The sequence below is a fragment of the Heterocephalus glaber genome, unplaced genomic scaffold (assembly GCF_053883595.1).
Source record: "Heterocephalus glaber isolate CG9 unplaced genomic scaffold, H.glaber_assembly_v1.0 deba00001442, whole genome shotgun sequence".
NCBI classification, from domain to species: domain Eukaryota; kingdom Metazoa; phylum Chordata; class Mammalia; order Rodentia; family Bathyergidae; genus Heterocephalus; species Heterocephalus glaber.
Genome location: NW_028258296.1, coordinates 55,593,767 through 55,715,662, shown reverse-complemented (window position 1 = coordinate 55,715,662; position 121,896 = coordinate 55,593,767). Strand labels below are relative to the sequence as shown.

The window sequence follows — 121,896 nt, the reverse complement described above, 5'->3', positions numbered from 1 at the left end:
TAATCCTTCAAAGCTGGCCATGTGTTGGCCAGTTGAACTTCCTCCAGTTAGTTGCTCAAGTCGAAGACTTACCTGTTCTCCCTTATTTTCTAACTCTGCCTGATAATTTTGCTGTGCCTGGCACTGCCACGTCCTGAATTTCTTTTTCTGTGACATGAGTCAAGAGCCTACCGGGAGCTGGGTTCAGTGGTGCATGCCTATAACCCCAGCACTGAGGGGGGCTGAGGCAAGAGGGTCCCAAGTTCAAGCCCAGCCCGGGCAACTCAGTGAGACCCCACCTCAAAATTAGAAAGAAAGAAAGAAAGAAGAAAGAAAGAAAGAGAGAGAGGGAGGGGGGAAGGGAGGGAGGGAGGAAGAAAAAGAAAAGAAAGAAAGAAAGGGAGGTAGGGAGGGAGGAAGAAAAAGAAAAGAAAGAAGAAAGAAGAAAGAAAGAAAGGGAGGGAGGGAGGAAGAAAAAAAAGAAGAAAAAAGAAAGAAAGAAAAAGAAAGAAAAAGGAAGGAGGGAGGGAGGGAAGAAGGAAGGAAGGAAGGAAGGAAGGAAGGAAGGATTGTGGATGTAGCTCAATGGTATCGTACTCCTGGGTTTGGCCCGCAGTTTCACAAAAAATACAAGTAAAAGAGAGAGGCTCTATTCCATGGGCTCAATTAAGGTCTATATTTCTTCAGGGGACTTCCTCTGAGCCTGTTCAGTGACAGCTATTCAGCTGAGGGCAATATTGTAAGGAACGAGAAAACAACATTAGCAAGAACTCTGTTCAGGGAAAAACCTCATGGAGTCAAGTACCCTGCCTATCCAAGACTACCCAGGACTACAATGTGAGAAATAAAATTCTATCTCTTTTAAGCCACACTATTTCCCCCTACCTCTTTATTATTGAATCTTACTTAGCCCATACCTAACAAATACATCAGCTAAAAATTAACCAAGTTGATCGTTAAATTTATTTATGATAGATCAGCATGTGATTTTTGCTATTGATATAAGTTCAAAGAATAGAATGAGACTATTTAAAATTTCAAAATTTCTTTCACTACTTATTTATATGAGCATAAGATTATCTCAACACAAGCATCTATGAAAAAAGAAAACAAATATAATTGATCTTGAGCCCTTTTTCATTTTTGCAAGAAGTAATATTCACAGACTATCCTCGTTCCAATCCAATATTCACAGGTTCAATCCTCAGGATTGAACCCAGGGCCTTGTGGATGCTAGGTGAGTGCTCTACAACTGAGCTACAACCCCAGCCTAGAAATATATTTTTCTAAAAAGCCAATCCATCAGCTTAAAAGTATATAAAATGTTGAGGTATTATGTTTAATAATTGTTTACCAAAATCTGTTGCTTAACCATATATTAGTAAGTTTTCAAAAATATTTACAACTTTGTGATCATAGAAAGTTAAAAAAAATCTGTTTTCAATTACTTATATATTTTATTACGGAAATGTATGACAGACTATTCAGAAATTTTTAAATCATGTATATCATATTAATCTTTGTGAGAGACAGAATGGAAGTATTCATTCCAAGAAGAAAAGGAAAAAATAATTAAATTCAAATATATGAACAATCATGTTAATCTAAAAAGGGTAAGCTAACCAGATCAGACTGTCTGATCAGATTTAATAAAATCCAACAATAAATTACATATATATGCAAGAGAATACTTTAAAGATGGTATGGAAAAGTTGATGATAAAAAGGATGGAAAAATATGAGTTGAACATTAAGCAAAAAGAAATTAGCCTTGGGCTGGGAATTTAGCTCAGTGGTTCTGCTGCCTGCCTCACAAGTGCAAGGGCCCTAGTTCGATCCCTGGTACCAAAAAAACAAAAACAAAAGCAATAACAAAAAAGAAATTAGAGCCAGGGATTTAGCTCAGTGGTTTTGCCGCCTGCTGCGCAAGCGCAAGGACCCGAGTTCGATCCCTGGTACCAAAAAAAAAAAAAAAAAGAAATTAGCCTTCTTATATTAATACCAGAAAAAATATTTTAAAATTTTAGAAATACAGTACAAAAGTGATTCTATATGATGATAAAAGACTTGATTCACTAAGGGAATATAATACTTACAATCTATATACACTTAATAAAATAATGTCAAATTATGTAATAACCTCAAACTATATAAAGAAAAATTTGAAAAACATAAGAAATGGAAACCATAGGAAGTTCCATAATAATAGCCATGCTTCAATATCTCTCAATTATTTATAAATGACAAAAAGGTATAAAATTTAAATAATCAAATTAACCTAAAATACATATAGAAATCTCTCCATCTAGCCATTAAGAATATATATTCTTGGACCAGGGATTTAGTTCAGTGGCACCGCACCTGCCTCGCAACTGCAAGGTCCTGAGTTCAATCCCTAATACCAAAAAAAAGAAGAAAGAATACATATTCTTCTCAAACAAGGAAATATTACAAAATTAATCATGTGCTAGCCATTAAGCCATTCTCAAAGAATCAATATCATAAAGACCACATTCTCTGCCATAGTGCAATTATCTTAGACGTTAAAAACAATAAAGATAATATTTTTAACAAACCCTTTTTCATGAACTGTGTCTTCTCAGCAGCATGGTGTAGGGGAAGAATGCACAGGTGGAGAATGTTTTTCGTTATCTTCAGCTTCCTTAGTGCTCATACATGCGGTATGACACAATGTAGATAAAACTGAGAACAAAGATCTGAGAAGGTTTACCAACTCCCCACCATTTATGAGGAAAACGACTCAAGGAGATGCTGCTCAGCCACAAAGGAAGGTGAAACTAATGACAGTAAGATCCAAGAAACCCCAGCCCCTCAGTAGGACCTGGAGAATGGAGAGAAATGAAAAGGAAAGGAGGTCCATTTGACTCTGACATTTGTAAATTCTCTTTTAAGAGGCACACATTTAATGCCATAATATTATATTTACTTTTCTTTGGATCCAACTATACTGCTTGATTTAATTGTAAATAATATTTATGTAATTGTGATGCTATTAGTGTTCCTTGTTGGTTTTTTATTTACAGAATGAATAAGCTTACATGTTACATAGATTAGTGTTACAGAACAAATATGAATGTTATAACTCTTGAAAATGTAAAATCTTATTTTAAAATTTTATTTTATTTTTGTTTTTTTGAGACAAGGTCTCAGTATGTAGTTCAAGCTGGCCTTGAACTTACTATGTACCCCAGGGTGGCCTTAACTCACAGTGACCCTCCTGCCTCAGCCTCCCAAGTGCTAGGACTACAGGCATGCGCCACCATGCCTGGCTAAAATGTAAAACTTTAATAAGTATTTTAAAAACTTTAGGTGGAAGCTGAGACAGAAGGATTGCAAGTTTGAGACCAGCTTGGGCAACTTAGTGACTTAGTGAAACCCTGTCTCAAAATAAAAATGGGCTGGAAATGTAACTCAGTGTAAAGGCCCTGGTTCAATCCCCAGTACTGTAAAAGAAAAAAAAAGTGGTTTAGAGTCAAAGGAAAGGAGATAAGATACATAACTGTGATTTCTCCAGTTTTCACAAAACAAAACAATAATGTCAAACTGATCTATGAAAAACCATGTAAAATAATAAATGTTTATAGATAATATTAAAAATTTATGAAGATGAGGACTAAAAGGACTAAAACATTACATGTTATTGCTAAATACTGAAAGAGGAGATGATATGAGTTAAATTTCTCATTTTTCATGGAAGATGATTAATAACTACCCATTGAAGTATCAAGAAATAAATCACATAATTTAAAATCAAAACCTTAACCTCAGAGGGGTTAAAGTAGAAAATATTAAAAGTGTCAAACTTTAAGGAGGTTATTTTAGGGATGGTGGGAGGGGAACCCAAAGGGCACTGTCTTCCCACCCTCTGAAAGCAGTTAGTTAGACATCCCCCAGGGGTCTGGTTCTTTTTTTTTGGGATGAGTGGAGAGGTACCGGGAATCAAACACGGGGCCTCACCCTTGCGGGACAGACACTACCGCTGAGCTACATTCCTGGCCCCAGGGCTTTAGTTCTTGAGGGCTTACATGCTTCAAAGATGAGGTGAAGGTGGACCCATACTCCACTGGGCGATTCCTTCAGAATCTACACCTGTGTCATTGCCAAGCCAAGGCACAATTCAGTGAATACCTCACGCTATTTTATAGCCACAAATTTTTGCCCACATTGTTTAATCTTCCTGAAAGACCTTCTTTTTTTTTTTCTGCCAATAAATTCTTAATCATCCAGTAAGTTCCAGCTAATTGCCCTACTGGTGGGGAAAACCACAAAAACAAACCAACCAACCAATAAACCTGATGAATACAGGAGAAAAGGAAGAAAGTGAAAATTAGCAATAGAAATGAGAAATAATCATAAAAATAAGAGGTTTTTGTATTACTCTAAAATCTTAGAAAAGCTGTTTGAAGAACTTTTATATAAAAAAAGCAAATGATCAAATTCATTCAGAAAAAGAATTAACCTGACCTAATCATGATACATTGTATACATGTATTGATATGTCACACTGTGCCCCATAATTATGTGTCAATTAAATATATATAATAAAAGTCTAACAATCATGGAATAAATTGAGAACATTTTTTGATACTATCCAGAAAGTATTACTTTGGGTAGTGTTCTTTTCCCTCTCTCTCTCTCGCTCTCTCTCTGTCTCTCTCTGTCTCTCTCTCTCATGTGGTATTAGGATTGAACCTAGGAAGTGTTTTTTAATTTTTTCTTTTGAGACAGGGTCTTGCTAAGTTGCCCAGGCTGGGCTCCAACTTTTGATCCTTCCTCAGCCGTCACAGTGGCTGACCATGCCCAGCATTACTTTGGATCATTTACAAGAAAATTCTTCAAAACAATTTTGATGCAAAGAAAGCATAAAGAGAATGATTATAGTACTGAGCTAGGAAATTAGGGTGTGGCAAAACTGGCTCGGGTAGTAGGCCTGACCTGTTAATTACAAGATCCTGGACACATGCGTAGAACAGTTCTCAAAGCTCTGCACCTTCGCGGGAGCTCCAGCAGGTTTTCAATAGGATGGCCTACACCTGACGTCAGCCTGAGCCGGATCCCAGCACCGTCTCAGGACCCACATTCTCAAGGTTTCCTTGAGATTTGGACAGTATAAAGGACACACTGACACCATAAAGAGCTTGTTATCGTTCCATGCTAACCCATGCCCGGCACAGCTTGTACTTTCATTTTTGCTGTCACTGTCTTTTTCTCTTTACTAGGCCCAACCTTGCTCTGCAGAGCTAGTTTCTCCCCATCTTCACTTTTACTTTCTTGAATAACCTTTGTCATTGTTTTTTTGCTTGTTTTGTCCAATTCTTCGTTGGAGATGAGAAGAACCTGGAATCTGACGCCAGACCCGAGGTGAGCAACCCAGAACCCAGTAATGTTTAGTTGGCAAGCCGCTTTTAGAAGCAGGTCACTTGATAACAGTTATAAAAATTCATGTGAAAATCTTAAATAAAATATTAACAAACCAATCCCTTAGGTTATAAAGAATAGAATGCACCATGGCAAATGGAGTAGGATTCATTGTTAAAATTCTTGTATAATATATATTAGAAGATCTATTAGTATGTGTACTAACATACTAATAAAGCAAAGAAGAAACTCACTATTATCTTCTAGTAAAATCTTACATTCATTCACACTAAAACTAAGTAAAATGGTAATGGATAAATAGTGTTTAATATAATAGAGAAATATATTTCTCAAAATTTTAGCATTAACAGTAAAATATAGTATCATTTCTATTAATATAGGAGCAAGGCAAGATTGCTTTCTATTATAGCTACTATTTTACATTGTTCTGGAAGTGTTAGTCATTGCATTTAGACAAAGAATTAAGTGGTATAAGTTATTGGAATCTTGAGGCAAAGTTACTTATACATAATAAAACTTACATCAAGATAGCATGTTATAGAATATTAAAAAAAAAACTACTCTTAACACCAGCCTTTTAAATTTCAGTGAAGGTTTTGGTAAAGAATAATAGTACATACAATAAAAGCATTGATAAAAAATAATAAATTAATATATAAAAATAAAATTAGATAAAGTGTTCACTTAACTACTCATTTTTCTAGAAACAACTCCTGGTCAGAAAATATGATAGAAGAAAAACCCCACTCATGATAGTAACAACCTCCCCCCAACCATTAAACGCCCAGGAAAAAAATGGAAAAAAATTTCTAATAGGATCTATAGGGTAAAAACTATGAAATGCTGTTAAGAAACATGAAATAAACTCTAAGTAAAAATGATTGTTTCTCTATCCTTATCTATAAAGTCACAATCCTAAAAAAGACAGTCCCAGCAGTAGCCCTCCCTGCTTCCCCTTTGAGCTGCTGTCACAACGTCATGCTGCCCACATCTCCACTGCCATGTCCTGGCAACTCCTGAGAAAACTGACTGGTTTGGTGACCTGGGTGGTGTGCAGCAACGAAACAATATTTAACTTGGAGAAGAAGCTAAGGAAGGACTGTGATTCTTCATCCTGCCCAGGGTCCTGGCTAAAAAGTAGAGACTTTCAAGCTCAACAGTTGGTGTTCGAAGTCTGGTCCTGCAACTTAATAGCTGTGCAATGTGGACAGGTTTCTTAGGCTCCTGTGTCAGTTCTGCTCAGTCCTTAATAAATGGGCACATTTGACAAATGCTGAGCCCTGATGGTAAGTCAGGCACCACAGGCACAGGGATGTTGGCTGAAGGAGCCGATGTGTATTTCGATGGTTGGAATCTGGCTTTGGCCCTTATTAGCTGTGTAAGTGTTGAGAAAGTTTCTTAGCCTCTCTGAAAATGAGTTTATTGATCTAGAACATGATCCCAGTGATATTGTTTCCCCAGGGTTGCTGTGAGGGTTAAATGAGGTAACTTATACAAACTCCTCAGCATGGTGCCCAGCACAGATTAAGTACTCAATAAACATTCGCCATGATTACTTTTATGGTTCCTCATAGTGGAGGAAATTTCCAGTGTCCCAGGCACATCCACATACATGACTATGTTTAGTTCTTGGAAAACACTGAGCTATTTTATTATATTAATTTGTCAATTGTACCATGCAGATAGAGACTTGGCAAAACCTTGCAACTTGCTTAAAATCTCAGCATCTACACAGAGGAGCTAGGATTCTAACCTGGATGAGGAGGGTTTTTTTTGTTTTTTTGAGACAGGGTCTCTCTAGTAGTTCAGGCTGGCCTTGAACTCGTGGTGATCCTCCTGCTTCAGCCTCCCAGGGCTGGGATTACACGCCCGGCTAGGAGTTTTTATCTTGGCGTCCCCTTTATCCCTATTGTCACCACCACTCATCCATTCAGGAACTGGTGTCATGCAAGAAGAGCTGTCATAAGATCAGGAACAAGGTCATGAAGTGGATCAAGGAATAGGAAAGGAGAACTTGGGAATGACGCACCTGGAGAAGCTGCAGGCCAGCAATGGAGTAAGACCTTGACGGGCTTGCTGGCCTGGGAGCAGGTTCCTGAGCATGCAGTGGGTGAAGCAAGGCTGGGGCGATCTGACTTAGTCCTGCTCTGCACAGCTAGCTGAGCCACGGTGAGAAGGTCTTGTCCCTCCCTGAGGCGTATTTCTGGAGGGACTGGTGCAGCGGCATGGGAGGGGTAGGGACTGTTTCCAAGTAGAGGGATGCAGACAGGCTCAGGGGCTCGGAGGTACTGATGCAGCTGGTCTCTCTGCAGGAGTAGCGGGCCTTCGCTGTGCCTACGGCTGAGTTGAACCAGAGCACGTAAGTCTTTCGTGGGCCCTTCAGGAGGAGTGGGAGCAGTAGGGGACTTTGGAGCAAGGATGCAAGGTTGCCCTCGGAAGTGACCTTGGTGTCCGGGATGGGGAGCGCCCTCGAATGCTGAGGATTGGCACCGTGGAGCCGGCGCGCTGGATGTGCGCTCCGACCACTAGAGGGCGCTGCCTCCCGGCCGAAGCCCGAGTGACCCTTCGCTCCACCCCCGCAGTTCACAGTCCAGCTTCGGTCCTCTGAGCCGCCAGGGTGTAGGTTAGGGTTTGGGGCCTGTCTAGGAAAACCCTAAAGTAGTAGTAGAGAACCCTAAAGTAGTAGAGATCCGGGAGGTCAAGATTGGGTCTGTGGGTCCCCGGGATTCAGCCCGAACATAAGCTGCCACTGAATCTCACTAGCAGGGAGGCGTGGGGCAGTGGCAAGTCTGGGGACATTCTGGCCTGTACACACTGCGAGCAGCTGTCCCCCCACTTCATAAAAAGTAGAACGCTCCGGAGATGCGGGTGCAACCTAAGTTGACATCCTCACCTCTGAGTCTTCCCCTTTGAGCTGCGTTGGCCACAGGTCTCTCTGGGTGGGGACACAGCTTGGCAGGAGGTTGACAATGGCAACAAACGCCCCCCTCTCCCCACCTCTTTAAGGAGGGTGGGGGCACCAATCGTTGGTTGCATCTCGTGGACTCCTAGGTTCAAATCCCACCTCGTTCGTGTGGTCCTGGGCCTAGTTCAGCCTCACCTGTGCCTTTGTGCTCCACTTCTTCACGGGAACGTGTCGGTGAAATAATGTAATTCTTTGCCCAAGATTTTTGGAGAGTGCTTGCTCCTGCATAGTGCTTGCGGTAGCTGGACTGTAGCTGGAACAGGATTGAAAGGAAGTGGCTCCACTGACCCTGCCACCCAAGGCCAAATCTAACCACTCAGAGGGGCTGCAGGGTCTGCTCTCAACCCCACAAATACCTCAGTGGCAGATTTCCCACAAAACGGAGGCAAATGTCCCAGCCCCAGAGCTGAGACTTCAGTAACAACTGTAAAGAGGTTGTAAAATTTATTTTTCAATCTCCACTACCTGACCTTTTAAAATAGAACCAGACAGGTAGGAAACTGAAATTAGAGCCAGGAGGCCCGTGGAGCACTTTTGGCTGTTCGCAGGCATCTACTGGGACCCCTCTGAGCACAGAGGGCAGGGCTGTGTGCCTAGCTCTGGACAATGCACTGAAAGGGAAATGGTGCGTCACTTTGGAGCTGAGCATCTAATTGACTCCAGATCTTGCTTCACTCTGTGGCAGGTTATTCAGTAATGTTTGGGATGAGAGCCACTGTCTTAGCCCTGGCATCTCAATGACAGTGATATGCAGAGCCTCCCTGTTGATTTATTATAGATAATGAAGCTTGAGCAAGAAATCACATCTTGTAACTGATCATGGGAGTGTTTCTAAACCCTGTATGTTCAATATCCCAAAGTCACATTGGCAGTTATGTAGTTGACAAGTCACAAATTCTCTATAGGGTGATTGTGACAACATTTCTGATTGATCTTTGCACTTTCTTGTCAACCCTAGTCACTGCATTTTTCCCTCTTTGTTATGCCAACCCCCGTGCCCATTGCTGAGAGATACTTCTATTTGAATGGAAGCAACACTTTTGTTTTCATGGAAACCTGAACAGATTTGGTAAGGAGGCTACATGGGGGAGATCCTTGATAGAAAATTAGAGTATTCCATTTCTGGAACATCTACTCTTGTCTCCTGACACTATCGGGAAAGAAGATATCGATGAGATTAGGACAATAGCATTGACAAGTCGTACGGATTCTTATCTGGTAAGATTAGTGATAGACCCTGGTTTTCAGACCATTTTGTACAATGAATAAACTCACAGTATTTGATTTTTTCTATGTTACATATAAAGGACACAGAAATTTTTGGATATATACCAAATAAAAATATTAAGAAAAGTAGATATGCCAAAGAATATTTATTTTCAAAACCATTAACTGTACAGTGGAAGAAAATTTAGGGAGCAAATGAATCACAGAATTTGGGTTAAGAGATCTACTTCCAGGAAGACGGTGGAATAGTGAACAGCAGAGAAACAGCCTCTCTGAGGTTTGGTGTCTAGATGCTGGAATAGAGCAACGAGAGGAAGAGCAGAAACCAGGAAGTGGGTCCCTGGGACCCAGCAAGGATCTAAAGTGAGAATTGAGGACCATGGGGTGAGTGAAGAGAGAGACCTCAACCCAGAACAAAGAGGTGGCAAGCAGCACTTTCTCCCTAGGCCGTGACTCACTGTGTAGGAGGGGCAGCTTGAACCTGCAGACTCATGGTGACTGATGACGACCCCAAGGCCTCTGCAGAGAAATGCACTAGTGGAATGGAGCAGTGGACACAGTGGACTACAGTGGTTGGTGAGTTATATGGGCTCAGATGTCTCCCAGGAGAGGGCGATTGGCGAGTAGCCATCTTGGAAAGGGGCCGCCTGAGCTCGGAACTCAGAGAAGCTGTGGGCTGGCTCCATCTAGCAGCTCCCAGTGTCAGGGTGAGGCAAAACGAAGTTCAAATTGGCAGGAGGTCAAGGAGCCAAGTTCAAGCTGGCAGGAGGCACATGGAGTGTTGTAGGCTGAACAAATTGGGTTCCCGCCTCACAGCCAGAAACCACCCTGAACTTCAGTGGAACTAAAGGTGCAAGCTTGCTGGAATTCTATTCCGATAAAGGACTATTATCTAGACTATATAAAGAACTCAAAACAATCAGACCCCTTAAATGTAAAGACCCAATGCAAAAATTGGCATCTAAAATAAAAAGACACTTCTCAGCTGAAGAATTAGAAATGGCAAATAAATATATGAAAAAGTGTTCAACATCACTGGTCATTCATGAAATGCAAATTAAAACAACACTGAGATTCCATCTCACTCTAGAAATAATGGCTGCTGTCAGGAAATCAACCAATAACAAATGCTGGAGGGGCTGTGGGGAGAAAGGAACCCTTCTCCATTGTTGGTGGGAGTGCAGACTGGTGCAACCACTGTGGAAATAAGTGTGGAGATTTCTCAAAGAACTAAAACTAGAGGTTTCATTTGACCCAGCTATACCTCTTCTTGGTATCTTCCCAAAAGAATGAAAAGCATCATACCACAGTGATATATGCATACCTATGTTTACAGCAGCACAGTTTGTAGTAGCTAAAACTTGGAAACAGCCCAAATGCCCATCAACTGATGAATGGATAAAGATGTGGTTTTTTTGATATACAATGGAGTACTACTCTGCCGTAAAGAAGGATGAGCTTCAGACATTTTTAGCTAAATGGATGCACCTTGAGACCATACTTTTTTTTTTTTTTTTCAGTCCTGGGGATTGAACTTGGGTCCTTGCACTTTCAGAGCAGGCAGCGGAATCACTGAGCTAAATCCCTGGCCCAAAGACCATACTCTTAAGTGACATAAATCAGACACACATGTTTAACTACTGCATTGTTTCTCTGGTGTGAGAAACTGAAAGTATAAATAAGGACTGAGAGGTATAACAGATGTTGGGAAATGGGAAGAAAATGTTCAAATGGCAAGGGGAACAAGGGAGAAAGGAAGGAAGGGACAAGAAAAAAAGTGAAAATAGAAGGAAAAAATGGAAATGAAGCTTTTGTACATAGGGAGGGGAGGGAGCTTAAGGGGGGAAAGGGATAAAATAAAAGAAAATAAAATGTATTTTTAAAAAAAGCTTGCTAGGATTATCCACTACCCTGCTGTAATTCTACAGCTGGCTTGCTGGGATTAATCAACACAGATCTGGACCTCTGTCTGCTCACGTTGTCTACTAGTGACAGCAGAGACATGCCTTATTTTCTTCTTTTCTTCTTTTCCCCAGTACCAGGAATCAAACTCAGGACCTTGCACTTGCCAGGCAGGCACAGCACCACTGAGCTACCTCCCTGGCCCTTCTTTTCTTCTCTTGTTTTTGTTTTCTTTTTTTCTTGATTGTTTGCTTTTGTTTTTATACGAGTGTGAAAATTGTTTCTAGTTTTGTTGTTCTGTTGTTCTTTTTTTTTTTTTTTTGTACCAGGAACTGAACTCAGGACCTTGTGTTTGTTTGTCAGGCAGGAATGGCACCACTGTGCTACATCCCTGGCACCCATTCTGTTTTTCTTATTTTTATTTCTTCCTTCTCTCTTTTCCTCTTATTCTTCGCCAGTTTCCCAAAGTTTGCATAATCTTCCTTTGTCCTCCAGCCTTGCTTTTAATCTCTTCCTCTTCTTCTATTTCTATATCCCCCCCAAGCTCTATTAAATTTTTTCCCCTGAGAGTAAAATCACCATACTGAGTGCATATTTAATGTATATAATTTTCTAGTTTATTTTAGATTTTGGTGTATAAATCGTAAATATAGTTCATATGGGTAAAGATGAAAAATTAATTTTTACCACAGTTTGTCATTTTCTAGGCTGTGTGTGATACTATTGTTATTGCTGATTTTACTATCTTAGCAAAGGTGATATAATTATCCTAATCAGTTATTCTTCCTGGTAAGCCAATAGTGAGCTTGCCTAAGGATAATAAACAATACTATAGGACAGTGCCAAAGAACCAGGGGCTAGGCCAAATAGGCAGCAACTTCTCATCCTCAACAAATTGAACAGGTAGGATCTTGCAACACACTCAAAACCCAAAAGCCAGCATCACCCGGAAGACATCTCTAAGAAGTAGTCATTTCCTAAGGGTTCTAAATACTAGCAATAAAGCCATTTGCCTTAAGCAATTGTCAAGCATCAACCCAGGAATTAAACTAAAAAAAACCCCTAGAAAATGAGAGGACACTTAAGCAAGATGCAGTCCCAAACTTCCAGCTCACCAAAGGCAAACCCAGGGGGCACTGAGGTGGGACAATTGGAAAGCCACCCACCCGGACCCTCTCACGTGGTTATAGGGGAAGTAAAAAGCAGATGAATGAGGCTCCAGGAAAAATCACATCAGAAATAGTTTCTCACTCCAGAAGGAATGGTTATTATCAAGGAATCAACCAATAACAAATACTGGAGGGGCTGTGGGGAAAAAGGAACGCTTCTCCACTGCTGGTGGGAGTGTAGACTAGTGCAACCACTGTGGAAATCAGTGTGGAGATTCCTCAGAAAACTAAAAATAGAGGTTTACCATTCAACTCAGCTATTCCCCTCCTGGGTATCTTCCTGAAAGAATTAAAAGCATCATACCACAGCAATATATGCATACTCATGTTTATAGTGGCACAGTTTGTAATAGCTAAATCTTGGAAAAAGCCCAAATGCCCATCAACCGATGAATGGATAAAGATGTGGTTTTTTAATACAATGGAGCACTTCTCTGGCATAAAGAAGGATAAGCTTGAGACATTTCTAGCTAAACAGATGCACCTTGAGACCATACTCTTAAGTGAAGTAAATTGGACACACGTGTTTAAATACTGCATTGTTTCTCTGGTGTGAGAAACTGCAAGTGTAAATAAGGACCAACATGTATAATAGATCCTGGGAAATGGGAAGGAAATGTTCAAATGAGGAGAACATTGGAGCGGGGAGGGGGAAAGGAAAGAAGGGACAAAAAAAAGAGAATAGAAGGAAAAAGTGGAAATAAAACTTTTGTAAATAAGGACAGGAAGAGGAGTTGAAGGGAGGGGAGGGGATTGGGGAAAAAAGAAGAAGCAAGATACATCACGTACAGGTACAAATTTCCTATGATGAATGTTATCATAATGTTTATCTAAAATGTATCAAGAAAATTTTTAAAATGCAGGAAAAAAATTGAATTAGAAAGAATGTTAAGACATACCAGGTCATTTTCTCAGTTTCACAGATGAGAAAATTGAAGCCCCCAAAGGTTAACGACTTTCCTGGAATCCAGACAGTTATTTGATGGGATAATTTGATTTAAATCAATTGCTATTTCCCCTGTATCACATAATTTCAAGGGTCTCATAAAGATAAGATTGTTACATTCTGCCTTGGCACCTGGACTGAAAGCCACCCAAACAGAAGTCCATTTATATACAACAGAAAGTTTCAAGGAAAAGTAGGTCCTTGTACATGATATTGTAGTACACATATTACTCATTTCAGATCATTTTGAAAGATAGGAACAAATTATAATTTATTTTTTATTTCCCAACTCTTCAATATTAAAGATTTCAGACTGAATGTATTCCAGTTCAGAGAATAGAATCCATGCGCCAGTGGTGGTATTGTTTTCAAGCATTAACTAGACACGCAGACAAACATTAGATTACTATATATATATCTTTTAGCTTTGAGTAAAATTAGGGATTTTTCTGGGGATGAAAAATTTTTTTCATAAACTTCAAAGCATAAGCAAGTTGATTTCCTTCTCCTATAGCCACTATATATAATTAAGCTCTAGACTCCTGTTGGCTTTTCCTTCAAAAGACTCTTGTATTTCTCATTGTTCTCCCAGTGGTTTGTTAAAGTCCAAATCCTCAGCTTGGCATTTATACTTCTGTTAAGGATGCTTAACCTTGCCCCAGATGGACCGTGGCCTCCTTTGGTGGTCAGGGGAAGCATATGGCACCCCTTGGCAGAAAAACGATAGGGGCCGGGGATTTACCTCAGTGGCACCGTGTCTGCTTTGCAAGCACAAGGTCCTGAGTTCGATCTCCGGTTAACCCCCCCCCCCCCGCAAAGAATACGATATAAAAATTAATAAAATACATAGGGTAAGAGAGAAATTCTATCAAGACAGTTATCAGAACTATTAGGAGAATGTGTGGTAGAGTAGTACACATGCTCCTTTAGATCCAGCATCACGCTAATAACTATCCTAATTTCTTTGAAGTGATAAGTGTAAATGACATTTGGAGACATCTGTGGCAATTTAAAGGGGATTTGAAAATATCTATGATTTCTGTTGATGGTGGTTTTACTGCCTAAATTTATAATCAAAGCAAATGCTAACTCCCAGTTAGAGACTGGTGAAAACAAAGGTGTATTTTCTCCTTTTAAATTCACAAATCCCATCAGCGAATCTTTGTGTGGACCTCTTGGGGGTCTCTGTATGCAGGTACAGAGCTCCCAGAGGCAACCAGGCCTCCTGATGTGTAAGTCAAAGGTCTTCTCACTGAAGCGCCTAACTCTAGAAAGGAACTTGGGGAAGACTGTTGTTGAACACCTTTTTCAACCTGGAATTCCAGGTTTGCTCTGCCCAAACCACACCTATGGTCAAAATCTGCCCTTGTTTGTGACACGCCCAAAGCAGACCACCTGCGACATGAAACTCTCTCCACAGATCCTCACAGAGTCGTGTGGGCTGTGTCAGGCTGGGCCTTGGGAGCCCAGGCAGAGGCTTGATCCAAACCGCGATAGCTTTCTCTCAGGAATTCTTGTTTTTTCTTACTGCCCGTTTGCAGTACATAATGATTACATTCATCCTGGGGAGTTGGTGCGTGGACATAACACTTCTGAGTCCTTTCGCAGTCTCCTTCCCTCCCACCCCCTTCCCCTATCTCTTGGCCCCTTGGCCCCCTTCCCATACATGAAAGATCTGTCTTCTGCCGGGGATTCGGCTCAGTGCTTCCGCCGCCTGCCTGGCAAGCGCAAGGACCCGAGTTCGATCCCCGGTACCACAAAAACAAACGAACAACAAAAACTCTATCTTCCTATTTCTTATTATATATCTTTTATTTTGTTCTTTATTTATACTTTGGGTTTCTCATATAAAAGAAACCATGTGATATTTAAGGTTGTGTGTCTGATTTATTTCACTTAACATTATGGTCTCAAGATGCATCCATTTTCCTACAAATGACTCAAGTTTATCTTTCTTTATAGGAGACTTGTACTCAACACTACATTTTCTTTATCCATTCATCTGTTGATGGACATACGGGCCACTTTCAAGATTTAAATATTATGAGTTTTACGTCTATAAACATGAGTATACATGTATCACTCTAATATGATGTCTTTAACTTTTTCAGGAAAATACCTGGAACAGGAATAGCTGGGTTCAATGGAATTTCTAGTTTTAGTTTTTTGAGGAATCTCCATACTGATTTCCCTAGTGGTTGTATTAGTTTACACTCCCACCAACAATGGAGAAGGGCTCCTTTTCCTCCACGACTGTGGCAGCATTTGTTATTATTTGATGCCTTGACGATGGCCATTCTTTCTGGAGTAAGATGGAATCTCAGTGTTGTTTTAATTTCCATTTTGGAATGGCCAAAGATGTTGAACATTTTTTTTTGTGTATATATATCAGCCATTTGTACTTCTTTTTAGAAGAAATGTCTATTTATTTCAGTTGCCCATTTTTAAAATTGGGTCTTTTATTTTTCAGGGGCCTAATTTCTTTGAGTTCTTTATACATTTTAGATATTCTCTTCTAGTAATTCTTTATCTTCTTTTTATTTGTAAAAATAAAACTTTGTCGTTCACCCCTTCCCCTATGAGCACTGAACAGAAGAGTAGCCTGCAGCATTTAGAGAGCCTAGGGGAGCTGGGCTTGGTCAGGTGCAGCTCTTTCAGGGCGCTCACCTGAATTTCCCTCCCACGATCCTGTGTGGCTCTTTCCCAGTTGAGGACTGAGTGGGGCCAGGATCCCAGAGAGCCCATGGAAGAGAGTGAGCATGCCAGCCAGCTTGGCACAAGTAAGCCCTCTTCCCCAAGCTTCTGAGGACAGAGCAGTGGCCCTTCCAAAGCAGGGTCCCTGGCAGCGCGTCATCAGCTGAGCAGTTCTGTCAACCGTGCCACCCCTTCCCACCCCCCTCCAGACTCCTGATGGCCCCAGGGCTCTTTACCTCAGCACCCAAGTTCTTTGTTGCCTCCAGGCTAGTGCTCGCATTGATTGAGTGCTCAGCCTTTAAATTGTCTTCTGGTTCTCTTAAAAACCCACCTCCCCACTTCCGTCAGTGCTCAGGCCTTCCTGACTCTCAGAATGGATTTTTAGCACTCAGGGGTCTTTCTGCCTCTCTTCTAGCTCCATTATGGATTTTTTCTTCTTTTCCCCCATCACCATCTCCTCTACTTCTTCATTTCTTTCCCTTTTTTTTTTTTTATTAAAAAAATTAGTAATAGCAGCACAGTAAGGTGCTGAGGTGCTGACAGGGCAGAGAAAAAACCCCCCTTGACATTTTTTTATCTTTAAGGAACAAAGATTTTTCACTTGATAATTCATGATAAGGATAGGATTGATATAACCAGAAGATATAAAGATAGAATGTGCTCTCAAGTATAAAGAAAGGTGCCAAGTCCTTTCCTGGGAGTAAGTTTGGATTAGGAGTGGGACAGAGAGAATGGAGCTGCTCCAGGTCGAGGGGGGACGATCAGGGGCTGTGGGGAGGCAGTGCATGGCAGAGCTGGGGAGGGGGCAGCCAACTCCGCCCTGTACCTGGGGGGAGAGAACGGATGGCTGGAAGACAGGCCTTGTTTTCCTATCCATCTCCACTCTGTTGTGTCCTTCCTAGGTCAGTGATGGCTAGGGGAGGTTGCAATGCTTATTCCTAAACTCTAGGGCTGTCCACTTAGATGGCGAGACCGGAAATAGAAGCTTTGCATTGTAAGCCCTGTAAGCCTGGGTCGGACTCTGTGCCAGAGGACAGTAGGAAGCCCCATGTTTCTGGAGCAAGCACCTGTCCTGATCCCTAACCAGTGTCAGGCTACCCAGCAGCCCATGGAGGTGTCATAAGATGTGGGGCCGGGGAAAATTTCTCATTTTTTAAATTTAGAGTCACTGTCACCCTTGTCACTGTAAAGTGCTCTGGGGTTTGCGGTGCATCCAGTTGGCCCTGCTGAATTCTCTGTCAGATGAGAGCAGCTTCAGAAGCATATCCTCATTCCATGACAGCATTCAGCTTTCACAGCACAGTGAGTCGATTCCACGCTGGGGATGAGAGTCTCTCACCTCCTCTCCATGTCTCTCACCATGGGACACCTGGGGTCACTGACGTACATTGCTGCTGTGGGCCTGATCTGCTATCCCAGTATCCTCATCTGTGACAGCGATCAAACCTAGGAACTGTCTATTGCCTGAGATGGAGACTCTTCCATGCTTATCCTGGTAAGATACCTAGAAGGTTGGTAGCTAGAGAACTCAGCATTCCTCATCAGCCAGGGGCTCTAAACCAGTGATTATTAGGAGCAGAAGAGAAGTTAAAGATCACAGTGCTGTGGACCTGTGAGGGTGAGATAACTGAGTACTAGAGGGTGCATAAGTTTTCAGACAGCTTTATTGTAAAAATCCAGAGTTCCGCAAAGACTTCAGGGCTTGAAGGTGAATCTCAGGGGGGTCCTTCTCCCCCATGTGCAGTGTCTGTCACCAACAGCTGTGTCTTAGGGTGCTGCTTCGATCACTCCTCACTGAATTCTGTTGTGGGGGTGACACTGATATAAGGGAAATAAATAAATAACTCCCAACCTGCTAGATGTCAGATATGCCGAGTTCGTGTTCCCCAAAATTCAAGAATGAATGTTTTTTCTTTGGTACCAGGGATTGAACTCAGGACCTTGGGCTTATGAGGCAGGTGACGGCACCACTGAGGTAAATCCCAGGTGCCCAAGAATGAATTTTAAGGAACAATGGAGGTTATGAATAGGAAAATTTTATTGAGAGAGATAGCTCCTGAGAGGGAGGAGGGGACCTGGAAGTGGGTTGCCAACAAGCCCACTTCTCAAAGGAAGTTCTATAGAGCAATGCCACGAGGAGGGTACAACGTGGGTCAAAACTATGATCAACCAATAAGATTACAAGTATAGCTGCTTAGGTTATATTGATCCAATAGGGAAACAATTCACGTAGCAAGTCTACATGGAAAGGACAAAGACCTTTTTTTAGGAAGGGATGGATCTGGGGGTCTTGGTCACCCAGCAGGGTGACTGATGTCCATTTGACTTTATTGGACCAGGTGATAGCCATTATCTTCTCCCCCAGGGAGGCATGTAGGCCTGGTCTTTATCTTGAAGCTGGGCCTTCAACAGATGCACCTCCAGCCACAGTTATAACGTGTTCTCTACTCTGACTCCCTCGAGGGCCTAGTCCTGTCTAACAGCCTATAATATTTTTAGTTGACTTAAGTGTCTATAATAACATGACTGAGGCCAGACTTTTTCCCAAGGGGAGTGTGCTGCATCCCTGTGTGCCAAGTGCTGCCAGCACCTCAAAAGTGAGAAAAAACCCAAAAGGAGGGAAGAGTGAGAAAAGCAAAGGGAGATTGTCATGTACGCTAGACCCTGCTAAAGAATGTGAGATTTCAAAAGGTCAGATAGAGTGTTTTTCAGATAGAGGAACTGGATGAGTCAACAAGGAACAGGGACATATGGGGCTTGTTTGGAAACCGATGAAGCAAATGAGGTGGCTGGAATATAGGCTGCCTCTTCGTGCTGCTGCTGAGACTTCGCTTTGCATCCAGTCTCTCAACTCCGTATCCTATGGGCCTTTGAATCCAGCTGCACAGTTTAGTAAATGATATATTCTTTTCAAGATACCAGTAATAAGTGCTCGGCATGAGGGGAAGGGGACCATAGTTTTTATTTTCTGTAGAATTGTGGGTTTCCTGAAGTGGAAGGGACTACAGTAGTCTGCTAGGCCAGTCTCTGGCAGTGCTAGTGGTTCTCAGACTGAAGTGTGTACTCCAAATCGCCTGAAGCGCTTGTTAAAACATAGTTTCTCAGGCCAACACTGTTTCTGATTCAGAGCTTCTGACTTTGGACAAGAAGTTGTATTCCTAACAAGTTGCCAGGTGCCGCCACCACTGCTGTTATTCTCCTTGGAAACTGTTTAGTGTAATATCTCTTGCATCCTCTGCTTGAATCTCTCTAGTGCTGTGTTACTCACTACCACCCAAAGTACTCACCTGATAGTTTGCTGAATACCTACAATCCTTCACAATTTTTTCCCTCAATTCGAATCTCCCTTAAACTTCCCAACACTGCTGCTAATTCTGCCAGGGCCTCACACGGAACATATCTATGCTTGGTGCTTCAGTCACAGGCACAGGAAGCAGGCCACCAAGGTTTACATTCTACTGCATCACTCACTGTGCAGCATAGGGCAAGTCACCCGCTTTCCTGAATTTCCTGAAGAATGGGGGTAATAACAGCATTTACACAATAGGATTGATGTTTGGGGTAAATGAGTAAATATGTAAAATAATAAACCCAGAGCTAGACACAGTAAGTGCTTAATAGACACTGGCTGTTGTCATTACTTACTTTTCATTTTCTACTTGGGAGTCTATCAAATTTCTGAAGAAAGTTAATCATTCTCCCTAATGTTTCTCCTTTTTGGGCTAAATGTCCCTGGTTCCTTCGATTCTCCCTTGTGGTGTGGCTTTGGTGTTTTCTTTGTCCTTGGGAGTCTCCTCTGGGCAGAGTTCAGATCTTCAGGCTCCCTTGTCAAGGGTGGGCCACAGACGCCCTCCCAGCCTCTGAGCCGCATCTGTTCACGGCAGCTGAAGATCACTTAACTTTTGGGATTCACTTCCGCACTTCGCTCGACCACCTCAGACCTCCAGGCAGTGAGGATGCTGGAGGCTGTGCCCCAGTGTCGGGAGTAACCGTTGTTACGCTGTTGAATTTCCCTTTGTGGCCGCCCTGGCTGTGCCCACAGGGGCCCTCGGTGTGTGTGAACTTGTGGGGTGCTGGCGGGGGAGAGCACTTCTGATCCTCAGCCCTGTCAAAGTGGGGCTTACACCTGCTTTGTAATTATTGCGGCAGTGGTCAGCAGCCCTAGTGACTGAGGTGGTGGGTGGTGACAGAAAAGAAGGGGATAGGATGGAAGACCCTGCTGGTCCTGGGGTCTGGTGGGAGACTGAGCTTCTTCTCTCAAGAAGGGTGAACTGCCATCCTGGCACAGACCACAGTTTTTTGGAAGGAAACCAAGCCTCAGGGCCAGAGGGCACTGACAGCGAGCTGCGTAGGCATTTCGGCCCCCACCTCTGCTGCCACTGGCTTTTAGCCCAGAGTCTTTGGTAAGATAATATGACTAGGGAGTTGGAACTGTTTTATTGCAGAGACAGGGGCGGCAGCTTCAGAGGTTTGGGTATCAAGCTCACAGAGCAGGCCCTAGGAAGAGTGTTTCAACTGCACTTCTAATTCCCACTCTGTGGTGAATGGCTCTGCCCAATTCTGTGGCGTCCTCAAGAATTTCTTTTTCCTCCTTGGCCATAGAAGACGCCTGGTTCAGTTGCAACCAGGCCTCCCACTGAAGGGAGACCAGGCCTGTGGGGCTGTTGACTCAGCAGCCTGAACATGGCCGCCCGCTCCTCACACTGACTTTACTGGGTGCTTCCGGCACATACCAGCCTGGTGGCAGCTCTGTCTGACCTAGGGATTCCTGGCCCTACACTGTGCACCCACCAGCCACACTTGACTGGGTGAATAAATAGAGAGAATGCACCTCTCCCTGCTCAGGGCCACAGTGTCTCCTGGACACCAGGCTAAAGGCGTGGAGCCCTGCAGCTCCAGATTTCCCGCAGCTCTCTGCGCATTGCCTCCTGGGAGGGGCCTCCAAACTGCCCCTGTGCAGGATCCCAGTGCAGGATGTTCTGGAAGGCTCCTCCTCTTATCTTTGGTCAAATAAGCCAGGGAAACTGGCCTGCTCTACTTTGTGCCATCCGTACTTCCTCAGGCTCCAGGAATTCCAGACCTTCTTGATGGCTAATTCTTCATTATGTGTGTGTGTGATGCCTAATTCTTTGAATGGGGGATTTTAACATTTTGTCCTCCAGAACATTTCCAGTTTGGTCTAGGGGAAAAAACAAGACCCTGTTCAGCAAGGATGGATTGCAGAGCGTGGACTTGCAGCTGGGGTGGCTAGCTGGGTACCCGGGCTGGGCTCCACCCTGGGAAAAATGGAATGGGACCAGCCTCATCCTGACCAGGCCTCGGAGGAGAAAATATACCTCATTCAGTGCTTTTTCCTAACATCTTGGGATCTAAGCAGTGGGGAAAACAGGGCAGGCGTGGGTTACTTTGTTCTCCAGGCTAGCATGGTGAAGGCACTAGAAGCTCTGATGGAGGCAGAGTGTCCTTTAAATGATGCCACACACGTGGGCCACTAGGCCACTCCTGGTTTCTGTTTCTTCTCAGTGGCCCTTTTCGTCTGGATGGGTGGGATGGTTGCAGTCTCTCTGTGAGGCTGAGGTCAGGCTGAGGCTGTATGTAGCCTTGAGATCCCTGGCACTTTCCTTGCTGTTCTTCTGCTCTCCAGCCTGTCCCTGTCCTCTGGGGACCCTTGAGAGGGTGGCTTCTAAGACAGAATCCAGTCTTTCCAAAGGCCTCTGATTGTTTCTGGGTCTCTGAGACAGGCAAGTGTAGACCCTTTTAATCTGTACTCTGAGGACGCCCGGATCTCAGTACACACAGGAACTCAGAACGTGACATGTTTGTGCTCTGCACCTCAGTTTTTCTCTCTGCAGAAACAGATTGTATATTCTGACCCCTCAGCTGGGATACAGCAGAGAGACAGAATGACTATTAAAATGCCCTTTGTAGCCAGCTTACAAGTGTTAATAATTCACAGCTCTCCAGGGGTCCTCAGACCTTCCCCAGTTGCTTTAAAAACTAGAAAGTTCTGATCAGCAGTCACATGGCCTCAGTGCACACTGCTCCTCCCACCTGTCTCCTCACACTCATTAAACATTTATCTCAGTCCCTCACCTGGACTCTGGCCTGCTAAACTCCTCCCGAGATATGTAGACTGACTACGCAGGCCGCTTCTTCAGTGGTGGGGGAGATAGGGAAGGGCCAAGGGAGTCTGTCATAAAACTGACTCGGACAGGGGCAGAAAACCACTGGAGCTTGAAATGTCAGGCTGGGAGTAAGTTAATGAGCTACTAAGAAGACAAGGTAATACTGGGACAATCAAATCTGAGGTTGGAATAAAATTTGGGGCTCTCAGGCACCCACTGGGCCAAGGAGCCTGGGGTGGAGGAGAGGGCATTAGCCACGGAAGCCAAAGCACAGGGCTTAGCCATGGTTCTGCCAGGAACTTGAGGTGTCCTTGGCTAAGCCACTTCATCTTTCTTGGGTCTTTGTTTCAGTCAGAAACTGAGGTGGTACAATTTTAACAAAAAACAAAAACAACTTGCTTTAACGATTATGGAGACTGGACTTGCATAGACATTTTCCTAAATATATATGGCCAGTAAGCACATGAAAAGATGTTCCACATCATTAATCACTAGGGAAATGCAATTCAAAACTGAAATGAGATGTCGCCTCCCACCCATTAGGATGACTATTATCAAAAAATAAGTAAAAAATACAAGTGAGGCCCGGGGATTTAGCTCAGTGGTTCTGCCGCCTGCTTTGCAAGCGCAAGTTCCCGAGTACCTCCCAAAAACCAACCAACCAAACAAAAAAAACAAGTGATATGTTCAAGAGGATGTGGAGAGGTTAGAACTGTTGTGGGTTTCTGGTGGGGAAGTAAAATGGCTCAGGTGCCATGGAAATTGGGATGTGGCTCCTTACAAAACTAAGCATATGGTCTAGCAAGTCTACTCTTGGCATTTGCCCATGAGAATTGAAGGCAGGGACCGGACAGATATCGGTATCCGGTGTTCATAGAAACATTCCTCATGATAGCCTTAAAGTGGAAGCGACCCACTCATTCATGGATGAAGAAGTAAAATATGGTATATACATGTAATCAGATGTTACTCAACCTTCAAAAGGAAGGAAATTCTTTTTTTTTTTGGTACTGGGGATATGAACTTGGGACCTTGAGCTTTCAAGGCAGGCAGCAGAACCACTGTGCTAAATCCCTGGCCTGAAAGGAAGAAAATTCTGACACATATTACAGTGTCGATGAACCTTGAGGACATTTGCTAAAAGAAATAAGCCAGTCACAGCAGGACAAATTCTATATTATTCCATTTATATTCAGTGTGTAGAGAGAGAGAGAGAGAGAGAGAGAGAGAGAGAGAGAGAGAGAGAGAGAGCGCCATGATTGTCCAGGGCTAGGGTGGGAGAGGGAGGAAGGAGTTACTGTTTAATGGGCACAGGATTTCAGTTTGGGGGATAGGAGTGTGAAAGTACTCAATGCCACTGAATTATACACTCAAAAATGGTTAAAAGAGCATCTTTTATGGTTTTTTTTTCAGTACTGAGGATTGAACCCAGGGCCTCACATACCCTAGGCCCTACCTCTGAGCTACGTCTCCATCCACGTTAAGTGTATGTGAACCACAATTTCAGTAAATTGGGGTGGAGAGATCAGTGGATCCCAACCAGAGTGCTCAAGTATGCCATTTGTAGGTTATTGGAAAGCCAAGATATTGATCTTTCCACTTTTAAATAGATCAGGGAGGGCCAAGCACACCTGAAACACTCAGGCCACTTCCAGCTTCTTCTGATTATTCCAGTATGTTCTGCGCACACATACACACACACACACACACACACACACACACACACACACATGCACACACACACATTTTTGCAGTACTGAGAATTGGACCTAGGGTGGCACACAGGCTGGATAATCACCCTACCACTAAGCTACATCCCAATTTTTTATTTATTGCTTAGTTGCATCGACTGGCCTTGAATTTGTGACCCTCCTGCCTCAGCCTCCCAAGTAGCTGGCATTTCAGGTGTATACCATTGTGCCTGGCTCTACACATGTTATAATGTTGAAATCTTTCTTTCTTTCTTTCTTTCTTTCTTTCTTTCTTTCTTTCTTTCTTTCTTTCTTTCTTTCTTTCTTTCTTTCTTTTCTTTCTTTCTTTTTTCCTTCCTTCCTTCCTTCCTTCCTTCCTTCCTTCCTTCCTTCCTTTTCTTTCTTTCCTGTGTGGTACAGGGGATTGAACTCAGGCCCTTGCACTAAGGTACGTCCCCAGCCCCTGACCTTTTTTTGGTTGAGACAGGGTTCTTCTAAGTCACTAAATTGCCAGGGCAGGCTGAACTTGAACTTGTGATCTCTTGCCTCAGCCTCCCAGAGTACTGGGATTATAGCCATGAGCCACCACACCTGGCTAAATTTTCTTATTTCTTAACCTCATTGTCAAATATATATTGAGAAAGGTAAGTGGAACAAAATGCATAGCTCAATTATTAATTATAAGCACCTTGAAACCATCACTTAGTTCAAGAACTAGAATCTTGCCTGCACCCAGAAATCAGGATAGTGTACTATCTCCTAAGCAGATGCCCCCCAGTATTCTGTCCCATTTATACATGGAATCCTAGAATGAAGGCAGTTGAACTACAGATACACACAGCAATGTGGGTGACTCTCACAGACATCTTATTAAATGAAATAAGCCAGACATGCAAAAATCAGCTCTTCTGTTTTTTTGTCACAAATCAACTATTCATGCATAGGCTTCTAATCTATTCCATTGGTTCACTTGTCTGTCTTGTGCCTATACCATATTATAATAAAGACCATCATTCTCTTGTCTTAATATTCAATAGGGCAGCTCCTTCCTTATTCTCATTTTTCAAACTAGCTTATCAAGTTCCACTAGAAAACAATTGAAAACTAAACATGCAAACCCTGAGATGAATTTCATTGGAAATACATTGACCTATAGATTGATTTGGAGAGAACTGACATCTATACATTGTTGAGTTTTTATGTCCATGAACATGGCATCATATCCACTTCGATAGGTTTTCTTTAGTTGCGCTCAGTGATGTTTTATAGTTTCCTACAAGTATGCACAATATTGATTCCTCTAAGTAAACTGGGGAGTCTGGGCAAGGCCTGGGATTAGCAGGCTTTAGGTCATTCCAGCCTTGAAAAGATTTATCAGCTTACCCTAGGAACTTCTATGACTATTATCAATTTTCTACATGAGACATGGCAGGAAAAGGGCCTGGGAGCAGTGAGAAATCTTTTTTAGTTTTCTGCTTCTGACCAGTTGCACAGATGCTATGATGTGAGCAGGCAGGAACACCACCTATAATGTTCCCCAACATTTTAAAGTCCTGAGGTGCCCACAGTGTACTTCTTCCCCATTATTTTCAGAAGCCTGTTGGTACAATGTGTGCCCAGACATCAAGAGGAGTTGTTTTTGCAAAAATGATGATATTATTACATACTGATATTATTACGTTTTATTTGCCAGATCTGGGTATGGTACAAAAGTCTTAAGTCCCTGAACAATCCTCTTAATTTGTCAGTATAATCTATGTTTTACAGATTAAAAAGCTGGATCTTTGAGAAGAAAAGTAGCTACTAAGTGTTAGAGCCATTTCTGGCTCTCAAACCCTTCCTCTATAAAGTTCATAGACATGCTGGATAAGATGGATATTTTTTCAAATAAATAGTTGAACTTTGAAGGAAGGAAATTTCTAAGTTCCAGAAGTAAAGAGAAAGACGAAACCTAGTAACCAAGCAGAGGTTTTTTCAGCACAGTGTCCCTTTGGGACAAGCAATCCAACCTGGGGACTTTGACCCTGCAGGGAGCAGAAACGCTCAAGGCTTTCCAGTGTTCTCAGTAAAAGGGGGCTCAAACTCTGTGCTGCTGGCAGGAGATTCATGGATCCATCCATCCACTCACACTTTTTGCAATCTTACTCTATGCTAGGCTTATGTTCTAGGTACTTGGGACACAGTGGCAAAAATACAAATTCCTACCCTTTGGGAATTTGTATCCTGATAGAGGAGAGACAGAAATTAACAAATATAATATGTAAGTATACCAAAAAAGGATATGTTCATTGGAAAAACAGAACAAGGAACAAGGGATCAGGGAAATAACAAGGGAATGGCTCTCAGCCTGGACTCTGAGAAGGAAAAAAGAGTTATCTCTTGTAATTTCTTTCTTTCTTTCTTTTTTTGGTACTGGGGATCGAACTGGGGACCTTGTGTTTGTGAGGCAGGCGGCAGAACCACTGAGCTAAATCCCCAGCCCATCTCCTGCAATTTCTAGCCATGATCTGTGTGAGGAGGCCCACCTTGGTTGTAGCTGACATTACTTACACGATCTAGGAACAAGGCAAGTAAATAACAGAAATTGGTACCATTTGCCTTTCCTCACCCTTCAGGGGTATGGAGAGGAGCTGCCTGACAAAAGCAAAAGAAAATCCTCCATCCAGGATGCCAGGCATTTCAATATGTAGAGCCAGATAGACAGCTCACAATGGAAGAATATAAAGACATTAATGCAGATTTAGGATCCAGTACACCTTGTGTTTGGTGCTGAAGCCCACACTCCTAACTCCTTTGTGCATGCCCTCTGAGAAGCACCAAAACTCCCACCACAAACCCTCAAGGGGGACCTACTACATGCCCACAGCAGTTAGGACCACAGATTTTGGAGTTGGAAGGGACTCAAGAAATGGCTCACTCCAGTCTCCCTACGTTGTGGGCCATTTTTCTGGAACACAACTCACAGATGTTATTAGCTTTTACTTCAATACCTCCAGCAAAGGAGAGCACATTTCTTCCTTGGATAGCAGGAGGCCTCATGATAGAGGCCAAACAATGCCACCAAAGGAGACAGGCTGGGCAGAGCCCTGGGCGAGGTGATCTTGGGCAGGGTAATTAACCAGATGAATCTAAGCTCTCTTCTTATCTATAAAATGGATAATTAGGGGCCAGGGATTTAGCTCAGTGGTTTCGCCACCTGCTGCGCAAGCACAAGGACCCGAGTTCATTCACTGGTACCAAAAAAAAAAAAAAAAAAAGGATATTAATCATCTTATATGGTCAGGAAGAGAGCTAAACAGGCTGATGTAAATCTTATCTGGCACATAAGAGATAACATAATTTTCCTTTCTCATGAATCTCTAAATCCATAGATCAATAAAAGGCTGCATTAATCAGATCAGATATACTTCTAGAGACAAGATTTTTAAAACTCCAAATCTCAGTGAGGGCAAGTCTCATTCCATTCAGCATTCCACTGGGAAAGGATCATGTCATTTAAAAAGTAGCATTCCTTTTTAATTGTTAACCAACACTGTCTGCATCTCAGGCCTCTCTGATTTCCTGAAGTCTGTGGCATTCTGTCCCCCTGTGCTTGTCATGGAAGGGCCAGTCTGAGAAGCCTCTTGACTAGGGGCTAAGTACAAGCTCCGCTGTGAGGTGTGTGTGTGTGTGTGTGTGTGTTTAGAAGCTTCAAGAATAAATTTCACTGACTTAGACTCTTTTCTTTAAAATGAAGGTATTAAACTGGGCACCTATAATCCCAGGTTCAGAGGCAGGAGGACTGCACATTCTAGGCTAACCTGAGCAACTTAGTGATCCTGGCTATAAGTAAATAAATAAACAATCAGGCCGGGGATTTAGCTCAGTGGTTTCGTCGGCTGCTGTGCAAGCGCAAGGACCTGAGTTCGATCCCCGGTACCAAAAAAACAAAACAAAACAAAAAACCACAATCAAATAAATAAGCTGGTCTGGCTGTAGCTCAGTGGTAGAGAACCCCTGGGGTTAATCCCAGTACCAATAAAAGAAAAAGAAAAAATTATTTACATGCAATATAATTCATCTATTTTAGATGTATAATTTAATGAATTTTGGTAATTTAGACAATTGTGTAGCCACCCTCATACTAAAGATATCTCACCCTCGCCCGGTGGCAGTGGTAAGGCGGGCTCCCCGCTGCTGCCGCTGCCCTGGGGCGGAGCTCTCCACCCGGCCTGAGGGGGGGGGGGCAGAGGTCGGTTTGGTGTTAGCGGGGGCAACAAAACCACGGCGGGGGCCTTGGCAGGCTTTTTTGGAGCCAGCGGAGCTGGTTACTCGCATGCGGATTTGGCCTGCGTCCCGCTAACTGCTATAACCCCCCTGTCTCCTTATTTAAATGTGGATCCACGATATCTCGCGCAGGATACCGATGAGTTTATTTTACCGACTGGAGCTAATAAAGCCCGGGACAGGTTTGAACTGGCCTTCTTTACCATTGGAGGATGTTGCATGACTGGGGCTGCGTTTGGGGCAGTGAACAATCTTCGGCTAGGATTGAAGGGAACCCAGAATATGGCCTGGTCCAATCCAAGAAATGTACAGATTTTGAATATGGTGACTAGGCAAGGGGCGCCGTGGGCCAACACTCTGGGTTCTCTAGCTTTGTTATATAGCGCGTTTGGCGTTATCACTGAGAAAACACGAGGTGCAGAAGATGACCTGAACACAGCGGCAGCCGGAAGCATGACGGGCATGCTGTATAAACGTACAAGTAGGCTTCGAGGAGTCGCACGAGGGGGTCTGGCAGGCCTGACACTTACCAGCCTGTATGCACGGTATAACAACTGGGAGCACGTGAAAGGCTCCTTGCTCCACCAGTCACTCTGAAGATTCTGCCAACTCCTGGAGGGCACTTGTGGTAGTTATCCAGTTAATAAGTCAGTCTGGTTTTACTTTCTCCTGCCTACAATTAGCTTGAAAAATGGAAGATTCTGATTTACTGTGATGAAGATGGTCATGGATAACACGGATAACCAGGACCGGCAGTCCTTTTTGCCCACAGTGAGCTGAAGCCAAAACCTTGGTGGCTCACTGAGTAATGTGGGTCTCTTCACCTTTGGAGCTGACCTTGCACCTACATGTTCTCTCTCCTGCCCTGAACTGGAAAGCCACTCCACTCCCAGAATTCAAGCCATGCTTGTTAGTCCTTTATCACGAAATTTGTTCATTAATGATCTGAAACTGTAACATTGCCCTGTACTCTAAGGGTGAAAATAGAACCAGTCATAACTCAAAAAAAAAGCTTCCTCTTGGGCCAGGGATTTAGCTCAGTGGTTCTGGTGCCTGCCTCACAAGAGCAAGGTCTCGAGTTTGATCCCTGGTACCAAAAAAACCCAAAAGCTTCCTCTTTAGGTTTTGATTTTATTTGATTTTACAAACTTGTTGGGGTCTGCAGTGAGAAGTTTGGAAGTAATGGCTGAGGCAACCTGCCCTACTGAATGAGGGATACTCACTGAATCCTAAAAAAAAAAAAAAAGAGCTTATGGGATATAGAAGCCTTCAAATATTTGAAGAGCTACTTTGGAGAACAATCACCAGAAGGAAAATGTAAGGGATATTTTGGGTCAATATAAAAGAGAATTTTCTAAAAGCAATATAACAGTGGCTATTTAAAGGTGATGGAGTTACTCAGAGTTAAAAATGAGGACGGGGTGGGGGTAGCTCAGTGGTAAAGTGCTGGCCTGGTATATTTGAGGCCCTAGGTTCAATCCCTAGCACACCACTCACACACACACAGGAGTTAAAAATGAATTAATCTAGATCAAACACCTGGGAAGTAGCAGACTTGGAATTTGAATTAAAGTGTTCTGATCCTAAATCCAGATTTTCCCACTCAACCTTTGGGAGTTATGCAGGAGGTGAAGAGAGGCCAGGGCATAGCTTCAAGGTAGCCAATGGCCTAGTAGCAGCTGTGGAAGTTGCTCAGGTGTCTGCCAGTTTAAACCCCGTGGGCACTGGATCAGGTCAGGCCTGCACTTGGGGCAAAGCCAAGGCATAGAGAAGGGGCCCGAGCTGCATGGGTGGAGGACAGGTGAGTCCATCATCCTTGCCCAAGGTTCTCCTTGTCTCACTGCCTGGAGCAATCTCTTGCCCCAGTTGCCGTGTGGGCTCAGATCCAGGTGAGTGTGAAGCTGGTGCTAGAAGGACCTGTGCAGGCCTGTGCGGCTCACAGGGATCAGCTGCTCCTCCTGGCTCGTGAGGGGCTGCACAGGTGCCTTCCACCCCCTGCTGGGCTGCTGAGAGGCTCCCAGCATTTTATCAGAAGGTGGGAGGATAGAAACAGCACTCAGGTGGGAAGGAGAACATAAAAGAGGTGGGAGGAGCAGGTAGAAAGAAGGGGATGTAGGAAACCACAACCGGGGCCCTGCTGCTGAGCAGGGAGTGTGCAAGTAAGAAACTCCCCGCCCCCCACCGAAGGCAGGAAGGCAGGGTGAGCAGAGGGGCTTTGCCCGTTTATAGGTGTATCACCCTTCTGTGGAGGGGGCTGTGCAGGCTCCTGCCCCCCAGGAAGGCCTTAGTACGGAGGTGGCTCTGATGATGACCCTGGGCCCTGACCCAAGGATGGGGAGGCTCCTAGCAGGATGGGGTGGGGGGGGTGGGTGTGACCAAAGCATCTGCCTGAGGGGAGAATAAGGAAGGCAGAGGCACCTCCTCCCAGCCTGTCCCTGCCCTCTGGCCTCCCCCTCTTTGTCTGGGAGAGCAGACAGAAACCAGACCCAGGAGCCTCCCGAATTGGAATTGTCTGGTAGGTGGGCCAGAGGCCAGGGGCCGCGGAGGAGTTTTCTGATTTTCCAGTCTAGGGCCCAGCCAGCCGGCTGGAAGCAGGACAGAGGTCAGGTGAACTCAGACCACACATCCCTGTTAAACACATCAGCTTTTAAATCAATCTTTGTTCAAAGTCCAGTGAGTTCCAAGACTAGAGCTCCTGGCAGAGAGAATTCCCAAGTGACAGAGCAGCTCCTCTTCCTTCCAGGTACAGGTAAGAACTGGCTCATGTCCCCCCGAATGAGGGTGCCGGCCACCTGGGCCCGAACTACCTTCTTTCTTTCCCTTTCTGAACGAGTAGCTGGCAGGAGAGAGGCCTGTGTAGAAGGCGGCACCAGCTGGGCCCTTCGGTGGTGGCTGGGGGTCAGCGAGGGAGGGATTGCTCAAGTGCTGAGAGTCTTTCTGTTGGAGAGGGTTCAGGTCTGCTTCACAAAAGGGCTGGAAAACTGATCTCAGATAGTTTCCCAGGTTTGGGTGTGCAATCGAGAGAGGGAGACAACAGATTTCACAGCCGTGCTGGAAGAACCTCCGATGACTTCCTGCTGCCAGGGGGCTTTGGGTATTAGAGTAGACTTTCTGCCCTAGGCAGCCCTTCACCTACCGACCTTATCACTGAGGAATGAAATGCAGCATCTCCCCTCTGCTTCACGTAGCATTAAGAAGTGAGGAAAAACCAATGGATTTCTATTTTAAAACATAGGTCCCCAGGCTCTACCCTTTGAAGTTTCTAGATCTCTAGGCGGTGTGTGGATCTGAAGACACTTTTTACTTTGAAGTTCTCCCAGCTGATTCAGATGTGCTGGCAGGTTTGGGAACTGCTATTAGCTAATTTCCAGACAAGTCAAGAGACTTAAGTATGCCATTTACCTAAGGGTTCACTGGCTGTGAAGACTCCTGGTCTGGGTTGGCTCCAGCTATGCAAGAGGAATTGTTCCTCATTTTCTAAAATCCCCGCAATATGGCACTGAATTGCTCAGCCCTGTATCCAGAAGTCACAGGGCCCTGATTGCTTCAGGCCATGGTTGTCCAGTCACATGGAGTCACATACTCTTTTCCACTCACAGAACTCGGGGACTTTGTTTGGTATAGCTAAGTAAATTGTTTTTAACTTTGACTTTTTTATGTTCTCTGCACCTAAAATGGGAAGTTGTTAACAATAATGGCTGATGTTCATAGACCACTGGCTAGACAACTTCTTCTCATCTAGGGAAAAGAACACAGTTCTAGACTACAAATAGCCAGGGTTTTAATTCAGTTGTTTGTAACAGGCCATTAGGTAAGTCACTTTAGCCAACTGGAGCCTCAGTTTTGTCATCTGTCAGATAAAAGCCTGTCATCTTTTCCCTGGGGTTGTTGTGTATGAAGGGATTAAAAGCACAGATGTAAAATGCTTGCATTTCAACTGTGTATCTCCAAAGGCTCTGCAGAATAATGGGAAAAAACATCCATGCCATCAGTTGAAGACCTGTCCTAGTCTTTAATCCTGTTGAGCCTCTATTCATTCATATCCAACTAAGAGTTGAGACTAGATGATCATTCATGTCCTTTTCAATCTACCAAGTATAAGGTGGATCCCGGTGCTTTGCAGTCTGGCTCCTTGTCATCTGGCTATGAATTCAGGGTCTCTTCCCTAGGCAGGACCCTACAATCATCTGTTATTTGTAACATCAGAAAACATCTTGGCTATCATCTTTGACAGATGTTAAACTTTTTTTGTTTGTTTTTTGAGACAAGGTCTTGCTATATAGCATAGGCTGGCCCTGAACTCACTGTGTAGCCAAGGCTGGCCTCAAACTCACCATGACCCTCCTGCCTCAGCCTCTTGGGTATGGGGATTACAGGTGTGCGCCACTATGCCTACTTTGACAGATGTTACTGTAAGAGCCAGGATCTGACCCTTTGTGTTATCTGTTGTATTGCCAGCTTTTAGAACAGTGCCCAACACAGAATCTTAGACATTTGGATAAATGGAAGTTAGTGTGGCAGGGAAGGAGCTAGAAAATTAGAAATGGGTGGTTTCGACAAGCTACTCAGAAGAAGAGGGCAAGGAACTCTGATACTCTCTGTGCACTCCAAGTCCAGAGTCTGATCATGTGGACGGGCTTCTTTGGTCATATCTTGGTTAGGTGATTCTCAGTTGGCTGCATGGAAATTAGATGTGGGCAGCAAGACAGGGCTGGGGATATTTTCTTCAGTATACAACTCCTTCCTTTGGTCCTTGATAAGGAATGGGCCAGCTTTTCTTACTCTCTGCCTAATGGGCATTATTAACAAGTGGTTGAGAGCATAGCATTGCAATTGGAGATCTGAATTCCCCATGAAACTTTATATCCTAAGTTTCTATGCTTTTATTAGTTAAATGAGCATAAGAGAATCTAATTCTTATTGTTCTTAGGGTTAAATGGGAAATGCATACAATGCCTTGTACATCTTAAGTGCTACTATTATGATCTTCTGACAGCTTTGTGATACGCATGACCCCAGGGAATGAAGAAACCCTGGTAGTGGCAAGGAGTTTGATAATAGGAATGATGACCCCTTAAAGTATGTTGGCAGCTATGATGATCTGCTTTTGGTTTGAAACAGCCACCAGCTTCTGAGGCTCCAAGCCTTGTTAGAAAAATACTCATATTCTTACAGCTCGGTGGCTCCATGGAAACACAAAACTAAATAACTGAGAAAAGCCCTTGGGCTTGCCACCAGTTCTTCTGAGTACATTCTTGGTGGTATGAGAATCGGGGAGTTATGGTGCCTACTCTTTTTTTTTTTTTTTTTTTGGTACTGGGGATCAAACCCCGGACCTTGTGCTTTTGAGGCAGGTGGCAGAACCACTGAGCTAAATTCCCAGCACCTATAGTGCTTACTCTTAAGATTGAGGATTTTTTTTTTTCCTTAATGGTGCTGGGGTTTCAAACCCATGGCCTAGCGTATGCCAGGCAAGCAATCTACCACTGAGGCACACCCCCCAGGGTGTATCTTGATGGGAACGAATGACATAAACACTGGAGCTCCTCTGTAATCTGTAGGACTGAGTGCAAAGTGCTTTACTCCAATCTACTTTTCTTGAACATATACATGAGCTCTGGTCTTTCTCAACCATTCACCACTCCATGAAGGTACCTTGTGATGTTTCTCCTGCCTGAATAGTTCTCTCCCTAGGCTAACTACATGTTCCCATAACACATGGTATCCTCAGGGCTGCTTATCCCAATAACATGTGAAACCAACCTAACGTGAAACCAACCTTCAGAGTCCTCCTTTTTCTTAGAAAATGACACATTAGATTTAACTTAGAACTCATGAACAATATGAGGGCTGGTTCCTAGAGCCTCAGAGCTCAGTAAATGTATAAATGTATGTAACCACTAGAAAATATTGAAAACATTCCAACATCCATATTACTGTTCATTTTACACCCTTCTGGTTGGACTCTGGGTTCTGTGAAGGCACAGCAGGGTCTCACCTGGGTTGAGCAGATACCTGCCCCACTGTTGGTACTAAGTATACTTATTGGCTGTTGTGGTCAGGGTTTGCAAGGGAATAGATTTAATACAGGACACATAATATATAGGATTATTTTATAATAGTCACCCAAAAAGTCAAATGCAGAGGAGCGCAAGAGATCTAACTGGATACTAGAGGCCCAAAGAATCCAGCCAAGAGCCTGAATCCTACGGCAGTGTCCCACACAAGTCCAGTGGAAGGCCTAGAGCCCAAGGCAGTGTCCTCCAGGAGTCCAGCCAGAGGGCAAGAGCCCACGGCAACAACTCATGCTTCTCCGTATTGAGGAGCTGCACCGGGAGGGCCCAAAGGCCAGTGGTGGAAGCCGGAAAACCTGCACCACAGGCTGAGGGATCTGCACTGAAGCCAGGAAGTGATGCTCACGGTGAAGATCAGAGCTCCCCTGACGAGGACAGCGGCCATTCCCAGTGACAGCGAGACCCCGAGCTCCTCCTCTGACAAGAACAGCCAAGTTCGCATCAGGAAAACCAACTGCAGCGAGCTTCTCCTAGAAAATCAACAGTCTACAATCTTCCCCTCCAGGTCTCTCTTTAGGCCATTGGCAACAATCCTCAGGTGGGTCTTCCACGCCCAGGCCACGCTGATTCAGCTTGGCTGGGTGTTCCAAGTTGATCACTAATCACCACATTGGCTACATAAATGATTCTTAAAATTCAAAAGATAGACTTATTTTTTCAGACTGTGGTAGTCAGGGAAGGATTTGTATATAATCTAAATTTTGATGAACTGTTCCTTGAAAATAGGTCTTAAATTCACTCACTTGGAAAAAATGTTTATCATGTACAGTGGAGTCTAGACTTATGAACTCAATTTGTTCATGAGGGCTGGTTGTAACTCAAGTTGGTTGTAAGTCAAGACTATTTTTCCATAAGAAATAATGGAAATACCCATAATATGTTCCAAGCCTCCCAAAGCAGCCCTTAACTAACCTTTTCATGATAATAAGAGTTGTATAATATGCATAATTTATTAGAAACATCAATAATTTTCCTAGTATATTTACCAAAAAGTTACAAGAGGTCCCTAATTTACCAGAAACAGCAATTTCATACTGTACTCACCATTCAAATTGATATCATTGACTTGCAGGAAGGGAGGATGAATGGAAGGTGGTATTGTTTGGAAGGAGAGTCCCCTTCCATGAGAATATCATGAATCTGGCTCTCTGGTGTCCTTTCTCTCCTTGGGAGAGTCTGTAGCCCACTAGGACCTGCTCTGGCTCACTGGGTCTCAACCTTTTCAGAACTAAAAACTGGTCTAAGGCTGGCTCTATCTTTTCTGTAACACTGTTCTGTAGTGTGACATGACATTGTCATTATGCAGGTGAATGCTTTTTCTCTGTCTGGGTGGGTCTTCTCTACAAGTGTTTGTAGTTCTGTCCATTTTGTCAAGATTTCCTTTATTTTAGAAGAACTTTGCTGCACTGATTGTTGATACTCCCCCTCCTCTTTACACAGCTTCTTAGCTGCCATTCTGTTGCTCAGCCAGAAGTTCCTCTATAGACAGTTCACCAGTTCCTCAACATCAGGGATGTCTACCTGCAAGCCTATGGACTCTGCTATAGTGACAGCGCCATCGATCAGAGTCAGTGAAGGTTCAGGCTCCTCTACAAGGCCTTCAGACTCTCTCTCCTGTATATAGGCAGATCTCAGTGTCCTTAGACACTGGCCCAGGATTTCTCAATTAACCCCACACAGGAAAGGACAGCATTCATGACTCAAGACTTTGGTTGTCAGTTAAAACTAAAATTCCAGTCGTAATCCAAGTCTGTATGTGAGGTTGGTTGTAACTCTAGGGTCCACTGTACTATGAACACTATGCAGTCAGACGTGTCAAGAAGGCATTCTCAGCAGAGCATGCGGCTTAAGCAAAGGGGAGGTGGGGTGTGGAAGATCATGCATTCAACCAATTTGGTGCCTTCCTAGTAGCAGAGAAATGGGGTTATGCTGAGCCACAATGCCTGAGCAAGGAGTCTGGGCTTTTTTGTTTCGTGAATATTTTAGACACTGATATGTCAGAAAGTTTGTCTTCAGATTGTGACTGGGAGATGCTGGAAGCAGGAGGACTCTTGTAGTGTGGGCCAGACAGGAAAAAAGTGAGAGGATAGAAATGCAGGCTGAGTGCTGTCTGGCTACTTCAGGGCCAGGCTCAGCAGCTTGAGGGTGTCCTCTCTTCATGGTGCCTGTTTCCACATAGCCCTGATCCAGCTCTCTCCAACCTCTACAGCTCTTAGACAAGCAATTATAGTACGAGAGGCCTTGAACTTCAGACCAGAATGTTTATGATGGCTGGGGGTAGGAGGGGCACCTGGTACCAAGAGGCAAAATGAACTTTGAGATAAATTCTATTTTTTATCATAAAAGAGAAATAAAAATTACTCACTGGCCCTATGATCACTCTAGATGACTTTTTTTTTGAGACAAGTTCTCACTATACTGTAGCCCAGGCTGGCCTCAAACTCTCAGCAATCATCCTGCCTCAGCCTCCTAGTGCTGGGGTTACAGGTGTGTGCCATTACACCTGGCCTACTCTAGATAATCCTTAATAACATGGATTTGTTAATTTCTCACATTTGAAGATTCCTGGCTAAGACAAAACTAACTCTCACAATGGGGAATTATAGTTGGCAAATACATATTTTTGGGTCTTATCATTTTTGATATAATTTTATTTAAATACTGTATACTTGAATATGTGAATTTCTACGGGTGTTTTTTTAAAAGAAGTTGGCTTTAAATACATTATCTGCATCAGAATTATAGGATTTGTGGACCGGGGATTTAGCTCAGTGGTTCCAGCACCTGCTTTGCAAGTGCAAGATCCCAAGCTCGATCCCTGGTACCAAAAAAAAAAAAAAAAAAAGAATTATAGGATTTGCTCTTGGAAAAAAAATTTTTTTTGTACTGGGGATTGAACTTAGGACCTTGCACTTGTGAGGTAGGCACTATGCCACTGAGCTAAATCCCCGGCCTGGAAAAGTATTTTTGAAGGGTGAAGTTGAATCACCTTTGTCTTCCTTGCCAGGGTTACTTGTCAGTACCAGGTGAGATACAATAGGGTGTGTGTGTGTGCGTGCACGCGCGCACATGCGTGCATGCACGCGCATGTGTGCTTATGCACACACTGTTAGAGTAAATAGCACAAAGACTCTGAAAGAAGATGGATGTGGCTGGAATTGAGCCTGAAGCCATTGACGGAATCCTGTAGGGAATTCTTTGCCTGTCCACAGTTGTGGATGTAACATTGTTTAGTCTCCACCAACTGAATTCTAACGTGTTGAGTGACTTTCTTTTCTTATTACACCGAAGTGTACAATTGCTGGAAGAATGGCATTCCTCAGAAGTGCACAGTGTAAATTCACCTGCTAAAATTCTGGGAATGTTGCTTTCTCCTTGCTGAAGTTCCAAGTGTTTCTAGACCAACATGAAGTTCAGTGGAGGTGAAGGTCTAGTTGAATGTTACCAAACAGACCCTGCTGGTCTCTTCTCTCAGGTCTCAGTGAAACAGACAAAATTTACCCAATGGTTACATCCTGGGTTATACAATCAAATAGTAGCCTTCACCAGCATTAACTAGGGATAATATATTCTTGAGCCCACTTGATAAATTGTTAACATTTAGCAAAAGCGTTTCGTGGCTTAGGTGTTGCTAAACTAAGTGCCTTGTGAGGAGAAGCTATTTTCTTTGTAGTCTTATTCCAGCTGCACAGTTGATTTCCGGTTACTGTTAGATAAAATGATGGTGAGTCTGGGCATGGTGGCACACGCCTGTAATCCTAGCACTCTGGGAAACTGAGGCAAGAGGATTGTAAATTCAAGCCCAGCCTGGTTGAGTAAGGTGATTTGGCAAGACCTTGTCTCAAGAAAAAAAAGATACCGGGCCAGGGATTTAGCTCAGTGGTTTCGCTGCCTGCTGCGCAAGCGCAAGGACCCGATACCAAAAAAAAAAGAAAAAAAAGATATTGAGTGCGGGGTACTCATGCCCAGTGGTCATGCACAGATCGCTATGTTTATGGAATGGTATCACTATAGCCTGGGCCTGGTAAAGAGAGGCCTTTCGTGCCTGATGGTAGTCACAGCACCTGCTTCTGAGTCATCCCGGCCCCCCTGATTTTCCGCCTCCGAGCAGAATGCATGTTTTCCCCACGTCCTTTCTCTGGTCTTTTGGAAATTCAGTGACGCTGACAAGACCCGTTCGTTGTCTAGGTACTCCACAGGAGCAGCAGCCCACCCGGGCAGGCGACTCTCTATAAGCGCTTCCGTCATCCTAGCTTCTCCATCCCTGCTGCTCACTTCGGTTATAGCTCAGCCACTGCAGGCGGTGGGATTTGCTGGCCAGCTTTGTCTTGAGTTCCTGCTAAAGCTGCCTGGATATCTGTACCTCTTTGATGCATTTTATCCTATAATTCCCTAGCTTTTGGATTTATGTGATGCTTCTGGGTCTGAAAAAATCGAAGCTCATTTTTTTGAATTTTGCTTCATGGGGGAAAAAAGTGTTCAGCCCTGATGTTTCAGCAGCTAAAATTAGCTTGGCACAGATGGTCAGAAGAGAGCAGACAGACTCCCTGGCCTGGAAGGCAAGGTGCCTGCTATATTCTCTAGTCCACAGTTTCCTCTGCTTCAAAAAGAAGTCAGAAGCGCAGCTGAAATGCTCCACAGAAAATGAGAGATCCGTTGCATCAAAAGTCCCATCAGGGGATGGGAAGACACCTTGCCCAGTGTGTGCTTTGCACTTCAGGTCCTTGCTAGGAACTTCCCACATTCAGTCTGGGGTGCCCTCCGCTGTCCTCGATGCGAGTTCTAGTCTAGGTGGACTTTCATCTGTTCGCAAGGAAGGACTCACTCATGTTCCTAGCAAGACATGAAACTGGGATTAAAAGTAGATTTAGGCTAGCCAAGCATGGTGGCGCACACAAGTAATCTCAATGTTCTGGGAGGCTGAGGCAGGAGAATTGGGAGTTTGAGCCTAGTCTGGGCAAATTATTAAGATCCTGTCTTAAAGTGAGGGGCTGGGGATTTAGCTCAGTGGGACCTTGCCTGCTTGCAAGCACAAGGTCCTGAGTTCGATGCCCGGTACTGCCCAAAAATGGGGGTGGTGGTGGTGGTCCTAGGGATGTAGCTCAGTGGAGCTCCTGGGTTCAATCCCCAATACTGGAACAAAAACCAAACCCCTCTAGACAAACCCACCACCAAGCCTAGATTTCAGCTTTCAGGCCTTTGTCCTTCCCAGTGTACTTTACTCAGAGCAGACTGTTTCAGGAAGATGGAAATAAAAGTACAATTGCCCCTCACATCGGCCATCCACACACGTGGCTGATTCAGAGTATTGGGAACTACTCTCTCCTAAAGATCTCTCAGGATGACATCTCCTGTGTGACCGCCTCACTTTGAAAGTGTCTCCTCAGTCCCTTCCCCTTACGCATACTGAAATGCAGTAGTTCATCTCTCAATCCTGCTCTTCTGGACTCTTTCCTGCTGTGGCCCCCTGCCTGCCCTTTCTGCTCTGCTGGGTTCACTGTAAATGTAGAAATCCTCACCTCCTAGTCTGTCTGTACACATGTCAAACCGCAGCTTAGAGTAAAAACGACCCCCCCCCCCCATACTGGGGATTGAACCCAGGACCTCTGAATGCTAAGCAAATGCTCTGGCATTGAGCAATACACACAGCCCTTCTATTCTTGGTATATAAATATATAAAAATTTTAAATCTAAAATTTCTACAAAGTTTTGTCCAATTTCTTGGGTCCCTGTAGTGAAATAGCTCTGTAGCCATTGGAAATCCTTTTGGTCAGTGATTATAAACGGTGTTTATAAACCCAGGGGCTTAGTTCTGTTCTAGTTTACATAGCATTTCTTAAAAAGTGTGAAAATCGTGTCATTTTTAAACAGATGGAAAGTTAGATTTCTAAATTTCCCTGAGAAACCCCAAGATCTGGCACGCTGACCTCTTCCTTCCTTGTGGTAGCTTAGCTGTCTGTGGGCATTGAGTAGCCCCCGGTCCACAGTCCTTTCCTGGCCACCTCCACCGATTTCTCCATTTGACCTCAGTGGGTATGTATTTTAGTGACACTTTTGCTCCATTTCTCAATGTTCTGATTTGCTCCATTTCTCAATGTTCTGATTTGCTCCTTTTCCACCTACTTCATAGGAGAGATTCGAACCAAAATAAGTAGGGCTGGGGATGTAGCTCAGTGCTAGAGTGCTTGCCTAGCATGGGTGAGGTCTTGGATTCCATCCCCTAGGTTCAGTCCCCCTTGAGGTATTTCATCATCTTGAAGTAATCCCATTTCCTGTGGTTCCTATATTGGCCCTTGATATACAAACACGGGGACAGTTGTCCTAATGTTAAAAATAAAAGCATCCATCAACTCCTTTCCTTTCCATCTGCTCTCCCAGCTCTCATTTACCTGTCTAAGATGTACCTATGTATTTATTCATTGCCTCTCTTACTTAGCATCTGCTTGCTTCTTAATCCCCTATCTGGCCTGGACTTTCATTTTCTAAACTGTGGTGGTATTTTCTTAATATTTATTCTTAGTAAAAAAAAATTTATTCTTAAGTATCTTCAAATTTTGTTTTAGTTTAGATGGTACTGTAAATCTTGGCTTTCTGATGTTTGTTTGAGACAGTCTCACTATGTAGTCCAGGGTGGCCTTGACCTCACAGTGATCCTCCTGCCTCTGCCTCCGCAGTGCTGGGATTATAGGCATGCACTACCTTACCTAGCTTCTGATTACTGACCACCTTTCTGTGCTCTCTCCCTGTCACCCATCTAGATATTACCCAGGGTTTGATTCTTGGCCTTCTTCCTTTCATGCTCACCATGGCTATCATTAGCACATCATGCCTGCATTATAGACAGCTGAGTTAAGTAGAAATATTACAGCAGGGTCAGGACAAAGGTGAAACACAGCACACTGTGGCCAGAGACACATCTGTTGGAGGCCAGGCCTCAAGATACAGACAAGATTATCAGACCTGCATACTTCCTCCAAGGACAAACACTGGGCCTAAGGAAGTCTAGATAGACATCAGCCACCCCGGTGGGTGACCAGAGACCTCTGGACCCACCACTTCCTAGGAGAACCTTTGTTCTTTCCATTCACTTGTTACCTGACTTGTTTCCCCATTGGACCTCTGTTACCTATGTGACTACACTTGTAACCTTATTGGTTGATCATGGCTGTGGCCCATTTTGTACCCGTGTGGGTTTCCCTCCATAGTGAAACCCTGTAGAGAGAGGTCCCGGCCACCCATTCCGGTCTCCTTCTGCCTCTCAGGAGCTACCTAATCAATAAATATCTTCTTACTTTAACCTCCATTGTTCCTAGAATTCTTTGATTTTTAGAGAACATGAGCTTAGTGTGTCAGACAGCTAACAGGTTGGGGAATATAATATTTCCTATTTCATCTTTGGTATTTCCTGTATCACCTGGGCTCCAATGCAGCAGCATCTGAGCTCTGGGAGAAGTTCTGCCATGTCCTTTGACTTAACCCATCCCAAACTGACTGTCACCTCACTCCTCAAGACTGCACCATCTTTTAATGATATCACTTTTGTGCCACTCACCAAGGTATGGATTGGTTTCCTTTGATTTCTCCCATGTCCAGTATCTGGCCTGAGTGGGCAGCATTACTCAGGAGGTGCTGGGACTGCCACAGTGGCATATCACAGACCGGGCAGTGTAGTCCACAGAATGATTTCCTCGATGTTCTAGATGCTAAAAGCCAAGAGCAAGATGTCAGCAGGTCTGCTTGCCCTGAGGTCTTCTCCCTGACTTGCAGATGCCAGCTTCTCACTGTGTCCTCTCGGGCTCTTTCCTTATAAGGACACTGGGTTTGTCAGATTCGGGTTGCATCTTGTGACCTCATTTCACCCTAATTACCACTCTACAGTCCCTGTCTCTGAATACTATCACATTAGAGATGAGGGCTGCAAGGGCAGAATTCAGTCCACACTAGCAAGGGAGCCCAGGGCTGGAAGGCAGGGAAATTACTAGTTGGTTAGGAGGAAAAAAAAAAAAAAATTGAACTAAGGTAATAAATTTAGAGAAAGTAAGACAGAGTAAGTAGGTGACTGCAGGACTAAAGTATTTTTGCAACCCTGGGTCTGAGAGCAGCCCAAAGCACAGCTGTGTTCAGTTTGAGCCATGGGCTCAGAAGACTCCCTGTGGGCGTGCCCCCCGACTTGGCAGGGAAGCCACAGCGACAAAGCCACAGTAATGAGGGAGAGGAACATGACCCTGGGGCACTGGTGCTGACCAGATGCTGTGCCCTGTGGTTCCTCCTGGACAGTGGCCCTGGTCCGTGCAGCTGGGACATCTGTGTTGTTGCACCTGTTCCATCTGACTCCATCCTGGCGTGGAGAAATCTGAAGGAGCGGGACTGAAGGGTTAGTATAACCTGTCACCTAGTTCTCTGCAGTTCCTCTGCCTCTGTCACCTTTCATTCTATTTTCACAGCTTCTAGGCTGGGTCAGGGCCTTGGTTATGGGTGAGGGTCACAGCCTCTCAACTTGTCCTTGGCCCAGTGCATCTTTGTCTCAGTTCATCCCACCACAACTCATTCCTCTGCTTAAAAGCTTTGACACCAAACTAAGGCCAGAGCCCTCGGGCTGGCAATTAAGCCCTTTACAGTCTGTCACCCACAACTTCCCTTCTGTTGGCTGTCCTTTGACCACATTGGGTTTTTAGCTTTTCCTTACCTGGGCCCCGAATTTCTCTGTGTCCTGAGGGCCACACCATTCTCTGTGTCTAAAATGGTCTCTTCCTACTTCTCTTCTGTTGAAATTCTATCCATCTGTTGTTCAGGCCTAAGTCAGGTCCGACTTAATTAATTTTAGGAAATTAATTTTCCCATGCTATGGTTTATAGCATTTATACTCTGGCCATAGTGGTAGTTATTTTTGTTCCAAAACTTTTTCTTAACCTTGAGAATGGGGTTGGTATTTTACTTCATCCTATCAAACACTTACTAGCGTTTTGCATATGAATATGGGGCAAACTTCTGTGGCAGTAAACAAATAAGGTCAGTCGTGTGTCTTGATGTTTGGTGGAAAATTGAAGGAACCATGTTCATGATCCTAAACAGGCTTCACCTGCTCTAGTGTGCTAATTGAAGAAGGTACCCATTGGGGAAGGAAGAGTTGGGAGGGAGCAAGAAGCTGCAGTAGAGCTGGCAATCACCCTTGTTACTTGGGGGTTCTCAGGGTCGCTGGTAGAATCACAGGGTGACTGGTGGGGCCTTGGACTTGAACGGAGCTAAGGATTTCACCCGAGGGTGACGGAGGAAAAGGAATGGCATCAGCGTTTAAGACAGGCTTCAGTGGTAGGACCTTCCCCCAAAACTTGTAAGTCGAAGTTTGCTTGATTGTACTTTTGGCTGGCTCAGAACCAGAACTTGGGGAGGAAAGCACAAGGCACAGACCTTAGATTGCTCCATACTCTTGTAGCATTGGCTGAGGCATTGCCTCTGGGCAGGGCTGGAGCCCGAGGGTGGTAGCAGGTGCCCAGGGGCCTCTTCCAGCCTGTCCTCCATTTTGGCTCCTCTGGTGAGTAAAAGTGAGCTCAGGGCTGTTAATAGTTCATCCAACCTTGCCATTCTTCTCTGACCTACGAGGGCATTATCCCAAGACTGAGGGAAGACAAGAGGAGTCAGGGGTAGAATGGGGTGATTTTAAGCAGCAGTTTCTTTGCTCAAGTTTGGCTTTTAAGACTGGAGATTCTGTGTCTGTAGACCTGAGGGGTGCCTAAGTATTTTTTGTCTCTTCAAGTGATTGAGGGGAAAAGCTAGGACTGAGAAACAAACTTGGAAGGTGATTGTGAGCACTGAGAGCTAATGTACCACACCTGACAGTGAGTTTTTCAAATAATCGATTCCTTATTGCTAGCACCACCTAATGGTCTATACCTGTGGCAGCGAACCTAAGGAACGTGTGCTGCAGCAAGCTGTTGGTATCACTGAAAGCGCTAATAGGTTCACCATCACTGGTCTGTAGTGTTCCAAGCAAGTGTGTGTGTTCACGTTAATGTGCTGCTGGGCGTGGATGGACAACTCCCAAGATTGGAGAGAGGAAGGCACGTCTTGTAATTCTTGCCACTTAACTTCTCTAGGAATTGCCATTTTTTTCCCTTTCTTGGAAGAATTTGCTTCCCCTGGCCCATGTTTGCTCTGGTTCTAGAAGCTCCAACATTTCTTTTCAAAGTAATACCTGGGTGCTGGAGCTGTAGCTCAGTGGTAGAGCGTGTGTGAAGGGCATGCGTGACGCCCTGGGCCTGATCCCTGGACTGTCAAACAAGATCAAAGCAAAATAGCCACAACAAACAAACAATGAAAACAAAATACCTGGAGGCTCACAGGAGCTAGATGAATAACTCAGTCCTGACCTTTTCCTTTTAAGCAGGAAATGTTCCCGGGAACTCCATGTTCATGTGTAGGAAATGCTTTGTGTAATTGACAGCTTACCGAGGACCTGGAGGCTCAGACAGTTTTCAGGAGATCATGGATCCCACCTCTGGCCCCTACTCTGTCTGGGTAGGTGGTTTTTTTGTTTTTTGAGATAGGGTCTTGCTAAACAGTTCAGACTGGCCTTGAATTCACCATGTAGCCCAGGCTGGGCTCAAATTTTCAGTGATCTCCTGCCTCAGCCTCCTGTGGGTGCAGGTTTACAGGCGTGTGCTATTAAGATGAGTCTGTCTGGGCAGGCTTCTGAGCGTCCATCCCCATGTTTTTAAAAGGACATGTCTACACAGAACATGGTCCTGGAGTGGGGCCCTTTTGGCCATGCAAGCTGACAGGGCAGGTGCACTTCACTACCAGCCCCGCTGACTCTGGGGCCAGCTGGAGTGGAGCCTTGCTGTTTCTTCTAGCTCCGCTGAGGAAAGACCTGCAGGTTCTAGCCCACACATGCAAAGAGGGGGAAAGGAGACTTCTTCTGGCCTTGGCCAGCTAAGCTGATCCTTCTGGCTGGTTGGGTCTCAGTTATGTAGTTCTGATTTCCTTGGCACGGGTTCAGAGTTCCAGGTCTCTGTGCAGGGTGGTGGTGAGGGCAGGTGTGGCAGGTGTAGACGAAGGTCACGTACCACTCTGTGTGGGCGGAGGACTGGGCGCCGAGAAAGCCCCGCCTGACTTGGGCTTGTAAGGTGTTCCGTGGGTCCTCACAGCTATTCTTTTCCTGCAGAAAAGAGCCTGGTGGCTTCAGTTCTTTCTATGCTGACCGTATCATTTCACGTTCCTAAGTTCTAACGTGTATCTAATTTTCTTCTTTGCTACGGTGTATGCTTTTTTTCTGGTAGCAATACTGTAATCCTTTTGGAATAAAGTGGGGTCTAAAGGTAGGGTTAACATGATTAATAAGATTATTAATGATGAGGGAAAATTCTTTTTGGCTCTTACCTCTGAGCCTTTGCTGTCTGCCAGCTGGTGCTTTGTTCTCTTTCCCACAGATAAGCAACTAAGTATTACCTCTTCCCCCAGCTCAGAAAAGCTTATAGATTTTTTTTCTTTCTTTTCCAGTATTATGGCCTTTTAAATTGGGGAATAAAGCCTGCTGAAGGTTTAATGGACTCCAGCTTTGGGTGATTGCTGACTTGATGTTACAGAAACCCAGGTTTTCACCAGTTAGCTGGGTATCTCCACAGTGGCCTGATGCCCAGATTTCCTCAGGCAGCAGTAGATGGGGTGGGGAATGAAGAAAGCAAATGGGTCCTTAAATAGAGACCTTCCTAGTGAGGACCTATGTTGGCGTCCGAGGGACCCCTGTCAGCAATCATACCGGCTTGCTGAAGTGATGGACAGTGGCCCTGATTTAGGGGCCAGTGTAAGACCGAGATATGGACTGGGTAGGGCCAGGACTGGAGGTAGAACAGAGCCCAGCCCTCATGGCGCCTAGAAGAATCATCTCTCTATACCATGGCAAAGAAAATAGTTTTGGGCTCCAAGGGCCCCATGTGCGAACAGGCATTTGGGCCTCTGGTTAGCTTTCCCCATTGGTCCAGGTGAGTGTTAACAATTTAATCAGCTCAATCTGGGCATCTACCAATCGATGGACACTGGCATCGATCCAGTGATCCAGTGATGGCGAATCTTTCAGGGACAAGCACCCAAACTGCAACCCAAAACTCATTTATTGCAGAGTGCCAGTCCTGCAATTAAACTGAATACTGAGGTTTTAGTATAGAAAAAACTCATACTTTAACATCTTTTGTCTTAAAAATAACACGTGTTGGGCCAGGGATTTAGCTCAGTGGCACAATGCCTGCCTCACAAGTGCAAGGTCCTGAGTTTGATCCCCAGTACAAGAACAACAAGAAGAAACACCGCCCCCTACCCCCTGAAAAAAACCCACGTGTGCCATAGGTTCACCACCACTGATCTACTGGCTGAGCCATGGAGAGGACAGACCGATGGCAGGCGGCAGTCAGGGCTCAGAGTAGTAGCTGTTTCCCCACGAGTATGGTAGCATTTCTGTTGTGAACTGTCTCTAACTCAGCTTCAACCACAGAGGTGAAAGGAAACCCTGACCTTATCTGAAAACAGTGACACATGCGTAATCCCAGCTACTATGGGGCTGAAGCCTGAGGTTGGAGGATTATAAATTTGAGGCCAGACTGGGAGATCTAGTGAGGCCCTGCCTCAATATTTAAAAAAAAAGGTGGTCTGGAAATGTAGCTCAGTGATAAGAGTACTTGCCCAGCAGGTGGGAGCCTCTGGATTCAATCCTCAGTTCTGTAACAAAAATACATAAATTTAAAAAAACCTCTGACCCTAAGTGCCTGAAGCAGGTCGGAGTGATTTCATTTAGGCTATTTGGAAACTTTGACCAATCTACAAAATTAAATGCAGCTTGAGATTTTTGCCAAGAAATATATAATTTGTGTTTCCTTGTACATCCAGTGTTAAGTCTCCAGTAAGACACCGGAAAACGTTCTCCTCCTCCATCCCTAAACATAGGGTTTAGTTCTACTAGTGAGGAAGTTCCACTTTTTGTCCTAAGTTTATAATGAGATTCAGTGGCCGTGGTGGACACTGCAGGGTATACGCAGGGTTTTAGAGGTAAGTGCTTTAAAAATGAGCATTATCTGTCAATCACAGACAGCTGCATGTCTTAATGAAAACCGAATCCAGCAGGTTTTTTATTCTAAGGACATGTTTCAAATTTTTAAATATTTGGATGGAGTTTCCCAGCAATTACCTATTTTTTTTTTTTTGGCTTAAATTCCTTTATTGGTACATTTTAGGTATACAATATGTTTACATTTATCATTGGGTGCTTGTACCTGGACATGATGCATCTTGGTTCTTATTTTTTCCCCATTCCCTGTTCTCCCTTCACCCCCATCTACCCTTCCCTATTTACAAAGACTTTGTTTCCGTTTTTTCCTTTTCTTATAATTTTTCCTTTCCCTTCTTTTCTTTCCCCTTCCCCTCCAACTTCCCCTACCCCTTTGGGCCTTTTCTTCCTATTTCGAATGTTCAATTATTCATTTTAATCATTCTAATCCTTAGTTGCACTTCCAGTTTCTCACACCCAGAGAAACTATTCGAATTACCTGGCTTTTTAAGAGGGTTTTTCCTTCGAGGCTTTTCAGCCGTGTGAGGTTGATAGCTGAGGGAGAGGGGAGCTTGGACACAGACACGGATTCAAGCTGCAAATGGCACTGACGCATGCAGGCTGGAGACCAGCAGAGAGAGAAGTAACAGTTTGGGGTCAGAAGGTGCCTGCTGGGGAGGAAACTGACCGCGATGCCCATAAGTCCCCCTTCCTCCCACGTGGCCTTTTCTGTGGCTGGTTGTGTCTTTGGTTGGGGCAGCTGCTAAGCAAAGCCATGTCGCAGGTTACTCCTTCGCTTTGGTTTTCTCTCCTTGATGCTTGATGGGGAATCTTTGTTTCTTGTTTCCCTGACTGCTTAGTCATTCGTGCCACTCTCGGGGTGGCTGCCAGACTTCGCAGAGGCCATGTGATATGGCCAAGACACAGGGCAGCGGGAGGCTCCTTGCCCAGTTTGTGCTGCCCTGTTTCTGTGGGCGCAGAGGTCGGAGATGGCGCTCTCACGCCCCCGTGGCACGGCTTCTGGGGAGTGGGGAGCACTTTGACGCCCACCGGCTCTTCACCCTACTCCCTCTGAACCCCACATGCTCACCTGTCCCTGTCCTTCCAGCAGGGAAGGGGCAGGTGGTTTAGTCTACTTCACAGGCAGATAACTGATGTGGGGGCCCGAAGCAGTTTAAAGAGCTGCCTCCAGCTTTCTCCCCTCTTCTGTTAAAATTGTTGGCTCGTGTATTTGGAGTTAATTTCTTTCAGTCAGGTGGCGTTTGGTTTGAGCTGCTGAAGTTGTAGCATCCGTGTACAGTGCCTGGTTGAATACATGCACCCACTGCCTTACTATTGTGGACCTCCATTCTTCTTCTATGAAACAAAAAGCATTAGGCCAGGAGGCCTTGGGGCTGCTGGGAGATTCGCCCTAAACAGGAACTGGGGGCAAAGCCCCAGGTGTTGTTTTTCACAGTGGTGCTGTCATCCTCCTGTGGCTTAGGACCTTGGTCCTGCAGAGGGGAAAAAGGAGGGCAGAGAGGAGGTGCTTTAGAGGGAGGACTCTCACCTGGTCACTGGCACATTTTCTCTGTCCGGCATCTGTGCCCTGCCCTGCCCTGCTCTGCTGGGACACTTCAGGGTCCCACACAACCACTTATCTATTGCATCACCGACACATTGGGCCAGCTCTGAGGCACGGCTTGTTTGGTTTTTAATTGAGGTCTTCCTTGTCCTGTCTGACCTCACCTGAGCTCCTGCTAAGCCTTCACTTCTCCTCTGGAACCCATTCTTAATTCTTCTCACTGCATTCCCTACTCCCAAAGACAGGTCTCACTAGGCAGTTCAGGCTGTCCTTGAACTCACTACATAGCCCAGGCTGACCTCAAATTCACAGTGGTCTCGAAATCACAATTCATGTGATCTTCTTGCCTCAGCCTCCCAAGGGCTGGGATAACTGGCATGCACCACCGTGGCTGGCTAAAGACCCTCTGTTATATTCTTACTATCATTCTGTTGTTCTTTTATTTTTAGGTAACAGGGATTGAACTTGGGACCTTGTGCTTGTGAGGCAGGCGGTGGCACCACTAAACTAAATCCCTGGGCCTTGTTCTTTTTTTTTTTTTTTTTTTGGTACCGGGGATCGAACTCGGGTCCTTGCACTTGCGAGGCAGGCGGCGGAACCACTGAGCTAAATCCCCGGCGTGTTGTTCTTAATATAACATTCATCACATGTAAAAACAGAACTGTGTTGTCTCTGAAGTATGCATCTCTTTCCACAGATTCATCTTCAATGCCCAGAACTTGATAGAATCTTCAAATAGTCAAATGAAAGGGGGCCCATCTTTTCTGAAAAATTTTGGATCATGTGTTTAGATTTGATTTTTTTTCACTCAGAGGGCAAAGAGGAGTTTGGCTTAAGCTACTGAGATCAAAGCACCGGTGTACAGTACCTCATTGAATATTTGGGTCTGAAACTCAAGTAAAAAGGTCAACCTTGGGGAAACAGATTTAGGTATCATTTGCAACTCCTATACAGTCGGCTCCTAACCCCTCAGTGTTCAGAACAGAATTAGAGGAAATGAAGGACATGATTAAAGTTTCCTTCCCATTTGTTTTCTCATTCATTCGTTTTCCACTACAGAAATGGCTGCCGTCTTCAATGTCCGAGAATGCAAACTGTCCAAACTGGAAGGGCAAAGCTATGGCTTCTTCCTGCGAATTGAGAAGGACACCGACGGGCACCTGGTCCGGGTGATTGAGAAGGGAAGCCCAGCAGAGAAGGCTGGGCTCCTGGATGGAGACAGAGTTCTCAGGATCAATGGTGTCTTTGTCGACAAGGAAGAGCACATGCAGGTGAACGAGATATTCAGGGTTCTTCTAGGATCTCTTCAGCCTCAGCATTTTCTCTGCCAGTTATGATGTTGGGGGTCAGTAAAACTTGGTTCTTTCCTGCCTGCCACTGGCAAGGATTTATCATTATAATTTATGTTGGTCGATCAAGTCCCCATAATTAAAAACTGTAAAAAATATTAATATGTACCAGTGACTGTGCAAAGACCATTTTCTATTCCTAATCATGTTAAAGCCTTATCACAACCCCATAAGGCATGTATTACCATCTCACAGACAAGGGAGCTAAGCACAGATAAATTAGCTTGCTAATATATTCATGCACTGAATGCAAGAGGGTCTTCCTCCAATACTGCCTGATTCCCCTTTCACTACTCTGGAGCCCCCATAGAACTGGGGGGCCTGTTGTGCTGTGAGGCACCATTCATGTCCAGAAAAGTGCAGTCATTGTAAGTGTCCCTGGATTCCATCCTAATCTGCACCTGAAGATTAGGAGTGTTGTGCCGAAGGAGGCTGGGGTACCATGTGGGTGTCAGGTCAGCTATCGGAACCATGGGCCACACAGTGAGCCAGATGACAAGAATTTCCCCCTTGCAGTTGATAGAGGGTTATTAATAACGAAGTTACCTCTCTCCCCCCTACCTAGGTGGTGGAGCTGATCAGAAAGAGCGGGAATTCGGTGACTTTATTAGTTCTGTGTGGGGATTCCTATGAGAAAGCTGTGAAGAAAGGGGTGGACTTGAAAGAGTTGGATCAAAGCCAGGAGCTGGATTTGAGTGACACGAAAGCAGCCCCAGTGATGAACGGAGGAGTGACTTGCACCCAGCCGCGGCTCTGCTACCTGGTAAAGGAGGGGAACAGCTACGGCTTCTCTCTGAAAACTGTCCAAGGTGAGCTGGAGGGTGAGGCTCGGCCGTGGCCTTCCAGAAGGAAGATGTAGTTACCAGTTAATGACTTGGCCTAACTTTTCCGTTGCTTTAAGTATCCCACAGCAGCTTGTGTGTCTCTCCATGCCTTTCTTGCATGTTCTCTTGCCCGGCACAATTGTGCGAGGTGGGGTCAGGGCCTGGACAGCAGCAAGGCTGGGGTGGTCGGTGGGCACTCTTGGGCCTCAATATTAGCTTGACACTTTAAGGAGAGAGGGCTAAAGGGCTGATGCTTCTGGATCATTCTTTTCTTGCTCCCTTTGGGTCAAGGTGGAGGGGAAATGAGAAAGAGATTCTTCCTGATAGCTAATTTTGAGTAAGACCAGTATTTCTTTTCATTGCTCCAGTGCCCAGATAGTCATTCATTTATTCAACAAATTCCTGAGCATCTACTGATGTGCCAGATGCCATTAACAGTTGCTGGGGATACTGCAAAAATTTCCACCTTCCTGGGACATTTAAATAGTACTGTGGCCTAGCCCCGACTGTCCTGAAATACACCTCTGACTTCTAGCTAAGAGACTCATAGCTGAGAAACCTTGATGTCAGGAAGTACTAGAGATCTTGTTCCATAATTTTAGAAGTGCAGATTGACCTGTGCTCAGCTGACCAGAGTTCCACAATGGGTTCCCTGTGACACTGGTTGGACTCAGAGGACATAATGTTAGCTGGTGCTAACATTATTTAACCATTATTAACACCAGCCAGAGATGGCTAGTGGCATCTCTGATGTTGCCCTGTGCCCAGTGCTTTTCTGGCACTGGTGACTGGTCATAATTCAGTAAATGATAAAGGAGCAGATCAATCATAAGCTTAAAATTGTTACCAATACTTAACCTGTAGTACGAGGTATAAACTAATTATGAGAGGGTTCTCAAGTTTTCCAGTTGTTAAACACAATGGTGTGGCTAGCCAAAGGAAGCTTGGCTTTTCTTAGAAGTTCATTATAGGGCCAGAGATTTAGCTCAGTGGTTCCGGTGCCTGCCTTGCAAGCGCAAAGACCCGAGTTTGATCCCTGGTACCAAAAAAAAGAAATTCATTATCTGTAAAATGGTAAAAATTATAGTTCAGATTTTACTCATTTGGCTCTTGTGCTAATGCTCATGGTTTGTGTTAGCTTTAGGAAGAAAATGTTTTCTTTGTGACAAGTATACCAAGATAAGAAAAGAAATGTGAAGTGATTAAGGAAAAAGCAATTAAATTATTCCTTACAAGTAATTTGTGCAGTCATTTTGCCTAGGCTGAAGTGCTAGTAGCTTGAACGACTCAAGAGTGTTAAGTGTCACTCAGCTCACATTATCAAAACACACATGCTTTCCCCTCTCTTCTGTGCTTCTGACCTTGTGAGCCTGCATTGATGAGATTCACTGACTTCACAGTAGGTGAGGGTTGGTGGTAGCACTAAAGGAGGAGGGAACAGAATAGATGCCTTCTGGTCGTGTAGGTGCAAAGAGAGCGCGTGTGACACAGTGATGCAGGGTGGGCATCGTTGGGCACTTTTTGGTTCAGGAGGCCAATGTCACCTGAGATTCTTGATTTATTTAGGGTTCAAATCAAGTATATGCTGAGTAATAGCTTTGTGCTAGGAGCTGTAATATGGATTCTAGATTCAAAGCTGGGGGGACAGAGTTGGCTCAATTGGTAGTACTAATTTCACATTACCAGGAACAATCCATCTGGACACTGGGCTTCCGGTTCTGTGCACTGGAGCTCATACCCGTCTCCACCGTCTTCCAGGTAAAAAGGGAGTACACATGACTGACATAACACCTCAGGGTGTGGCTATGAAAGCTGGAGTCCTGCCTGATGATCATTTGATTGAAGTGAATGGAGAGAATGTAGAGAATGCCAGCCACGAGAAAGTGGTTGAAAAGGTAACATCGTCACCCCCCCACCCACACACACACCGCTTTTCCTACCCCTTTGCCTCACCTTGGAAGAGACAGGAAGTTGGGTGGCTGGGTCTGGGATGAGTTTATTATGGGGGGATTGTCTGTCCCTTTGAATTGAGGGTGAACAGATTCACTAGTGGCATAAGCAGTGTTAATACAGGATTTTGAAATAAAGCCTTTGCTAGTTTTGGGTCAAGAAGTCTAAACCACCATTCCCCTTTTCTTTTGGATCTTATAAGCACCCATCTGCAGTTTTACTTTCTGCAGTTTCATTTGCCTGTGGTCAGCCACACCTGAAAATGTTAAACGGAAAGTTCCAGAAATACACAATTCACAATGTGCAAGTTTTAAATAACTTTTTATTATAGCTGTTTTATTATTGTTATTCTTCACTTACTGTGCTTTTTTTGGGTGGTGGCACTTGGGATTAAACCCAAAGCGTTTGCACGCAGCTACATCCCCAGCTCTTGATATTTCATTTTGAGACAGGGTGTAAATTGGTAAATTGCTAGGCTGGGGTTGAATTTGGGATTCTCCTGCCTCAGGCTCCAAGGCTCCCAGAGTGCTGGGATTATGGGTGTGTTCCACCAGGCCCAGCTGTGCCTCACGTATAAACTAAACTTTATCATAGATATGTATATAGAGGAAACAACTAACATGTAGTAAGCAGGAAATGTGTACAGCATGGATACAATGGGAAAAGGGATGATTTACACAAGAGTTCATCACGCTACTCAGAACAGAATGGAACCTAAAGCATATAATGTTTGAAGTTCTCCACTTAATATTTTTGGACTGTGCCTGACCTTGGATAACTGAAATTGCAGAAAATGAAAGCGCAGAAGGCAGGGGCTACTGTATAGGGGCATCCACGTGAATATTGGAAGGCCCATGGCACACTGAAACGCTGGGAGGTTTTCCTTTGAGGTCATAAGGAACCTTAAATTCACTAACCTTCTCTTCCCTTTGTAGAATGATCTTTCAGAGTGGATTCTTTCTGTTCTTTTTAAAATTCCTATTCTGGCTTGCACCTACATACCTTTCTGGGTTTTCTGAATTTCAGTTCTGCCTTGGGTTCATTGATATGTGTAGATGAGGTTGTGCATAAACAAAGGGATAAAGAGCAGCTACAGGAGTGGAAACAGATAAGTAACAGTTGGGGGGTAGAAGATAGTATTATGGCTTAAAAGCGGGCCACGCCATGCTTTCTGTTGAATAGAGACACTGGGCCTTTATTCAGAAACCATCGCATTCCCAAGCACTGTTCTTGGGAGTTGCTGCTGTTTCTCATCTGTGTGTGTGGTCTCAGGTGAAGAAGTCTGGAAACCGCATCATGTTCCTTCTTGTGGACAAAGAAACCGACAAGTACCATCGTGAACAAAAGATACCATTCAAGAGGGAAACAGCAAGTTTGAAACTGCTGCCCCACCAGCCTCGAGTCGTGGAGATGAAGAAGGGAAGCAATGGCTACGGTTTCTACCTGAGGGCGGGCCCAGAACAGAAAGGTGAGGTACCAGAAGAGCAGAAAACCAGGCAGTGTAACCACCCAGTTCTTCATCCCAATCCGACTCTCAAGGCCCAGGAGGCCACTTCCCCACACAAACATGAGAAGAATGGCAAGGAACTAGGAAGCTGTCAGTTTCTATGTCACCTGGGGGCCTGATGATGATAAAGTTACCACAGCAAAGTGATAAGGTGTAGTTTGGGATCCAGGCAGTGATGTCGATTAATTGGCTTTCTGAAAGAAAGTCCTAATATATAGCATTTGTTGACTTTTTTTGTGTGTGTGGTGTAAATATCCACACCATATGTGATTTCAAGCCACCAACACGGTGTCTGAATACAAATTTGGACAGTGTGGCATGGAGTGGCTCTCATGTGCCTGTAGGAGCAGCTCCAGCCCACGTCTGCGTCGAGGCAGAGATGTGGGTCAGGACTTGGGACTGGAACAGAAACGGAAGTCTTTCTGCTGCTTTGTAACCAAACAGGGGAAGTAAGGTGAATATATAAATATGGGTCCAAGCCACCCAAACTGCTACTTGCCCCCAAATCACTATTTTCATTATGTTTATGTTATCAGATATTATTTTGGTTTATGTTATTTAAAAACATCCTCAGGGCCTTTGAAGATACCGAATGAGTCAAACAGGATTCTTCAGTCAAGATGTATGTAATGCAGGGGATGAGCCACACATCTCCATGACTGAAGGTAGTGATAGCACCTCAGTCTAGGGGCAGATCAGCTGCTGTGGGAACTCAAGGTCAGAACATGCTTTTCTCACTAAAAAGCTACCAGGAGACCCTACAGCACAGGTGGGGCTTGAGGCAGGCTTTATCATACGGATAGATAGGAAGGTGATCCCAGGAAGGTCAGTTACGTGTAAACATGGGCACAGTTTGGCTGGCGTGTGCTGTGTTGAGCAAGAATTCAAGTTAGAAAGGTGGGCTGGAGAGAAACGAGGGAAGCTCAGTGGCAGGGGGAAGAGTTTGGCCTCAGCTCTATAATCGATGGGGAGAGAAAAAGGGAACAGTGAGTGCGAAGGAAAAATTTAAAGCTTACCATATTTTAGGGGCTTCATACATCTGTTACTAACAGTTCTGCAAGAGGAACGGCTGAAATTGAGCACGTGGACAAGGTAATTATGTAAGGTTAAATAGCGAGGTACAGCTGCACTCCAACTCTTGTGCTGGGGGAGACCTGAGGGGACAGGAGCATCAAGCTGGATCTGAAGGGGCCTATATTGGAGAAGGGAAGGACTGAGGAAGGGAGAGCACCTGGTAAGCTAAGTTCTGGGCGAGAACGGACACACATTGGATTCTGGGAGAGGAAATAGTACGAGAGAAGAATGATGTATAGAGGTGAAGGTAGCGTGGGAGGACTTAGTGGTTGACTAGATGTGAGAGTGGACACTGAGGAAGAACCAGCTGCCGCGTGCTGGTGATGGGAGGGGTGGAGCGGAGCGTCACAGAGGACCAGAGAAGGGGCTTTTGATGGGAAATGGGCAATACACTGAGGGAATCTGTGAGGTATTCTGTTGGAGATACTCACCAGCTAACTGGAAAAGTGAAAATGGAGCTTGTTAAAAAGTGTGAGGGGCAAAGAAAGGTGTGAGAGATCGGGAGGCATTTGAAAAAACAGCTGAAGTCAGAAGAAAGCTAGACACCTCCCGAAGCATGCACACACAATCCTCAGCTGGATACACCCAATTGCTGCTAAGACAGACAGGTTTCCAAAGGTCTGAAATCTTTTGTTCTTCACCCCCCCCCCTTTTCTAAGGCAGGGTCTCCCTTTGTAGTTCATGCTGACCCTGCACTCACTATGTAGCCCAGGCTGCCCTCAAAATGCTGGGATTACAGGCCTGGGCCACCATGCCTGGCTCTTTCCCCCCTCCTTAGGGCTTAACTTCTATGTAAGATTTATGCATGTAAGTGTGCTCACTGACTTGCTGGGAATTTATTGACCTTTAATGTTTAGCCTGCTACTTCTGTCAGGATTGAATGTCAGACATTTTTAGTAACATGATTCTTACTCCTTTAAGATCCTTTCATTGCTAATGGTCAGGTTTGTTCCCGTGGAGGAGTCTAGATAGGGTGCTTCTGCACTTCCCGGGATGCAGGGGAAAGGAGTGTGCCCCACATACCTTTTGTAGATTTCATCAGGGCCTTGGACTCCAGCAGAAATACCAGTTTGTTTAGTATCGTTTCTGATACTAATTTAAGTTTTGGGGGGCAAGGGTAGGTCAAACCATCAAGGACATAGATTCTGGAAGTCCGGCAGAGGCGGCTGGCCTGAAGAAAAACGACCTGGTAGTTGCTGTCAATGGCGAGTCTGTGGAGACCCTGGATCATGACGGTGTGGTGGAAATGATTAGGAAGGGGGGAGAGGAGACGTCACTGCTGGTGGTGGACAAAGAGACGGATGATCTGTACAGACTGGTGAGTACAAGGCCACACATTCATGTTACGCTTGGGTCCACTCACTCGTCCTCAGACTTTGGGCTGACTTATTACTATTGTGTTCTGCAAAATGGAAGGGCTATAATTTTAAAAAGGTATTTAATGAAATTCATCTTTTGTGTGTGTGTGTGTGTGTGTGTGTGTGTGTTGTACTGGGGATTGAACCCAGGGTCTCGAACATGCCAGGAAGGTAAGTGCTCCATCCCCAGCCCAGGGGAAAAACACTTATTAGAAGCTAATGGAGGCTCAAACTGGTCCCCATAAGAGCAATACGTGATTACTAAACATGTTTTTAAGTCCTTGGACTCAAAATTTTGAAAGAATTGGCAAATAAATTGCAGAAATATTCTTGGTGACTTGAAATTATCTCTGGAGAATAGCAGTCTAGAAATAGACAGATGTAGCCCTAACTCCCCCAAATAGGAAGCAACTAGATTTTAAATTATAGATCAGTAAGTTCCACCAATTTCATGTAAAAGCCTAGAAAAGATTTTATTTGTAAGCCCTTAGCAAATGAAGTGAGCAAAGACCAAGAAGTAGTGAACTAACCTCACTTCTTAATAGCTCTCTTAACAGCTACTATTTGCACATACCCGGGATCAAACTCGGGTCCTTGTGCTTGCTCAGCAGGTGGCGAAACCACTAAGCTAAATCCCTGGCCCCTATTTGCATGTTTTAAGGTTTTATGACACCCTTATCACAAACACAAGAGGTTTAGCAGTGTGTGGTGGCACAAATTTATAATCCCAGCACTCTGGGAGGCCGAGGCAGGAAGGGCCCAAGTTACAGTCCAGCCCGAGCAATTTAGCAATTTAGTGAGACCTTGTGTCCCCCAATCTTCCACCCACCGAGGGCTAGAGATGTGCCTATGTAACTCAATGTGAAGGCCCTGGGTTCAGTCCCCAGTCCTCCTTCCCCGCAAATTAAACAAGTAACTGAGGTTCAGTGTAGTGTAAAAGGCATCTGGGGGCTTAGGTACCATCTGTCATGCTACATGTTAGTCCTGGAGATGAATAAGAGAAATGGGTTTTGTTCTAAGGGCCCACGAATGATACAGAGGGAGGATTACCATGGGTGGTGATATTGGCCCCTTCGTATAGACTAGGAAACTGACATTTAGATTAAGTGGTTTACTAAAGTCACCCAGGTTAGCAGAGACTGAAGATAGAATTTGAACCCGAGTTTCTGGACTCTTAATTCATTATACCATACTCCTCCTCAGCACATTTTGATTAGATATTTCAAGATACCTTTGTAAACCAAATGAAAAAATGAAACAGACAGTAATTTTTTAAAAAACTAGGTAAACAAGCATAGCTGGAGAACATTTGATACTGGGGAAATGTCAACTGGAACAGAAATCACCAATAATGTGCAATTTGTTCCTATCCTAGTTTATTACATCTGGATAGAAACAGGGAAAACATAGTTAATATACTCTGGGGACTGAAAGCAATGATGATTCACAGAAGGGTGTAATTAAAATACCTCATCAGGACAGAAAGAATTAAGCTTAAAAACTAATGAATCAAGGACTGGGGATTTAGCTCAGTGGTTCCAGCACCTGACTCGCAAGCGCAAGGTCCCAAGTTTGATCCCCGGTACCAACAAAACAAAAACTAATGAATCAAGTTAAAATGAGAATAAATTCAAGTACTATTCTAACTTTGCTATAAGTTGTATGAATATGACATGGTGAGACTCAATCTGCTGACTTAATATGACCAGAGAGGACAATTTAGTTATGCTAATTGACATTTGGCTTCTGGAGATAATCACCTCACTGACTAGGTCAGAATCTGGTACATATTAATGTGACCTTGGGCACGTTATCCTCTCTGTGCCTGTTTCCTTACAGTAAGATGGGACAGTTATTGTAAAGGGTAGCTAGAGTTAGAGGTAGTATTTAGAGCACATGGGATAAGGTCTCTCATATGTACATGTTATGTTTGTTAACACCATGGTATCCAGCTCTGAGAGCCCCAATTTAGGAGGACCAGTGACAAGTAGCCAGGGAAGAGGTTTTAGAAGCCACCACGTAAGTATTTAGCTTGAACGAGCATGGGCTTTGGAGAAAAGAGCATCTTCAAGAACTTGAAAGGTGACTGCATGTGAGAAGGCCTTAATTTTTCTGAGGTGATCTGTGGGGGCACAGCCAACCAAATACAGAAGCTCCAGGGAGCTATTTCTGCCTTAAGACCTTAAGTGAGTCATTCCTGCAGAGGGCTGGGCTCAGCTGGAGGAAAAAGTCCAGAGAAGCCAACAGGCCACAGCTCTGGCTGCTGTAAAGGGGATTCTGGCATTTTCCTAACCTTGTGACAGAATGATGTAACTACCTTTTCTGTCTTAGTGAGTTTAAGAGAATTTTGTTCCAAAACGATGGCTGCCCCACTCCTCAAAGTAAGCGCCACAGATTGGGGTGGGGGTGGATCTCTGAAATATAGCAGTGAATAAATCAAACACCTACAAGGTTCCTGGCACCCACTGGATACCCAAATATCCAAGTGATGAATGAATAAACTCATTATATGTTTAAACATTAATCTACTTGACCTAAACTTGAGGCAAGTGCTAGATACTTGACGTGCTCGTTGAGGTAGCTGTCTCAGCGTTTTGGCATGTAATGCGTCACTGTGATAATTTCCCACATTTTAGAGACATTCCAAAGTGGAACAAGATCAGTACCAGAGTTAGCTGAACCAGGTAACCAGAAGGGTCTGTGCTGGCGCCTCTCAGAAAGGAAGGAAATGTGCTCTTGCAGTTAGATGGCCGAATAACCAGAGGTGCCCGTCGAATTCCAGCCAGGCTGCCAGTGTGCCTCCGGGGGGGCGGGGCCCACAGCACTCACCTTCCTATTCACTGCCAAACAAATGTCCCAGGCACTGTGGGCAGCAACTTAACCACTGATCCAAGTTCATGCCACCCCCCAATCTACCTTCCTGACCTTCTCAACTAAAAGCCTCAGCCAGTTAAGCTCTTAATTGTATTTAACATCAGTCACAGGTGGGCATGTACATATCCAGAGTATCAGTACTCTGAGGCAGGAACATCACCAATTTGAGCCCAGCTGGGGCAATTTTGCAATTTAGGAGCCTGTCTCAAAAAAGGTGGGGGAGAAGCCTGGGGATACAGCTTAGTGCAAAGGCCTTGGATCAACCATCAATTTCACCAAAAAAAGGTCGTTTCTTGTTTTGTGCCGCTTTTGTATTCAAGACCAACAAACAGTTTTTCCTGCTTCTGAATGGTGAGGCAGCCTGGAAGTAATTAAAGATGGCAGGGTCTGGCATTACAGAGCTGCCAGCTAATGGTCACAATGAACAGTAAACAGCATATAGGGGGATCTAGCACTGGGGAGACTGGAGGGTGTCAAGTAGCAAACAGTTGGACCTTTGTTACATGGGATCGCCTTCTAATTGTTACTGTCTGTACAGGTTGGCCTTTTGAGTCTTCAGTGGTAAAAAGTAGTCTTTTATTTCACTTTTTCTATCTTGATGGAGGAGTTCTGAAGACCATTTTACTTTGTGTGCTTCGTCGGAGGTATTGGGCTACTCAGGTGTGTGTTCTTCCAAAAGGCCTGTGGAAGGATGTGCGGTGACTTGCTCACTACTGGGGAGCCAGAAGAAACTAGGAAGATGGGCTTTTTGGATTGTACAAAATTCTACACTTTTATTTTATGCACATATATGCATCTGTGTTCATATTTATGTAAGATTATTCCATAACCAACCTGTCTTATACATTTCCTGGTTGGGGTACTAGAGCAGTTTTACAGCCTACAATCAGACATAGGCAGAAAAAGAACGGAACATGTATTACACCTTGTGAGACCAGAATATTAAAGTGCAACTACTCATACATAGAACTTTTTTGTTTTCAAAAGGCTCAATTTTCTCCATTCCTCTACTATAAAAATCAAGAATTGCCTAATGGTTCTGTCAAGGAGGTTCCAGCCTCTGCTCCTCTGGAGGACTCAGGTCCAGACACCACAGAGGAAGTAGCGGATCATAAGCCTAAACTCTGCAGGCTGATGAAAGGTGAAAATGGCTATGGCTTTCACTTAAATGCGATTCGGGGACTGCCAGGCTCATTCGTCAAAGAGGTATGGTAATCTGGTTCCAGCAGCCCTGTGAACAATCACAATTAGGATAGCCTCAGCTTCTCCCGCCCGTAGATGTCTTAGTAGAAAGGTTATAGAAATGCAGATACAAACGCTGGCCCACACCCTCTTAAGTAACATCAGAATTTCATCTTTCGCTTCCATCCAGTTCTCTTTAGTCACTTTCAAATCAAATGAACACTGTGAGCTGACACATTGCCAACCCGGTAGGGACTGGCTGTGAACAGACCATCCCAGTAGCTCTGAAGTTGAGTGTGAAAGGAGACCTATGAAATCTAATGACTTCAGCCCGTAATAATACACTCTTGACAATATGGTAGTCAACCAGTTTATACCGCTACTTTGAGTATGAAGCTGTAACTCTGATAAGTCGAAAAAGACTAAAGAACTTTTCTGTACTTCAAGGAGAAATATGGTTAAGAATAAATTCTCAACCCCCTCCTCTGAGGGGAAAGCAGTCTGGTGTGCTCTTTCCCCTGCTGGAGTTGCTAACTCAGAACCTCACGTTCACAGGTACAGAAGGGCGGCCCGGCCGATGCAGCCGGGCTGGAGGATGAGGATGTGATCGTTGAAGTGAATGGGGTGAATGTGCTGGATGAACCCTATGAGAAGGTGGTGGACAAAATCCAGAGCAGTGAGAAGAACATCACACTCTTGGTCTGCGGAAGGAAGGCCTATGATTACTTCCAAGCTAAGAAAATCCCAATTATTTCCTCCATGGCTGATCCACTGGACGTGTGCCCTGATTCCAAAGAAGAAACAGTGGTAGAGTCAGAGCATGACTCACACATGGTGAAAGAAAGAGTGAGTGTGGTGATTTCTTTTCCTGATCTGTCTTACCCCAGAGTATGGTACAGTCCTTAAGTATACTTTATGTCCATGGTTACCAGATTCTCCAAAATACTGGAAAATGATAAAGATGTTATTTTAGAGGAGAGGAGGCAGAATATGGACAATTTATTTTCACAGCACTCAGCTGACAGCTATTATGTAGGGTTGATAAGTCAAGTCTATTAAAGTTCCAATGGAGACCACCAGAAGAACCTGAGTCAGACTGTCTTGATAAAAATTATGGTTCTGTCACTCATCAGTGTTGGGTAAATATTTGCTCTGCTCCACCTCTAAAACAGGGACAATATGTACAATTTTTACCAGAATTATATTACCTAAGACTATTAAAATACTCTGAACAGTGAGTGGTGCAGAGTGAACATAAAAATGGTGATTAGGGACAGTATTTATAATACAGTAATATTCTATTTGCAAACAAAAGTGTTTGGCAAAATTCTGCTTGTTTGCAGGCACCACATTGGGTGACAAAGATGACCATGGCCACCTTCAGACATCCCCAAAATTAAATTCAGTTTGTAAACCGAGGTACCACTGTCTTTATTGGGAGAGATTAAACCTTCTCTGTATATTTGAATTGGATAAGTTCCTTGGTAGGCCTTAGTTTTTACATTTTGGTCCAACTGTTTTTCATACATGAATGAGGTCCAAAAGCGAAATAACATATCCAAGTTTGTAAAGGAAATTTATGGCAAAATTGGGAGTCTAAAAGTAAACAATACTTTCTCTATTATACTAATTCTGATTGGTGATGTAAATGACACTTGATGAACACACTGACTTACATTTTGGAAAGCTTAGCTAAACAGTTCAGTGGACCCTGGCTTACTTGATCAGTTCCGAGGGCTGGTTGTAACTCGTTAGTTTTAAGCCAATACAGTTGAGATCTGGATGTTTAGCCGGGTACATGCTAGTGATGACAAGAGGCAGATGCATCTTCCATTAACCTAACTCAAGTTATGTCAGGCTGGTTGTAGCTTGAGGGTCCACTGTATTCTGCATTTCAGAAAATTCCATGAGAGGTCCATTACAGAAGAGATATATATAGGCGTTAAGAAATTTAATATGTCAAATAGCAAGTTAGAAACAAGGCCAAGTGTTGAATTCTTCTAGTGAGTGACTTGACTTCCTGAGTTTAATCATGCAACTTTAGAATCGACCATCCCTCTCCTGCTGGTCACTCCACCACTTGTATTTTTTTTTTTTTTTTTTTTTGGTACCGGGGATCAAACTCAGGACCTTGGGCTTGCAAGGCGGGCAGTGGCACCACTAAGCTAAACTCCAGCCTATACTCTACTACTACTTGTAAATCTTTGTTTTCTTTTGCACAGGCCCACAGTACAGCCTCAAATTCTTCCTCCAATTCTGAAGACACACAGATGTGATCAGAACGAATGATGGCTTCAGCTGCTAGGATTCCTACTAAGTATCCAGAACTGGTGTCACATGGAATGAGCTGCCACCCACTTACTGTGTTAAAGACTTTTGGAAACCACCACCTGTGAATGACTGCCACAGAGCTATTACAGATGGCTTATTTGCTTTTTGTGATCTCTTCCATGCTTTAGCTTAACTACATTTCTCTATATGATGATCTCTTTTATAGGCTCCTTAAGCACCAAAGCCGATTCATGAATCTCCAAAACAGCAGAGCAGATAATTCAAATTATGCTTTTATAAAAATGTGGTTGCTAGAACAAATACCATTAAAAATGTCTTGAGTATGCTTACCTTCCTCTATTAGCTGGTATAACCTTAATAGTGCTTTTGTTTTGGATAATCTTTATTTGCTTCTAGAAACCCCAAACACTTAAACACAGAATAAGAGTTTAGTAATAAAAGGAGACTCCAGGTAATAACATTCAGAATATTTTTTAGGTTGCATTTAAGTATTTAAAAAGGGAAGAGCTCGAGTCCCAGGATAGGAAAGTGACTTTTTCCAGTTATTTACTGTTTTATCCCACAGCATATGAGGAGACGGAAGAAAACATGGGAGACATCATTACCAACTTAAATGTATCTCCCCCCCCCCCCCGCCCCCATAGCAGGAGTTGAACTCGGGACCTTGCACTTGCCAGGCAGGTGTGGCACCCCTGAGCTACATCCCTGGCCCCACACTCAATACTAATTGAACAGGAAATCTATTTCAGTTGTCCACTATCCCTTTCTTAGAACAGACATGGTTATTTTAATAGGGAAGTGGTTGGGTGAGGCAAGCTGCTAACTCAAGTATTAGATCACACAAGCACAAGCTATGCTTAAAGTAAACCCAAGGCCCAAGTGTTACAGTCTGACTTTAATGACAGTCACGCTTAAGGAAAAGCCATAACCTTGCCCACCTGAACGTCTGGCCCAGTTACTATAGACATGTAATGGTTCCAGTACAGTCTCAGTCCCCTCTGGCCCTGCCCTCACTACTTTTGCATGCTTGCTGCTGAGTACTGTCTCGAGTTACTTCTCCTTCTCCTGTTCTGGCCAATGCTACGTATCATAGTACCACCTGAGAAAGGTGTATGCTGGAGGTAGCAGGCCCTGGTCCCCTCCATTGCTTTTCCTCAGACTCAAATTCTGCTGATCCTGGTTTCTAACAGTCTGTAATCTCGAGTTCAAGGTGCCATATGCTTCTCTGGTGCCTGTTTGTGAGCCAAATAGAGGAATAATATGCTGGAAAGGGCGCTGACCAGGAAGATGACATCAAACCAACGGTGATAGAAGTTAAATTGCAGTTCTCCAAGGACTTCCGTGATTATGGTGCGATATTCTAGTGGCATACTCATTCGGATCAGCAGTACGGAGGAGACAAAGTACATGCCCTGAAAATCAAACCAATCTACAAGTTACTTTGTAGTGAGGGGCAGGTGGGAGGAAATTGTTAATTGTTAACACATTTCTAGTTTTTATAGCTGTAAACATAGAGCTAGTTTATTAAACTTACCATTATCTGCGCTAATAGCAGGACAATGACATTGGAGGACTTACTGCTTGAGATGGCATAAAAGAACTGTTAAGGGAGGAAAGATGATTAAAATTAGTACTGCTAGATTCTTGTGTTGTGAATAAGTAACATAGTCTTTAATTGTCTCTTCCATGCAACAATCTTGTATAGAACAAATCAGATGATTAAGGCTGTAAAGAAACTTGAAACAGACTACTGTTAGTTTCCCCTTCCAGGCAGTTGATGGTTTTAGGTGTTACATTAGTACATACGAAAGAATTCTTATGCCGTCAAACTTCGGAAACTGATGAATATGACCTTAAGATTACCATAAAACATTAAAACAGGCAACTCCAAGCAATGTTTTCTTTTTTTCTTTTGGTACTGGGGTTCGAACTCGGGTCCTTGTGCTTACAAGGCAGGCGGCAGAACCACTGAGCTAAGTCCCTGGCCCCAAATCTACCAAGTTTTGGGCTTTTTTTTTTTTGGTACTGGGGATCGAACTTGGGTCCTTGAGATTGCACAGCAGGTGGCGAAACCACTGAGCTAAATCCCCGGCCCTCCAAGCACTGTTAATGGGCCACTGAGCTCTTCCCAAAATTGTGCTAGATGACTGGAGATCTCTTCCTGTTTTAACTTTCTCTTCTTTCAAACGGCTTTCAGATCTTGAAATCTCTACCTTTTCTACCAGACAGAACTTCCTTCTGCCATGAAGCCTTCTTATGTTGATCAGAAAACAGCTGAATATTGTTTCTTTGCTTCCATATCTTTATTAATGACTCTGATAATTATTCTTCTAGCCTCAAATGTCTGCTGAATGCCTGCCAAGTTCTATTACAGATGATGGTGAAAGCTCCATGAACAAAACAGACCCTTGTTACCTCTAGATCTTATCTGTGATTGGAGTTAGATATCATACACTGTCATACATTTTATGTAGCAGTTGAACATTTTTATTCTGTGCATGTCTTTAAAAACTTGATCTTAAGGGCCGGGGATTTAGCTCAGTGGTTTCGCCGCCTGCTGCGGAAGCGCAAGGACCCGAGTTTGATCCCCGGTGCCAAAAACAAACAAACAAAAAAAACCATTTCACAGTACCATATGTAATCAAATACCTAAGTACTTTCTAACATTGCAATACAACATACCTTAGTAAGAGTGATCAGCAATCCTCTGATGGATGTGACAATGATTATTCCGACTAGAATGAAGGAAATGTGTTGGGACCAGAACTTCACCTGTCACCATAGCAGAAAGAGGAAACAGCTGTTAAGTCTATTCAGAAAGATGCGATGGTGAGACGGAGTTTTACAGGCCCTACCCCTTTTGAGGGATGAAAGAAAGCAAGCAAGTGGTGAGACTTTGGTAGGAAGACTGCAGTAGGTATCTCAATTAGCCAAAGAATCAAATCTTAAAACAGAAAGCAAGTGTAATGAAGTGAGTAAAAATAACACTAATAAAACAAGCTAATGACACAATTTACTGTGATAAATGAAGAGAAGGAATTGAAAGGAAACAAATTTCAAACTGGGGCCGGGGATTTAGCTTAATGGCACAGTGCCTGCATAGCAAGTGCAAGGTCCTGAGTTCGATCCCCAGTACCAACCACCCCCCCCACAAAAAAACTTAACAGTACCTTGTTTATTTTTAGTATCTATGAATGATGCTTCTCTCATCATGCAAAACTTCAAGAAATCTTTTTTTTTTGGTACTGGGGATTGAACTCAGGTCCTTACGCAGCAGGCAGCGAAACCACTGAGCTAAATCCCCAGCCCTAAAAAATCTTTTTATAATAAAAAGACTATATAGACCTCAGCTATATTCTAGGACACAGAACTTCATCTGAATCACATACTTTTGTCTCCTCCTACACTGCTTGATAGTGAGAAGCAGTTTTGGGATTCAATTCTGAAAAATATCTGAGGAAAAGCTGCTATTGCTGCAATAGAAAGTCTTGCTATTCAGATGATGAAATATGGAGGACACAGGTGAATTATAGATGGACTATATACACAGCGAGTAAGCAGTCTCAGGAAGCACTGATATGGAAAGCATTTCTAAAAATTTAGCCGAGTAAAAAAAGTAAATGAGTAAACTACATAGGCCAACAATACCAAAGCATACTTAGGACTGGAGCTCACTTTGCACTGGTTCATTCTTATTTAGCTACCATTGAGTTCAGAGGCATGTCCTGTTGAGATGGAAGACGAAGTGGCAGGCAGTTTGTGTGTAGAATCAGAGCCCAGTTAAATGCCCACACTGGGACTAAGGATGTGGTATGTCTTTAAAAATTTTTTTTGCTATGCTGGGGCAGTGGGGATTGAACCCAGAGCCATCACACTGAACTACATCCCTAGACCTTTTAAAATTTTTTGAGACAGAGTTTTGCTAAGTTGCCCAGGCTGGGCTGGAACTTGGAACTCTCCTGCCTGGGCCTCTCCGAGTGCAGGGATTACAAGTGTGCAACACCCTGCCTGGGTGATATCAGTCTTATCATTGCCCACACATATATCTACAAGATATATTATTCGATGAATAAGGGCACTGAACTTAAATTAGGACAAGGGTGTGTTTATGACAGTGGTTTTATCAAACAGGTAGAAAAGATGATTAAAAAAAATCCAACTGGGTCTGCTGTTTTGCTACTTCACTGCTGCCTGTTTTCTTCCTGCCTTGTTTTGCCGTGGATGGTTTCTCCTCTCCACGCCCCTCACCAGGCCACCCTGCCCTGGAGCCAGTGGACTGTAGACTGAAGCCTCTACAAACTGTGAGCTACAATAAACTTTCCTCCTTTAAGGAAACAAAAAAAAAATCCAATTTTGTACATAGTTGACAGTTATCATCTTTAGTACAAGGTCCACATTAATTGATAAGGATCATTTATTTATTTTTTTATTTCTTTGGTACCAGGAATTGAACTTGGGTCCTTGAGGATCATTTATTTTTAGAGCTGAAATTATTTCAGGTCTAACATGCAACACTAATTAGTAGTTAATTTTCTACCAGGGGAATCAAAGATGACTTATGTGCCTGAAGAGCTCATTAAGGAGCACAGAGAGAAGGATCTGAATACTTGGTGGGGGTAGGGGGGAGAAACTGGCATAGTAGCTGGCTACAGAGGAGCAGAGGAGGAATTGTAGAAATAATCAGCATCCATGACAATAAAGGTACAGCACTCATCATTACTTATGCATTTATGTTAAGAACGAGAAACCTGGACTATTACAAATGTGTCATGTGAATACGTCAGCCTATACAGAGGACCACGGGAAGAACAGATGCAGAGGCAAGTACTTAAAGTATAGGAAGTAGAGTCTTAACAATGTTAAGTCACATCAGATAAAATAAAAAACTGTATAAACCAAGATCTTCATAGAACTCTTACATCAAACTGAATTCCTAGGTAATTCACAGTGATCTCAATGCCTCTTGTGACAGGATCAGTTTTCCCAACTCGATCAAAAACAATATTGATGGTTGCCTGCAGAGACACAGACCTCTGTGTTAGTGCATCTTAATTACTATTTCACAAAGTGTGAGTCAAAACGGATTAATCACCATAACACGCCTTAGAGGCTGATGTTTTGAAAAATGCAGTTCTACTCAATCTAAACCATATATAGGAAGTCTGTTTAGGCAAATGAAAGTCTCTCCATTCCATCTTTATTTTCCGTAGAGTCAAGAGGAATAAAACTATGGCATATAAATCTTAGTTTATCAGAAGCCAGAAAGGTGGATGAAGTCTGAGCAAGAGAGTCAAGAAACTCCAAAATCATTCCCTATGGTTGTTTTCTGAATGCCCTCAGAGCAAAGAAAAAAGTTATAGCTAGTAAGCTAGCAAAGGAAATTGAATGATGAAATATATCCAAAGGATCCCAAAAGTGACATTTAGAAAAAGGACGGTGGGGGGGAGAACAAATGAAAAACAGTAACAAGGCAGTTTTAAATCTAACCATTTCAATAATCACATTAAATGTAAACAGTAATCAGGGGGGAGCAAACTCAGTCACTGTAGTGTGACAGTTGTCAGACAGTACATACACTAATGGGCTTGGCTATGTTCCAATAAAACCTTATTACAAAAGTAAGTAGATTTTGTCTGTGGACTATAGATTGCTAATCCCTGGTCTAAACATGCCGGTGAAATGGTAGGCACTGTCAGACTAGATAAAAAGCAAGACCTAACTACTGTATATGTTGCCTACAAAGAATCTCATTTTAAATATGAACATGTAAACAGGTTAAAAGTAAAAAGATGGAAAAAATATATATTTATGCTAGTACTAATAAAACAAAAGGTGGAGTCTCTATAGTAACATCAGATGAAGTAGATTTCATAGCAAAAAAATCTTGTGTTTTAGAAGGACCATTTCATGATTAAAAAAAAATCACTTAAAAAAGGTTAATGATCCTAAATGTTTATATAGCCAAAAACAAAGCTTCAAAATATATGAAACAAAGACTGATAGAAATAAAAAAATAAAAATAGCCAAATCCAAATAGTTGGGTCTGTTCTCTCAATAACTGATAAAATAGAGAATCAGTAAGGATACAGAAAATTTAAATAATACTATCAATCAACTTGACCTAACTGACACTCACAGAGCGCTCTAGCCAGTAAGAGCAGAATACACATGCTACTCAAGGGCACATGGAACATTTACCATGCTGAGTTTAGTTGACTATATTCTGGCACGAAACACAAGCCTTGATAAATCTTAAAAAGAGTCAAATCATACAAAATATGTTCTTAGATTACATAAAATTAAGTTAGAAATCTATTAGAGAATGATATTTGGAAGAGTCTCCCCAATTATTTTAGAACACACTTCTAAATAACCTATGAGTCAGAGAAGAAATCAAAAGGGAAATAAAGTTATTTTTTTGTGTGTGATCCTGGAGAGTGAACCCATGGCCTTCACACTATGCTATGTCCCCACTGCTTTTTAAAGTTTATTTTGAGAAAGGATCTTGTTAAGTCGCTAAGTTGCCCAGGCTGGGCTCAAAGTTGTGTTTCTCCTGTCTTAGCTTCCCAAAGTGCTGGGATTACAGGTGTGCAACACCATGTCCAGAAAGCATTTTTAACTAAACAAAAATAAAAATACAGGGTCGGGGATTTAGCTCAGTGGTTTCGCTGCCTGCTGCGCAAGCGCAAGAACCCGAGTTCGATCACCATTACCAAAACAAAAAAAACCCAAAAAACCCCAAAATACATTATACATTAAAAGCTGAAGTTAAAACAGTACATAACAAGAAATTTATCATAATAAAACACCTTTATCAGAAAAGATCTCCAATCAATGATCTTAGTTTCTACCTTAAAGTGGAAACATGACCCAAATAAGAAGTAAATAATAAAGAGCAGAGCAGGTATCCATGAAATGGAAAGCAGAAAAATAATACAGAAAATCAATTACCCAAAACTGACTCTCTAAAAAGTTAAGTAAAATCAATAAACTGCTACTATCCTAATAAGAAAAAAAGAGAGAAGACACAAGTTGTCAATATCAAAAGATACTACTCTATACTCACCAGGATGTCTATAATAAAAGATAGATGATAACAAATATTGGCGAGGATGTGAAGAAATTGGAGCCTTTATATATTGCTGGCAGGAATGTAAACTGGTGCCATCATTTTGAAAAATTGCATGGCAGGTCTTCAAAAAGTTAAACATATAGTTACCATGTGACACGGAAATTCTGTTATTAGCCATTATATAAGAGAAATGAAAAGATGCTCACTGAAAAACTTATATACAAATATTCACAACAGCATTACTGATATTGGCAAAAAGTGGAAACCTAAGTGTTTACCAATTACTAAACGGATAAACAAAATGTGGTATTATCCATACAATGATGTAAGTACTATTTAGCCATAAGAAGGAACAGTATCCAGCCATAAAAAGAAATGAAGATGCAATGGATGAACCTTTAAAACTTAAGCTAAGTCAAACCAATCACAAAAGACCACAGATCGTCTGATTCAATTTATCTGTAATATCTAGTAAAGGAAAACCTAAGGACAGAAAGTATATCAGTTGTTGCCTAAGGGTGGGAGAGTAAGAATTGAGGGAGTGACTGGTAATGAGTATGGGACTGCTTTCCGGTTTGATGATAACGTCCACAGGCCGACTGCTGTGATGTTGTACAACTCTGTGGACATACTGAGAACTACTGAATTGTATGCTAAGTGGGTAAACTGTAGTGAACTATGTCTTCCTCACTGTTAAATAAAAAAGGAACAAAACTGCTGACAGCCCAACAAATTCCATGGATACTGAAAGGACTGACAACATTATGAGCAACTATATCCCAATAAATTTGAAAATTTTAATAACAATGGACAAATTCCTTGAAAGACACAAACTGCAAGGTTTCACTCAAGAAGCAGTAACAGATAAACCCAATAAAACTTGTATTTGTAAAGAAAATAACTGGGAGTTAGAAATCTTTGTGCAAGGAAAATACCAAACCCAAAAGGCTTCACTTGTAAATTCTATCAAACACTTAAGAAATAATAAAATTCCATACAAACTTTCCCACTAATTAGAAGAGGCAGTACTTTTCAACTTATTCTCTAAGGTCAGTATTACTTTAACACTAAAGCCAAACAAAGACATAATATTAAAAAATCACCAGGCACGGTGAAGCACATCTGTAATTCCAGCATTCTGGGAGGCTGAGGCAGGAGGATGGCAAATTAAACCCTGCATAGGCAACTGAGCACATTACTGTGAGACACTGTCTTAAAATATAAAAAAGGGCTGCAGATATAGCTCAGTGTGAAGACCTTGGTTCAATCCCCAGTACAAAAAACAATCAATCTGGGGCAGGGATTTAGTTCAGCGGCACCGTGTCTGCCTTGTACAAGGTCCCAAGTTCGAGCCCTGGTACCAAAAAAACAAAACCAATCAAGCAAAAACTAATGAATTTAATTCACTACAATGACAGATTAAAAAAGAAAACCGTAAGATCATTTTAATAGATGTAGAAAACTGACAAAAACCTAACACGATTTCATGATTAATAACACTAATGAATAGAAAGAATTTCCTAAAGCTGATAGAGGGAATCAAAGAATGGATGCTTTCTCCCTAAGATCAGGGAAAAGTCTAGGATAACTTCTCTTGCTACTGCTACTGAACTTTGCACAATGCAGTAAGGCTAAAAGAGGAGAAGAAGCAGAAAGGAAAGAAGGGAAGGAAAGGAGAGAACTTGAGAGGGGAAGGGGAATAAAAGGGAAGGGAGGTAGGAGAGGGAAAAGAAAGAAAAGGGATCTACATCGCATGACAAGAAGCAAGACTGTCCCAATTCCAGATACCTGACTGTCTATGGAGACAATCCTATGAAACATGTAAAAGAGCTTCTAGAAATAAAAAGGTTAGCAAGTTGCAGGATATAAGATCAATATACAATAATTATATATGTACTAACAATAGTCAAACAAATTATAAAAACAGATTTAGGAAAGTATCAAAATATACTTAGATATAAATCTGACAAAAGCTGTGAAAGACTTGTACATTAAAAACTATAAAACATTGCTGAAACTATAAAAGATCTAAATACAGGCCGGGAATTTAGCTCAGTGGTTCCGCCACCTGCCTCACAAGTGCAAGGTTCCAAGTTCAATCCCCGGTACCAAAAAAAAAAAAAGATCTAAATACATGAAGGTTTATAGCATGTTCACAGATTAGAAGACTCAGTACTGTTAAGATATTACTTCCTTTAGGGCCAGGGATTTAGCTCAGTGGTTCTGCCATCTGCCTTGTGGGCGCAAGGTCCTGAGTTCCCGGTCCAAAAAAAAAAAAAAAAAAAGATATTACTTCCTTTAAATTGATCTATAGATTCAATGTAATTCCAATACAAATTCCAGAAGGTGTTTTTGTAGGAACTAGCAAACTGATTATAAATTTCACATGGAAATATAAAGGACATATATAGCCAAAAATTTTTAAAGAAAAGTATAGGAGAATTGACTGCATATGATTTCAGGCTTATTATAAAGCAATGATTAAGACAGTATGGTACTAGCATAATTAAAGGCAAACATTGCATACCAACAGGAATGAACAGAGTAAATATACAGACCCACACTGGATAGACAACTTAATATAGAAATAATAATCTTTTCAACAAACAGTGCTAGAACAACTGGATATCTGTATGCAAAATAATGAACTTGTATCCATATTTAATCATATTAAAAATTAACTTATGATGGATCATAGACTAGAATATTAAAACCATAGTTTCTATAAAAACATAAAAAAACTTTATAACCCTTGGGTATGCAAAGATTTCTTAGATCTTAGATCAAAAACACAATCCATAATAGGAAAAACAAAACAAAAAACAGAAAACTGCTAAGAGAATGAAAAGTCAAATCTACTGATAAGAACCAAAGTATTTAAAAATCACATTTTGATAAAGGATTTCCAGAATATTCAAAAATTTAAAAATCAATGAAAAGACAATTAACACCTGAAGGAAAAAAATGGTAGAAGAGTTGAACAGAGACTTTACCAAAGAGGAGATGGCTCACAAATGAGCACATGAAAAGAAGCTACACATCTTTAGGCATGTAAATTTTCCTATCAGGTATTTGGTAGATTCAATACTTCAAATCTATCAGAATGTCTAAAATTAGTAAGACTAACCAGGTGAGTGTTGATGAGGGTACAGAACAACTGAAACTCCTTCACACCAACTAGGAATGCAAATGGTACAGTCTCTTTGGAAAAGAATTTGGCTGTTTCTTCAAAAGTTAGACATCTGCCTTATGAATCAGATGTTCCACTCCCAAATGCTTCTCCAAGAGCAAAGAGCGTATGTGTAGACAAACACTTACACAAAAATGTTCACCGCAGCTTTGTAATATCCCCAAACTGGAGACAACCAAATATCCACTACCAGGTAAATGGTAAACATACAATGGAATACAACTCAGCAGGAAAAGGAATAAATTACTGATATACACAATAACACTGATGAAACCTCAAAAAATCATGCTGGGTAAAATAAGCCAGACTGAAAAGGGATACACTTATATAAAATATCAATTAATATCTACTGACAGCTTGAGCAGGTGCCTGGGGGCTGGGGGCGTGGGACAGAGGCCCTACTAAGAGGCAGGAAGAGTTCTGAAAGTGATGGATAAACATATTCTGTATCTGAGCCTTTTTTTTTCTGTACCAGGGATTGAACTCAGGACCTTGTGCTTGGCGAGGCAGGCGTGGTGCCACTGAGCTAAATCCCTGGCCCTACATTCTATATCTGAATTGTGGTGCTGGTTGTTGCACACATATATACACGTATCAAAACTTACCAAACTGTATGCTTAAAATATGTCAATTATACCATAATAAAGCTGTTAATAGCTGATATGCTCCTCTAAGGGGCTACATCTCAAGAAAAAAACCTTTCAGTAGTTTAGCTACCTGAATATACTATCTCCATTCATCTTTTCTCAATGAATCAAGATTTTAAAAAATCATCTGAGTGTTATTGATTTCCATTTATTATAATATTAGATTCATAAAAAAGAATGGAATGGGATCAAGAGATGAGTGGAGGGGGGGAGGAGGGAAAGGAAATGAGATGAATAAAGGAATTAAGAAGAATTATGTATTATGTACCAATTCCCTACAAGGAATGTAAACATTATGTACTGTAAACATGTACTAATAATAAAAAAAAGAAAATCTATTAATCTATATTGATCAACATTAACATGTTAACAAAGCTCTTCTTTGTGCAAACACAGCTCTAGTAGGTAACACTTTCATAGATGTTGAAAATTCTCTTCTGATTGTCCCTCCAATTTCTATTATAGACAGTATTCCTTCAAGGATTTTGTCAAGCCGGAAAATCAAATCAGTCTTTACTATGATCACATTGAAATCCATGAACACAAGCAAATGAGCCAGAAGTGAAGACCAACGTACATAAAATGCAAACAAAGAATTAAAATATTAAGGGAAAACTACACAAGAATAAGAGCAATAAGCCTGCAAGATGAATGTACCTGCAGAAATACATTTAGAATTTTAGACTTAAATTTTTAGCAAACATAATTAAAAAGGATATGTGGTTTCTGCTCTGAGCTCAAAGTAGGAACTAGGATTACACAGAGTTATGTACGCAGGTAATACGGAAAGCACAGCAAACCAAGAAACAAATCAATTTTTGTTTCATAACCTAAGGCCTTATGATTCCTGACAGGGAAAAAAAAAAATGCAACCTCCCTTTCTAGATCCTCAAAAAAAGGAGGAGGGAGAAAAGAGTGAGCTCAGAGATGTGAAAGGTCATGTTCTCTCAACTCAATTTGGAACTGAGTTCAATGTGCTAATTAAACTCATTGTATCTTGCTGTCATCCCCAGGGAAAATCACTGAACTCTTGATAAAATGTACTTACCATGAAAATTTTCCAAACACAGTAAATGGAGAAAAAGTAACCCAGAAAATTAAAATATTTTCCTTTGAAAGTTTTGGAATATTCTATTCTTTCCTGGGGAAAAAATAATCACAAAATTTGGTTAGTCTCATGAAAACTTATCTTCAACAAAAGAATTCCTCTATAAATCACTATTGGTTATATTAAAATAATAACAGTAACAGTGACGAACATTTATTGACTGTTTAAGCCTGAGACTGGGACAAATATCTTATGGTCATTGCTACTTAAACTTCATAATGCTTAGGAAATCTGTTCTAATATCTTAATTTTACAGATGAGAAAACTGAATGTTAGAGAGGCTAATAAACTTGCTCAGGGAGGTGCACTGGTAAGCAGGCTCAGGTCTGTCTCCAAAGCCTATGTTAGTTAACCTCTACCCTAGGTAGCTACCCCTATGAAGCTACCCTGAAAAAGGATTAAAAAGTTTGCAATTGTTAAGATTTTGCATACTTAAATTATAATGTATTTTAGGTGTACATAGGAAAGTTGGGATACTTCCTGATCTGAGTCCTTTTAAAATAGAGCTAAACTATGGCAGTAATATTACTAACTTGTAAAGGAATAAAATGAAGCAGAGGAGCCACCATCTTTATTCCGGGTCAGTAGGAAATGGTACCACCACAGATGGTGAAAATTCTCTTCTATCCTGCCAATTTCTATTATAGACAGTGTTCCTGTGAGGATTTGCCAGTGACAGAAACAAACTCAAGAAGAGTAATTTCTCATTCTCAAATGCTTCATGGCTTATAAGGAAGCTGTGTCTCTTGCACTGCCGGGTCATAAGATACTAAAAAGCTCTCTTCAGTCATATTGGTAAAAAAATCACAGTTTAGTTTCCTGGCTCTATACCTTGGTTGCATATAGATCAGCTGTTTCAAGAAAAAGCTGCCTGCTTAGTTCTTCCAAAGCATCCACTTCCTGTTGAATAAGAGTAAGATCTGGCACGAAATGGACATCAAGGTTTAAATCACAGAGAAATTTCAAAAAATAGCAGTAAGGAAAGCATTTACTGTTGTTTATTTTTCTGTAGCAGACTCTAGGAACCGGCTGGATTTTCAGGTCCAGTTTCAGATCCAGTAGTGCTACTTCATCACATCAGAGCAGTCTCCCCGGCCTCTGACACAGCTGAGAACATCACCACAATGGTCTCCACTCAGTTTCTCCCAACCCAGACACATGGTTCTCGATTTGTTTTTTGCTTTATTTATCTAATGAAGTCACATGCAATGTACTAACACCTATAAAGCCTAACTTTCCTACATTATCTTAAGAAATATAATGCTTGGAAAGGGAACTGATATTGAGTGCTAACACACGCTGGGGTTTACAGACGTTACCTTCTTTAGCTCTTTTATAGACATTCTCTTCTTTTATTCTCCCAACAATCCCAAGAGACAGGTAAGGAAAGTGAAGCTCAGAGGTTAAATGACTTAAAGTTACACAACTAAGAGGTGTGGATGCAAAGTGAGATCTGCCCCATTCCAAGGCCTGTTCTTTCCACTAAGCTATGCTATTTTCCAAGAGCTCAGTAAGTAGTCTTAGTCTCCTCATTCAAAAAATGGACTCAGAGGCCCGGGGATTTAGCTCAGTGGTTCTGGCGCCTGCCTTGCAAGCGTTAGGTTCCGAGTTCAAGCCTGGTACTTAAAAAAAAAAAAAAAAAAAAAAAAGAAAATGGACTCAGAGAGGTTAAATCATTTGATGCATCTGTTAACTTACTAAGTAGCTTAAAATTACACATTTGGTTTCTATGGATTTTTTTTTTTTTTTTTTTTTTTTTGGTACCAGGGATCAAACTCGGAACCTTGTGCTTGCGAGGTAGGTGGCGGAACCCATGAGCTAAATCCCTGGGCCTGTTTTTATGGACTTTTAAGTAATAAAAACAGTGAAGACAGCCCCTTCTAAAACAGAACCTTTGACTTGAATCCAAATCTTCCTCCAGTGACTTTTCCTATTATTACCAAAATCAACAAATGTTCTTAGTTCCTTCCTCAACAGTGGCTGTGCTTGGGAACATCTAAACCACCTAACAACAGGACTGAACTAGTGACATCTGTCTCTCCTTAAGGAGAGGTTATATAGTACTCTACTCACCCCTCTATCACTTAGCACTTTGCCTGGGAATAGGAGACATGAAGTCAATGTTTTGGGATTAAATTATTCCTTTTTCTTTCTCTGCCATCATCATCTTGCCTTTCTTTGGCCTTAGTCTTATGAGTTTGATACCAGAAGGACCTAAGTCATAATTCGTACCAATACATTATATCCTTCTCCTTCAACTGAAACAAAAGGGACTGTATTTCCCTAGTCCAGAGAAGAAAGCGAGTATATGTCTGATTCTTAGTCCTTGATAGTTTTAAACTCATAGCCTGGGAGCCACATAGCAATTTGATTATTCAACTTGCGAATTAGTTCAACACATTTAAACTAGGTAGGCCAGGAACAATCTATTAATCCAATCATCTTGACTTTTGAACCAAAAAATTGCTGGAGAAGCAGAGATACTTAAAAATGGGCACTTACCACACCAAACACAAACCATCTATTTTAGTGAGCCATTACGTTTTGTGGTGTTTCTTCAGGGTTGAGAAATATAACAGTGTAGTGGAAAGAACTATGAAGAGGAGGCCATAGTTCTGTTTCTAGAGTTGCCACAAAACTATGGTATGACTTAACCCTCTGGGATAATTTTCTCACCTATAAAATGGAAATACTGACTTTTTAAGACCTCGTCAGCTCAAAGAAAATGGTGTTATGATCTTTTAGGGGTGTTGCAAAGATAACTTAATACACATTGTATTTCCTAAGCCTAGCCCTGGCCAGTTTGGACTCTGACGCGGTCAGGCACCTTAGAAGGGATTACCCCAAGACTATTTTGTTCTGCCCTTGCTCCAGAGCATAGAAAGAATCAAGCAGAAGGATAAAGGATACTTTCACTTCCTGGAGCTGAAGTAGTAACACTCTTTAATATTCCCCAGAATCCCGATGGCTTGTTATGCACCTCTCCCCTCTGGAACATAGTTCTCCGTGCCATTGCCATCCTGAAATAAAAGAACACATAAAACCTTATCAAGAAAGCACAGACTCTTAAAGCCCAGTTTCATCCACTTTCCAAAGGCAAGATATGAAAACCAAATTATCCTGCAAAGGTTATTAATAAGCTCAGTAGTTGTCCTCAGCGAGGTGTGGCTCACTGTTCTATGGGCTCTACAAGTCTTACTATATTATTGTCTTCATTTTTATAGGTGAGGCCACAGTGTAATGTGCAGATCAATGATTCAAGTCAGACAGTCTGATTTCAAAGCATGTCTGTCTACCATGATACAGATTTCTATGACATCCCACTCTGAAAACAAATGAGATGCGAGCAAAACATGTGATATGTAAATTTAAAAAATTTATTATATGAAAGACACATTGATATTAAACCCCCTCAAAATATTCCCCTTCCCCTCAAATACACTTGTCCCATCATTCCTTTTGCCACTTTCTGATGCAGTTTTGGAAGTCTTTTCCTGTCTCCAGTTGCGCTGTCATAGCTGCCTTCACGTCCTGAATCAATTCAAAATGTCAACTGCTCATAGTGACTTTGAGTTTGGAGGAGAGCCAGAAGTTGCATGGTGCCTCTGTTAAACAGGTGGATAGAGATACATTATAATGTTTCTATAAGACTGCCTTTCTGCTGTTATGGCACTCAGCAGCAGCATTCACTAAGGTTTTGATCATACCTCGTAAAGACACTCATGAAAAAGGACTTCCAGAACTGCTTCAGAAAGTAGCAAGAATGATGGGATAAGTGTGTTTGAAGCAAGGGGGAGGATTTTGAGGGGTGTTGATGGCAATGTATCTTCTATGGTAATAACTTTAAAAAATTTAAACACTAACTATATTTTTTGATCATTTCTTGTTTATTTTTAAAGTACTTTTTTGATAATAAAAATGACCAGAAGACCTGAAGGAGTTTAAGTAGTAGAAGAAAAGAAAATTAAAGATGTACGTCAAGCATGAAAAGGTTTTTTTATTTTTATTTATTTATTTTTTGTACTGGGGATTGAACTCGGGTCCTTGGGCTTGCGCAGCAGGCGGTGAAACCACTGAGCTAAATCCCTGGCCATGAAAAGGTTTTTTAAAATGTAGAACAATATATTTTATAAAACCTATTCTTCCTATTTCAAATTATAAGGTCCAAAGGGGTAGGTAGGGGAAGTGGGAGGGGAAGGGGAAAGGAAAGAAGGGAAAGCAAAAATTATGAGAAAAGAAAAAAATGGAAACAAAGTCTATGTAAATAGGGAAGGGTGGAGGGGGGGAAGGGCGCACAGGTAATGGGGAAAAAATAAGAATCAAGATTCATCATGTACAGGTACAAGCACCCAATGATGAATGTAAATGAATTGTACACCTAAAATGTACCAATAAAGGAATTCAAGCAAAAAAAAAAAAAGTCTAGTCTTCAAATATAAGTTATTCTAACAACTTATCTAAAGAGAAATACCTAAATTCAGGAAATAAGGTCAAATTTGAATGTTTTCTTTCATGTAAGAGTAAGAGTAGACACTAACTCTTTGATAATAATTTACTCCATAATAAAAATGAGGGGAGACAAGATGGCGGAGCAGTGAGTGCCAGCAGTTCTGCTTCTCCACGACAAAGTGACTAGTTCTGGAGGACAGTGGCTTGGAGAGGAACTGAAATGAAGGGAGGGTACACAGGAACAAGGACAGGCAACTGATAGAGGAGAAGAAAATAGAATGAAGTGATACAGAAGAGGTGGCCCACACCACAGAGGAGAAACTATGGCGCTGTGGATGGCAGTGGTTGGCTGCCAGCTAGGAAGCAAAGTGAAACTAGTAACTTTTCTCTCACAGAAAACTGCATCGGGAGCAGTTAAGAGACAGTGGGAAGAACCTGAGACACTGCTGCCTGAGTGGCCCTCCAGAGGCAATGGTTGGTGACTGTGGTACAAGTGTTAGACACAGTTGCACAGAGCAGGAGATGGCAGGGATGCCACTGTGGGGAAGGGCTGGCTGGGTGCTGGCAGCTTCACACTGCCAAGTACATGAGGGAAGGACAGTCACGGGAGACCGCTGGTAGTTAGAGAACAGACTGGAGGGGGTTCTGCTGACAGGCAGGGACTGCTGATCACAGGCTAGGTTCCCGCAATCAGACACCAGTTTCAGCCTGGAGTTACACAGGATTGGAGGCTCACATTGGCGCTGTGTTTCCACTTCTAAAGGGAGACCCAAAACAGGGTTTTATGGTATGTTGTTTCTTGACTAGCCCTGATAGACACCCCTGTAACGGATTAGCCTGTTACTGCTATAGTTGGATTGACTGCATAGGAATAATCCTGACTCAATGGACAACTTAGTGTTACTGAACTTATCTGCCAAATCCACCACTACACAGGGAGAAGGACAGTGAGTTCCTAACCTGAGAGCTCGGACTGGATCAGACTCTGCAAGAATGCCTGCAACCTGGCAGAAAGAGGTTCCGAGTTTGAGCTAACCCCCGTTTTGTAGTGGAGGGATCAGAGGAGCTGAACACTCAAACACTATGGCAAAGAAGCAATGTCTCACTGGGATATCTATTGGAAAACAGATTATTGGCTTAAGTTTTTGTATGTTTCTTGAGTTATTTAGTAACGTATAGTCTTTCATTGGCTCAGATTTAATAGGTGTCTAGGTTCTCTCCCTCGTCTCAGCTCTTTATCTAGTTTCTTCACCTTAAGCCCTCGTGACATTATTATTAACATATATCTCTATTCTTTTTCCAATCATGTAAACTCCATCTCCCAAGTTTTAAAATTTGCCATACTCAGCCCCCTCATACTCACTCCTATCCTCACTAGTATTAATTCCTCGATCTTCCCCATCCTAAGCCTTTGGCTCTTCCATATTTTACCTAGCTTACTGTCCTCCCTATCAGCAAGTGCTGATAACCACATAGCTTTCCTCAATCACAAGTGAACCACCTTTCCCCTGTATCTCACCCTTGGCCCCACAAAATATCCTCTGAAAACTCTCAATATTAAACCTTCAGCTCAACTAAAAGAATTCCAATAAAATCAGAACCCACGTTAATCTTTTCTTCTCATCTACCACTAGTCTTCCTTTCAAACCTCTCTCTCAGGGCCTGACACTATTCATCCAAACACCCACCCCTCTTCTCCCCTCCCCACCTCACCTACCTCACTGCTGAGGAACCACACATAATAAACTGTCACAGTGTGCATGGAGAATAGACAAAGGGGGGAAGAGTAACTGCAAGGACTATCATATAGTTGTAAGACTGAATCTGTGAATGCTGTTATAAATAAAATCAATTCTTTTGGCCAAACACAGGGACAGAGTTGAAATCAGATAACAGAAGGAGTAAATACTAGCACTGCAATACAAAGCTGAAAATTATTCATAGGGAGGCAACATCCTACTAAAAAGCTCCATATAAGCCATAAACTCTCCTCAGGTCTCCTATACCCAGCCTGCAGTAACCTCACCCAGGCAGAAAAAGAGGGGGCCACATAAAATTTTTTAAAAAGAATAAGCACAAATATAAGTAGGAGAATGAAGAAACAAGGAAATGGAAGATTTTCTCACCCCCTAAACTCCCCCTAGGCAGAGCAAGTGATCACAAGGGAGAAGCAAACAAATACCAGGTAGTAAAAACTATGAAAAGTTCATAGAAGGGATGAAGAAAATAGATGAGTTCAAAGAGGAAATGAACCAAAAGTTCACAGCAATTACACTCAATATGCCCATGGTGAATTTTTGGGAAATAGATAAAAAATTGGAGGAGATAATCAAGAGAGTTCAAAATTTGAATGAGAGATTCAACAAGAATATGAAATCCTCGAAAAGATGTCAGACAAATACCTGAAATAAAAAACAGTATAGAATTCATATACTGCAGAAATGACCAATGTGAAGACAGAGCGTCTGATACTGAGGACAAAATAGTGAATTATGATAAAGAGCTCAAAGAAGCCAAAAAGAAAATAAGAGAACAAGAGAAAACTATCAAGCAGCTACTAGATGACAATGAGAAGACCAATCTAAAGCTAATGAGAGTTAGAGAAAAACTACAAGATAGCACTGATAGATTCACTAACATGGTTACAGAAATTATGGAAGAAAATTTCCCAAATATAAGAAAAGAGTTTAAAATTCAAGGATGTCCACTATCACTTCTTCTAGTCAACACAGTAGTTGAAACGTTAGCCAGAGCAATTAGGCAAGAGAAAGAAATAAAAGATAGAGATATATATAGGAAAGGAAAAACTTAAATTATTGTTATTTGCAGATAACATGATACTCTACATAGAACAAAGACCCACCTGCCTCACAAGTGCAGGGTCCCCAGTTCGATCCCCAGTACCAAAAAAAACCCAAACCCAAACAACAACAACAACAACACCCAAAAAACCAAAAAGAAGACCAAAGAACTCCACCAAAAAACTCTTAGAATAACCAACTTCAGCAAAGTAGCAGGATATAAGAACACACAAAAATCATTAGCATTTGTGTATACCAACAATGAACGGGATTAGAAGGAAATTATGAAAACAATAACATTATAGTCACTTCAAGAAAATGAAATATCTAGAAATTAACCTAACCAGGAAAGTGAAAAACTTCTACAAAGAAAACTACAGTACTCTGAAGAAAGAGACTGAAGAGGACATCAGAAAATGTAAAGATGTCCCTTGCTCCTGGATAGGCAGAACCAGTATTGTCAAAATAGCCATACTTCCAAAACTGTTACACAGATTCAATACCAACAGTATACTTTACAGATCTAGAGAAAACAATCCTAAAATTTATATGGAACCCGAAGAGATCCAGAATAGGACAAGTAATTTTGGGCAATAAGAGCAAACCAAGAGGCATAGCAATACCTGACTTCAAGCAATACTACAAAACAACAGTGATAAAAAAGGCATGGTACAGGAACAAAAACAGACATGTGGATCAAGGGAACAGAAATGAGGATACAGAAACTTCCCCAGACATATTCAACTAGTTGATCTCTGACAAAGGGTCCAAAAGCAAATGTTGGAGGAAAGACAGCCCATTAAGCAAGTGGTCCTGGGAAAACTGGTTATCTGTTTGTAGAAGAATGAAACTGGACCCTTATCTCTCACCATACACTAAATTAAAATAAAAATGGATCAAAGATCTAAACATTAAAACAGAAATGTTAAACCTTCTGGAAGGTAAAATAGGTAAACACTTGAAGACATAGGTGTAGGAAAGGATTCTAAACAGAACCTCAATCGCACAAGAAATAGCAAGATTCAACAAATGGGATTATATCAGAATAAAAATCTTCTGTACAGAAAAAGAATCAATCTGTAGAGTGAAGAGACAACCTACAGAACGGAAAAAAAATTGCCAGCTACTCCTTAGATGGAGAACTAATATCTAGAATATACAAAGAACTCAAAAAAATTATACCACTTAAAATTAAAGACCCAGTCAAGAAATGGAACAGATACTTCACAGAGGAAGAAATACAAATGTTCAACAAGTACATGCAAAAATGTTCAACATCTCTGGCCCTTGGAGAAATGCAAATTAAAATAACACTAAGATTCCATCTTACTCTGGTAAGAATGGCAATCATTAGGAAATCAAACAGTAACAATTACTGGTGCTGCTGTGGTAAAAAAGGAAGCTTCCTGCATTGTTGGTGGAAACACAAACTAGTACAACTATTATGGAAATCAGTATGGATATTTCTCAAAAGAATTGAAATTAGAAATTCCATATGATCCAGCTATGCCCCCCACCCCCCGCTAGGTATCTTCCCCAAAGAATTTAAGTCCTAATACTATGGCGATACATGCATGGCAATGCTTATAGCCGCACAATTTGTAATAGCTAAATTTTGGAAGCAGCCTCTATACCAAGCAACATGATTGGGTAAAGAAAATGTGGTATTTATATATACTGGAATACCACTTGGCTATAAAGAATGACATACTGGAGACACATGTAAGAAAATGGATGCACCTGGAAAATAGAGCGTTGAATGAAATAAATCACATACAAGTTTAATACCATATGGTATCTCTCATTTGAGCAAGGCAAAGTACAAACAAAGAAAACGATAAAGGATGGATAGAAAGGGACAAAAGGATGGATCTCTTGCAATTGGGAAGTGGTTCAAGGGAAAAAAGGTGAGAGGTGAGGAAGAAGGGAAGAGGAAATGAAAGGAATAAAGATGTGCCATGTTCAGGAACCTAATAACCCCAATTAATGTAAACACTATATAACATAACATGAGCTAAGGCAAATAATATCAACAAATACACAAAAGGGGATAGGGGAACCTGAGGAGGAGGGGAGAGGGGAGGGGAGGCAAGGGGAAAGGGATTAAAGAAAAACAATGTGATATGTATATGTGACCACTCCCCAAGATGACTGTAAACTGCATGAACTGCAAACACATACTAAAAAAAAAAGAGATGAAATTACTTGCTAGCACCAAATAGTCAAATTTTGTTGAGAAATTCTAACAGAATACAAGTTCTTTCATGTGCTGCTCTTACCTTTTCTTTTTGCTTATGATCACATCCATGGTTTGAAGCAGTCGCCGTTCTAGGGCTAGAATATCTGTGTCAGTCACATTCCTGCAAGAAGTATAAACTGTTAGCAAGGTTTTGGGCTCTGACCCTTGGGCTTGTCACAAGTCACCTGGAGAAACATACAAATCCTAATTATTAGCCAGTAACTGAAGGACCTGGCTTTTTCTAGAAAACATTAAAATGACCATAATAAGCTAAAATGCTCTCATTGATATTTCTTAGATCTTATGGGGTTTTAGGGCAGCAAAGGGTAATCAGTTCTCTTACTCTTTCTCAGCTTGGATTCAGTGACATTTTGGATGTTAAGTTTAAACATATTTTTACTTGGCATTGTCTTCTATTCTACTTCTAGGAGGAAACTGATTTCCTAAAGCTGGGAATACTTCACACTGCTGTCCACTAGAAATGTGCCTTTAGAAAGTGGGGATGAGGGGACAAAATCTGCCATTTAAAAATAAATGAATGTAGGGCAAATAACATAGGCAATACAAGTTATAAGACTTACTTAGAAAGATTCCAGGTTCAGAAACATACGTCACCTTTCCTACTTAACGTATGTATTCAAGTAATAGGGAAGAAAAAGAAGAGAGACAAAGTGCGCATTACCTGAGGAAGTAGGACATGTATGTGTATGGGCAGTTGACAGCACCAAATCCAGAAAGCAGAGCCATTAGAGTCACCCCAATCACACCTACTCGGCTGATAAGCTGTTCTATGGACAAGATCCCTAAAAACATCAAATAACATTAACAACAGGCAACACAGATATAATGGCTCATCCCTACTGCAGAAGGAAATACTACTGAAAACAACTATCACACAGAACTCCCTCACACAAGCCAACTTTTAAATATTAATGTGTGGCTTCTCTGTGATAACTATCTACACGTCGACTGACGGTTTCTTCCTGTCTTACGTGCTTTGGAACCATCTCCTTTATTGGGCGATGATAACAGTAAAGTAATAACAAGAACTGTAAATAACACTTACTGACAGTTTATTATCGTTAGTGTGAAAGTAAAATACTTTCAGTAAAAGCTCTGAGCAAACAAAATTAGGAAAGTAAATCTAGAAAAGCATGGATAACAAGTAACACTTGGTACTAGATACTCCAGATACAGCATTTCCCTTTTAGGAGTATGCCTTTAGCTTATGCTTTATTCCTTTTTGCATCCAGTAAACACAATGCATCTAACAAACGGGCTGAATTTATAGATGGATGGTAAGTCAAAGGGAAAAACACGAATTGTAGATGATCAGTTGCGTTCTAATTATCAACTGTTTTCTCTCATTTGAGAGTGCTGAAAATCATTCAGCAGTTAAAATACATGCTGCTAGGGGATGTATTTGGGATAAATGAGAGCAAGCAATGCCAGAAAGTTTGGCATCACAGAAAAAACCACTAGTTTTCACTTCCTATTTTTAGGATAGAATTTACTTCAGTCATCGACTCCTATGGCCAAATGCCAAGCTGGCATTCAGGTATTGTCAGCTTTGAGCATTTAAACACCAATCCCCCATCTGAGGAGGGCCCTCCCCTCCTACTCCAGTCCTCTTGCTCCTTTTTGTCCACTACACCTGGTTCACTGGCTCTGTGGCCCAGTGCAACCTCTGGCCTCTCATCTTTTGTTTTTCCCTTCTTCCCTAGCTTGGACTCCAGTCTTGCTTGCTTCAACTTCTCTCACCAGGCCTCTCAATCTCCTACCCTCTCCTCCTTTGGAAGCACTGATTCTACAATCCCCTCACTACACCAAATGCTCTGCCTCCCCAAGGCCATGCCTGGGCTGCCTAAAATACCCACACAACTGGTCTACATGTGACCAATGGTGCATTACATATATATGGTCTCCAGTCTTAGCTCACACACTGAGTAACCGTTATTTTGCCCATGGTCAGTCATCTCTCTCCATTCCTCTCAGAGATACACTTTAATCCATTTTCTCACATTTGTCCTTCTCCTTAGTCAATGCCCTTACTGTAAAAACATAAGCTATTAGAATTTATCATCTTCACTCTAGCATAACTATTTACAACTGCAATCATCCTCTCAAACTTTCTCCCTCAGAGCAGATGGTAACCAAAGCTAAGACTTCTGGGCTACTGTGTTCTCTTTCACAGTAATCTGCTCTCATGCTGTACAGTATACTTTTTTCCTACCTTTACTTGGCCCAAACTTGTTCTGTGGAGCATGTTTCTCTTCCTCCCTTTAGTAAATGTAAAACCTTGCTACCTTCTGCACTTACATTGACCAATTCTTTGCTCAGGCTGGAAAGAACCTGGAAACCAACTCTAGAAGGAGACTCCAGCACCCCAAAACCCGGCAACATAATTGGCAGCGCCAGCTAGGAGGTAAGGCCCTATGGGGCACTTTGTGTTTCTTTCTCTCTAAAGTTTGTAGAGTGTACTTTTTTCCCTACTTGGTCCAAATTCACTCGGCCAGCACATTTCTTTTCCTGCCTTTAATAAACGTAAAACCTCACTAAAACAAAGCAAAGCTGAGATGTTGCCATCTATGCTGTCGATCTTATTCAATCCCTCTTACATCCTCCAGAATCTTGTTCCATCACCTGTCCCTGCCCTTTGTATCTTCAATCTTTCCACCAGTTCTTTTCCTTTAGTTTTAAGTCTATTTCCTAGAAAAAGCCTGTTCGTGGCTTTAAGTTCACCTCTAGGTTTTATTTCACCCATAACAGCTCAGCTTCTTGAAAGAACTGTCCCCTCTTCCTCAACCCCCAGTTCATCCCGCCACTGACGGCAACTGGCTTTCATCCTATTCTTGTTGACGCAGGGTCTCACCATGTAGGCCGGACTGGTGCCAAGCTCTCAATCCAGCCTCCGCCTCCAGAGTGCTGGGATTATATGCGTACACCACCAGGCCTAGCACTCATCTCATTCTTTTACACTGAATGAAACTGCTTTCACTAATAATCATACCGGCAGTATAACAGGTAACATTAATCAAGTACTTGTTATGTTCTAGGTACTGTTTTAAGCATTTCATATATAAAACCTAATTTAATCCTCTTAACAACCTTATGAGGCAGATATTATTGAAAGCCTCATTTTACAGATGAAGAAACATAGGCCTAGAGAGGTTAAGTAACTGAGTGAAAGCCACACAGCTAGTTAAGTAGAGTAAGTAGCAGAGTCAGGATTCAGAAACAGTCTAGCTCCAGAGCTTGGGCTCTTAACCTTTATAACATTATGGTCAGGGATTTTTCTACTGCTTACAAATTCAATGTCATTTTCCAACCATTCTCCCTGTCTCTTCCTCTGTGTGTCTGTTGCTTTCTTGATGAAGCTACTTGTATTATTTGGAAATAAAAGCAAAGCTCTGAAAAGAGGTTACTGAGGTCATGGTGAGCAACAATACTAGCCACAGTGTAAGGCAGTATGGAGGCTGTGCCCTGGGTTTCCCTAGAGCCTTAGAGCAGCTTAGAAGCTGCTCAAACATTAAGAACTCCTCTAAACTTCCCCAGCCTGGCTTGCTTCTGCAACCGAATGGCGCTCTGACCACAGACAGGTGGGTGTCTATAGCAACAAGGCCTTACAGTTTCTAACAGTGGGAATTTCCAGCTCACTGGCAACTTCCTGGAGGAAGCAGTATTTTTGGCAACAAACTATCTCTTTTGTCACCTGGACCACTGGGGCCTGCTCCAGGCTCTAAATCAGTTTCCACAGCAAGGGACCATTCCCTGTAGCCATTCTCCACTTTCTCCTACTTTTTTGAGAGGGGTGGTCAGGTGGGCATGGCCCTCACTTTTCCAAGTGGAGTGGGAGCAGGCAGGCTGTGGCCCAGCCCCACTCTGGGGGAAGGGGAAGGCCTTGCTGAGGCTGCCAGGGAAGTTGAGTATCACTTATCCTTATTTTTTTGTGACACTGTATCCTTATTTAAAATTATTTTCCCTTCATGGCTTTTATAACATTATTTCCCCAGAATTTCCCTTTTATTTCTCTAGTTGCTTTTTCTTGGTTTCTTCTTGCTTAGCATGTCCAAAATTTTCTCTTTCATAACAGTCTACACATTTTTCCTTGGGCGATCTCTCCAACTTTTCCAGCTTTATCTCATAGCACTTAGTTGATGATATCTAATTTTTTAGGTTCAGAGAATTCCCTCCATGAGAACTGACACACTGGTACCTTTCTCTTAAGCTCCTGACTTTTGTGTTTGCTTGTTAAACACAACCTGGATGTGTATGGGCAACTCATATTCAACATATTCCAAAGTGAAATCACTCCCCCACCACTTGTTTCCTCTTCTGCACTGCCTATTTTGCAAAAAAGTATCAACTATCTAGCCACTAAAATAAAAAATCTACATATCTAGTCTCCATTCCATTTCTTACGATCTTTCCTACTTTGGGGCGTTACTCGAAGTCTCCTGTGCCTTCTTGCTGGGCCTTCCATTAAACCTCAGCTTAAATATTACTTCCTTGGAAAGGTTGAATCTAATCACTTGTACTAAATTTGCTATCGCTATCTGCATTATTCTCTATCACAGCAGTTTGCTCCTTGATGACAATGATCACAACTGGCAATTATTTATTTTTAATTTACCTCTTTATTGTCTAGTCCCATCCATGAATCTGTAAGTTTCATAAGGGCAGAAACCAAATTTTTTTTGCTCATGGTTTATGTCCAGAACTTAATATATAAATAGATGCTCATTAGGTATTTGTAGAGTGATGAATGAATAAATCTTCATCTAAATTGTTGATTCTACTTCCCACATATCTCCTGGTTTTCATGAAAGAGTCATATTTAATTGATCTTTGTGTTCAACAAATATTTGTTGACCATGTGTACACAGAATCACTCAATAACAAAAAAATTTAAGGGATTAATACAAATTATTACACATTAAAAACTGAAAAAAAAACCTCTTCTACTTTTATTCCCTTTAACTTGGTGACTTATTAAATATGTTTTTGTGGCTTGAAGTAATCTATAGATATTATCTACTACTTCATAGAAATAGCATTTCTATGAAGAGTTGGGTATTATTATGCCTGTTTAACATTCATAGATGGAAAGAGCTTATCAAATAGACTATGAGATCATATCACCGCTGCCACCGGCTCACATAGGTTCCTCCTAGCCTTATACACTTTCTTAGTCTGCATTTTGAAAGTTCTTTTTTTTTTTTTTGGTACCGGGATTGAACTTGGGACCTTGCGCTTGCGAGGCAGGCAGTGGAACCACTGAGCTAAATCCCTGGCCCTCTCAGTCTGCATTTTTCCACTGTAGAATGCCTCCCAACTTTCCTAGTTTCTGCCATTGTGGAAGTACTTTCACAGACTTTTATTGTGGGGTACCAGGGATCAAATCTAGGGACCTTCTACCACTGAGCTATACCCTCAGCCCTTTTTATTCTATTTTAAAAATTTTGAGACAAAGTTTTACTAAGTTGCCCAGGAGGACCAAGAGCTTGTGATCCTCCTGCCTCAGTCTCCTGAGTAGCTGGGACTACAGGCATGTGCAACTGCACCTGACCAGATGTATTTTTCCTTGTAAGCTCTGCGTCTTACAGTTTTTGAGGCCTCCACATCAATAAACCATATTAGTTGCTTGGATAGTCCCAGGAAAGCTCTGAAGTGGCCGTGTAGGCTTGGCTGTTTTTCAGCTACTGCACTGACTAAACTTTTCTTCCTATTTTCTTTTCTTAAGGGGTTAAAGACACCTGAAATTCCAACATAAAACTAAAACGTCTAATGATTGGAGTGTGAAGGAAAGATTAAAACTGAAACTAGCTCCCTAGCTTTCCCCATGTGTCCCTTTTAGGATATTCCCAGGGAATTTAGAAAAAGTGATGGATGAAAGGTGTATATACTTCATATACTCATACAAACTTCTGAAGTATATTCTGGAAGGACTTGTTACACGAGAGATTTTTGTTCGCTGTTTTTAAACAGAAATTAGGGCTCACTCTGCTAAAATTCTTGTATTTAAAATGAATTTTTTTTTTTTTGGTTAAAGACTGATTTTTGGAAATCTTTTCTTTATCTACTCATTGTGAGCATTTTATGTAAGCTCTCACTCCCTAAATAAATACATTCCCACTGGGCATGGTGGCCCATGCCTGTAATCCCAGCATTCTGGGAGGCTGAGGTAGGAGGATCACAAATTTGAGCCCAGTCTGGGCAACTTAGCGAGACACTTTCTCAAAATAAAAACCTTAAAAAAAAAAGCCTGGATGAGAAGGCCCTAGATTCAATCTCTCGTACAGCAGAAAAAAAAAAAACTCCCTAAAGTCAATGGTGGTGGTGGGGTGTCTTATTGTGTTACATAGGCTGGTCTCAAACTCATGGTCTCAAGTGATCCTCCTGCCTCAGTCTTCCAAGTTGCTGAGACTACAGGCATGCACACTACCCTAAAGATGATTTTTGTCATCATTTGAACAATGGCCATTTACCTTTGGGTCACAGACTTCTTTGGAAATCTGATAAAAGCTTATCAATGTATCACCTCCAAATAAACATACTACTACGATTAGGATAAGTGTCCCCCCAGAGGCCCACGTGTTTAAGGCTTGGTCCCCAGCTCCTGGCACTGTCGGGAGGCAGTGGATCCTGTAAGAAGAGGGGCCTCGTTGGAAGTCTTCTGGTCATAGGCAGGCATGCTCATGAAAGGAACAGAGACCCCAGCCTCTCTTTTCTTTGCTGCCTGACTGCTATGAGGTGAGCAGCTTCCTCTCCCACTACAGGCCAAAATCAACAGGCCAAGTGACTATGTACCAAAACTATGAGCCAAAGGTGATTACCTCAGGTATTTTGTTATAGTAACAGAAAGATGGCTAATGCATATATTCCCGTAATTCTGGATGTATTATCAGGACATTTAAATTAAGAACATCTTTCTATGTCTCTCAAACCCTTGAAATGTTTTCACTAAGTCAAGGTCAAAAACTCCTCTAGAATTATAGATGTCTGTTCCAAAACCAGCACTTGATACCCTTTAGAATGAAGGAGAAAATTTGGTTAAAAATTAGACATTTTAGAGAAAAAATGTGCTGTATTTCCCACAACCAGAAGTTTAAAAAACATTTTTTTCAAAATTAAAAATTAACCAACCCTCTTCTCACTCCCTCATTTTCCATATACTCACCATGCTTTGGGCTGAGAATGGGAAATGGATCTCCCAGTTTCCAGAAGAAATACATAAATGTCAACCATAAGAGACAGGAAATAGGCAGTCGCTGTTTATGCACTAAGACAGAGGAGATGAGGCTGTTAGCAAAAACATATTAAAGAGCTTGCTCTATAAAAATAGGAGCTTATAGGGCCAGGGATTTAGCTCAGTGGTTCTGCCACCTGCTATGCAGGCGCAAGGACCAGAGTTCGATCCCTGGTACCAAAAAAAAAAAAAAAAAAAAAAAGAGGGCCAGGGATTTAGTTCAATGGTGCTGCGCCTGCTTCACAAGCACAAGGTCCTGAGTTCAATTCCCAGTAACCCCCCCAAAATAGGAGCTTATGCTAATTAATATTTAGTTGGCTTCTTTACTTGGCAAATGAATGATGGAATTATACAATTTTTTAGTGAAGGTGTCCTTCCCACCATGAAAGAAACTTGGACAAAATTAAGATGCGGAGTGAGTTAAAAGAGACATTACAGTAGCAGCAGGGATAAAGCTTTGGGAGGACAAATAACCTAATCATCCATTCAATGTTCATAAGGTGCAGGGAGGTGCCTCCAAATAGTAGCAGCTATGAAAGTAATGTAGGAATGAAGTTGTCCCCAACCCTAATCCCCAAGAATACTCATCTATGTGCTAAAATGAGCAGGTGAAATACTCACATAGTCGGATGTTGCTCACAACAAAATAGCCAATGTAAAAAGGTACCATGAAAATTAGGATCAGCAGAATTACACACAAGTTCATTTTCCAGTGAAAATAACGGGAGCTGAAATAGATGTCAAAGAATATCACTGGGCGCGAGAAAGGGAACAACTTCATTGTCTTTAGTCTTCCAAAGGATTTCTGCTCTTTGAACTCAATGTTAAATATAACTCATATAATAGCCAATAAAGCTGTTACTATCTACTCACTGGCAGAGATTAAAAACTACAAATTTCTGAATGGTATATACGTCCATCTTAGCCTCCTAATAATTTCCCCAATAAAACAATAATGTTTATACATTACATAGGTGATGTATAACATAACACATCAACACGTGCCATTTCTGATAGAATGACTTATTTCACTCACCACTAGGAATCATATTCCAATATAAAGTTTAAAGGAAAATAAATATTAATAGTAATACACCTCAAAAGGATTTGGAAGTACTTATTTTGTATTCTTAAACAGCTGATTTGCATGACTTACAGATGTTTATAAAATCTTATATTTTAAGCACATACACTTATACAACAACTTTGAGATATTGTTAGTACATTTAAAGTGTATAATTCAATCATTTTTAGTATATTCACAGATCTGTAGAACCATCAATACAATCAACTTCAGAACTTTTTCATTACTTCAAAAAAAAAAAAAAAATCCTGTACCTCTTAGCAGTCACTTTTCATTTCTCCTCAATCTTGCCAACCTTAGGAAATCACCAAAATAACCATAGTATTTGTTTTTGTGGATCTACCTATTTTGGACATTTCATGTGAAAGGAATCATAGATGGCTTTTATGATTAGTTTATGTCTCAGCATGTTTCTCACCTAATGTTGTAGCATCTATCAATAATTCATTTCTTTTTTCATGGTTGAATAATATTCATCCCATTATTCATCATTTATTAGTCAATAGATATTTGGGTTTCGCCTTTTAGTTATTACAAATAGTGATGTTATGAACATTCTCACCCAGCTTTTAGTGTAGCCATATTTCACTTCTCTTTAAGTAGGAATGGAATGGAATTCCTGGATCATATAGTAAATCTATACTTACTCCTCGAGGTTCTGCCACTGTTTCCCAACATGGCTGTATCATTTCACATTTTCCCCAACAGTGTATGAAGTTTCTAATTTCCCCTAAGCTGAGGCAACACTTCTGACCATCTGTCTTCTGATTGTAGCAATTCTAGTGGTTCTGATTCACATGTCTTTTCATGTATTTATCAGCCATTTGTACATCATTTTTAGAGAAATGCCTAGATTCTTTGCCCATTGTAAAAATGGGTTGTTTTTAATATTAAATTATTAGTTTTTAATATATTCTAGATAGAAATCTCTTATCAGGTGATTTGCAAAAATTTCCCCCTATTCTCGAGATGTCTGTTCACTTTCTTGATAGTGTCCTTTCTATTTGATTGTAAAGTTAGGCCGAGTTTTAAAAAAATGACTAAGCAGTTAATTGGCTCACAAGGCTATATAAAACATAGGATGAGGAAATAAACTATAAGGACATATGAAGGAAAGGAGCAATGTAAAAGACAGATAAAATACAGTGGTACCTTGGTTCAGAAACACTTTCATTTGCAAACAATTTGGTTCTCAAACAGAAGCCATATGGCAAAATTTTGTTTTTGTTTGTAAACTCTGCATCAGGTGACAAACAACCATGGCTACCTTTCCCACACAAACATAAACGTGGCCATCTTTTCCAAAACTGTAGCACAAATTAAGTTTGTGAACTAAGGTACATTGGGCCAGGCCTAAACTTGATATGGGGTGGCCTACAAATTTAGTTTTACATTTTCTCGTGTTCAATATGAAACACATAGTTTGATCATGTATTAGTCAGCTTTCCTATCACTGATACAAAACCCGACACACCCAACTTAAAGGAGAGATTTAATTTGGCTTGCATTTTAAAGGGATTCAGTCCACGATTAGTGGATTACAAGGGAGAAACATTGTGGTGGAAGAGCATGCAGAGTAAAGCTGCTCAGTTCACAGCTGGGGAAGTAGAGCAGGAGAACAGTGGAAACCAGGAAATGAGCCGGGGACCATACATAGTACCCCAAATCTGACTCCACGACCCCCTAGAAACACCCAGAAGTGTGCTCTACCAATCTTCCAGGTGAACCCCAAAGCTAATCAAGTTGACACTCCCCTCCACTGCCACAGATCAGTTAGATAAAATCATAAACTCTGTAAGAAAATAAACCATTTTTCTCAAAGGATGCATAATTATTATTGATTTATAATTATTGAATTATTACCAACAGTGAAATTTCTCCGAAGATTTTATAAGGAAAATATGTGAGGACAACTAACAACATCCTGAATAGTATCTTCTCAAAACAAATATCAATGAGTTACAGAGGGCTGTTTCTTACTATTCTCCTCTTAATAAAGACAGGCATCATAAAACAGAACCATTCAGTAAAGGCTACCCCACAGGAAACCAAAACCATTTAGTCTAGTTATACTGGCAGCTTTCTGCTTTTCTGGGATTAGCCCAGTTTAGTGCATCTAGAGAGGCAAACAAACTGTACTTCCTCCAGGTATTTGTACATAGTATTTTAACCAAACTTTTGAAAGATACTGACTGGGAGGCAGTGGGTTTTAAATGACAAGGGTTCCAAGTGTAACTTGGATTGCCAACTAAAAGTTAACCTAACAAGATTCTATGTTTGTTTGTTTTTGGTACCGGGGATCGAACTCGGGACCTTGTGCTTTCGAGGCAGGTGGTGGAACCACTGAGCTAAATCCCCGGCTCTTAATTGCTCTACTCTTTAAGATAACTACATATTCAAGATACCTGAAAAATATACACCACAGTGTAACTGATGTTTCTTCTTATGAGTTAAAAGTTGAGGGACATAATTTACCAAAAACAGTAACTAAGATTTCAGACTATTTGAGCCATAGTCCGTTCTAAAACTATTTAGATTAGTGGTCAGCAAACTATGCCCTGGCTGCTACTGATTTTTACAAGGTTTTACTAAAGCACAGCCATGCCCATCTGTTTATTCTTATGCTTGCTTTTCAATTACAATAGCAGAGTTGAGTAGCCATGATAGAAATTCTATGGCCCACAGAGCCTAAAACATTTACTATCTCGCCCTTCACTGAAGTCTTTGACAACCTCTGCTTACATAGTAGTGAAACAGGAGGGCTGTGACAACAGTTTAATAACCAGCATGTAAAATATTGGCCTCTGGATCTATATCTGGTTCATGAAAAAAGTTTGGATTATTAAACAACAAGCTTAAAAGGGGAGTCAAAATATATTCCTGTTTTATCTATAGTACATGTTATTAATTATTATTAATTGATCTATCACAAGACCAAAATTATCAACTCTTTTCAATCTTTCAATATTTTGCAATCATATGTATTTTAAGTTTTTAAAACTAAAAAAAATTTTTTGACTGATTCTTAAAAGATTTGAGAATACAATCTTCCTATAAGTCTCAAGTGTCAGGGGCCTATACTAAACTTAAGCTTAGATCAGCACTGACTCCTGACAAGAGTGAAAGATGACTTCATTTGTAAAAGATTCTAGTACAAATAGGCTAGGTGAGGTGGCTCACATCTGTAATCCCAGCACTCTGGGAGGCTGAGGCAGGAGGACTGCAAGTTTGAGTCCAGCCTTGGGAACTCAGTGAAACCTTGTCTCCAAAAAAAAAAAAAGGACTGGGGATGTAGGTCAGTGTAAAGGTCCTAGGTTCAATTCTCAGTATTGCAAAGAAAAAAAAAGCACAATACAAGCTAACATAGCCTAGCTGATGAACTCCTCATACAGATACTTGTAGTTTAACAAACAAGAAATATTTTAGATAGGTTGTCTAATAAACCAGCAGGGCTGTTATCTGAAAGGGAATAGAGTTAAGTAGTTCTGAGGAATTCTGATCTTTTCAGAGATTTTTCAATATGAAACGGCATTATTGGGGTTCAGCTAGAGAACAGCCTGAGAAAAATAAAACTTCTCTAAGGGAAGCCTGGGACCTAGTTTCTTACAGTCTTATTTCAACAGTCATTTTTTTTCCTGTATTTCATTCATAATCTTTGCCAAACCAGTTACTAGATGCCTAGGACCCATATTTACAGTGCTCATTGCAGTGACTGAGACAAATGGTAGCTCTTTTTTCAGTTATGGGATCCAGGCGACTCTTCTACCATAAAGAAATTAGCACAGACTCTTCAAGAGAGTTATTTAGTACTCTTACTCACCTGCTATTCAGTACTCCTAAGATTTCAAAGATGATAAGCTCAAACATGGTACAAGAAAATGCAAAAGTCACAGAGAAGATCACCTGTACAGCATATTGACGCACCTAGTAAAAGCCAGAAAGAGACCAGAAGTCAGTTATTTCCTTGCTTGAAATTTTGAGCTGATAATTAAAGCACAAGCAGATGAAGAAACAGAGTCAGAAGTAGCACATAGAATTCCTGATGCACACTGACCCCACCCAATGTCTTGGATCAGTTCTGGAACCTTACCTAGGAAGACTTAAAGTATTGAACAGAATCTCCAGGATTCTGGGCTCTTTCAGAAACTACCCAAGCTCCCTGGAAAGGTTTAATGTAGAACATAATAGAAATGGCCCAAAGGTAGTCCATAAGCACTGATCTGATTACTAAATAAAAAGAATTAGAATATATACAGTCTAGGGTGGTGATTTTCTGAATCCAAGGCTTACAATAGGAACCAGATCAACTTTGAGATTTTGATATTAATTTTAAATGTAAGGTTGGTAATTCAGGGCTAGAGAGACAAAGGAAAGAGAACACTTATAAGACATTACTCTCCCAAAGAGTAACTGTCTATTGGTGTGTGTCCAGATACGACAAGGGTGACACTCCTTGCTATTAGCTTTTGGACTTTTGACTTAATTTTTTGTTGTTTTAAAGTCTATTAAGCCTAATCATATTCTGCAGCTTCATAGCTACACAGTACTCATTTGGCAAAAACTTGCTGTCTTGGAAGTGAACATGATCTTTCTTTAATGAGGATGTTTTCTTGTCTCCTTTTAAAAGACTCTCCATTCATATAACATAACGATTTGTTCTCACCTCATAGTCCTTAAACAATTGGCGCATGAAGAAAAGCCACCCAAATCCAAAAAAAAGTATCTAGAGGAAAAAGAACACAGAATGTTAATATGCATCTTCTTTCGAAAAAGGCCTTATAGACATTATCTTATGATAAAAGATCAGCTAGACATGTGTTTCAGAGATTAAAGATGAGATCCACTCATAACACTGGAGAGAGGTATTTAAATGCTCTTACATCTTTGAAGTCATTCATACTATAGAGTGTGTTTTAAGGTAGACAAAAAAGGAAGTATGTATGTATTTCCCTGGTCTTATGAAAATCATTTTGTGAGCCAAAACAGTTAGCAAACAGACAAGGACTCTGAAACCATTTTTTTTTTTTTTGGTACAGGGGATTGAACTCAGTTCCTTGCAGGCAAGGTCCCACTGAGCTAAATCCCTGGTCCAGGACTCTGAAACTTGCTTATTATAGATGATACTTGTTTGAAAGTATTTTTAAAAAAATTAATATTTCAAGGGAAGAAGTTGAGAAAAAAATAAATGAACAGTAGAAAGACTAGTATTTTTTTAAATGTGTTTTTTCCTTCAGAACTTTCTTAGCTTCTCCACCATCCTGATTAATCTATACAAGGGGGTTTCCACATGAGACTGCAGGATCCTGCTTTTGTCAGTTTTGGCATCAGTGACAACAGCCATGTGACAGTTGACAAAGCTGGTTTTTCACTAGTAAACAGAACCTTCTATACACACACACACACTAACATGCTCTGACACAACATCTTTTTTTTTTTTTTTTTACTTATATTGGTTGGGAATTTTATTAAATTCTTTGAGGTCTTCCTACTGACTCCTCTTTAGCTTTCCCGCCTACTAGACATTTTCATTCACGTGGAGGAGCTTCCTCTTGTTCTTGGACACATTCCTTCATACTGGGAACTCTGGCATCCCACGGCAGGAAATTGTCCCCAGTCTTCTCCCATTTACAATACCATAGGTCTTAAAATATATTGCTCCCTCTGAAAGGCCTTCTTCATCCTCCTGAATAAAGATAAAGGTGCTTTTGATATAACCCTATCTTACCCTATACTTCTCTTATCAAACCACACAGGTTTGCAATGTCTAATTTCCTTTTATTATAAACTCTATGAGGCTTGCTATCATGGCTTTCCTTACAAAAGCCCACCCTGCATCCTCCAGGGTGTACTTTTATCTTGTTTCCTCCTCTTTTACTTGGCCCAAGTTCGCTTTACAGAGTCAGTTTCTCCCTCACTCTTCACTTTTACTTTTTCAAATAAAATTTGGCCTTTTTGTTCAGTTCTTTGTTTGAGATAAGAACCTGGAATCTAACTTCAGGAGAGCTGAGCAACTCAAAACCCAGTAATGTTTATCTGGTGAACCACTTTTAGAAGGAGCTACCAGATAACATTTTGGTGTATTCAGCCAGGAGTAAGACTCAGGTACCAGAGACCAAGGTAAGGCCCGTGTTGGACTCAATTTTTCTCTCCAAAAGGCTGTTTTTCTTCTCTCTTTCCCTTGCTCTCTCCCCTAGGCCGGGAATCAGGGGACTCTTCTCAAGGTACCAAGGAGGGGCTTCTTGGCCCTGCCATAGGGATGGGAGAAGGGCATGTATGCTTTTGTTTTTCTTTCTCGTTGCTTATGTTCACTCTGTAGGTCCTTGTTGTCCATGTATTTATCTGTCAATCACCCCAGATATTTGGTATAAGCTACAAAAACTTCAGATGGGCCCACAGACCCCTATGGCCCAATTGCTGGATGTGTGGCCTTTTCTGTGTTCAACAATTGGGACCCAGAGGAGGGACAAAAGAAAAAGATTAAAATTATAGTTGTTGAAGTTGGCAATGCTTTAAACTCACCCAGATCGTCTAAGGAAAAACCCAGGGACAACCAGGGAAAAGGTTCCTGTTCGAAGTGTAAGAGGACTATACACTGGGCATAAGATTGCAGCAAGCTTCCAGTTGGGCCCTGATAAGTATGTGAGACAGGTAATGCTCCTGAGTCCTAGCATTGGAAGTTTGAGTGTCCCACTCTCAGAGAGGGGCTAGGCTAGCCAGAACCCTTATTTCCTGCTCTGATGACTGAAGAGGCACAGGGGACCCTGCAATGCCCCATCCATGGACATCACTGTCTCCTCCGAGGAACCCTGGATAATCTCAGATGTCATGGGTGAACCGATTCAATTGCTTCATTCTGTTTTCTTTTCTTTTTTTTTTTTTTTTGGTACCGAGGATCAAACTCAGGACCTTGCACTTGCAAGGCAGGCACAGGGCCACTGAGCTAAATCTCCGGTCCTGCTTCACTCTGTTTTGACTTATTTCTCTAGAAAACCCTTCTCTGGATCTATAGCCACAGTTGGGATCAAGGGACCCCAATCAGAGATTCTTTGAAGTTGTACTAACAGAAGCTGCAAAGTCAACTTTGGTAAAGAAATTAGAAGTCCTGACTCCCCAGCAGGTGAGAACTATTTTTTTTATTTTTTATTTTTTGGTACCGGGGATCGAACTCGGGACCTTGTGCTTGGGAGGCAGGCGCCAGAACCACTGAGCTAAATCCCCAGCCCAAGGTGAGAGCTATTTTGAAGACAAAAGGTTTACTCGTAGTTAACAGGGGAACAGCTAAGTATCAGGCCATGCTCTTAGACACATGTGAGGTTATTATAAACACTTGCACTACTATTAACCCTACTTCTTCAATGCCTACAGGCCCAGAAGGTAACCACTCTTGTGAACAAGTCATTTCCCAGAGCTATGCAAGTAGGCAGGACATCAGTGATCTGCCCCTCCAAAAACCTGAAGAGGTATGGTTCACTGATGGAAGTGCCTTCGTCCAAGAAGGACACCGAAAGGCAGGTTATACAGTTGTCACTTCATAATAGGTCAATGAAACTAAAACTATTCCTTCAGGAACCTCTGCTCAAAAGGCAGAGCTAATAGCTCTTACTTGGTTATTGATAAAAGGAAAAAAGCAGAAGGTTAATTATTTCTACAGATTCCAAATATGCCTTTCTGATACATGTCCATGCAGCAATGTAGATGGAAAGAGGCTTATTGACTAATAAAGAATAATCTATCAAGCACAGGTGAGAAATTTTACAACTCCTAGAGGCAGTCCTTGTTCCCAAGGAGATCGCAGTCATGCACTATAAAGGGCACAAAAGTGGCATGTCTGAATTCTTGGGAAATCAAAAGGCTGATAGGGAAGCAAAAAGGGCAGCCTTACATCCCATAAAGAGTCTACCCTTACTCCCAGTTCCTGAGGAAAAGCCAGTCTATACTCCCCAGCAAAACAAATGGGCCTTAGGATGGGGGAATTAAAAAGGGACTCTGTGGTATTTAGAAAACAAACTGGTCCTTCCTCAAGAGACACAGTGGAAGGCTATAAAAATACTTCATGATTCCTTCCCCATGGGAAGAGATGCTACACTGGAAATGGTCACTCAAGTTTTCACAGGATTAGGACTAATGGCAACCAGCCAACAGGTGTGCAAAGCTTGCTTGCTCTGTACCTACAATAACCTGGGCAACCCCAAACCACCTCCTTAATTAGAACCTGTACAGAAGAGAGGAACAAATGCTGGGGAGGACTGGCAATTAGACTTTACCTATATGCCACCATGTGGAGGATTTAAACAGATGTTGGTTCTAATTGACACCTTCACAGGATAGACTGAAGCCTATCCTACCCGTTCAGAAAAAGCTACAGATGTAGTCAAAGTGCTTCTTAAAGAAGTAATGCTTAGATTTGGACTTCCTCAATCCTTCTAGAGTGACAATGGTCCTTTTTCTAAGTCCCAAATAACTCAGGGGATGGCAAAGCCTTTAGGAATAAAGTACCACCACCATTCCTCCTGGCAGCCTCAATCTTCTGGAAAGGTAGAGCCAACCAGACCCTAAAGTGAGCTCTGGCAAAACTTTGCCAAGAGACAGCAGAGTTCTATCAATAGTGCTGAGTGTTTGATTTTGGTACCGGGGATTAAGCTTGGGACCTTGGGCTTGCAAGGCAGGCGGTGGAACCACTGAGCTAAATACCCAGCCCTCATGAGCGTTTGTAACATGCCCAAAACTGGGCTAAGTTTGAGCCCATTTGAGAAGTTATACAGGAGGACATTTCTATTCTCTGATATGATAGAACCAGAAACCATAAGGCTCTTACATATCTCATTAACCACTGAACAGTTTACCCCATGCATCATTTGGGCAATGGGTTTGTTTACATACTGACTATCCAGAGCATTGCTCAAGAAGGTGTCTTTTCAACCAGTCAACTCTTGTATTGTATTAAATAAATCTGATAACATTGTCATTTTTATATTTCTTGTTATATTACCTTATAAAAATTAATGAAGGGCCAGGGATTTAGCTCAGTGGTTCTGGCGCCTGCCTCGCAAGCGCAAGGTCCTGAGTTCAATCCCCGTACCAGAAAAAAAAAAAATTAATGAAGTAAATATGAAATTTTTTGGTCATCCTGTAGTTAAACAACTGGACTGGTAAGTGGTTAATCTGGGCCAAGTACAACAGTCTATCCAAATGTATGGGAAGAGAGACCCCTCAGCTCCTGGCCCAGAAGGACCACCTACTGTCCATCCTGGAGACCAAGTGCTGGTAAAAACTTGGGAGAGAATGGAAGGGGCCCTGTTCAGTAATCCTTGCCATACCCACTGCAGTCAAGGTGGCAGAGATAGATAACTGGATTCACCTTTCTAAGGCAGTCACATTGGAACTGTCTGAAGAACAAGATCACCTAAAAGGAGAAAGCTACTCCTGTGAGCCTCTGGAAAACCTGAGATTTCTCTTCAAAAAGCAAGACTGCAGGTGCCATTACAGGAAGCATGGAAATCTTATCTGCCCTAATCCTAACCCTAATCTACTCCTCATATTTAGGCTAATAATGAAGGTTGATGGTCATTAACTCTTGTTGCTTTCTGACAAGTTTTTCTTTATTTAACCCAGCCAGTGAATCACAGCATCCCAAGGTAGTTGGAGAGTACATAATGGCCAGTAGGTAGGGTCTATAGCCCCTTCCAGCTTGAAGAAGCAATAAAAAACAGAAACCTCCAGCACCGTATAAAGAATTATGGGGATTTGGGCTGAGGATTCTGCTCAGTTGCACTGAGCCTGCTTCGCAAGTGCAAGGTTGTGAGTTTGATCCCTGGTACCAAAAAAAAAAAAAAAATTATGAGGATTTGTGTCTCTCAGAGGGAAATGAGACAGGAGATTAGGATGTCACAAAGCTGGTTGGGGATGAGGTGTGACCTGTTTATTACAAGATGTGGAACACATGCATAGAACAGTTCCCAAAGCCCTGCATATGGACTTCTCATGAGAACTGGATCAGGTTTGTTTTTTTTTTCCATTGATTTTATTGATGTATTTTAGGTATACAATACAGTTACATTCATCATTGGGATCTTGTACCTTTACATGATGTATCTTGTTTCTTATTTTTTTCTCATTCCTCTGCCCTCCCTTCAGCCCCTCGATCAGGTTTTCCATAGGACAACATAGACCAGATGTTAGCCTGTGGCATGGAATCCCAGCACCACCTCTGAAGACCTGTGTGTAGAAGTTCTCGTGGGTTTCCTCAAGATTTGGAGACAGATGCCAACAAGAGCTTGGGATTGCTTTCCTCATGATAGTCTCCAGGGTGTACTTTTATCTTGATTTTTCCTATTTTACTCTGCCCAAACTCACACTGTAGAGCCAGTTTCTCTCTCATTCACTTTTACTTTTTCAAATAAAGTTTGCTTAAAAACAAACAAACAAACAAACTCTGTGGACAAGGACTATGTCTGTCTTAATATTTTTGTATCCTCAGCACCCAGCATACTGCTTGGCATACAGCAGGGTCCCTGTAAATGTTTGCTGAGTGGCTAAATGCGCTACAGTCAAAGATAGTCATCAATCAGTAACATTCAACCTCAAAATTCTGTAGTAATTTCTACATGCTCTACTAGATGCTGGGAATTTGATGAGAGAGTCATTACCCTCAAGAAACTCAATACAGTGCTAAAAACACAAAATAAATAATGTAATATGGATATATAATGTAATATGGATGTGCAATGACACAGACATGTACATGCTATTGTGAAACAGTATGAAAGAGGGAGACCAAACCAATCTGTATGGGGTTAGATCAGATTTTCCAGAGAAGATAATACCTGAGCTGAAGGAAGTTGTAATTTGGGATTAAAATCTGGTATTGTGTGCAATTTTGAGGTTATGTGCACTTTTCTTCAGAAGTTCCAAGATATTCTTCACACACTCAAAGGTTTTCACACCCTTAAAATATTAAAAACCACTCTTAAAAGTATGAGTAAAGTAAAAGGCAGAGAGGTGTTGGGGTACCTCATTTTCTGACATGGGAGGAAAGGAGTTGAGAATGACTGTAGAAATGGATAACCTCTTAGATTAAAATGTAGGAAGCAGAAGGAGATCACATCTTTTGGTCTCACTTCTATTGTTTAAGTAGGGGACAAGATCATCTGCTAGGAGATGAACAGAGAAGGGGGATTCGAGGAGAGTAATAAAGACTCAGAAGCTATGAGGAGAAAAGAACAAGTACTGCAGCTGATTAAAGTTATGAAGAGACAAGGGTTAAACTTGTGCTGGTGAACTGCACAGTTGTAATTTTCTACAGCTGACTTCAGGCCCCTACATTGCAGTCAACAAAATAATGATCCAACTGTGGAATTTTATATGAAGGGGTTATGGTTTATTACCTCCAGGTGCCTCATGTGCTCAAAGGCAGGGCTTTTGGAAGGTGATTAGATTATGGAGGCTTATAGCTGACCTGCTTTTAGGGGGTGGAGTCTGGAAGAGGTGAGTTGCTGGGGGCCTGGCCTAGAAGGCTTTATCTCCCTCCTCAGCTCCTCCCTTCACACTCTCTGCATCAAGGATGCCAGGTTTCCTCAGCCATGCCCATCTGCATTGGAGCTAGTCAGTTTGTGGACTGAAACATGAGCCAAAATAAACCTCTCCTTTAATTTGTGGGTGTTGGGTATTTTCTCCCAGCTATGAGGAAAGTGACTAAGTCAGAAGGTACAGGAACAAGAGGGTACGAGAAAGTAACTTGGATCCACAAATCCAGTTCAAGCAGAAAAGGGTAAACAGAGAAGGAGGAAAAAATTTCCTGGACTATTTGGCAACATTAGGTAACTGTGTCTGAAGCCATAATTAAGGTAGAGAAGTAGGACAATTGTGATTGGGAATGGTATAGACTGTGGAAATGAATAATTTTAAAAAAATTAACAAGATCACCTAAAATGAGGCTTTAGACAAAGAAGAGAAAACAAGTAAAAATTGTAAATTTGTATGATGGGCTAGAGAATGGATGAAAAGAAAAATGGATATATACCTTTAATGTTTTATCATTGATTCCTTTCCCATTGACAAAGGAAGCTTCTAAAAGACTTAAAAATCATACACACAAAAGTAATTGCAGCCAGGCACAGTGGCACTTCCTTAGTTCCAGCTACTAAAGGAAGCTGAGACAGGAAGATCACTTGAGCCCAGAAATTTGAGATCAGCTTAAGCAACATAGGGAGACACTCACCTCTTAACAACAAAAAGTAATTGGATGATTTATTACACTTAAGATAAATAAGAATTCCAGTGTGATGCCCTATGTTCAAACCCCAATACTGTAAAAAAAAAAAAAATGCTTTTAGAACTGCAGAGTAGAGTCTTGGCCTTGGGACTCAGAGTGTACTCTGGAGTTGTTAAGTCTCACGATAGTACAGAGGGGTCAAAATGTTGGCTAATACTTGCTTTTATAAAAATGACCTGTAGGTTGAAAATCAGTACAGAGAAAAAAAAATGGCTATTAGTATTAAAGACTAACTGGAAAAAGACACTTTTCTTGGATCATTTATTCAACCTTTTACTCAGCCAACAAATATTTCTTTTTTGGGGGTGGTGGTGGTACTGGGGATCAAACTCGGGACCTTGCGCTTGCGAGGCAGGTGCGAGAACCATTGAGCTAAACTCCCGTCCCCCAACAAATATTTCTTGTTGCATAATATGTGCCAGGTCCTAGTGATAGAACAGTGAATAATAAAGCACGAATGCTACTTTCTAGGGGCTTTATAATTTAAGGAGGAGATCAACAAGTAATTACAAAACATCATGGTAGCATTGTTATAAGGGGAGTGAAGGACATTACAGCAGCATGTATAGGAACACCTATCTTTCTAATCTATCTATCTAATCCAGTCCGGGACAGGCTTTTTGGATGTTCAAGCTGAGATCTGAAGGTTGAACAGGAGTTTGCCAAGACAAAGAAGGGAAGGAATATGGGGGAGGGGGAGTGTCCTAAAAAGAGAGAAGACTAGACATCTGGTGGCACGATAGCATGGCCAGGTTAAGGAACTAAAAGTTTAGAAGTCTAAAGTGAAGTGAGGATATGGTGGGAGCCAAGGCTGAAGAGCTCAATGTCAGGGTCCAACCTAGGTGACCCTATAAGCCATATTAAAGAGTTTCAGCTTCTTCCCGTGGCATGGTTAACAATTGGTACGCTAAGATGTTGTCTGAGGCTCACAAGTTTTGATATGTGACCTCTGATTTCTGACATTTCAAATAAACCTTTCAGTTCACACACACAAACACATACACACACAAAGGAAAAGTGGTGTGGGAGGTTGCTTTGAAAGTAAGTGAATCTCCCTAGCAAGGAGCTTTTTATTAAATTAATATTTCTAGGTTTCCACTATGGACCAGCAACTGATCTAGACACTACGGAATACAGAAGAGAATAAGAAAGATAACACTGTGGACTTTATAGAGTCTACAGATAACAAAGAAATACACAACACTGATAAATGTGAAAAGAAAATAAAACAGGGAAATGAGAAAGAAGGTGACCAGGATGAAAGGGTACTTTGTTGAGGATAGGAGGCCAGGTAAAGCCATCCCGAAGTGACATCTTTATTGATACCTAAATGATGATAAAGTAGCTACATATATATTTGGACAGAGAATATCTGATGCAAAGGACTCTTTGAGTCCTAGTTTTGAGCAGGTTAGACAGTTATGTGACTATGTGTATGAAAGTTAAAGTATATGAAATTAAGGCACAAAAGATTAGAAAGCTATTTCTTGGTTCAACTTTTCAATTATATAAATGTTAAAAATCTTAGAAGCTGCAATGCAATGGCAACTTTCTATTAACATTCTTATTTTAATTCTAAATGAAAAATGCTGTTTAAGTATTTTTCTCGAATTGGTATTAAGGATAAAAACTGTACTGTATTGTCATCAGGGATAGTAGGAAGCCTTAAAAAGGTTTTAAGAGAGCTACATGTCCAGAGTTTTGTACACTGATATATTTGAATAGTATGATCAACAATAAAAACAACAGAAATTAAAGACAGTAAATTTAAAAAATAGAAAAAGTTATTTATTAGAGTGCTAGCCCTATGAATGGCTTTTGGTTAATATCTTAAATGTTATAAAAGTTTTTCAAGAGGCAAGGACAGGGCTCTACAGACAAAAGCATTAGGATGAAGCAGTACAAAAACGACATCAAAAGTCCAGATTTAGCTTACTTTAAGCTTTCAAAAGGCATTATTTCTTTCATTTGCCATTTGTAAGAAAGAACAACTAAGAATACTTTAAATTATTGTGTACATTGGTGGGGGCAGCCAATAATTAGGTAGTCGGAGCTTCTACAATTGGTAACAGTTGGCCAACAATTATTTGAGTGCTTGCACTTGGAACTGAGTATACAGCTATGGACAGTACAGGATCTTAAGAAATAAACTCACAAGTACTTAAATGATATCACTGCTATTCTAAGAGCTTGAGAAAAAACAGACCAACAACAAATGAAATGGTAAAAGCAAGAAGTTCACTAGATGAAGGTCCTAGAGGGCAGAGAAAGTGTCTTCTGTATGTTTGTACTCTCAGAGCTTTATAAAATAGGTAAATGCTGACTATGAATGAATGTGACCAAATGAGAAGTAACGAAGGTCGGAAAAGGACCCGAAAAGGGTGAATAGCAAGCAGAAAATTAGGGGTGAGGTGTCAGTGCAAACAGGAAACCCCAATATTTGATATAAGTGATGGCAGCAAATGTCTCTCTGCACTCAACTCAGGATCTGACACGAAGAACAAACCCCACACGTGTCCCCAGTTTTCAGCCCTAATTGGCGCGCCGCACACCAGCGCCTGGAACCACAACTTCCTCAATCGCTGGGTCAGCGACACAGTCCGGAGGCTTCGGGGAACTTTAGGGACCGCTGGCTCCCCTCTCCCGGCAACCGCTCTGGACGTGGAGCCCAGCTGACCCCTCCCACAAATGAACTGGAAAGACAGTAGCTGCAGCCTTGGCTGAAAGCCAGCCTCAGACAACCTGAGCGGAGGGAAGCGGATGCAGCAGAACCCACCTTATCCTTGGGCTCTGAGGGTTAGGGTGGGGCGGGCGCGAGCAGCGAAACCCCAGCCAGCCCGCAACGCCGAGGCCCTAGAGCGCGATTCTGGAAGGAAGGCCCGGGGATGCGCTGAGGGCGTCGGTGACTCACCTGGGAGGTAATTACGATGCTGGAATCGATTAGGAAACTCATGTATAAATGTAAGGAGGGCTGGAGCCTTAGCTCTCCAAGGCCATCGCAAGCTCCGCAACCAGCCTTCTCACGCAGGTAGCCTTCGCCCCGGGGCACTGTCCGAGACGGTCGCTTGCCTGGTTTGACGCCATCAAGCTGCGCTCCAGACAGCCAATCAGCACCTACGTCCTTCGCTTCCCGCCTCGGGCTAGAAGTGGGCGGGGAGACGCCAGGGGCCGGGTCGCTGGAGCTCGGGAGGCGGGGCTTACTTAGGCCCTTCTGGGCCGAGAAGGGCCGGTTATGGTATTGCGGACTGAAAATCCGAAAACAAATGTAATGCAAAGTAGCATTTCTATTTCCGAGGCCGAAAGAGGTGAGGCCTGACACCCAACGTCTAATTTTCAGTGGTAAACCACCTAATATAATGATTACAATAATAAGATGAAATTAATTATTGAGCTGGGGATTGTACAAGGCATGGGTTAGACCCCCCCAACAACGCAAAAAACAAAAGTAACAGTAAATTATTATCCTAACGATTTAGGTCATAGGTCAAGCATTATGTTCTAAATGTTACAGATTTTATTTGGCTCCACAAATACAACTGCACAACTATAAATGAGGGAAAAGTGAACAGGCAAGTGAGATTTTTGTCAACTATAACTAACCAAGTAAATATCTGATGCGACAAAAACAAAACAAAACAAAATCCCATGTATCTAGTGGGACAGTTAGTGGTGGGACAGAATGCTGGAATGACAAAATAAACTCAGTGCAATAAACGATTGTGTACCATGGCATATTTCAACAGACCTGTCCCAAGACCCTAATAAAATCACAGAAGCAGAGTTGTTTGCATGAAAGAAGAATTTCTATATATATATATTTTTTTTTTGGGGGGGGGGAGTACTAGGGGATTGAACTCAGGACCTTGCGCTTGTGAGGAAGGCACCAGAACCACTGAGCTAAATCCCCAGCCCAAATGAGAATTTCTAAGAAAATAACCTAAATAAACCCCCTGGCTTCACTTGCTGTTAGGCAACTTAAAATTACTAGTTTTGGAGGTCACATAGCTGGGTAATATATATTAATCTCCGTAGATGCTTTGCCGTAGATGCTACTTTTTTTTTTTTTGGTACCGGAGATCGAACTCGAACTCGGGACCTTTTGCTGAAAACTCTGACTCTTCTCTTGGGCTTACCGATATCTCAGATGACTAAAATGGGATGAAACGTTTGGCGTCTCTGTCTTCATAGTGTGCCTGTTCCCTTTACTGTCTTAACCTGGGTCAGAGCTGCTCTCTTCACATAGATATGTTGATCATTTTAAAAATGTTTTGTTCAAGACTGTGCTACAAGGTTAATTTGGCCTGTTGTGCCTTGGAGCTGCTATGTATTTCTTCTACCCTACCCTTGTACTTTCTCAGCAACTCAAACCCTGAAAGTCCTTCAACCCTATCAAGGCCAGAATGTTTATTCAAGACCATGATGCTAGCTGCAAAGGCCACTCTGCAGTTCCTGAGTGGAGCTGACAGCCTGTTAGCCCACCATGTTTTGCGCAGTATGATGCTGCCAGATGCATGAACATTCAACAGCTTGTAGGACAAGTGGACTGTAACCACCTGGTGGTCTGTGTCTGTCACAAGAAGCGTCTTTTGAAACGATGTCCCCGTCAATGAAAATTACCTGACTTTAGCCCACCCTAGATAATCAATAAAAACCTGCTGCTGTCTGTTCTGGGAGCAGCAGCTTGATTACTCTCTCAGCTAACTTCTCACTCCCTTCAGCCCCAATTTAGCTGGGGCCCCCTTTCCTTTCCCCACAATAAAGCTTGAGCTCATGCTTGCAATATTTGTCCCACTCTCATTTCTAACATCTCTAACTCAAAAGATTCCGTTGTTTGGTGTCATGTAGTAAGAGAATGATCATCTCACAGTATTCTACCAATCAGACCACAGATGTGCTGTGGTTTTTTATTACACTTTGAAGAGATACAAGGGCTGAGAGTGTAGTTCAGCAGTAGAGCAAACGTGTACATATAGAGGCCCTGGATTTATCCCCAGCCTTGAAAAAATAGACCCACATAGACACATTGGAGCATGTTCAAATGTGAGTGCCCAGATGAGACCGGGTAAAAAAAGTCAAAGATTCAGGAATATGACAGCTGTCTTGGTGAGAAAGAATGAGTGGAATGATGTGGCCTCAAGAGTTATTTGTAGGGCAAAGGATTGGAAGTTAAATGAAGATAGATTTTAATTCAAACGAAGGAGCAACTCTTTAGGGTCTGAAGATGGGTTAGTTTGAGGAAGTAGCTTCTTTCCCCTCCACACACATACCATGTTACAGTAGCTCAAATATAGACAGAATCGTTATTTTATCTGTTCAGTACTCATTTCATGAAGCCTTAATGCACTTCAGCAGGACTTATTCTTTAGCTAGAACTTGTAGACCCCATGGACTCAGTCCTGGAAATTGCCCTTTCAAGTAGCCAAAACTACCTATCAGATATTCAACCTCTGATCCAGAATGCCAGGGAGTTGTGAAGGCAGCCGTATATGGGGGTGTCTTAAACCAGAGAACTTTGTATCTCTGGCTCCATCTTGCAGGGGAGCAGCTAGGTGCCCACACAGCAGTACCTAACTGACATTCAAAGCTGTGTGATGGTGCAGAATACCTAGGGATCTATGTACAATTATCATGCAGAATTACTTTGACAGATATAATTTGCAAACAAAAGGGAAATATAGAAAACATTTAAATTGAGTATGTAAGTTGAAATTCATAAGCAAGAGATGTGCATGTTTTTACCAAAAGAACTATTCTGAACATCTGGTCATCTAGCCTCCAGGCCTGCGTGGGGCAGAAAGCTCTCCTTACCTCCCCAGCACTTCAAGCTCCAGGCCTAACCTCTTCATAGGATGATGAACAGCAGGTGCATTCACTCATTTTGGGGAAGTCCTCAGCTTTATCACCAGCTTGTAAGTTAACACCATGACTTGGCAAGACAATCACAAAGCAAAGTCTAAGATATTTATTCTTAGTCGTGACCCTTTTCCTCTGACAGCGCTCTTCAAAGACTGCTTTTTTTCTTCCTCAATCACTCAAAGACTCATTTTCTCAAAGGCTCATTTCCCCCAAAATGGACCACAACGTGCAGTGGACTGAATGTTTGCATCTCTCCAAATTCCTGTTGAAAGCCTAGCCCCCAGTGTGACGGCATTTGGAGTTGGGACCTCCGGGAGGCGATTAGTTTTAGATGAAGTCATAAAGGTGAAGCTCCCACAATGGGATTAGTGTCTTCAAAATGAAATGAAGGTTGGGCCAGGAATCTAGCTCAGTGGTTCTGGCGCCTGCCGCGCAAGCACAAGGTCCCGAGTTCGATCCCTGGTACCAAAAAAAAAAAAAAAAGAAATGAAGGGACCAGAGTTCACTGTACTTGTCATGTGAGGATTCAGCAACAAGGCAGGTGTCCATGAGCCAGGAGAGCCCTCACCATCAAGCGACCACACAGCCAGGTGTGGTGGAGCACACCTGTAATCCCACCACGTAGGGAGGCTGAGCAGGAAGATTGCAGGTTTGACTCCAACTTGGGCAACCTAGTGAGATCCTGTCTGAAAATTAAATAAAACAGTTTTTAAAAAGGGCTGGGGATGTAGCTCAGTGGTAAAGTGCCTCTGGATTGGATTCTCAGGATGGGCTATGGGGATGAGGTGGAAGGGGAGAAGCAACAATGTTGGCACTTTGATCTTGGACTTCCAGCCTCCAGAGAAATAGGTGAGAAATAGGTATTTGTTGTTTAAGTCATATCAACTTGAACTAAGACAATGAGCATAATATTTTGTTCTATACCTTTCACTTTAGAAAAATAAGTTATGAACATGCCAAAGACTTTATATACCTTGACCCAATAACATTCTATCATATGGTTATGCTATGATTTAATCTAACTATGATTTTGATATTTTGGGGAGTGCTATAATAAAATAGTATGGTGAAGAATTTGACATAAGAAACACCCAAGCCTTTGATTTTCTCTAGGGAAGCGACCATCACTGTGTCTGTGTCCCAGTGAACTGAGACACACATCTGGCTCCTCCAGGCCTGACTGCTGGGGGAGCTGAGGTGGGCCTGAGGTATAGACTAGTAGGTGGCTAATGATTTGTGGGTAAAAAGTCAGTCTTCACTCCTAGCGAGTACTTCCCAGAAATCTCAGTGTTATCCCCTGAACCCCTCATATGGAGAGGAGTAGGGGAAGGGGAGGTAAAACACTGCAGCACTCTCTTCTCTGACAATTCTCTTCAAAGACTGCCTCTGTCAATTGCACCTTATTATTCTCTCAAATAACCTAGGGGTGGATGGTGAACTAGGAATTACAAGGTCATTTGGGGGCCACTTTTTTGTGGTGCTAGGGATGAAACCCAACCCTCACCCATGCTAGGCAAGTGTCTGACCACTGAGCAACATCTCCAGCTTTTTAAAAAAAATTACTTCTTTTTAAGTTTTGAAACAAGATCTTATTAAGTTGCCCAGGCTGGCCTTAAATTTGCAATCTTCCTGCCTTGGCCTCCTGAGTAGCTGGAATTATAGGCATATGCCAGTTATTCCCAGCTGTGGCCACTTTTGTTTTTTCCATTAAGTTTACTGGTACATTTTAGATATAAAATATAGTTACATTCATCATTGGGATCTTGTACCTCTACATGATGTATCTTGGTTCTTATTTTTTCCCCATTTCCCTCCCCTCCCTTCACCCCTCCACCCTTCCCTATTTGCAAAGACTTTGTTTCCATTTTTTTCTTTTCTCTTATTTCTTCTTTTCCCTTCTTACCTTTCCCCCACCCCTCCTACTTGCCCTACTCCTTTAGACCTTTTCTTCCTATTACATAATATCAATTATACACTTTTTCAATTATAATATCAAAACTTAGAGGACATTACCACAGATTTTACAGAATTTAAAAGGATATAGAAAACATATTACAAAAATCATTTTTTAAATAAATTTGACGACTTCTAAGAAGTGCCTTGGAAGCCAATGAAACTGATTCTTGAGGAAATATAAAATTTGAATAGCACCTATTAAAGAAAGTATATTTCTAGCTTGAAAACCTACATATATGACGACAAAAGGCTCATATACATTTTAACTGATGAATTATATCAAACATTTAAAGCAGAAGAAAGAAGGAACACTTTTCCCCTCATTTTAGGAAATCAACATTGTGCTAATACTAAAACTGGATAAAGATAATAGAAAAAAAAGTATGAACATAGATAAAAATTTGTTTAACAAAACAAACTATTAGAAGCCAGAAAGTGGTTTTATTATAGGGATGGCAGTGCTGGTTCAGCACTGGAAGACCCACCCCTATGAGTCATCATTTTAACAGAGGAAAGGAAAAAACCATATGATCCTGTCAGTAGTTGCAGAAAAAGTACTGGACTAAATTCTACAGCTGTTCATGGTAAAATCTATCAGGAGACTAGAAGTAGAACAGAACTTTCCAGCAAAAACGCCTTATATGAATAGAAAAGATACAATGCTTTCTCCCTAAGGTGGGGAACAAGGGCATATATGCCTACTCTTCATCCGTCCATTAAACTTTGAAACATAGGCCCAAACCAAAATAGCCTGGGAATAAAAAGAAACAATTAGCATAGGATTGGCAAGGTAGAAGTAAAATCTTTATATATAGATGAAATGATCATCTACAGAGAAAATACTAAGAAATCTCTAGGAGCCCCTAGAACTTGTATTTGAATTTAGTAGGATTAGAAAACACAAGGTATATATAAAAATTCAGGTCTATGTATACCTGCTATAAATGAAGAATTGGATATTGAAATTGAAAAGTTATGTAGGAGTACAAAGGACCTAGAAAAGTAAAAAGCAAAAAAGGAAATAAAAACAGTGTTGGAAGACATTTATTACCTAATTTTGAGACTTCCTCTAAAGCTACAGTAATCAAGGCAGTGTTGGTGTAAGGAAAGACGTATAGATCATTGGAATAAAACAGAGAATCTAGAAATAGAACCACACATATATGGTGCACTGAGCTTTGAAAAATTATTTAACATTAACATTTTATAGAACATAAACTCAACTTAAGAGCAGAGGAAAAGATAGTTTTTCAGCAAATGGTACTAGAACTCCTGTTATCCATATGTAAAAAATTAACCTCAACCCTTTATTTCCATACATAAAAATAACTTGAAAGGATCTATGAACCTAAATATGAAAGACTAAAATTATAGAACTTTAAGAAGAAATTATAAAGGAAAATGTTCATGAATTTAGGATAGGAAAGAATTTCCTAGGATACAGAAAACATGATGTATAAAAGAAAGAAATTGATAAATGAGATTCCATCAAAATTTAGAACTTTAAATGACATCGTCAAGAAAATGAAAAGTAGTTCTTAAACAGACCATAGTTATAATACATATAACCTATGGCAAGAATATGTAAAGAACTCTTATAGCTCATTAATAGCCAATCCAATTAAAAGTAGCAAGAGGAAAAGCAGTGGTGATGTGGGGGCGACTGCTAGGAAGTGCAAAGCAATTACTATGGAAACAAAAGTGAAAATAATTGAGAGATTGGACTAAGGTGAAAAGATGGTGGACGCCGCTCATTCTTGTAACATGAATCATTCAACCATTGGTGCAATTCTAAAGAACAAGGACAAGATCGTGGAATATGTGAAGTTTTTTATGCTTTACCTTGTACATTTGTGTCAAAGGTATACAAGACTCTGTCAGACTTATGAACAAATTAGGCTTACAAACATTCTCCTGGAATGGAACTCGTTTGTAAGCTGGAGATGTACCATAGTTGAATGTACTTGAGGTTGTTTCTCTATCCTCTGTTCTGTTCCGTTGATCTGCTTTTGTGCCAGTACCATGCTGTTTTATCACAGTAGCTCTGTAGTGCAACTTCAGGTGTGGAATGGTGATGCCACTCCCTTTTCTGCTGTTATTTTAATAAACAGTTTTAAAAATGCCATTTACACTGTCTTTTGATTTTTCGCTAATTCAAATTAACATTAATCTTTGTGTCATATAGAAACTGTTGTACCCACTTTTCATGTTCTCATGTTGTTTTTTAGGTTTCTCTCATTAATTGGTCACTGACAACAGCCCTGTTCTACTTATGGTACCTTCTTCCTCACGTCGGTTACTTCTGTGGCCCATACTTTTGATAGAATTTTTAATATTCTGAATTTCTATTTGGAGCATTTTTATGGATTCTAATTTTTTTTTATGTTGGTCATTCATGTTTTGAATCATTTTGCTTAGCACATGAATTTAATGGATTTGTTTAGCTTTTTATGAATGTATTCAGAAGACTGGCTAATCGTTTTGTTCATTTGGCCCAATATCTTATTACATATTTCTCCTCTGATCTTGCCAAATGCCTTATTGATCTATTTTGTTACCTCGGATATCATTTTGAATAATTCAGGTGTGTGGCTTTTAGTTTCCTCCCATGTTGCACCATGGATCAGCTTTGGGTGAATTGGGAGTTTTTGGAGGCAATTTTGTTGACTTGTGTTCTCATGTTTCTATTTTTTTTGTTTTTTTGCTTGCTTTTGTGTTGAGGCTTGTGGGTTGATTATAGTGGAAAGCTTTGTTTCTCCTATGGAAATCTCTTTAGTTAGTGTCTACTTTTTCATGGTGTCTCTGGGCGTGGCTATTGGTCTTTGCCTCAGTCCCAGGATCCAGCCACCCTCATTTACTTGGGATACAAAGTACCCAGTTCTCTGGGGACAGGCCATAGTATTGTTAATGACCCCATTGCCATCCCATGAGAACCAGTTGAGGAGTAAAGGGAAGTTAACAATGTTAGAGAACAGTCCCGGGAAAGAATGAACAAGAGAAAGAAGAAAAAAGACAGAGCAAAATACAAGAAACAGAATAAAGATAAAATAGAAAAAAAAGTTGAACAGGGAAAAGAGAAAAGAAACTTAAAAGAGGGAAAAGGGGGAGAAAAACCCTAGCCTCCTAAAAAACCCAAGGAAGGAAAAATAAAAACTAGTAAAATCAATATCATATGGAGTCAAAGAAAAAATTCTTGAGTGAGTAGTTTCTTTTCAAGAAAAGATCTGCAGTCTTGGAATCCAGCTGGTCACAATTTTCTCTGCCTAGCTTTAAGGCCTATGGGTTTTTGAGGTGCTCTCCCTGCATCGGAGGCTTCTCTGTCCATTCACCCTAGTCTGTGGTTACTGTCTGCTGTAGTCAGGGTTTAGGCAAGGGAATACATTTACTAGAGGACACATAGTTTATAAGATTATTTTATGATAATTATCCAAAAAATCAAATGCAAAGGAGTGCAAGAGATTAAGTACACACTAGAGGCCCAAAGAATCCAGCCAGGGTCCTGGATCCCAGCAATGTTCCATACAAGTCCAGCTAAAGACTTAGAGTCCAAGACAATGTCCTCCTTGCGTCCAGCCAGTTGCCTAGAGCCCTCAGCAATGTCTCATGCTTGTCCGTATTGAGGATCTGCACCTGGAAGGCCCAAAGGCCAGTGGTGGAAGCCAGAAAACCTATGCCGGTGAGATGAAGGATTTGTGCCACCAGGCTGAAGGATGCACACTGGAGCCAGGAAGTGATGCTCACGGTGAAGATCAGAGCTTCCCTAAAGAAAACAGCAGCCGTTCCCAGTGACAGCGAGGGCTCGAGCTCCTCCTCCGAGAACAGCCTAGTTCGCATCAGGAAAACCAGCCGCAGGAAGCTTCTAGAAAATCAACAGGCCTAGATCTTCCCCTCCAGTTCTCCTTTTATGGCTATTGGTAACAATCCTCAGGTGGATCCTCCATGCCCAGACCACGGTGATTCAGTTCAGCTGGGCGTTACAAGTTGAGCATTAGTCAATCCACTACACTGCCCAAGCCAAGCTGTGTCCTTACTTCCACTGGTAGGTGGGAAATACAATTAACCCTCTGGTCTTTGCTGCATGTAGGCTGCGGGCTAGGGGTTCATGTGGACAACTCGACTTAATCTTGATGGTCACAGCGTATAGCTGCTCCCTTCTCTCCCAGGGTGTTGTCTTCATCCTGGATCAGGTTGTTTGGTTAGTCCTTGCCTCTGCTGCCTTTTGCCAAGGGGAAGCAAAATGTAGAGCTGGCTTGGAGTTGGTGAATGGCCTTGCCTTTGTGTCAGCGTTGAGGGGGCCTCTTGTGAAGGCCCGCTTGCTCATGTGGGAAGTGGGAGGAGCCATACTGTACAGGCCTGCTTGCTTGTGCTGGAGGAGGGTCCCCACCAGCCTGGAGAGGGCCTGCCTGTGCAAGTCGGGGGAGGGTTTCCATGCATCCAGCACGGGCCTGGTTACTTATGTTGGGGATGTCTTATTGAATTCTTTAAAAAGTTTTTCTGTTTTGTCTAGTTTGAGTCATGAAAAAAGTTTTTTGAAGACAGGGTCTTGCAATGTAGTCCAGGTTGGCCTTGAACTCTCAGTCCTCCTGCCTCAGCCTCCCAAGTGCTGGTATTGTAAACACATGCCACTATGCCCACCTCATGAAATAATTTTCTCTTTACAGAAGGGGTTGTGAACAATATGTTTTTTGCATAATTGAGAGTGACTTTTAATTATCTTTACTCATGAAATTTGGCTTGTTCTGGACTTTTTGGTTTACATTTTTGTCCTCAATATTCTAGAGATGTTGGGGCTTTTTTTCCCGAAATTTAATTATGTTATGGAGAAATATAATGCTGCTTGATATTTTCTTTCTTTGTTGGTAATGTAATCTTGTTCTTTTCTAGTTTATTTTCTCTACAGGGAAAATGATCAATAGAATACAATGGAAATGATGATACCTGACTTCCAAGGTTAGGTCATAGAAGATGTTGAAGCTTATCTTGATCTCTTGGATCATTTACTCTGTGATAACCAGCCACCCATGGAGTGGAACCAACTTACCACCTTAACTTGCTATTCACATAGCCATTGAGTGAGCGGATCCTACCATTGCAGTCAAATCTATGATAACTGCAGGCCCTGTCAATATCTGATTGCTCCCTCGTGAACCATCTCCAAGCTGCTGCAGAATTCTTGACCTATACACATTCTGAGAGAGAATATATGCTTGTTGTTTTAAGTCACTAATTTGGAGTAATTTGTTACCCAATAATGAGTAATAAATATGTAAGTCATTGCAGATATTTTTACTGAATATTTGCATGGTATAGTCTGGGTCTCTATACTTGTAGGCTTTGATTTCCATTTCTTCTCTACTTACTGAAGCCAATGCCACATATTTTAGGTTTTTGTTATGGACACATCTAACCTCAATGTATCAATTTCTATAAGCAGGTAATTCTAGACACCATAACAAATAAATCTTAACATCTCAGTGGATTAATATAAGTTTATTTTAATTTCATCTAAAATTTAGAAGTCCAATTAGTATAAACTGGTAGTATGGGAAGCCCTCTGATCTACAGTCCTTCAAAGACTGACTGACATCTTCCTTGAATCGCTTCTAAAGTTGCCCTGGTGACAGCATCTTTAACATATCACTGCCATCTTCAATATGTGCCTTCTGAGGTTGCTCTGAGTGACAACATCCAGCAATTCATATGAAAACCTCTTTTTCTTCCTTTATAACAAAAGAAAGTCTGCTTATGTTCAAGCCTAAAATTTTAGGGAACTTTAGGGAACCTCTTCCTCACTATGTAGCAACAGGCTTCTCTGCTTCTGGGGAGTACCTGGCCAATTATCTCTTTTTGCCCTAGGACATCTCCCTAGCTTGCTCATTCATCATTCATTCATCAAACATTACAAAAGTACTAACTGGGATATATAGGATGAAATCTCTGCCTCAAAGTTGCTTGCAGTCAGATGTGAGAAGAGCCAGTAAATAAAACAGTTTGATGAAGAGTTTTAGCAGAAAGGCTTACAAGAAGGTGGCAACTAACTTTGTCTTGGAAGTTTGTGAAGTTTTGTAAGGCAGGGAACTTGCAGCTGAATGTTTAAGGGTGAGAAGGAACTGACTATGGTGGGGGGAAGAGGCTCGACAGAGCAGAGAGTCCTGAAACATGATATTCCTGTGCTGCTATGTGCCAGGACTGTTCATGTTGTGGAACAAACAATGATCTTCTATGGCTGAGATGCATGCACACAGAGATGAATGTAGGAGATGGGGCTGCGAAGGTGGTGTATCAATCCAGCATTGTTACTGCAAACAATAGAGATGATTTTTGGCTATGTTAAAATTTTAAAAAAAAGGAACTCTGGGATAGGGTAGCAAATAGAAGGAAGCCTGAAAATCCAAGGTCTGAAAAAGACAGAAAACATATATCTCCTGGAAATCTAGATGAGTAAAAAATATTTGTGAGTTTCTCTAGGGGCTTCTGCCAAGATGAATGAATTTTAACTAGTTTTCAGTCTCTCTGTTATTCCATTCAAGATTCATATTTCAGGGAATGTGTTTGACCCATCTGAGTCAGAAAACCTGGTCCTCAACCAGGAGAAGTTGGGTAAATATAAGAGTCCACCAAGACTATATCCAGTTGAGAAAGGGAGTTTCCCACAGGTAAAATGGAGCTATAATTATAAAAGAAGGGAGATTTAGGCTAGGTAAAAACAGAGACCCTCCTTGGGTGGGCTGGGATCAGTTATAAAAGGCTTTGTTAGTCTAAAGAATTTAGAATTTTTACAGTATGCAATGCAGAGCTACCGAAGAAATTTGAGCAGAGAAGTGACACAATAAATTTCAGGCAGAAGCTTTTGGCTAATTTTATGTGGCTATCAATTTATTTTATTTGTGATGAATAAATTTCACTCTTCCTAAAGCTCTGATTGATATACAAGAGAAGAAAAATGATTCTTTTGCCTTTTTCCACAGGCTGAATAAGTACCCCTTATTTTTTTTTTCTTGAGGTTTGTGTAGGGAAATGGAGGGAATAAAACTGACCAAATTCTCTATTTAATAAAAGAGTCCTCATATATTTTAAGAATCAGAGATGCCAGGACCAGGGATTTAACTCAGTGGTTCCACTGCCTGCCTCACAAGCTCAAGGTCCCGAGTTTGATCCCTGGTACCAAAAAAAAAAAAGAATCAGAGATGCCTCTGTCCCACTAGTGGTATGCTGGAGCTGGCTTGTACTGGCTAGCAAGTCATTTGGTAAATTTTTAGGAGATCTGTGGTCTAGTTGTTAAATATAGTTATTATTAATAATTAAATTATATAGACTTAAAAAATGAAACACAGGGCCAGGGATTTAGCTCAGTGGTTTTGCTGCCTGCTGCACAAGCACAAGGACCTGAGTTCGATCCCTAGTACCAAAAAAAAAAAAAAAAAAAAAAGAAAAGAAACACAAAGGTAATGAATGCTCAAAGCTTATCATTTCCTAATTATTTTGTTTTAATGAATAGTCTTCAGCATCTTGTATCAGTCAGCTTTTCATCACTATAACAAAATATGTGACACGGGGTACTTATGAAGAGACATTTATTTATTCAGCTCACAATCTGCGATGTTGAAGGGCATGTCATTTGTATCAGCTCAGTTCTGGTAAGGGGACCATGGCAGATGGCAGATTGCGGTGGAGGAGCATGGTGGAGTAAAGAGTTATACCTCAAGTCAGGAAGCAGAGAGAGAGGTAAGAGAGGCTAGACTTGCTCTTTTTATAACCACCCTCTTGGTGAGAACTGCCACTAGCGGGTCATGTGTGAACTACCTTGTGGTGACTCCCTTTGACCTAAGGACCTCCCACTAGGCCTCACTTCTTAAAGGCCCCTCCCCCCTAGCATACCACTATCCTGGGGACCAATCATCTAATGAAATGTACTCTTGGGATCACCTAAATCACAGCACTGAGGTTATTTATATCTACTGTATATTGCATATCCATTGTATGCTAGGACAACTTTATAATGTATTACTGCACATCTCCTCCCAATTCTGCATTCAATGATGTAGCACAAAATTGGTAATGGTGGGAGAATTTATACCAAGAACTTCTGTACCCTGGAGAGAGCTAGATGTTAAACATTTACCAACATACTACTCCCCCTGACCTTTCCAAGGCCCTCAACTCCAGTGGAAGAATAACTAGAAACTGAGGCAGTCTCTACTGTTTATCTTGCCTGTTAGGTCAAGAGTAAAAAACAAAGATGGTTAAAAGTCAAGTTAGTTTGTTAACAGTCTAACATGTAACTGTTAGCTCTAACACAAGAAAGGGAAGGGTTGGAAACACAGGACCACTATTCCAATAATGTCTCTCTTTTGCCAGTGATTTCCCCATGAAATTTACTATGAATGTATCTCTTAGCTGATTTTTTTATTTTTTCTTTTTGTACTGGGGATCGAACTCCAGACCTTGCGCTTGCGATGCAGGCTGCGGCACCACTGAGCTAAATACTTAGCCCTCTTAGCTGAATCTTTACTCTCTTATTTTTCAGATC

At 41.8% G+C, this 121,896-nt stretch overlaps 2 protein-coding genes, 1 long non-coding RNA gene and 1 pseudogene across 12 annotated transcripts; 3 read left to right on the top strand and 1 right to left on the bottom strand.

Moving 5' to 3' along the window:
- The first annotated feature begins 409 nt into the window (after positions 1-409).
- LOC147827765 (uncharacterized) lies at positions 410-13,974 on the top strand. Its single transcript, XR_015452083.1, has 3 exons — positions 410-5,360; positions 7,691-7,737; positions 9,302-13,974. It is a non-coding gene; the product is annotated as an uncharacterized LOC147827765 (long non-coding RNA).
- Positions 13,975-22,512: 8,538 nt separating this feature from the next.
- Pdzk1 (PDZ domain containing 1) lies at positions 22,513-63,773 on the top strand. 6 transcript variants are annotated; one of them, XM_021265805.2, is made up of 10 exons: positions 30,505-30,522; positions 31,033-31,112; positions 50,094-50,305; positions 50,949-51,192; positions 52,966-53,102; positions 54,430-54,625; positions 56,860-57,056; positions 60,958-61,176; positions 61,708-61,998; positions 63,375-63,773. In XM_021265805.2, the coding sequence occupies exons 3-10, from the start codon at positions 50,096-50,098 to the stop codon at positions 63,426-63,428; spliced, it is 1,548 nt and encodes a 515-aa protein (XP_021121464.1). In that variant the 5' UTR covers positions 30,505-30,522; positions 31,033-31,112; positions 50,094-50,095; the 3' UTR covers positions 63,429-63,773. The 6 variants fall into 6 exon arrangements, with proteins under 6 accessions (XP_087069477.1, XP_087069478.1, XP_021121464.1 ...); XM_087213348.1 differs by lacking the exon at positions 30,505-30,522 and adding an exon at positions 34,486-34,975 and having other exon boundaries at positions 30,931-31,112; XM_087213349.1 differs by lacking the exon at positions 30,505-30,522 and adding an exon at positions 42,715-42,811 and having other exon boundaries at positions 30,940-31,112.
- LOC101724803 (mitochondrial import inner membrane translocase subunit Tim23 pseudogene) lies at positions 26,808-30,054 on the top strand (annotated as a pseudogene). The gene is made up of 2 exons (XR_015451805.1): positions 26,808-26,863; positions 28,345-30,054. The product of XR_015451805.1 is annotated as a mitochondrial import inner membrane translocase subunit Tim23 pseudogene (transcript).
- A 126-nt stretch (positions 63,774-63,899) lies between the features above and the next one.
- On the bottom strand, positions 63,900-108,663 carry Gphra (golgi pH regulator A). 4 transcript variants are annotated; one of them, XM_013075500.3, is made up of 14 exons: positions 108,466-108,663; positions 97,947-98,006; positions 97,104-97,207; positions 92,821-92,927; positions 92,131-92,232; positions 85,633-85,753; positions 84,991-85,071; positions 78,372-78,481; positions 76,293-76,387; positions 75,402-75,494; positions 68,364-68,459; positions 66,127-66,216; positions 64,979-65,044; positions 63,900-64,856 (listed from the first exon to the last, which is right to left on the bottom strand). In XM_013075500.3, the coding sequence occupies exons 1-14, from the start codon at positions 108,505-108,507 to the stop codon at positions 64,650-64,652; spliced, it is 1,374 nt and encodes a 457-aa protein (XP_012930954.1). In that variant the 5' UTR covers positions 108,508-108,663; the 3' UTR covers positions 63,900-64,649. The 4 variants fall into 4 exon arrangements, with proteins under 4 accessions (XP_012930954.1, XP_004853959.1, XP_012930955.1 ...); XM_004853902.4 differs by having other exon boundaries at positions 76,293-76,381; XM_013075501.3 differs by lacking the exon at positions 68,364-68,459.
- Between the last annotated feature and the right edge of the window lie 13,233 nt (positions 108,664-121,896).

Excerpts from the sequence above, each read along its gene's own strand:
- Pdzk1 (XM_087213351.1), top strand. The coding sequence starts at position 50,096 with ATGGCTGCCGTCTTCAATGTCCGAGAATGCAAACTGTCCAAACTGGAA. Across the intron at positions 50,306-50,948 it reads ACAAGGAAGAGCACATGCAG|GTGGTGGAGCTGATCAGAAA; the intron begins GTGAACGAGATA and ends CCCCCTACCTAG. Across the intron at positions 54,626-56,859 it reads GGCGGGCCCAGAACAGAAAG|GTCAAACCATCAAGGACATA; the intron begins GTGAGGTACCAG and ends GGGCAAGGGTAG.
- Gphra (XM_013075500.3), bottom strand. The coding sequence starts at position 108,507 with ATGAGTTTCCTAATCGATTCCAGCATCGTAATTACCTCCCAG. Across the intron at positions 85,072-85,632 it reads TACATGTCCTACTTCCTCAG|GAATGTGACTGACACAGATA; the intron begins GTAATGCGCACT and ends TACTTCTTGCAG. Across the intron at positions 75,495-76,292 it reads CTGATCTATATGCAACCAAG|GAAAGAATAGAATATTCCAA; the intron begins GTATAGAGCCAG and ends TTTTTTCCCCAG.